This window comes from Gavia stellata, chromosome 6 (assembly GCF_030936135.1).
Source record: "Gavia stellata isolate bGavSte3 chromosome 6, bGavSte3.hap2, whole genome shotgun sequence".
Taxonomy (NCBI): domain Eukaryota; kingdom Metazoa; phylum Chordata; class Aves; order Gaviiformes; family Gaviidae; genus Gavia; species Gavia stellata.
In genome coordinates, this window is record NC_082599.1 from 48,408,034 (window position 1) to 48,550,973 (window position 142,940).

General features: G+C 42.6%; 7 protein-coding genes across 9 annotated transcripts; 3 read left to right on the forward strand and 4 right to left on the reverse strand.

Annotated features, from left to right (window-relative positions):
- The first annotated feature begins 1,649 nt into the window (after window positions 1-1,649).
- Window positions 1,650-13,655, forward strand: TMEM108 (transmembrane protein 108). Its single transcript, XM_059819097.1, has 4 exons — window positions 1,650-1,761; window positions 1,855-2,925; window positions 11,931-12,085; window positions 13,533-13,655. The coding sequence occupies exons 1-4, from the start codon at window positions 1,650-1,652 to the stop codon at window positions 13,653-13,655; spliced, it is 1,461 nt and encodes a 486-aa protein (XP_059675080.1).
- Window positions 13,656-17,465: 3,810 nt separating this feature from the next.
- Window positions 17,466-37,751, forward strand: BFSP2 (beaded filament structural protein 2). Its single transcript, XM_059819076.1, is given in 8 exon segments — window positions 17,466-17,921; window positions 26,040-26,210; window positions 26,578-26,660; window positions 28,600-28,756; window positions 31,028-31,189; window positions 36,021-36,152; window positions 36,638-36,878; window positions 37,666-37,751. Coding segments are annotated over 8 exon segments (1,488 nt in total).
- A 7,365-nt stretch (window positions 37,752-45,116) lies between these two features.
- CDV3 (CDV3 homolog) lies at window positions 45,117-54,481 on the forward strand. Of its 3 annotated transcripts, none has more exons than XM_059818299.1 (6): window positions 45,117-45,510; window positions 46,069-46,074; window positions 47,382-47,461; window positions 49,643-49,779; window positions 50,899-51,061; window positions 52,173-54,481. In XM_059818299.1, the coding sequence occupies exons 1-6, from the start codon at window positions 45,163-45,165 to the stop codon at window positions 52,297-52,299; spliced, it is 861 nt and encodes a 286-aa protein (XP_059674282.1). In that variant the 5' UTR covers window positions 45,117-45,162; the 3' UTR covers window positions 52,300-54,481. The 3 variants fall into 3 exon arrangements, with proteins under 3 accessions (XP_059674282.1, XP_059674284.1, XP_059674283.1); XM_059818301.1 differs by lacking the exon at window positions 46,069-46,074 and adding an exon at window positions 48,199-48,201 and having other exon boundaries at window positions 45,117-45,387; XM_059818300.1 differs by lacking the exon at window positions 46,069-46,074 and having other exon boundaries at window positions 45,117-45,387.
- Window positions 54,482-63,987: 9,506 nt separating this feature from the next.
- On the reverse strand, window positions 63,988-88,651 carry TOPBP1 (DNA topoisomerase II binding protein 1). Its single transcript, XM_009815488.2, has 27 exons — window positions 88,486-88,651; window positions 87,762-87,896; window positions 87,044-87,187; window positions 86,065-86,246; window positions 85,729-85,922; window positions 84,722-84,901; window positions 83,518-83,687; window positions 82,781-82,944; window positions 82,107-82,354; window positions 81,515-81,828; window positions 80,542-80,714; window positions 79,312-79,523; window positions 77,746-78,038; window positions 75,899-76,078; window positions 74,730-74,839; window positions 73,510-73,633; window positions 72,980-73,129; window positions 72,371-72,479; window positions 71,547-71,739; window positions 70,498-70,724; window positions 69,272-69,435; window positions 68,223-68,337; window positions 67,526-67,689; window positions 66,485-66,625; window positions 65,228-65,317; window positions 64,593-64,754; window positions 63,988-64,221 (listed from the first exon to the last, which is right to left on the reverse strand). The coding sequence occupies exons 1-27, from the start codon at window positions 88,564-88,566 to the stop codon at window positions 64,078-64,080; spliced, it is 4,563 nt and encodes a 1,520-aa protein (XP_009813790.2). The 5' UTR covers window positions 88,567-88,651; the 3' UTR covers window positions 63,988-64,077.
- Window positions 88,652-93,701: 5,050 nt separating this feature from the next.
- On the reverse strand, window positions 93,702-95,520 carry LOC104250526 (C-C chemokine receptor type 5). Its single transcript, XM_059818945.1, has 2 exons — window positions 95,475-95,520; window positions 93,702-94,799 (listed from the first exon to the last, which is right to left on the reverse strand). Exon 2 carries the CDS (start codon window positions 94,786-94,788, stop codon window positions 93,718-93,720), a length of 1,071 nt encoding a protein of 356 aa, XP_059674928.1. The 5' UTR covers window positions 94,789-94,799; window positions 95,475-95,520; the 3' UTR covers window positions 93,702-93,717.
- A 15,349-nt stretch (window positions 95,521-110,869) lies between these two features.
- Window positions 110,870-112,685, reverse strand: LOC132317220 (C-C chemokine receptor type 2-like). Its single transcript, XM_059818872.1, has 2 exons — window positions 112,649-112,685; window positions 110,870-111,973 (listed from the first exon to the last, which is right to left on the reverse strand). Exon 2 carries the CDS (start codon window positions 111,960-111,962, stop codon window positions 110,892-110,894), a length of 1,071 nt encoding a protein of 356 aa, XP_059674855.1. The 5' UTR covers window positions 111,963-111,973; window positions 112,649-112,685; the 3' UTR covers window positions 110,870-110,891.
- Window positions 112,686-134,130: 21,445 nt separating this feature from the next.
- Window positions 134,131-135,186, reverse strand: LOC104257969 (C-C chemokine receptor type 8). The gene has a single exon (XM_009812899.2). The coding sequence runs from the start codon at window positions 135,184-135,186 to the stop codon at window positions 134,131-134,133; it is 1,056 nt and encodes a 351-aa protein (XP_009811201.1).
- Window positions 135,187-142,940: the final 7,754 nt, after the last annotated feature.

Here is a 142,940-nt window from a genome sequence, read left to right on the forward strand (position 1 = left end):
GGTTTATTTGACAGACATATTCATTTCAGAAATAGAAAAAAAATGAGCTAATTTTAGCATCAGGCAGTGGAAAGTATATTTCTTGTAATTGGCTCTCACTACATTATCCAGTCAGTGTTTTCATCTTCTGGGTACTCTGTGAAGTAACAGGAGGCTGCTGGGGTCAAGATGAGGTGAATTTTGTTGTTTGCAGAGCTCTGTGCTGTTCTGTTTCAGAAATTATGGTTAGTGATCAAAATAGAGCATTTATCTGGGTAAGAGGAATAGGTACTGCTCCTTTGGTGAGTTTTTGCTATGTGTATTGCACTGCATGCAAATGGGCATGAATGATGTGCAGGATTCAGAACAAACACATTTCATGCCATTTACATCTGCCCAACATGCAACAGAGCCCTAGAGCACAGTGGACACCTAATCAGAGATCTTCTTTCATTTTCCCAAGTCCCTGTCTTCCTCTTCTGCTGGTGCCCGTAACAGATACTCCCAAGTAGGGTAGAACTAAATGGCATAACAACGCTCATGGAGAAAGCTGGCAAGCCTGGGAAGGGTGGAGAAGGAGGCAGGAAGGTACTCCACAGTCTTGGCTGGAAGGTGATCATTACCCAGTCTGGAGTCCTGCAGCTTTGACGAACTCATCTTCCTGATTTGTTAAGACTGTGACAACATTTTTCACCTTGACACCCCTGGTTGAAATTCACACTAGCACAGTGCTAATGGTGCCATCTGATGATGCTCAGTGGACTGTGCAAAATGGATTTATTCCATGTGCTTCCTAGTGGGCCGAGATCCACATTACACTAGACAGCTTCAACATATGGAAATGGTGACATGTGATTGATGTGGTCCCTGCAGGTCACGCTAACTCACGGTGTATTAGCCCTGCATCCCAGGGAGGCTTATGCTACTCCAGCTGCCCACGTCCATTATCTGGACTAGGAATAAATGGAAGAATTGATGTTCCCAGCGGTGTGAATCTGGCACCTCATGAAATGATGTGCACTACAGAGGGTGGCGGGAGGCAAATTTCACACAATCCAACCCCACAGCACATGTGAGCACAGAACAGGTTACAACCAAACATTTGTATATGGGCGCGAAGGGCAGTTGTGTTAGATTGAGTCAGACCCCTAATAATCACGTGGCTTTTTAAAATGGCTGTCATAGCTATGTTTTCTTTTTCATTTTTAACATTTGGAAATTTTCTACATCTCATACTCTAGAATAAGTGACTAGATTTTCTGAAGTTGCTAAGTAAAGACAGCATATATAACCCAGGAAGCCCTCTCATCAGATATCCCTTCTTGACCTTTTTTTTGGCAAGGGCTAAACAGCTGCTCTCTCAAAAAACAGATTGCTTAATGGCATCCAAGACTGGAGGCAGCCAAATTTAGGATTTTGCAGGCAAAAGAATGAGCGGACTAAGGTTTCCCATAATGATGCAGACATTCATCTGGAGGCCTCCTGGCCAAAACAAAAACAAAAATGTCTTTTGTTTCTACCCCTGAAGAGTAGGATGCTTTGTAGCTTCTACAGTGAAATCACCTGCCTATGGCACTTTAAAGCACTCTCCTGACTCCATACTGCAAGCTCCTCTCTCTCTTTGCCACAGACATTCCCTGCAACCTTCCCGTTCCCACTTCGCCACTCCCATGGCCACGGGGCCACCGCAGCCCCTGCGGATTTTCCTTTCTCTTCCTACTTTCCCAGAGAAGCCGACAAAGTTGAATGCTAACTCTTCTGTCCTTCTGCAGAACATGGAAGGTATTCCTTCCTGCCAGACATGCAAGCTCTGCCATTCCCTGTCTGCTGGTCCTTCCCTGGCGTCTCACCCTCTCTCTGTGTTTTTTCCTCCAGGTGTTCTACTGATCTTGGCACTGACAGAAGAGCTGGTGTTTTCTGTTCAGGTACTGTCTCCCACTGTCTCCTCCTCTCAGGGCTTCCTGATGGACACTACCACTGTCACAGCCATGGGAACAACACCTCGCCACGCGGCAGAGCCCCTTCCCACGTCCGCTCGCACCGTGCCCCATCCCAGGCAAAAGCAAGCGAGTGGCCCTCGCGTCAGCGAAAAGGAAACGTATCATTTATACAACCAGAGTGCTTTGTACTCGGGACAGACTCGCCCCAAGGGGAAAATATTCCAGGTTTTCAAAGGCAACTTCACAGAGTCCTCAGAGCCTTACCTAAAGACGACCCTGCACTCTCCCTTCCCTACGCTGAGGAGCCCTTTCACAGACCACCCGTTTCAGTCCCAGACCGCAGCATCCAGCGATCCAAATGGCACGGGGCTGGCAAGAACTACACACTCAGACCCTTCTCCCCACCACAACACCTCGGGAAGCCTTAGGGAAGCAGAGCGAGGGGATGGGGCCAAGCTAGTGGTGCAGGAGGCAGATTTTGCCACCACAACTGCTGGACCATCAGCTGATCCTGAAGCAGTGTCGGTGCCTTTTAAACCCACCCACTATGGCGTATGGGATATGCTGAGCAAAAACAACTCTTGGGTGACCTTGAATCTCAGTACAAATGTCCCTCTGTTTGCTGGCCCTGGATCTGCAACAGCAGCAGCGGGTCACTCGGATCAGACCAGTTTTGACGTCGGCATCTCCTCCCCAGCAGCGGGAGACCCCAAGGGACCCGCTCCAACGCAGCACGGCGCGGTGACTAACGCGACCTTGCTGGGCAGTGCTCTCTCCGCAGCGCCTGCCACGAGGTTGTCCAGCTCCATTTCCACAGCTGGCTCCACAGCCACGGGGAACTTCCTAAACAGACTGGTTCCTGCCGGGACCTGGAAACCCGGGGTGCAAGGAAACATCTCCCATGTCACCGAGGGGGACAAACCCCAGCACAGAGCAACCATCTGTCTCAGCAAGATGGACATTGCCTGGATCATTCTGGCTATCAGCGTACCTATATCCTCATGTTGTAAGTTAATTGCCGCCTTATTTTGCTTTCTCTTTCCTTAAAATTCAGATTTCGGCCCATGATTCAAGGACCAGTTGGAGAGCTAACAGAGGCAGGGTGGCTTGGGATGGATGAGAAGCAATCACTAGACAGAGATGACATTCACTGACCAAAGTGCTTAGCTTCAAAATGCAGGGCTAAATTGTTTACACTCAAAGCATACTTGCTCTGTTGCTATTAGAAATCACTTGGTCTTTCGGGGCCCTCCATTTGAGGTTGTAACACAAGGCTGAACAACTCTAGAAGGCAAAGCAGCTTTACTTCAAGGCATTTAAGCTGGTGACCAAAAATAGTACAAGTCTTTAATGTAGGAACGGCTATATGCTGCCCTGGAATTGGATTTAAAAAGCCCACTGCTAACCCAAAGCATTAATGACAGTTATAATGACTAATACCTTTAGGCAACACCAGTTTTCCAGCAGACTAAAATATTTCCTTGCAGGCACTTCATGAACTATCAGATTGTAAAGTCTAATAACCAAAGTGCTGGTTTCCTCCATTTTAATTCTGACTTTGCGGCTGCCGAGGGAGCAGGAAGAGTTTGAAATCCTGGCCTTCGGACACCAGCAGTCAGCCACCTGCGGGACCAGGGCAGGCTGGGTTCCCAGAGGTGGCTTAGGGTCTCGTCATTTGACTCAGTTACAAAAAACACATACGAAATTATGAGAAAGCTTGTGAGTGGATGCCGGCGTGTCCCCTGCTTAGCTGGGTTATATCAGCAAAGTGGGACAACATATTCTCTGGGGTTTCACTGTTGTGGGGTGTGATTATGCTTATCGGTCTGGAGTGAAACAAAAACAAACATTTCCCAGCCTTTGCTGCCTGAGAAAACATAAAAGGGTAGCAGCCAACAGTATTGAGTATTAATTCTGTTATTTACAGCTACAAGCTGTACTGAGGACAAGGCTAGATGAGCTGACCAAGCCAGTCTCGCACACAGTGTACTCCCGCCAAAAAGGACAGTGCTGCTCTCTCCTGCCCTCTCAGAGGTACAGCCACCTCTGATCCTGCCCCTCTCCTTTTGCCTGGGCCTGACCTGACACCTCCCTGAGACACTTTAAGATTGCTAAAAAATATTCACTTTGCTCTTTGGTACTTTCTGTCCCCCCAGTGAGCTGCATCAGCTCCCCGCAGGGTCAGATGAGCAGGAGACCTGGAGCAGATGAGGCTGCAGGAATACACACCTGGAGAGGGAGCCGCACTAATCCTTTCAGCAGATGCAAATTATTGGATTGGCTCAGCATTATCTGTTAGACTTGTACCTCTGGGACCATTGGTTCTGCTATTGCCAACGTGGTTAAAACTACAAGTGAGAACAAAGCTTAAACCTAAAAGATGGACAATCAAAATAAAGAGAAACCAAAGCAGAAGTGTGCATACATACTTCTGTGAAAGACAGAGAGGAGAAACTGGGATATAGCAAGCACATGATGAGAAGGAGCAATATTTGATGATTTGATGAACAGCGCCTTGTCTATCAATCAGTAGAAATAGAGGATCAAATAAATTCTTCCAAGCATTATGTTTTGGGCCAGTATTCAGAAGGCGAGCTGATCTGGATAGAAAGCATCCAAATATGAAACACAAAATATTATACCATACAACACATGCATAGGAAGCATAACCAGTGTGTAAACTGGTGTATGACTCTGCCTGCAGTGTGCCATATATAAGCTAATAACTAATAATAGTTATTATTATTAATAATATGATGAAGAGTCTGTTAGCAGGACTTCTAACCCACTATTCATTAAATAGTGTGTTTAAACTTTTCTTCTTATATACCATAACAGCCTGTGTTCATTTGACTGTGCCTGTCCTGTTTCTTGTATTTGTAAGCTACACTTTTAAAAAGGCAAGTGTTATTTTGAAAATTATCTATACCGGTTCTAATACAACTGAGTGTTTGAATGACTCAACTACTCAAGTCCTGCTTTCAGGACCAGATTTCTGAGCATGGTCTTCAGTGAGACTCTCCTTTCAAAATCTGGGGATCCTCAGACGTATTTCAGAGTTGAAATGAACGGTAGGCAGGCATTTAAATGGGACTTTTCTGATCTGCCTGAAGTGCCTAGGGAATTGCTTTCATCCAAAAGTTATGCTGTTTAAACTACGCCATGATAAGTGCTGTTGTACAGACATAGGTTATTCCTATAGGAGAAGAAAAAATAAGTTATAACAACCTAAAGCACTAATGCGCATGTATCAGTTGTGGCTCCCCTCTGCGCTGCTCATCGTGGGGGGGCACTTTATTTCCTGACCCTCGGCCATCTGTGTCTCTCCAGGCACGGGTGTATGGTGTGCGGTGTACGGTATGGGGTGTACGGTGTGTGGTGTGTGGGATACAGTGTACGGTATGGGGTGTACAGTGTGCGGTGTATGGTGTACGGTATGGGGTGTACAGTGTGCGGTGTATGGTGTACAGTGTGGGGTGTACAGTGAGCGGTGTACAGTGTGCGATGTGGGGTGCACGGTGTGCGAAGGGGACTGTCGCCACCTCCCGGGCACAGGCGCCTGCAGCTGAGGACAGAAGGCCCTGCGCTGGCTTTTGCTCATCACTTCTGGTCTAGAGGGGGCTGATGCTAAGAGACGGACGAAGAGTACAGCCATTTGGATTTCGTTTCATCTTCAAGGGGTGAAAATGTTTTCGGTGAGAGGTTCTCACAGCTGTTGTGGGCATGGACTGAGAAAACACTGTCCTGCTCCTGCCTTGGGATGCTGAAAGGTGGAGGTATCTCGGATTTCAAGACTCAGCCCCGTGCTCTTAAATATCTGAGCTGCCTTAGGAGGGAACAAGCCACAGAGAAAGTCACTGAGGACTCCTATTCTGGGAGGTTATTGCTGCCCCGGAGCTGTGGGCTGGCGGCTGTGTGCACAGGCTGGCACCTTCAAGGCTGCTGGCCAGACCCACCAAGGGGGACAGCAAACCCTGAGCTGCTGCTGAGACACCTGTGAGAAAGGATAAGGCCCTGCACCAGGGGCAGAGGCAGCCCTGAGGCAGGGAAATTAGCAATGCGCCCTGGAAAGAAGTGGAAGGAAGTAAGGAGGGGCAACCTGAGCCTGTGCATGGGGCTGCAGAGCTGCAGGAATCTAATTAACTCCTCCTGCTAATGAGGAGTGCCCCTGAGCAGTGGCCAGCGCATCTCTCCTCTGCCCTGAGCCCTTGTGCCTGTCCCCATAATCCTTCCCCTGCGCCAGGGGTGGTGAGGAAGCTGGAAAAACCTTCATTCTCAGGGGGCTTCTGGGCACAGCTTGTTCTGCCCGGAATCCTCGGAAGGGAAAACACACCACGACGCTGCAGAGACACGTCTGTCCCTCTCTGACACGTGGCGCAGTAGGGCCCCACACTCTGATCACTGTCACACCTTTTATTGACAGGCACCTGTTAAATGAAAACTTGTGGACATTTTAACTTCCATAGCAGGGGAAGTGAGCTGCTAGAGAATGACCACAGGAACCCTTGGCTCCTTGTCGCCACTGGAAGAAGTGCCTGGGATGCTGCACTTCTCCTCACGGAGGAAAGACCCTCCCGGGGCTCCTCGCTGGACCATCCCTGACATGGGGATTTGCACCTAAGAGCAGGAAGCAGAAGAGGGTTTGTTCAGCATCGCTGTGCCCTGGCATCTGAGCCCCACTGGGGACTGGCAGGTCCCGCCAGCCGTGCTGGCGGCACAGCTGAGTGGCTATAGCACTAGCCTGAAGACCTAGGCCTCAGGAGCTCGCCTCCTGAAATAAGAGATAGGATTTAGCCTCACCATCCTTACAGTAGATATTTCTTTAAGGATGCATAGGTTTCTGAGTCCCACTGAAATCTCTTAAAATGCTAGCCAGAAAAGTAATGCTTTGAATAGGAATGCGGGAGCCACATCTGCTGCGGGAACCTGGGGAAATAATTTCACCTTTTGGTACCTCAGTTTCGTGGTATAAATAATGGGGGTAGTGTTGCTAATGCCATTTGAGGGCTGTGAAAATGAAGGATCCTGCATCATTGCGTTCCCAGAAAAGCGAAGTCATATATAACACTGTTATCAGTATTTTCTGCATGTCACAGTTTGAGTTGTTTTTGCAGTATCCTTCAGGCAGCCTTGAACATTTTTGTGCACGTGCATTTGTACGTGTGTGGGTGCCTGTCTCTGCAATGCAGAACAAGACACAGTACGAACTCATTTTAAAACCCACCGTCCCAGTCCTTGGGCTCCCAGTACTTATGTCTCTGTAATTACAGAATGACACGATAAAACACAGAAGAACAGAAACTTGCAAATCAGATGCGCAGAAGTCAATTCAGTCAGTCAGTTCTGCTGACATGGGAAAATGGGAGAGGAAGGCTGAGCCTCTGAACGCAGGCGTCAGCAGAACTCAAAGAATATATGAAGAATTGCCTTGGACCTAACCCCACTTAGCTCACATTTCATGCACTGGGACGCGTTCCAAAATTATCTCACCCACTTTCTCCATTGCAAAACCTATGGACATTTGTTTCCCGGTCTGAAGCGAGAGACATCCCAAGCCCTGAGTCTAATCCCCAGGTGTGAGCTCAGACTGCGCTGGAGAAGAGCCTCCTGACTCCAGATGTACACAGCTGTGGTCAATAACCAAACCCGTCGTGATACCTGTATTACAGCTAAGGCTGTACTACTACAGACGGCCCCAGAAAATGAGGGAAATTGAAATAAATACAGAAAAAAACCACTATTTTAGTCATTGAGGCAAGGGTTCTGTAGAAACTTAGTTTATATTATGATCTGCAGGCATAGGGAGAAGTAAATTAACATCCTTCGGTCTGAATATCTCCTGATATTCAGTGCTTGCAACGTTCAGGTCTGTTAACATTGTGTTTTACGTGGGAGCTGGAGAGTGGGGGAAGGGGGTATGCAGCTATATAAGATTGGTAAAATATTTAAGTGAGTTGAAAGAAAAGACAGAAGACAACCAGGAAACCGTGGGGAGTTTGTATGATCTCATTACCCTGCATCTATGAGGTCAGTATTGAGTATGGTGTATAATTCTCATGGTTTATGTTTTTAAAAAAAGATTGGAAGGTTAGAAAAGAGCCATGCGAATGATTTAAGAGCTGAGAAATGCAACATAACTCCACTTGTGTTATCATGTAGTCCAAGAAGAGGCTGAAGCCCACATATATGGGGGACATTTCTGATAGCATAGTGGAAGCTTTTAATAAAAAAGGCAAAAGGAGATTGAGGAAGTGGTGGATAAAGCTGGAGGTATTTAGACAACAAGGGGAATGTAAATGTGTCCCCACAGTGGAAATTAAGTATTGAAACAAACTTTGTGGGAACGGGATGGATATCCAGTCACTCCATCTCCTTAAGTGAAGCTGGGTATTTTCCTATGAGATGTGCTATACCTTAAATACAGCTTATGGTTAAGTGAACAGGTGAAAGTCTCCTGGCGTGCAGGTGTTGTGCAGGTAAAAGTAGATGATGGACATATTCCCACCAGCCTAGAAACCTGTAAATCTGTGAGAATCTCATTCCTCCCGTTTGTGGGATGTATTATGTCCTGTTTTCATGGGTGGGAGGACAGATAATGCAGACGTAATTTGCCTCAGGGCCAGAATGAGGGCAGCGTCAGAGCAGGAGCTTGTCAGCAGCTCTTAGCGGAACGTATGGGTTGACTTTTCTCCCACCAGACTAGCAGCAGGTCAAACAATACGCGTTAGAAATACTTCTGAACTCCTTGAACCTCCAGTGTCCACAAAAATGCAAAGACGCCTAATATTTCCTAACGTGTATCGTAATCTCTGTACGGAAAGCTTCAGGCTGACACAGGGACAACGCTGAAGTGTCCTTCTTGTGGCACTCGCTATTGACTTTAACATGGAGCAGGCAAAGGGGAAAGTCGGTTTAGCTTTTCTGACTACCAGAAAGCGTCCAGGTGGGTGTTTGAAAACCAGAGAAGACTTAGCCCTTTTTCTGCCCAAAGGGCTGGCCATCTCTGAAACAGAGGTGATACATGGAAGCACTGAACAACAGCACTTTCTTGTCCTTAGGAGGACATCACATAATATACCAGGAAAGATAAGCAGAGTATTGCATCTACTGTTTCTCTCTTCAGCTATGTTGTTGTTATAATTGCCACTTCTCCCTTCCAAACCATCTCTGCCCTCTATGTATTTCATCCACTTAATATGTCCTCGCTGGCCATCGCAACTGTTTGTCTGGAAAGAGTTTTGTCTGTAATACACGTAATTCTAATCATGGGCGCAAACAGATATCTAAGAATACCGGTAAAGCTGTACCCTGTTCTTAAGTATTGTTCTGGAAGTGAGCAGTCCCATGTTAGCTACATTAATCTCATTAAAATATGCCCCAAAAGGGTAGTTAATATGAGATGAAGAAGGAATAGCCCCATTCCAGCCCTGCTGTTCTCTTTCTCCTTCTTAAATCAGGTCTCCTCTGCTTTGAATTGGGCAGCTTAGGTCGACAGCCTTCTGCCAAAATATGTTATATTCAAGGAAGCTCAGGAACCCATTTTCCATGGCCTTCCATCCATTTGCTTGTGCATGCTGTAAGGTTGGAGGCCAAGAGTGTAATTAAGGGAGAGAGCATTATTGCTATATAGCAACCATATCTGCGCATGGCAAGGCCATTTCCTGCTGGAAGAAGCAGAGATCTCTCTCAACTCAGTGTCACCGGCTTTCCAGCCCCTAAACCCCAAATCCGATACTTCTCTGTCAGCAGCCACAATATTTTATAAGCTGTAAAACCTCAGGCTTTCAAAATATTTGCACAGCAATAGAGTTGGCTTTACTGGGACTCTCATATCCTCAGGCACCTTCAAAAATGCCCTGTGCCTTAGGGAGCACTTGTTCCTGGAGTAACCGAAAAGCTCCAAGGTCTGTTGGCTCTCGCCAGCAGTGGGGAGGACTAAATGTAGGTCCTGCTTCACTTTCCAATCTTAACGAGCCTGCAGGCTAGGCTGGGACATGGAGAGGGTAGCAGCAAAGTAGGGAGCAAATATGCAGCCCTTCAGGAGGATGGGCATTTCCCTGGGCAGAGAGAGCAGTTCTGCTGGCCCCCATGGGGTGCCTGTCTACGGGCGCAGCAGCAGAAGTCATGCTGTTGAGCTGTCAGCAAATATAAATTATTGGTGATAGAAAGACTGAAGCAATATGAGTCAAAGATAATAGTAAGTTTGATGATGACCTGCTTTTCTGAAACATGCAGGAACAGTGCAGGAGGTTTTTCCATTAGTTTTGGAAGATTTATAGCATAAGCTCACCTTTCCCTTTGAATGAGACATAAACTGCCTGAACTCAAACCCATTAATTTTTTTTTCTTAGTAGCTTATTCTTTTGTTTTAAATAGAGTTCTAGCCTTGCACTTTTGTATTACCATTTTATGTGAGTAGATGGGATAAGAAATTAGACCCACGGCATATGGGTAGCTGCAATGTTTGTCAAAACATACAAAGCAGCTTTGACCTCTCTCCAGTCTTTTGTTTCCTTTTGGCTGTAATTCTAATAAATAATTTTGGCTGTAGCTGAGAAAATAATGTTTTTTTTCAGCTTCATGAATATTTTCTCTCTTCTTTTCTACCACGAGGGGTTTAGAAATAATGGAGTGAATTTACAGCAGGGCATTCCCTATTTCACGGGTACAAATCAAAGTAAGTACATGTCCAGCTACCTGTCTGTCTGTATAAATCAGGTAGATTACAAGCACAACTGGTCAATTAATTCCACAGGTGTAAGATAAAGCACACAGAACTTATGCATTACTCCTCTGAACAAACCCTTGTACGCGCCTCAGCTTCTGCCTGAGCCAGGACTAGTGGGAGCAGTAAGTTCGTTACAGTGGGTTTGCCTTGCTTTTGCAAAATTGCCAAGATTACCCATCTGAATTGCAACAGAGATGACTAAACCAAAAGCAGTTCCAGAAAATAACACTCAACCAGCTTTGTGTTCGGCCCTCCCGCTGGGGGAGCATTATCCTGGCATCTCTGCGGTCAGGGGGGTGCCTGTGACATTGAGACCAGACAGACAATTATATCAACAGGTTTCACTTGCTGGTCACTTTGTCTTGCCTAACTGCTCTACTTTAAGCTCAAATATTTCAGACTGCACAAGCTTAACTGTGCTCCGCAGATAAGAAAAAAAGCCAGGCTCAGACACCACCAACGCCGAGGCAAGTGCGGGGAAAGATTATGCTTATCAGTAGATCCCACATCCTGATACAGCTGATAGAGACAAGCAGGAAAACCCCAGCTCTGGAGTTAATGCTACCCTGGAAGCATAAGCTTTGTGAGATAGGTGCTGGAGGGGTTCTCTACACCACCTCATCACTGTCTCATCCCGCTCAGGAGCCCATCTGTTCCCCTTGCTGGTTGCTGATGTTTTGGAGCATGGTCTCAAAGTACCCAAAATCTAAGTTATGAATAGCAGGTGACAGAGGCAGGGATCAGTGGCACTTCAGGGCAGAAGCTTTTGGTATTGAAGACGTGCAACTATATGCGTTTATGAATTCGGTATTTGAGCCTAGGTCAGGTGTCTTTCACTGCCCATTTGCTAATGTGCTCATCGCTGCAGCGTCTGAACACGCTAGAAGCAGAAAAGATCTGCGCAGAGGCATCCTTCGCAGTCTCTGGGGAATGCCCTCTACCCTAGAGGGTCTATAAATCCCTGCTTAGGTATTAAAATACCACCAGTTATAACACCAAAGCTTTTCATTAGCCAGGCAGTCACATCCTGAAGATTATAAACTCACAACAAAAAGAAAGTGAAAACTGCATATTCTGCCAAGCCCAAAGCCTCATCTGCTTGGCCCAGATTCTGACTTAATTGTGTGGGGTTTGTTAGGAGAGAGCTAGATCTGACTGAGAGTGAATCACATGAATGAAGGTCACCAGCCCTCCCCTTAAGTAATGTAAAAAACAACCCCATGATACTGATGAGCCCTTATTGAAAGGAAATAACCAAATTTTTTACATGTTTCTATTGACAGCAGTTCTGCTGACAGTCTGCTGCATGAGGAGGAAGAAAAAGACATCTAACCCAGAAAACAACCTGAGCTATTGGAATAATGCTATTACCATGGACTACTTCAACAGGCATGCTGTAGAGTTACCGAGAGAGATCCAGTCCCTGGAGACTTCAGAGGTACCTCACTTGCAGAACTAGTGTCTGAAAACTGTAACTGAAGCCATGCTGGGAGAAGGGGAGAGGAAGTCATATTAATAAAGCCTTGAAATCCCTATGCATATTCAGGGAAGCAATTTTTGAGAAGGACTCACCCCTACACATGTATAAGGTGGGATAAATATGTCACCAAAACCAGATTGCCATCCTATTCCCAGCCATTGCAGATACGTTCCGTATTGCTGTGTGGTCACAGGAGTTAACCTCTAGGTGAATTTGTTCCCAGGTTTCTCTTCCTTTTTAGCCTACAGCCAATGTCGAGCCGTACCATGACTCCTTAGGAGAGCTGTTTGGGCTGGCTTGTTGCTGACAGTTGGTCCTTCTAATCTGTCTATTGTGCGTGTCCCACACAGCATCATATAAAGGGGGTAGTGGGAGTTAATAATGCAAAGAAATTTTGTGCATTTATGTTTTAGGAACTGCCTATACCTTCTCAAATACCATTTCAGGGAGTGAGTGTTCCCAGCATATAAGCAATCAAAACATCAATATATGGCAATGTGTAGTGGTGGTGTATACTCATCAGCCTTAAGGGATCTGGCTGCTTCAGTGGGATTATTCCTATATGGGCAGGTGATCCTACAGATAGAAACGTATTCTCTGGCCTCAGAGAAGAATAATTTAGCTTAGTTCAAAGGTATGTAAAACCTAGAAACAGTGGAGAGTTTGGGTTTATGCTAAAGTGACTTTCAGATCAGCTAGCTGACTAACTTATCTCATTAAATAAAAAAAATGTGTTTAGAAAGGAAGCGCTGAGATGTGACTAGACAAGCACTCACAGCCGCTTCATTAACCCCACTTTGCTGGCAATCATGCTGCTCAAGCTAAGGCATGACCTGGTCTAGACTTACCAAGAATTGAATGATAGGCCTATTCAGATATAGGATGGTCTCGAAAAACTGTCATCTGAGTCTTTTAAACCTTATCAGAACATGACTGAACTGGGGCATGCTTGTGTAGCTTGGAACCATATATGTGGTTTTCTGACCTTAAAAAGCAGCTGAAAATGCATCCTTGAGGAGTCAAGCCCAGCTGATAGACACGAAACTGTTGCAATGTGTCATGAAAGTGAAAAAAAGAAACATGAAAGCTCAAATTCTGCTAAGGGACCTGTAGTTTAGTGCATCTGACTTCTGGGTCCCCAGATTGGGAAAGAATCAGCCTGATTATTAGAGGAGCTCTTCACTCACAGCTCCTACTGCCTGAAGAATGGCAAAACTGGCTCACCAAGCTTTGACGTCCGTGAGCCAGAGCCCCCAAAATTCAGGCCCTTTGGAGGACTGGGAGAAGCGATAAAGATAGCAGTCCATTCCTCACATGCATTCGCACAGGGCAGCGAAGTGTCCTACATGGTCACAGAGAGTGAAGGGTGTGAAGTCCTCACCCTGCTTCTCTCTCTTTCTCCTAGGACCACCTCTCCGAGCCACGCTCCCCTGCCAACGGTGACTACCGCGACAGCGGGATGGTCCTCGTGAACCCCTTCTGTCAAGAAACGCTGTTTGTAGGACATGAGCAAGTCTCTGAAATATGACCCCACAGGTGCCCGCGTATTGCAGTTTCATCTCTACTGTCTCCAAATTATAAATATATATATATATTATAAATATAACCTTTGTGTAACCCTGAATTACAAGAAATGTTTTCAGCTTTTCTTTTCTCCCTCAGAATTGTCAGCCCCTTTTTTATAAGTGTGGTAAAACTTTACAGAACTGTGGCTTTATAAAATAAAGGTATTTCTAAGCAAAATACCTGTCAGATGGACTGTTTTCTTCACTGTCATTTACAATCTGCTGCTAAATATACTTGGTCTGGAAGAATTTTGGTTAAGGCTGGTTTTGGTGCAGGCAGCATGTGTTGGGTACAGCATCTTGCATCCTACATGACATCACTCAGCCTGGCCATGAGCATTCCAGCTCGGTGACCGTCTCTTCTCCTACTGTAAAATGACTTAGGTCACGCCTTTCCTTTAGACTGCCAGGCTAGAATACATATCAGACAGGACCAGCTCGGTTGCCAGAAGCAGTCCGTACGGCTCGTGTGCCAGTCTTGTATCCTTTGCATGAGTCCAGCACTGCCTGAGCACTGACTGGGATGAGTCCTTCAGTGTCCCCCTTCCAGTAAAAACCAACCAGGGTCTGCCAGCTATGTAGGAGGAGAGAAGGGAAGCTGGGCTACAGTGGGATGATAAACAAACCTGATGCACCCATGGGATCCAGGGCCAAACAAGACATGGGCAAACCTGTTGGGGTAGTAATGTTGCCCCATGACTTCTTTATGTTACCTTCTTCAGACTTAAACAGGAGAGCCAAGTTCCAGTTTGAGCTCCAAAACTGTTTTACATAAGCAAGAACAAGAATGACTTTTTTTCCTGTCCTAACCACACTACATGTTGCACTCACAGCTGCTCCACCCTGGCCCAGTGAGTCCTGAATTATTTCCTGCAGAGCAAACAGCCTCCAAAGAAGGCACGTAGAGTGTCCCCTTCAAAGGAAAAGAAACCTCCTTTGAATTTACCAGAAATGTTGAAATCTGGTGACTAGGGACTCCCACCAATTGAACGCTGTGGCTTTGACCACATTCCTACTTCCACACTGTTTTATTTATCTTGGGTGCTTAGACTGCTGGTGTCGTTGAATCAAGTTTCCTCATACCCCCATCTCCTCTCTGAGACTTTTCTCCCCTCCTTAGGAACGAAAATGCCGTGTTTCAGAGCAAAATGGCATTTCAGTCCTACCCAGTTAAGCGCTAGATTGCAAGCTGTAATAGTGTTAGGGGAATAGTAGGGGTGAATGAAGCTTAAATGATGGATTAAAAATACATTATTACAAGGAGAGGCTAACATGGACCATGGAATGACTTTGCCTAAATTGTTGCGCTCTCTTTGAGTAACCAAGAACTGTTACCGTGGGACCAATTTTCAGTTTTGCTTCTCAAATTGCCTTATTCCTGTCATTTGGCAAGGGAAATGGGCTCCGTCCTTTGAGGCCTCAGACATCCTCTCCCCAACTCTGGCCATCAGTCCATGGAGATTATTTTCTACCTTCACTCCTCACTTCATCAGGAACAAGCTGTGAGGCAGCAGGGAGTTTAATCCCTGCTCCAGCTGGCTGCTCGGTGCCACTGGCTGCTCAGGTTTGTTGCTTGGTTGCGTAAAAGGGAAGCTCTGGCAGGACAGGGTTAGCGTAGCATCATTAACCATATGCCTCGTTCAAGGTGAGCTATGGCTGGTACCAGAAAAAGGAATTACAGCAGTGGCACATCTGGTCCAGCTGTTCCCAGCTGCCAGCAGTGTCCCGGTGGGTGCAGTTAGTCAGAGCAACCTGACAACTTTACTAAATGATGGCTGGAATCAGACCAAGACGTGGCTCCCCCAGGGATGGGGGGGCCACAGAGGCATTGTCACCCCTCCTTTCTCCCTGTACCACACATGCATTTCTACTGTGCCAAGGCACAAATGTGAATGTGCACCACAGGCTTCCTAAAATTAGAAAATTGTAATGTTATAGGGACTCTTCTAGATATTTGATTTTCTGGTCAGAATCAGATAGTAATGGACCGCTTCCCTACGAGCTGACCAGGGCAGCCACACATGTGGCTGTGTATGGACATGGACGGGGACTTTGGGAATATATCTTTTCACCATGGGAGAAATGCTACGCATTATAATATCTGCAGTCCTCATGATAAAATACTAAACAGCCTCCTGGAAATCACTGGTTGATTATAGTGTAAAAACTTCCTGAGGATCTTGCCAAGAGTGAAAGCAATCCCATCAGGACCTTCATCTTCTATTTCAACAGTGAGGTGGAAAGAGAGAACAAGGTTACAGAGAACTGAATTCAATTCTTTGCAAAAAAGTCCATATTTTTACATTGTTTTTCTGTACGTGGTATTGCTTTTGCAAGGCAGATTTTTCTTTTATTTGACACAGAGCAAATACACTGAAAATGTTGTGTAAGAAATGCTGGAGGATTCCTCTCATTTAGCCAGCACAGTTTGCTTGGTAATCTAAATGCAGAATGCCTAGAAACTAGCTAAAAATATTTGCAAAGCTATGAGATGCTGTGCTATTCCCAGGCTTCACATAACTGGGAAATGGTGACCTGACTGCAGGCAGTCTCGCAGTTCTCAAACTTAAAAAACAAGAGAAACAAACTCCAGCCACAAACCCGGCGAGCCAGGATTAGGCACCCGCGGAAGACAGGGATTTCTGATTGTATTCCATCTCGCCAAAGACTCACCACTGCCCCTGTACAAACCTACAGCGTATTAGGGCAATGCCCAGCATCAGCACATTACAGGCATGCCTTCAAAGATGCGCACATGGTAATCCTACACTGGAACAAGTCTGGCATCCTGGCTGTGAAGCATCCCTGTGTGTAGGTAGAAAAAGCTACACCTAACATTGCATAGTGAAGGATCCCACTGTACCATGAACATGTCCTAATTATGTACCTATAAACTACCCACCTGATCACTAGTCGCTAAAGAAAAGCAGAGGAAAACTCCCCCATCCCCTGCAATAAGTCTCAAGGATTGTTTTGCCCTTTTCTTTCGCTTCACAGTTGCCTCACTTTGTCACCACGTTATGCAGTCAAAGAGAAACGGGCCCTTGTTCAACAGACCAAGTGCAGTTGATAATGTGGTGTCAAACCGACCGAGCAGGGGTAGACATGAGGGTTCTTGTCCCTAGTTAAAATCTGCTGGGTTTGGGGCGACATGCCTTGGCCGGGTGGTAAAGCCAAAGTGCAGAGAAATCCAGAAGTTGCAGCAGGGCCGAGGGAGCATTCGAGACCCTGCGGCAGCAAAAGGCTGGCTCGGCTCGGCTCGGCTCGGCTCGGCTCGGCTGTGGCCCTGCCAGCTCCTCAAAAGTTTAGGTTTTGCTAACTTCAGGTAACGTCTTGCTGCAGGAGACTCTGTCTGGAGCAAGCAAGGGTGCGAGCAGCCAATGCATTTGTAATATATGTCTAGATACCTGTGGGTATAAGGGTAGGAAATCATCTGGGTGTCAGTGTAGAAAACACAGCTGGTATTTTAACACGTACATTGTACTGAATCCCTGTCCCGCTGTCCCTGTAAACACCATTGTGCTTTTCATCTGCCACATTTGCAGCAGCAGCAGCAGGGAGATTTCCCCTGAAATGGGATTGCTGACCCAGCAGCCGCCCGGACAATGTGACAGGCGCTCCCGGGCGGCACAAAGCCCCCCTTCCAGAAAGCCATCGCACAAAGCCGAAACCCCACGCGAGCCCCAACCTGCTGGGCTCGGCACATCCCTCCTGCCAGTGCGGGGCAAGGCGGCCGGGTTGAGCAGCGGCGCTCGGCGGGCTGGAGCAGCACCATGCCCTTGCCGAGGCGCCGGTCGTCCTTCTTGGGGCAGCAGCCCCCTTCCTCCACGGCCGAAAGCTCGGGGCCACCCGGCCGCCGAGTGAGCGTTGGGGGCGGAGGGAGCCTGTCGAGACCCCCCGGCGTCTACGTGGGCACCGTCCCCACCGGCGGCGTGAGCAGCTTGGGCACCCGAGTGTCCCGCAGAGCCCTGGGCATCAGCAGCGTCTTCCTCCAGGGTCTACGCAGCTCCTCCACCACTGTGCCCCTGGCCCCGGGGCTGGAGAAGGGCAGGGGTCTCTCCTACGAAAGCCTGAACGGCTGCTTGGTGGAGTACATTGAGAAGGTGCGAGCTCTCGAGCAGGTCAACCAGGAGCTGGAGGAGCACATCAGAGTCTACTTAGACAAGAAAGCGGCCAGCGTGGGCAGCTGGGGAGCGCTGCGGGAGAACTGGGAGGTGATTTACCATCAGGTGAGCACCAGAGTGCTGTCGGCAGCGGCGGGGATGAGGGGAGCTTCACGAGTCATTAGCAACCCTGAGCAGCGAGGGTTGATGCTGATGATGAATGCCGCCTGATTTCAAGGCACAGTGCCCTAGACAGAGGGTTTCAAATCTATCTTCATGATAATTAGCATTATCATTTCACAGTGTGCTGTGGAAAATGCCTATTAGGCAAGAGAATTGCCTCAGGCATCCTGCGCATGGGGGCGATTGAAATGCACCCCAAGGCGCGATAGTCTAGGCTGATTAGAATGGGTGGGGTTTTTTCTTGATTTTTTTTTTTCTTAGCTGTGGTTATTACACCGAGCATCAAAATTATTAAAAGAAAACTGCTAGGACTGAATTAGTTTATCCCTCAACATGATATCATTACAAGCACATTGTGGGGTTTTTTTAATTAGCAATTCAGATTTTTACTTTATTCCCTTGTTTGCTTAATTACATTTTCAAAAGCTCTATTTATTTAAAAATAATAATTACATGGCTACAAATGAGTGACTCCTTTACTTCCCTTTGTCGCCACCCCACCATCCCTTACTCCCACCTTCTCCGTATGGCACAGGCTGCGGGTTCTGCGGGAAAGTGTTTATTGTCGGGGTGTGAAATGGTGTTTGCCTTGACCTCATGGACAAGAAACAGTTCCTTTTGCTGACCAGTAAGACCAGTAAGACTTTGCAGGCTGATGTCCTGCTTGCAGCGAACACAGGGCTCTGTCCCCCAAGGTCTCGGTGCACCTCGTGAGTCCCGGCTTCTCGACTCCCAGCCAGCGGGAGCGGATGGGATCCTGAAGAGCTGGAGCCCGGCACCTTGCACATCTCTTCCCGGCAGCGCTTGTGCAGGCGCGGAAAATGCTGTCAGCGGGTCTTCAGAAAGCCTGAAAGACAACTTTAAGTTCCCCGGGACAATTCTGTGTTTTACCTTGGGCTGGCCAGAGTTTTACCCTGACGTAGGAAGGAGGGGGGAATTTTTACAGTGCGCTGTATTTTTAGGGCAGGTCTTCACCCAGAACGCTACAAATGTCATATGAACCCTGAACGCGGCGGCATAAGCTGTTGTACAAAGATCACGTCAGCAGAAACGCCCAGTTAAGCACCGACTTTTAAAGTTGTTATCTTTCTGACTTGGTAAATGACATTGCTGCCGCTAATCCTATAAAGCTTCCTGAAGGGACTAGCTGCTGAAGGCAATGGGTGCTCTGAATCTGGGGTGCTTACGAAAAGCCATACCCTCAAACCTATCATCTCGCTGAGGTAGACGGGGACTTCGATGCGAGATGGGGGTTTAATGCTTTGCAGCCACCATCCCGTGTTTTCCAGACGAGTGTCCCCTTTTGCACTTGTAGACCTCACCTGTAAAACCTACCAGGGCTTATGGTTAAGACCAAAAAAGTAGGACCATAATTACTTTAGGAAGGACTGTTTGTTTTTTCTTTATATGAAACCCCAACATTGTAGTGCAGATGAACCTACTCGTGTAATAATTTTTCATCCAAATTGCTTTCCTTTTAACCGTTCTTTATATTGTCATCCTGCCACCTTGCCTCTACTTCCCTTTCTTATAAGTAAATAAGAGCAGCTCATAATGAAATCTGGCTTGAATATTGGACTCTTCCTATACAAAATAATCAGAAAAATAAAGCTATGTAGTATTGCATTTGCAAGTATCATAGAAAATCAGAGAAAAAGATTAGCATCATCCATATCTATTTAACCATTAAAACACATTAGAGAATACATAAAGTTTTCCGAATTACTTCAATTAAATCAATAAAAGAGGCATCACTTAGTGGGTTTTGACTTTCTCCAACGTAATCTGAGCTGTATGTACAATTCTGACTAATAGGTTTCTTCGCTTTTTTTGTATTAAGCGTCTAACCAAAAATGAAAGTAGGACCTCATCCAGCCCAAACACCGATTAACTCACTCATCCTGCAGCTAACTGGCAAAAGCACGCCAGCATCAACACTGAAACCATCACTTTTACTAAAACAACATCAAAATCAGTGGCTGCAGAAACAGCTGCAATCACATGAAGTCAGTACCCTCCTGCCACAACACGTCCCAGTAGGAAAAGTAAAAGGTGTTCAGGAGCGAGGTGTAACAGATATGAGCGATACCTGGCAGACGCATTTCTAGATGTAATTTTTGTAAATATATTTAGATTTCCTGTAGATGTCCATATCGGCCTTAATGTGACATACCCTTGTTTCAGCCTCCTGCAAAATCTGAGGATTCATTTTGATTCCTGGCCAGCCCTGTGTGTCCAGCTGGGAGGGATGGCCGGCAGCCGTAAAACCCCTTGGTGCCAATCACATGAATCAGCTGTGAAAGTTTTGGGGCGGAAAGCCACTTGAGCAGCCCCCTGGTTTAACCTAAACGCCCATCATAGGAACAGTTTTTGAACAAGAAGCAGCAACGAAAAATACACATTTGGGGGGGGGATGGGGGGGGGGACGACTAGACTGGAGCCCCTTCCTCCTGCCCTGCTAGTGAGAAGACAAGGATACGGCCATGTAAGACTGTCCTGGCCCCAAAATCAGAAATGTGATGGGCCCATCTCCGCAGTGGGGTAGGAGAGACCGCAGGGGACCCGAATTCTCATTTCCCTCCTGCCCTTCCTGGGGTGTGCTCTGGCATCCCAAATTACTGCTCCCAGCAATTAACAACTGGGTGCCAGCATTTCTCCCAAACACAGAGCCAGGGGGAAAGATGTGGCAACGAGTGACTCGGAGGGTACAAGTGGAGGGTCCCTCAGGGGAAAAACCACTCGTGTTTCATTGCAATTGTCGGAGCTATTACTGCAGCAGGGGATCACTGACAGGAGCTGAATGATGGGAAGCCACTATCCAGCTCACAGCATTCATTATCCGCCTGGGCAGCTGGTTTTTTAGCAGAGCAGGTGGACACACACTAATTGGGACAGGCGCAAAAATGGGAGGATTTTTGCAGGAAACGAAGGAAATGAGAAATCCTCGCGGAGAGGAATTCATGTGACAGAAATACAAATTCATCTCATTTTACCCCGGGCATACTCCTTTTCTCCAGGCTTCATCCTAGTCTTCTTGCAGAAAATTCTCTCTCTAACCAAATCTGTCTCTTCTGCAGAATAGGAGGTTATTTGTAATGGCAATTCCTTCCCACGGAGCAGGGCAGCACCTGGGAAAAGTGGACACTTGAAATAATCTCAGCGAGGTTACGGAGAGGAGAGGGAGCACAGCCTCAGTGACTGTTCAATTACAGCCGCGTGGGAGACACAGAGGTTTATTTTGTCTATGAGATGGCACGTAGCGCAGTTCAGATCGCGGGAGTAAACACAAAAGCAGAAGAAAGAATCAACGTCCTGGACCAATTTTATCACTGCTGTGACTCCTGTGCATGGTTGGGAGCATCTGAAAGATCACCAGAGTTATCTATAAAGATACTTTTATTTGCGCCTGGCCTTACTGTCAGTGTTTACTCAGTGTTAGTATTAAGCCTGGAGAACATACAGGACTGACAGCCCAAGGAATCGCTGCCTTTTGACTTACACACAGTAATTTATTTGCTGCAGGGCCAGAAGAGCCGCTGAGTATTACCTGTAACACACTCTAACGCAACACAGTGCATGACTAGTGTCTGTAAATTGGTGAAACAGCATTCTGCCACTGATCTAAGGGCACAACAAACTCCCACAAAATGGCACAGAGCTTGGTCAACCGCCATACAGATGGCAATAAATTAGTTTTAATTATGACCTCTCAGCTACCTCCAACAGCATAACCTTGGACTACCTTCACATACAGCTGTCAGGTCGGAGGGTGAGGTTTTCTCCTTGTGCTTAGGCAACATTACAGTGCTTGCAGATCCTTTCGTTAGGAGATTATCTCCTGCTTTGAGAACCAGGCATTTTTTGATGCAGTCCTGTTTACTTATAAAATATTCGATGTATAAATGAAGTCGTGTTTTCTTGGATGTAGCAGGAATCAGCAAGGACCCATCAATCTTCTCGGCCTCTCTCCAGGTGTGACCTTTCCCAAAGCAATGCACCAAATGCCACTCTTGCTGCCTTCAGGTTTTCCTCCTTCGGGCTCTGAGAAGGGGTTCAACACGGGAAGCGTGACCGAAAGCGTTATGAGTTTACTGCTTGGCATCGGAGCAGCAGGCGCTGGGTTGCATGTTTGTAGCCTGATTTATCTGTGAATTACAACGTGTCGGAGGCAATGGGCTGATACCAACCATTTCTTTCTGTGTGCAGAAGAAAAGACTAGACCAGCATCTTCTGATCTTTCTCCACGGAGGCATCATTTGTTTCAACTGAAGTGAACTTAAAAGCCAGATAATTTTCCGTTACATGAATAATTAAACCACAAGATTCATTATCACAGGCCACACCTGAGGCCACGAATTCAGCAGCATTCAGAAAGGGCTTAGGCACTTGTAAGAATAGCAAAAGGATACAGAGCTATCGATAAAGCATAGCTAAGAATTTGAAAGGCGTACTAAATCTTGCAATTCCAAACTTGGTCAGATCTCTGTTAAAAACCAAAAGTTGCCAGCCACCAGGGGTAAGTTGTCCCCACAAGTATCTGTATCACATCACACTTTATCAAGGCTGGAGTCTGCAAACTCCCTTGAACAGCTGGTTTTCCTCATTGCCAGTTGTAACCCAGTAAATGGGCCAGTATGTCGATGCGGATTTTGATAAGATTCTTTTTCTTAAAAATTTAAATTGCATTTTCATGTCCATAAAATCACAGTGAAATAAAAAAAAAAATCGTTGCTGCTTTCTAGTTAAGATATTTTATACCACAAATATTGTGTTAATTCAAGAGCTGAAAAAAAATCATGTTCAAAAGGTGTACGTGCATCACAGATGCAAGTGTTGAAAGACAATACGTGACTTAAAGGAGCTATTATTAGTAATAATATTTGCATTTTCATAACACTTTCCATCTTGGCAGTTTAAGTGCCACATGAGCATCAGTGGATTAAGCCTCCCAGAAGCCCTGCGAGGCAGGACAGCGTTGCCTTCTGCTTCACAAGCCGAGGAGGCAACGTCCAAGTGCTTGCAGCATTGCAGGCCCTCTCATTTCCAATGGACACAAAGAAGGGTGTTTCCTAAACTGCTGCATCATGCGTTTTAGTACATGTGTCAGCAAAGCGGCTACGAATCCGTCTCACTAATGCGTGTTTGGATCCAGCTGTTGATTATTAGGAGAATTAAATCAAACAAAAGAGCCACTAGATGGAAGTCTTACATCTCTTCTCCTGAAGCCCAGGAAAGGGCTTTCACAGCTCATGCAAATCAGAGAGAATTTTTCAGGAAATCTGGTTTCTACATAGAAACTATGTGTCATTACTTATCCTTCAGGTTCACTGTTGGATTTAAAGCGTACACAGCTCATTTCCAGGAGGGCTGAAAGGCCTGCTGGCTCCCACTACAACGCTCATCCCTGAAGCTTTCTGAACACTTGACTTTTTTATACCATTTTTACTTACATGGCACAGTACAGGTTTGTGTGCAGTTTTGGAAAGCCCTGCACTTTCACAGAATCACAGAGAATCACAGAATCACGAAGGTTGGAAAAGACCTGTAAGATCATCAAGTCCAACCATCAACCCAACACCACCATGCCCACTAAACCAGGTCCCACAATGCCTCATCCACACGTTCCTTGAACACCTTCTCACTGAACACTTTCTCACTGAACATTTGGCATTAGCCACCGGTCTATGAAGAGGGGAGCCAGGTATTGACCGAGTCCTCAGGAGTATGGTACCAGCGGTCTGGTAAAGACATCCATTGTGGGGCAGTGAGAAGTCACCTCAAATGCCTCAATAAAACCACAAGAGTACTACTGAAAAGCGCTTTTAAAAAACAGTTTGTCTCCGTATAGAGGCAGAAATCCAGACAGCGGCAAATCACCAGCTCTTCCCTGCTTCTGCTTCGTTGCAGCCCAAAAGCCATTTTACACTGGATTCAGCTTCTAAACTTAGCCATTGACATACCTCTGAGCAGCACTGTGCAGCTCACAGGATTTAATGTTACTTTTGCTCCTGGGATGTTCCCAGTTCCCTCAAAGACATTCATTTTCATCAGCCTTTAGGTCAGATATTGTAACTGCGGGGGCTCACTGCCAAAGGCAGATGGGCTTGTTTTGACGGGGCAGGGCAAATCACAGCACAGCGTTTCTGCTCCCTGATTTCAGTCAGGGAAAAAAAATAAAAGCTTTTCTGACAATCCATACATGTACGAGTTGGCAGGAAGACAAAATGCAATAATTTCTGTAGGAAAAACGAAAAAAAAGGGAAAAAAAGGGAAAAAAAGAAAAAAGAAAAAGGAGAAAAAGGAAAATAAAAGAAAAAAAAGAAGATTCCAACAAGACCAAGAGTAAATTTTCTAAACGTTAGAAGGAAAAGAAACCTCAGAGCTTGGGTCAAAGAACTGCCTCTACCTCCACGCTGCTGCTGTATGAAAACTAAATGTCTTTTCTCCATCTTTCAGAGAAACTCAGGTCCCGCAAGAGGACCCGAGGATGGCACAGTAGCACAGCCCCGAAGTCCCGGCTCTGCCTACCTGCTCCGAAATGCCGCAGAAGGGATGACCCTAGGGCTGGGGAGTTAGGACAGTGCTGCTAAAGCAGAGTTGCAAAGAAGCATGGATAAGGAAACAAGGGGTTGAATGATAAAGAAGAGACAGTTCTGTGTGCAAGAGAGCACATAAAGGTCTCCTGTACTTTGTGCGTTGCGCAGCGGGGCTGGCTGGTGTGCCGTGAAACACCATCTCTTTGCCCACACCTGTGGCTTTCGGAACATCTCTGACCCCTGTGCGTTCGTTGCGGTCTCTAATTTTCTCATGCCTAAACTGGGGCTTTTCTGCCCAGCGGGGGTATTCACGGGACTCCTCCCCTCTGTCTAGATGCTATTTTCATGAAACATGTTGGAACCGCGTGTCCCTGAGATGGCCTATCCCTCTATCATATCGGTTGGAATTGGCCAAGAAATCCCACGATTAATTAAAGAATAATTGGCCACCCATGCAATGGCACGAGCTTTGTTTCCTTTGGAAGCCAAGCTGAGCTGGAGCTGGCGGGAACGGAGCTCCAGCCCCAGGCTTCCAGCCCCAGCCACCGTCTCTTTTTGCTCCTAACAGTAGGTGAGAAGTAAGCAAACCACTCGTTTTAACTCTCGTGCCTCCTCAGATTTAAAAAACGTAGAGTGCTTTTCACCTCATGATCCATTATGAACCTCTCAGTGTGGGGAACAGGTTATTCCTCCAGATCTCCCCTTATCAGATGCCTTCGCATATTTCATGTTTGTTTGTCCAAGCATTTGCAAGACATTTAGAGCAGTAAGCCACTTTTTGTGAGGATGAATGTTAACTGCCACGTAAAAATGTTTCAGCCTTGCATGTTCACCTCTACCCCATCACTGAGCAGCAAGCCAAAGAGCAGGTAGGACCATATTAACGCGACGATCCCACTTGCGATACTTGAGGTAACTTGTCTGGACGCAGCCTTGATGTCTCCACATTGCATGGCCTGTTTCACCTCGGGGAGCAGAACACTTCGGGGGATTTGCAATCTCATTTAGTTGCTGACGTTAATTATCTAAAGAAAGATTTCTGCTTCAAGAACTCTCCTGGCCCGCTTAAAAAGCTGCTCTTATTCATGTGGTGGTTTAGTTTCAACTGCCAATCTCCATGCGTACCTCCTGAAAAAGACCTAAGAGGTGTTCAGTTTAGCTCCTCCAGAGTGATGGCATGGACCATGGGATGGCTGGAGCCCCCAGAGAGTTAATTGCAGAGATGATTGCTCTAATCCTGGTACCAAATTCAGCATGTCTTCAGTCACCTCCGTAGCTCAGTGCATGTGCGACCCCAAGGCAGGCAGTGGTCTTTTTTACCTTTTTCTCATTTTATATAACCCTCTTGAATCACAACAGGCTGCTATGTCACAACCCTTTCAGGTTTGCTTACCCCTCAAGTACCTCCTGGGTATTAAAGATACCCCCCGAAGCCATAGCAATGATACCACAGTCTTATTTGCACAATCTTTCCAAAGCATTTCACATTCAGTGTAATAATCTTTGAAGAATGCCTGCTTCTCAGGTCTCATATCTATCGCAAGAGCTTACAGGATCCCACCAGAGAAGGAAAACGACGCTCTGGGAGCTGAGGATGGCTCGCAGCCGGCATGAGCAACAAGTATTCCTTGGCTCACTGAAGAGGACGACCCTGAAGAGGACTGCTGATATGGGAAGTAGAATAGGAACTGCATAAGTGCTACTTAAACTCTATCTAGATTATAAGTGGGACTTAAATGCTGAACATACCTTGCACACAGTAATGAATTTTACCCCCTGCGACCAGCTGACAATCAGAATAAACGTGTTTCCAGAAGAAGATGAATGCTTAGGAGCAATGAACAGTTTGATGACAAATTACAGCCTATTTGCAGAGAATTTGTGAATTTATATGTACAAAATTCATTGATTAAGTTATCTGGAATGAGTCACTTGAACAGCCCTAGGCTAAAGGATTATTTTCAGAACCAAAGCTATACATCTGCTTAAGATACATGTACAGTGCATGTAGGTAACGTGCTGAAGCTCTTCATTGCTTGAGCTCTGTTGTCTCTTTCTTCTAGGTGAGCGAAGCAGTCCTTGAAAATGCTCGTCTTATGCTGCACACCGAGAACATTCAAGCCTGTGCTGAAGATTTTAAAGACAGGTAGTCTTGTGGTGGCACCTAGCTGGCCACTTTCTTTGAAACCTTGCCTTGGCAAACGCTTACTCTATAGGGGAGTAATGCTTAGTGAGTAGAATGGGCTCACTCTTTTAAGTTGAATATTCAACCACCTGACTTGGGAGGGGTTTTGTAACAGCAAAATAATTATGATGCTAACATTATTTTGGAAGATTTTGAAGATTTATAGTAACAAAAATGTGCACTAGCAAAATTACTTAAGCTATTCTTTGATATACAGACATCGATCTCTTACTGAGAGGTCAGTATTCATTCAAATTTGGGTTGACATTTTATAAAGGCAAACATTCATGTGATAATTAGTTTTAAATTGTGGTTTTGGAAGTAAAAATCATTCTGCTGCAGCAGCTGAAAAGCAAAAACTGTACCACTACAAATGTCAATGTGGAAACATTAGATAAGAAAACAGAAATGGGCTGCACTGATTTTCCTTGTCTTTACTGAGAGAACTGAATAGTAAAAGAAGATCTTAAATAGTGACAAACTACTTTTTTTAACATCTTTCCATTTGCAAAGCCTAACATTCATGTACGTGAGTGCATGAAGTTCTTTAAATTTTACTTAGAAGGCCTGATGAACCTTCTAGCTTGGATAGACTTGTTCTAGTAATGATCTAGTAACGGACTTGTTCATTTATAAATAGCTTTTTGCAAGATCTGACACACAAACTGCACCTGAAATTAATTGATTTTTATTTCCTATTATTTTTATAATCCCTTAAACTTCTGTCTCTCTCTCTGGTATTATTTTATTTAATTGTATCCAAACGCATGCTAAACATGTTCTTAGGTTCACCTTTTATTTCAGAAAGGTATTAACTCTGAGCTACTCATTTTATGGCTTTACATCCAGCCAGCTACACTCATATTTTAAGTAGTTTTAAAAAATATTTTTTAAAAATGTCAGCTGACTTGGATAAGCAGTCTACATAACAAAAACAATGTCAGATCAATCCACTGCATAGTAAAAGCTCCTAATTCTCGCTGGGATCAGCTGCCACTTTCCCAAGCTGTTGAACTCCCAGCAACGACGGTGGCTTCAAGCAGCAGAGTGCAGGACTTGTTCATGAAGCTGGCTCCCATCTAACCTGCCAACCCCCCCGTCTAACCTCCCTGGCCACCAGGTCCCCAACTTGGGGGTTTGGGTTTGACACAAAAGCCTCCCAGCCAAGGAGATTTGCCATACAACCCAGCCACATTTTCAATGGAAAGCCTAAAATGAAAAGGTACAAACGAGAGCGATGCAGCGAGCAGCGCTGACAACTAGCTACTGCCTGCCACAATTTTCCCTAGTATTGCAGCCACGGTTTAGAAACTAGCCATTTGCTTTAACAGCAATTCTAGTTGACAAACCAACTGCTCAAATTTCCTATTTATTTTGATACTACTAGGATGTAGTCTTAAGGATGGGCTGTGACCCTGGAACATAGATCAAACTTCCATCAGCACATTCTTTAGTAAAAGTAATGCTTGGTGCACACGTGTTTTCTTTAACCATAGCTCTGAAAAGTTTTTATGTAGATGAATGAGCAGTTATTTTTACAGCCAAGCAAACAGAGAAAAAGCCACCTATACTCATACTGTATATAAATACCAGATCTAGCAAGAGACCACGTGCCTCTCCATGCTTATTCAGGAATCTTATCAGGCTGATAACCACCATAGCGCAGACTGCTAACTTGGCCTGTTTTTTTACACTCTGAGTTAATGACAGGGTACTTCAGGCAGTTAAATTCAAGTATAGAGAGACAAGGTGAGAGCAAAGTACATCTTCTGTGTTTCTGTGCCTCTGTCTGGGACACACGAGCTAATTAGCACAAACGGTGTCATTTTTAAAAAAGCAGGTTTTTCTTGCTGAGCTGTGCTGTATTAAGGTTGGGTGTGTTTTTTTTTTTTCTCTGCAGGTATGAAAATGAGCAGCCATTCAGAAAAGCAGTGGAAGATGAGATTAATTCCCTATATAAAGTGATTGATGATGCTAATTTAACTAAAATGGATCTGGAGAGTCAGATAGAGAGCATGAAAGAAGAACTAACCTTGCTGTCAAAGAAACACGAAGAAGTAAGTCCAGACTTGAGACACTGCAAAGCCAATGTGTGCCTGTTTCATCCAGTTGGTATCATACATCTAGTGCAAAGCAAGCACTAAAAAGCTCCGCCTGCCATGTCTGGGCGGGGGGGATTGTCCTGAAAACTGCTCCTATTTCTCTCTTCCCTGCTAACTTAAAGCGCTAACCTCTGAGGCATGGTCAAATCACTTACATTTAAGTTTTAACTCTTTCTCATCTGATGAATATGACATATGACATGGAAGAGATGTCATCACTTCATTTCTTGCTAGACGCCACACAATGGTCACGGGGTTGCACAGTCACGTATGTGGACATCTCAACAGTGAGCTCTGATTCCCAGCCAGACACGTACAGAGAAAATGCCTGTGCAGGGCACAAGCTCTCGTCCTGCTGCACTAACACTGAGCATTAACCAGGCTCTTCTGAAAAACTCCTGCTTGGCTTAGCAAGCTGCTCAGTTCCCGAAACCGAGTCGCTCCTGAGCAACGCACCACTGAAGCAAGGCACAGGGACAGGCATCTGGAAGGGAAGCCCATTATTACCCAATTTTGCAATACTTTCCCACTGACTCATTACATTCACCAGCACTATTTGCATGAAGGTGGTTTCTTCCCTTCCGCAGGGGTTTCAGGATCGGTTCCAAATCAGCATCTTTACTGATGGAGGCTCGAATATGGAGCTACTACTAATTCCACATAAGGGACAGCAAGCAATTGTGCTGATGCCTGAAAAGTAAAAGAGAGCTTGAATTGAGATGGCTCACAGAAGCGAGGCACTATCCTACCTTACATTTCTTATGGGTTATTTCTCCAACCACAACATTTCAGCAACATTGGCAGGCATACGGAGACTTGGGCTGCCAAGATGAGGCTGCTTCATCCCCTCCCTGCTTTCATGAGTCTAATCCCAAGGCTGGCATTTTGCAGAAAATAATCAGTGGCTTCAGCACCACTGCACGGCATGAGAAAGACGGAAGTTGTTTTAGATAAGAGGGAAAATAGAAAATTGATAGAAATAACACAAGATCCCCTTTAAACCTCCATGTATTGCAATGATTGCTGTGAAACCAGAAAAGTTGGCACTGATGCTGTTCTCTGCCCATTTATATGGCGTAACAAGAATAACAGCTTTCCAACAGCTCCTCTCGCTCTGCATATAGCCAGCCAGGAGCCCTTGCAGGGTGGAAGGATGCTCCTTTCATTATGCATTGGGAGCATCTGAGCATTCGCAGAACCACCTCAGCACAGACCTAGTTTTCCCATGGCAGCAGCACCAGGCGAAGCTGCTCAAAAGAAGTCACAGAAAAAAGGCTGGAAGCAACTATTGCAATTACTCCATCTGAGCTCTAGCACAATAAACTCCCAAGGACTTTCCTGAACTAATTCAAACCTTTCTTTCCTCCAGTGACCCAACTAGGAGATCCATGTCAAGTCCTTTTGAAGCTTTTGTGCACTTGGAGTGGGCACATTTTGAGGCTTTCATCCTTGTAGGTTCATAATTCACATATACTTGCCCATCCCTTTTTTCCAGTACTGTCATTGTCAGGGGCCACTGCCTACAAATACAACTCCCAGATGATTTTACACCACTTTTTTTTGCTTATATCAATAGCACATATAAACAGATTGATGTAAAAGGATCGTGGTGCCGGACAGTTCAGACAGATGTGCAAATCTCATTTGTTCTTGTGTTCCTGAACACAGTGTACAACTGATGTGTAACCTTTAAGCATGCAGTTCTAGACACACTAATTCTCTCCTGCTTACATGTTTTTGGAGTGCTTATACAATAAAGAAAGAACAGAATGTTGTCACGGGGAAGGAGACGTGCACATGCATAAAAGCACACACGTGGCTCACACAAGCTGCAAGGCTGTAGAGCTCCTGCTGTTTTGCACAACTTGTGGCATCTCCCAGTAGAGGCATGTCTATGTTATTGCATAGTGCAATATAGTTGTGGTCCTGGGTGTGCAGTGTGTGTGTATGACAGGCTCTGACTGCTGGAGAAACTTGCCACCGTGAGAGGGCTGCTCCAGGCAGTGCCCTGGTACAGAACTTCAGTGTCCTTCCACCAAGGGGAACTCCAGCAAGACTCTCCGTGCAGAAGCAAGGCAAATCCACATCTGAAAAAGAAACCCTCCAGTGCAGACCAAATTTAATTACTCTCTATGTTGAACCAAAAGAGCTCTTCCTCGAGCCCCTCCAAAGCTACCATTCAATTGTCCGGTTCACCTTCTTTTATGTCTGCTATTTTTGTTCAAGGATGTGAGGGTGTTATACAAGCAGCTTGCTGGATCTCAGCTGGAAGAACTCGATGTTCCCCTGGGAAGTGGCCTGGACGACATACTGGAAAAAATCAGAATCCACTGGGAGAGAGACATTGAAAAGGATCGTGCTGAGTCAGGTGCCCTGCTCCGTACCAAGGTAAGCGCTCTGCAACCCACTCCAACATTAAGAAATTTGAAGCAAACACAAAATCTGTTTAATACTCTGCAGTAGCTTTGAGGGCTGAGTGTTTGTTTTTTTCTTGAAACAAAAAAGATGGTAAAAATCTAAAGGATTTTGGTCCAAGTCCGTTGGAAACTGCACTCATAAATACCAGTGACTTTCTTGGGATGCACAGAGTTAAGCAGCGGTGGAAGTGACCCTGCTGATATCACAGGTATCTGTGGGAGACTTCCAAGGGCTCAGAAATGTTGACTGAGAAAAACAAACTTAATCAGTTGATACCTTCTGTGTCGGATAAGCCACAGTCATCACCCTTCTTACTAGGGCCATTCCTCCACTGAACAATTTACAGGCGTCTATCAATCAAAAGGGCGAAATACATTGCTCTACACTAATTACACAGCTACAGACTCCTTGTGGGTTTCTCCTTGAAATTGTTTCCTTTGGCAGTGGCAGGAAAACTGGATATTAACTTAGAAATGAAAAGTGATTATAATAGCCATTCCCTTTAAAAGTTCTCCCCTCTTCTGATGCTGAGTCTGAAACAGCCTTTTAATGCAGGTTTTTTCTTTGTCGTGAAGGATCACTCATTTTCCAAAGTGGCTGGCTGAAATAAGTATTTTTGCAGAGCTGAAGCATTAAGTTCAGTGCACAATCCTATATTTTAGAAGCCATCTCATTCTGAGTTGGCTATTACAGCAGATCATGGCACACCAAATTGTAACTACAGCTATGCTATAGAAATATTTAGCAAAAACATAGGCCCCCCATTCCACGGTACAGAACTGCTGAGAGGAGTATAGGGTAGTGAAGCCAAACTGCAAGAAGAAAAGCAAGAAATATGTTTGCAAAGATATATGCAAGCTCTGAGTAGGTGTTTGTTTTCAAAATAAGGAAAAATCCTGTGACAACAGTGATACCAAAAGTGCTAGGGTATGTACAAGAAGCCAACCAGATGAGTTTATCCCAGAGATCCCATCAAGTTTGTGATCAGGCCAGACTGTTACTAAGCAAAGTTTTCATAAGTTTAGTCTGCGGGCGCCTGATTTTCAGCTTGCACAGCCCAAAGGAAGTTAGTGACACAGTAAAAAATTACATGAGCCCAGAGAGTGCCTCCATACAAAGCATATGCAGCCCTGAAGAGCCAGAGCATCCTCAGTAGCCTCCTAAGCTTTTCCCAGAAAATCTGTTCCTGGCCCACTGCTAGGTTTCAGCAAAATGAGCATTACTCTGATGGCACCAAATTCTTCAGTATCCCCACTTTCCTGTCCTGCTTGTTCCTGTTCCTCCTCCTCCTCCTGTGCAAACACACCCTCACAACTTCTTTCTTCCCGTTTCTTTCATACCTTCAATATCTGGTCTTTCATCTGCAAAGAGATATCATTTGGGGAGAAAACTGCCAGCCCATACTAGACTGATCATTGGATCCCTCTATCGTGTCTTTGATTGTGGCCAATACCAGACGCTGCGGAGAAACGCCAATAAGCAGACATAACCTAAGCTGTCCCTACTTAGCCATCTTAGTCTAAGCTCTTACTAGCTTAAGTTGTTCCTGTTTTGGTTTGATTTTTTAATGGGAGGAAGAATGAGAATATCACAGATTTCTGGAAAGATCAGTTTCAGTTCAGATCAGGTACTGGTATGACATTCCAGGGGTTTTTTTCCCCCAAATATACCTCTCATTAAACCCAGATGATGCAGTTTTGTATCTTATACGGTTTTGTTTCTTATACAGAGCTGTTCAGATTATTACTATTTATACAGACAACAAGAGTTCTGCTAATTATATCCATCCCTTTTTTCAACAAAGCTTGTGGGCTTATGTCATCTTATGTGGCTAAGTTGCGCCATTTGGTTATCCACACACTGAAAAATTTGTCCTTGCTCTTTTGCAACATCAGAGGAGAGAAAGAGAGCAGTTGTCTCCTCTCCTTTGCTCTTCATTCCTGTTTTCTTCAATCCCTCTTTGTGAGTTTTCCTTGGTCCCTAATGCTTTCATCTCCTTTCTCTGCACCCACTCTTTGGCATAGCTGTGACCAGTTGAGACCAAGGTATTTCAAACGGTGTCCTAGCACCGACTTAGATGTCAGGGCAATACTTTCGTTGTTTTCTGACCAATTCCCTTGCCTCATTTACTTTATATTCTGACTAGACTTGCAAGCTTGGCTAGATTTTTCACGAGTATTCAAGCACCAAAACATACCAATTTATATTCATACCTAACAGGGTTTCACATGGGATTTTTTTAGGTGAGTAAGTAAGCTCAAAACTCCAGTCCAGTGGCTTGAGCTCTGCACTTTTTTGTCCATAATGCTCAAAACCTTTCCCTGAATTGACACAAGTGATTTAAACTCTTGTAAGGCATGCAAGATGCTTAATATTTCCCCCCCGAAATATGCTTTACTTAATCATGTGGCACTGTTCATTCATGTAGTTTGATTCCATGCATCCACCCCTGCTCATTGTTAATTTGTACTGTTTTCTGCCATCCATAAATCCTTCTAGTTCATGATTCATCCCCAAGGCAGTAAACCTTGAGGCATCAAGCTGTTAAACTTCTGTCATAATGGAACTAGACCTTAATTCTCCTCTTCATGTCCTGTCTCTCGACCAGCTGTTGATCCATGGCAATGCTCTGCCCCAAGCACATGATTACACAGCTTCCTCTGTTGTCCCCTAGGCTAGATCTCGTAAGAGGTTTTGAAAAATCTTGTGAATTATGATGTCAGTTGTTTCTCCTTTCTTTGCTACCTTGCTAACATGTTCCCAAAACTCTTAAGACTTTATCAAAGTCACTTTACTTCGGCAGCTATCATGCTGATCAGACCCTGGATGTTGGTGTTCTATCGCTAATCATCCTTTAATTACCTTGATTCCATGAAAAACAGACTAATAAGATTCTGCACTCTTGCACAACGCTTGGCTCAGAACTGTACAGACGTGCTTGAAATCCACACATTCCTAGGAAACACAAGCACCAAAATGATAAAGATTTAGGAGGATGATTTCATCCTCTCCTTCCATTAAGCTGTCTGTTTGTGGGCACCACAATTTGGTATAGCCTTTCCCTCGTTGAACATCTAAGGAATAGGAAGAGTAGAGCCCCCAGAAAACACCAATTGCCTAGTGAAGAGGGCACAAAGGCTATGTCTGCATTCCTCTACAGAAGGAACCCCAAAGCTGAGGCCAAGTGTCATGCCCAGCAGCACCCTCCACATGGACTCTTGGGGCAACTCAGCTAGTTGCCTCCTGTAAGGAGCGTGGCGAAACCTTGTGTGTACCAAAAGCTTTAAAGCTTATTCAGCGTGTGCTTACTTGCTCTGTCATCCTAAGTATTTAGGCCCTGATGTAGCCACCTCCATCTACTCCATCTGCCTGTTCTATCGTTCCCATCACTAACGTCAGGTAGCTGTGACAGCTTAGGGTAACTGCTGGAGGAGTTTCAACATCACCTGTGGTGAGGGCAAGTTGGATTTATAGGTAGCGTTTGGGCCACCAGCAAGGTAAATGTGCATGAGAGATGCCAGGCTTCAGGTAGGCTATAAGTACAGATGCAAGGGCCCCCTCCCTGCCCTCTGTATCTTTTTAAAAAGAGGCTTTTGCAGTCCTCGTACCATAACAATGTGCAGACTACACTCTCAACACAGCTTCAGAGACACAAATTACTCCAGAGGGGCAGGTCCATGATCACTAGGCTGAGTTCACCAGGACTACTGAGGTGGGATTATGCGTCTCTGAAGCACATGCCCCTATAAAGTATTATTTCTGGAAAATACAGGCTCTGTGCAAATTGCTGGAAAGGACAGTTTTGGTGTTTGGATTGAAATTCAGCCCTCTGCAACACAGGTTTATAAAACCTAATTCTGTTTGAGACTTAATTGGTACTTGAATGACCTTTTGCACCTGAGATTATTTCATTCATAATGACCAAGGTGTGGGGTTCACATGATGGCATCAAAAAAACTTATAAAAATTATTTCTGGTGCATGGTCCCAGATTTTTTTAAAATTTGATCTTACTTTTAAAATAAAAGAATGCATAATCAGAAAAGCAGGACAGGGTCAAGATGAATTTTCAGAGTGGAATGGAAGTATTTTGCACAGTTTATCTTTAGCAACAACCAGAAGAAATGTAGGTTTTGACTGAAGAATTGTATTTGCTATAGAGCCCAGAGTTCTGGATTGTAAACGTTGATCTCAGCCCTCATTACAAAGTGTAGAAATTTTACTTTTACTAAGGTACCTTTTCCTTCACCTATTTTCAAGGAGCCTGAACTAAACATATATAAAAACCCAGAAGCAACAAGAGCATGAAATTGCATAAGGATGTCTTAATTCAAGTAACAGAAATTATTTTTCTGACCTCTGTGATATGACTTGCTCTCTGACTCATAGAATCCTACGTGAAAAATCAAAGTGTGAATACTTGTGTAATCCAAAGACTGAGTGAAAACACTTAACTTTTAAAAAAATATTATAGTATAGCTACAAAATGAAGAATTACAGCAACGTTTTCTTTTTATAGGTCATTTTAAATGTACTAGTATGAATGCTGAACAGCTTTTGTTGACATAGATAAAATATATAGTTATATGTATAAGCCATTTTACAGTAAATCCATAGAAAATATGGTAATTTTTACACTAAGAAGTACCCAGAATTGTTCAACTGAGGGATTTAATATACAAGAATCAAAATTAAAGTCAGAATTGCCACAAACTCTGAAAATATTAACTGTCAGTTTGGTATGTAAGGAAACAAAAAGATAATTTGAGTAGGCTGTGACAGCAGTCGCAATCTTTTACCAGCAACAGGCTGAAACGATGGCGGCCGTGCGAACCCAGGAGGAAGAGCTGGTGGAGTGCCTCAGAACTGAGTTCCATGAAACTGCCTGCAAAATACAGAGCTTGCAAGCAGAAACCGAATCTTTGCGAACCTTGGTAAGTAATGCTGGGTTTTCAATGGGTATATTCTGTGCAAATTCAACATGCCTTCTGAGGAAAACATTCCTGTCTTGTGATGCAGACTTAAGAATAAATCCTGTTTTCCAGTGGATACTATTTCCAGAGATGCCAGACATTTCTGGGTTCTTCTTGATTGATGTGGTGCACTAAATGTACCACATTTGACAACCAGGCCTCAAATTTCAGTATCTCCAGTGTCTTCATACTCAATAATAATTTCACTGAGATTGCTGGGTGGATAGTACTTGACAATGTGAGGAATATCTGCGCCTTGTAGCCAAAGTAGTTCAACTTTTGTAATGATAATACACATTTTTCAAAGTATCTAAAGAAAGGAATGCTCAAAATATTACATCTCCACTTAAGCATATTCAATGGAGATATTGGCCAAATGTCAATAAAAATCACTATGAAGCATACAAAACCTGACTGGTTTAATGTCTGCTGTCCTGCCCTTACAGAAGAGGGGTCTGGAGAACTCTCTATATGATGCCAAGCACTGGCATGACATCGAACTGCAGAACCTAGGCTCTGTCATTTCCAAGCTGGAGGCAGAGATGGGAGAAATCAAAGCAGAAACCGAGCAGCAGCAGCGGGATCGTGAAAATCTGCTGACCAGCAAACAACAGCTGGAGAAAGACATTGCTGCATATCACTGCCTTCTGGATGGAGAACAAAGCAGGTACTTGTCCTTAAAAGCAAGTGTGCCACAAGGATGGAGAACACGTGCTCCCTGGGAAGGGGTTGTGGGGTTGCTGGAAGCAGGAGAACTAGGATGGTTCTCATGTTTCATAAGGCAGGGTGGTAGACGGTGAGGTTTGGAGAAGCTGCTGAAGTGGAACACCCCAAATCCAGTCGTGCAGAGATTCCTGATGTATTAGAGATGGGTGGTTTCCAGGACTGCCACGGAAAGATGGGGTTTAGGAATACACCAGCAGGTCTATGAGTTTCACTTCCCTGAAGATTTGAGATGTGAGATTAAAAAGCTACTACAGCATCTGGGGGCTACTTTAGTGGCTAAAGAAGCAGCTGTGTTGTTTCTTGCCTTGGGTACATTATGCCTTCCCTCCTTCTCCCACTATACAGTCCAAATATGAAAGCTGTGATCCTGGGGAAGATCCCCTTCTAAGGTCACAAGTTCCCCCCAAAGTCCGAGGGCAGAATCTGGCCCACCGACTGTACCTTTTGTGAAGAAACATAGTTCAGATTCTTAACACTCGTCCTCTGGGAATAACCTGTAAACGTCTTTACAGTGGTTGGGTTGCTTGGCTGGGCTTTTTTAAGATCCTTAATCACCATTAGTCATGGAACCTCTGAGAATCTGATCCACAGATTTTGACTTGCTCTTCTGCTCAGGTCAGGGAGAAATTTTTTTAGAATCAGATCCTGCTGAAGTTGATGACATTTCACCAGCTGAACTGAGGATAGTACTTGGTTCAGCAATTTTCCTATTTGCAGTAGTGACCAATTTTATTTTTTTTCCTTTCAGCTGATTATGAAACTCCCAGCCCACAGAAGACCATTGCCATTAAAGCCAAAGAAGATGTCACTGCCGATTATGTTCGTGGAAGCTAAAAACCCATCAAAGCAGCCTGCTTTATTCAGTTTGATTCAACAATCGAAGTAGGTTGTAGCTTGAACAACTTTATTAGACCCTCCTCATGTAATTGCTTTGCTTACAGATTTCAATTTACTCATGTTGTTAAAATTATAATAAAAATAAAGAATATCAGGTTTTTCGTTTGACTTTTTTTTCCTTCCAGTATTTTTCATGATAGCTGAAGGGGGTTGGATTAAGAACATAGGCCCTGGACTTTCCAGTAAGTAAACTCTTTCTTTTTATAGTTCAAATATATCAAGACTGAACTTACCCCTCCACTGTCCACACAGCACCCACGTAGAAGTGGCGAGCGCCCTGTTGTGTCACAAGACCATCAGCTCACCAGTGTGAAATCCAATTCAAATAATGCTGAAGCAGTTGAAGTGTGCCATTAACTCGATGTGATTAATTTTGCAATACGTAAGCCAGCAAAAGCACCAATGTGAGCATCCCACCAGTACTTAATAAACACGTTTTAACTCTAGACTAAACTTCTGGAAAAGCTGAAGGTGCAGGACAGCAACAGCAGTTCTGTCCGCAGTCCAGGTCACATCCTTTTACTGTATACCGAGAGTCCTAACCAGGGTGCCAGTTCGTGCAAATGTGGTACTTTTTGATATATTGATGTATTTTGATATTTGTTTTTTATATGCTTGGCTCTTTCTTTGTATCAACATCCCTTAAGGCAGGTTGGCCAAACTTCTTTTGAGCAGGCACCCACATAGCATCAACGTGTGGGTGACCCTAGGTAGTTTCTCTTATTTTGATAGTATCATGATGAAAAAGATTTCCCATCTTTCACCTCTGAATTTCTTTTCTATTTTAAATATTGATATCCTCATTGTATTGCATTTGCAGTATGGTCATATAAAGTGCCAAGATGGATCCTACATTGTCAGAGAAACATCATGTTTGATGTTGACCTTTGAACCTTGAGCCCTATCACACAAAATCTTAGGTAGACAGCTGGCTTTCCTTCACAAGTCCCTGCACAGGAATGAAGCTAACCATACTTGTATTTGTTGGATTAGGACTTTACAGTATCGACAGTTACACAGGGTGACAGCCTAGTTCATTAAATGGACTCAAAAACTACTGAGAAATGACATATATTGGAGAATATAATGGCATATAGCATATATGAGACACAGTCTGAAGATATTTTGATCTTTAATTGAAACATTAGCTAACAAAGCCACTTAGTTTTTAATGACGGATAAAATCAAATACACTCCAAATCCACTATACTTGATCCACCAGTGAATAACAGGAATCAGGACACAAGTGTTGCATTGCTTTTCCTTGCACATTCCCCCACACATGGAAAATCCTTCCTGATACAGTTACTTGACAAAAAATTCCTCGTTTAATCTCTGCAAAAACGCCATTTGGCATGTACCAACTGCAAGATTTTGATCAAAAAATTACTGGATTAAGAGATTACCCAACAACAACAAAAAAAGAAAGGCAGATGATGGCAGATTCCCTTTTTTTCTCACTGAATGTAGGGTCCTCAGAGCAGCGGTAATACCTCCTCACATACCACTGCAGAACTTACCAAGCTGAGACTCCATCAAGAATAGTGATGAGAGAAAACATACACAAATGGTGGTACAGAGATGTGATGGCACAGATCCTCAGCGTGTTGTTAGCTGGATGCTGACTAGGAATGGTCACTTTTTGACATTAGTGAAACATAACCTGCCTCTCATCCTTGACACATGCAAGAGAGCAGTTTCTCTATGGTTTGAGAAAGAAGAGGGAATTTACAAATTATTCCTGTATTTCTTCATGGCAGCCCCTGATAGGTTTTCAGGTTTTCTTTTTCTTTCATGTGTGCTGTAATTATAGACAGCAGCTGCTATAAATCATCGAATTAATCCTATAGCATAAAAAATACACAATCTGGTGTCATCATTTCTTTTTGCCATTTTCTAGTGATGCTTCAGGTATGAAAAGACACTGCTGGCTATCCCATCGTGAAACTGTTCTTTATAAATGTCTCCGACAGAGATAACCCTGGTTAAATTATGAATCTACAATCATACTGTGATGTGAAAGGAAGGATTTTTTGAAGTTTCTTATATGCCATTCCAAGTTCTCATTCCAACAAAGCTTGGATCATAGGTTCAAATGATCCAGCGTATTGTATAAAAATTAAATTAGATTCCTACTGAGATATTTCTTCATTGGAATGGAAATAGTTTCTTGCAATATCATCAAGGTATTCCAGTATGGGGAAGTGGCTGGAAAAGGAGAAAGCATCTAAGCATAAATAATTTCCAGCAGCTTTTCTCTCTATCCCTAGCAAAGACCAAAAGCCACTGAAAAGATTTTTGTGAATAGTTCATCTGACGTCAAATGTAGCATGTCTGGCCCTTCTAAAACAAAGTGTTCTCATATTAAGAAGTGCTAACACTCTTGTGAAGAAATCTATCTCTACTCTTACACAGATGCTGCTAGCTACCTAGCTAGCTACACAGCCCCTCCAGCATGCCTTGCCAGCCTGAATGCTATCTAAGCATTAACAGTATTTACCATCTCAGTGAGATGGGAAATTGAGAAGATGAGAGACTAAAGGCTTTCACAACTATTTGTCAGTGCTATGGTTCATAAAATGATTTACCTTTATATTTATCCTCTAGTCTAGCAGTTGCTATATTAAATACACGTGAACAAGTTTCCAGCTGGTTTTCCTAAGAAAACCAAAACCAGAAAACAGATTTTATTGTCTCCTACTGCAGTATCTATCACACCTGTATTTCCATGTAGCAGTTTGTGGAACTTGCTGTTATGAAGACTCAGGATGCAGTGAGAGGGTACAGATAATACAATCTAACAGCCAGCTGCTGCATAAAAGGACATTTCTACTCCCCCTCATTTGCTATGCGTTCCTATCACCCTGTGGTGTGTTAGCACCAGCACCTGCCTGATGTCTCAGGAGACAGTGCAGGAAGCAAAATCAGCAGAAAATTAGCCCTGCAAAACACAGGGAAACTTTCCTGCCACTCAGCTCTCTGAATCGGGACACTACAGGGTCAGACATGTACCAGTAGCAGTACAGGGATGGGAGGGAGAGAGAGACTAGTCAGGGCTGTAAAGCACGGCCGCACTCCTTGGCGACAGCTAGTCACCAGGTCGGATTAGCTGTACCATCAAACCATATGTGTACTTTATCCTCCTCCTCAGCCAGGCACAGCTTCTTCTGCGCCACAGCTTGAACACACGCTGCTGCATCCTTGGGGGAAGCAGAGGGTGCTAGCCCTATGCTAGCCCATGCTTCATTTCAGATTTCACACCGAGTAGCAGCATACCACACCAGCTAGAAACTGGTGCTCTAGCCTATCATCCTACTGTTTACATTTTAGCATAAGCATTATTATACTGATTCGATGGTTAAAAGATTATTTTTAAGGTGATTTCAAGCTGGCATTGTGTAAAATTTAATACTCCAACAAAACACCATGCACTGCTGCCACCACTGCCTGCTTTCAGGTGGCAATTACTGGTGGAGAAGTGGGCATGATAACACTTCTCCCTTCTGGCTGCAGAGGTCTGAAGTTACAGCAAACTCTTAGCACCCCAAACCTGACAGGACAGTTAAGTTCCTAAAGGGAACTGGGGCCCATGCTGTGGCAAGGGCTCCACCAGAACCCTCCTCCAAGATGCTCTGCACCTACGGGCACCTTCTCCAATTTCCTTAAGCAGGCATCTGCCTAAGAGTTATCGAACAAAGTGTTCTTCTGCTTGTGCTCTACAAATGTCAAAGCAGTTTGCAGTGCTACCACCTTCATGTCACAGAATGGAGATAATTAGGTATGAAGAAGTAACGGTAAGACAAAACACTGGATGACTGGAAATGGAAGTCTGCTCCTAACTCTTGCATCACCCACAACTCACTCCAGCTTTCCTTTCTTCAGTTTCTCCACACGAATAGTAGCTGCTGCATCACTTTCCCTACATGCAGTAGTGCCTCATTCCTCAATCTTTATAAAACACATGAAGAAGCACAGGGAACAGCATCATGGCAAGACTCATCATACCTACAGGACGGAGACGAGAGGTGGACAGGCACCACTGTATGCCACGACAGGCACGCTGAAGCGTACACTGCTAACGTGTGGGAGGAAAGAGACAAAGTCCCCAGAGTCCTCCAGGTAAATCTGTACCTGAGCAGAGGCATTCAAAGCACTGTGTCTTGCCAAAGGCTGGTCACACAGGTCAGTGATATGCAGTGCAGTAGAAAGCCGTCTGCTGAGCTTATGCTCCTGTCACAGCAATGTGGCATTCTGGATATATTCCTTGCATTACAAACATTACTTCTGCCAGTCCATGCCTGCGAGCCATTCTTCAGCCAAATGTCCTCTGCATAAGTATTGAGGATCGTTGAATTTGAGAGAGGAAAAGAAAAACCAGAAATACTGACCTTTTTTTTCCTGCATCTAACATTTTACACACCAACAGTCTTAAGCATAAAAGCTAACGCAACGCATTCACAGAGGACTACAAATGCTGTGCATCAGCACTTTTTCATGATTTTACATAAAAATAAAACTAGAGGTGGGAGGCAGATCCAAGCATAACTGCATAACTAATGCTTCCTTTAAAGAGCCAACTAAGACATGTCTTTAAATCTGGATCTAAGCCTTCCAAGGCCTAACACATTGCTGCTATTTTCCATGGTTTCCACTGAGTCTGTTCCAGATTTAACAGCTGAAATGTTTCTTGGTACTCTGCTCCTGACAGGTATTATGTTTCTAATCCAGAGTTGGTCATTCCAGCCTCATAGCACTGTGTTTGCAAGGGACAGGTGACACAGATGGTAAAAGCAGCAAAAAGGCATCAGGTTCGCATTCATTGGCCTGATACTAGGGGTTATTCATAATAATGCAATGAAAATGTTACCAGCTGCTGCAATTCAAAAGAAGTGTAGCTTAGAATCAGACACAGCACTGTACTTAGTGGCCAATATTAGCTTATCTAGCGCAAAAGCCGAGGGATAAAAATTGTCTCAGTTGCATGTTATTATCAGTGCTGAGCCTGCAAGTCACGGCACGGTGCAATGCAGAGGTATGTCAGCTTCCTGGGCAGTAATGGAATACAAATGGAAGCGAAGGCAGAGCTTCGACAAAAGGAACATCAAACACTCTTCCACACCAAGCTGGCTTGTGTCACATCTTCCACGCAACCTTCTATCAACCGAAGGGGACAGCAGGAGTGGGAGGGGAGCCCAGGTGCACCAAGGAGGCACAGAAAATGAGACTTAGCTACCGAATTTGCTTTCTACTTCACTAATTATTCCTAGCATGAAATAGAAAGTGTCGTTGATCATACAGCATTCTCGGTGTTACCAGATGAACTGTTACGCTTGCAATTTTAGTTCTCAGGGCCTGCTTTGTGGGGGATCAAATCCTGTAAGTGTACAGAACGTCAATGGTAGTAGAGCAATATAGGGAGAACACAGCATGACAGACATAAAAAGAGGATTGTAACAAACCTCCCAAATGTAGAACACTCAACTACAGTGATTCAGTTACTCACAGCTGCAGAACACTTCACAAAGACATAGAGTATTTAACCTCTTTCTGCAATATGACAATGGCACCTCCCCTGTTTTTTCAAACAAGCCGAGAATTATGGATGGAAAACATTAAATAACAGTATTTTCATGGACACAAATTAAAGAGACTGTCAAACACTCTCCAAAGTTCAGACAAACTTTTCATTTATATGTTAACATATACACACATATGTAATTATTTCAAGGGAAAATATCACAAAGAATAAAATGATAGTAAATAAATCCAGAATACAAACATGTTTACTTTTACATTATTATAATACATACCAACGCTTATTTGACAGGTAATTGCCATTTGGGCTCACAATTTACCAGTAGGAACATCTATCTCCTTTTGATGGCTCACCAACAAAGTAAGCCATCAGAAACAATGTTTCATGAAATTATTTATGACTCATGACAGTCTGATGCCAGTTTTCAAAATGTCCTGCCTCAAAACTTTTGACAACGCATTTTGAAGCCACGGTGAACTTTTTAAACACCCATGTTTTTTTTCCAGAGCAAAGGTCACTCCAGTACCCAAAGCTAGTGGCAACAACCTGCAGACACCCACTGTGAAGTCTGTTTTCCAGCAGATATTCTCTAGGCTTCACTACGAGTCAGTAAAGCAGCTAGGCAGTTCATGCCAATACACGCGGACGTCCTAGACAGAGTGGTGTTTCAAGTCTTACTCACTTAACCACGCCATTTCCCAGATGAAAGCTAGATTACTTCCTTGCATCCTTTACGATGACAGCGTTAAGTGCACGGCCCCTTCCAGGGCGCGGGGAGGCCGAGCTTTAGCCACCCCAGTCCGCGCTGGGAGTGAACGCCACTCCACCTCAAGGGCGGGGAGCAGGGCCCACACCGAGCCGCCGCTGGGCAGGCCGATGCCCCCCGAGCCGGCAGGGCTGGCTGAGGGCAGGGGCCGCTCCAGCAGCCCCCTCAGCGTCCTCCGACGCGGCTCTCGCAGCGCTCTGTGGGGAGGGCCCCCTTGGGCTTTCACTCCGCGGCGGGCCCTGACGGGAAGGGCCTGCCCCCGATGCGGGAAGCAGCCAACGGTCTCCCGAGGAGCCCCGGCCGGTCACGGTTCACCTGTCAGCCCTGCCCGGCCGGCCACACACACGGGTCCTCCCAGGCGCGCCGGCTCTCCTCAGGGGAAGGCGGAAGCAGGGGAAGACAACGCGCGCGGGGAAACAGCCGTCGGGCGCACGCGCCGGCAGCGCCGGGCACGCGCCGGGCTGCCCCATTCGCCGGCACCGCCCCGCCCCGCCCAGCTCCGCGAGCCCGGCCTCAGCGCGCACGCGCCGGCCCGCTCAACCGAGCGCCGTGCGCCTTCCCCTCCGCCCGGCTCGGCCAATCCGCAGCAGCGCCACCGCCTCCCCTCCCGTCACGCATTCTTACGTTGCGACGTCAGCGGCTTGCCCCTGGAGACTTCTGACTGGCCGGCAGGCACGTCCTTCCCGGCTGCTCATTGGCCGGGGCGCTGCGGCGCATGCGCAGAAGGGGGTACAGCCGGGAGGCCCCGCCCCCTTTCCCTCAGCCCAGCCCCGCGGCGGGTCGCCTCCCCCCCCCTCCTCTCTTTCGGGCCGTGTCAAGCGGCGGCCACCAACGTGGAGCGCGGAAGCCTCCTTCCGCCGGGCGTCGGGCGGGCTCGCGCGGGCCCGGCCAGCCGCAGCCGTTAGGCGGCCGCGCTCGCTCCCCTCGGCGAGGGGCGGCAGGCAGCGGGAGGCCGCACCGCCGCTGCGCGGGGCTCACCTGTTGGCCCGGGCCGCCGCTGCCCTCTCCTTTCCCCCTCCGCCCCGCCGTTGGGAGCGGCCGCCGCCATGGCGGAGACCGAGGAGAGGAGCCTCGACGACTTCTTCGCCAAGCGGGACAAGAAGAAGCGGAAGGAGAAGAGCAGCCGAGGGGCCGCCGCCGCTTCCAGCGCCTCCAACGCCGCCTCTAATGCCGCGGGGGCGGCCGCGGCGGCGGGCGGAACCCGCCCGGCTGACGGCAGCGGCTCCGGGGCCGCCGCCTCCAACGCCGGCTCCGCCAAGACGGTGACCAAGGTGCGGCCGGGCGGAGGTGGGGGGGTGAGAGCGGGGCCGCTCCGTCGGGGCGGCGGTGGGGGAAGGGTCACGGCTTCCTCTGCCGGCCCGGGCGGCGCCTTCCTGCCGGCAGGGGGCGCCGCCGCCGCCGGAGCGGGGGAGCGGCGCCGCCCGGCCATGCGGGCGCCCTTGGCGGCGCGGGGCCTGGCGGGGCTCCCCGGGCGGCCCTGCCCGGGAGCGGGGCGGCAGCGGGCCGGGGCCGCCGGGCAGGCGCTGCTGCCGTGGGTGAAAGCGGCGCCGGTTCCCGGCCTGCGGCTTCGGTTCTGCCTAGCCCTCCCTGGTTTCTGGGTCTTGGCGCAAGGTGGCGGCCGGAACTGGGGGTTCGCATCAGGGGCCAGCCCTAGGCCACCTGCGTGTGTGGCCTGTGGACCTTGGCGGTAAGATCCACCTGGCTCTGCAGACAAAGTACGCTGAGCTCTTTGCCTTTCTGCCAGGAAGGGTTTTACTGCCAGTAATTTTTTTTTTCTACCGTATTACAGTGAAACTCTGAGAATGCGAGAGAAACTTAAGTGCTCATAGTTGAGTTAGTGCCTTACAACGGGCCACGCTGTGTATTTTAAAATTAATTTTAAGGAATACTCTGCTATTTCCCCATGTTGTTTAACTTGGGGAGCTTGACACCTGTAGTAACTTTCTAAGTAGACCAAGGTCAGTGGTAATCTTTCAGTTGCTCTTCCGCTCATTTGCTTGTAGAATAATATCTGGGTTTGACTGAAGCTTGTACTTGGATTAGAAATGAAGATCATTAAACGTGAAAGGTACATTGGTTTGGAAACAATGATGTTTCCATGGAGATGGGTTGTAAGAAATCTAAAAAATTTTTAGAGCTGTAGACTCACGCTCTTCCAAAAGACTGAATCTTCAGCAGATGGTGTAATAACATGAGGTCACTTTCTACTTCTGCTAGTACTTTAAAGCAGGTCAAAGTTTTCTTGCTAGAGGTTGATAATGTGGAAGATCCTAGGACAGGGCTCTTAAAAGAAGCTGTATTCCCAGCTGTTCAGCAGAAAGGGGGCTATACCATTGGCAGACCTTGCTCCCAAGGTCTTCATATTTAAAGTAATATAACTGCATTTCATATAGAATGTAGGAATTGTGTAAACTACTAATTAGGCTGTGTGTGCCTTAAAGCTGTGTCTAGGAACATGGGAGGACTGCTTATCTGTTCTGGTCCATTTCTGGCCTACCTTAATAACCCCAGAATCTGCTGATTACACAGTAGGACAAAACTGACTCCACTTAGGTGGGTCCCTCTTTCCCCAAACACGTAATCAAACTCCTGTTTTAAAACCTTAAAGTGGTGCTCTCCAAAGACTAGTATTCTACTATTTTTGTGTACTAAGATTGCTGTGGTTTTGAAGCTGACCTTTTTACTATTATAAAAACGTCATTAAGAAGACAAGAAAGGCTGTAAATGTGGTTGTGAACGTGAAAAAGTCAAAGGTACCAATATTAATCTTTGTCATAAATCCACTCTAAGCTATTCCAAATGTTCTTCACTGTTTGGCTCATAAATTAGGTGATGGAAAAGTAAATCTAAAGCCTCATGTGCATTTAAGCTGTCATAAAAGCTTACTGTTAGTAAAAGGGAGAGGTCTTGCCCTTGTATTTCCCTGGTCTTGACTGGATGGTCCTGTTCCCTACTTTGTGTTGTCCCTTGACTTCCCGCTGGATTTTTACTGAGATGATGAGGTTTTCTTTCACTTGAATGACTTTTTTGCTGGGGTGTTTCTTAGCTGTTCTAGTGAGTTAAAGTCAGCTCACAAGTGCATCCTAGATGACATATAGTAAGTTAGGGGAGGAGGGAGTGGAATCCTTTCCCCTGTTGGCAGTGGTGCACACAGATCCGTTTCCCACAGAACTTCACCCTTAGTTTTCTTTGTATTATCTTAGCTAAATTCTTTTCTACTTTCAGTGTGAAGAACGTAACAACTTATATTTTTCTCCTCTTACAGGAAGAGGATGATTGGAAGGAGTTTGAGCAAAAGGAAGAAATTGATTATAGTGGTCTTAGAGTTCAGTCCATGCAAATAAGGTACTAAAATTTTCTTTTTCTGTCCAGTATAATCATTGCCTATGTCTAAAAAGTATGTTCTTTCTTCAGAGCTGCCTCCATGGAGTTCAATTAAACAGAGGTTTGGTATGTTTCTGCTAATATAGAAGTTTGCTGCAGGGTAACTTAGGTTTGACTGTTCTCTGCCAATGTTCTCCTGGTTTTCTAAATCTGTTGATACTCTAGGTCTATCTGTTTTGGTTGGGACTCAAATATTTATTACAAATGCTTAACATTCCCCTCCATAAAGATACTAAAGTAGGAATTTCTCTGAGAGAGGAGTGCAGGATAGTAATTCCCACTGAATCATTTGACTGCTGTAAGGATGGCTGACTCAATCTATTCAGCACCTCAGTTTGGGGAGTGAATTCCTGAAACATTGCATTTTTATTTCAAAAAACTAAAAATATTGTTCGTAAAACTAGTGTGCCATGACAAGATCCCACAGGACTGCTTTTATGAGTCTCATCCAAGATTCTTTGTTTGCTTTTTTCATTAGATTGTTCCTCTAGTCTGATCCAAAGTTAAGTTTACTTAAGTCTGTCCTGGTTAAGAAAAATGTTTCATCAGGTCAGAAAAAGGATTTTTATGACCTCAGTCTTAGACTGAGAATGTCACATAATACTCATTGTCCAGGTATTGATGATGTTCAGAATAACGCCATCTTAAAATCACCTTACCTGTAACCAGTGCAATAGATGCTTTCTTCACTGTTTGAGCAGGTCTTGCATATTTTTTGATTTATTTATTTTTTAACAGCCCCCCACCCCCCTTTCGGTTAACTAGTCCTTTTAGGCCATTTGCATGTATTTGGTCCATAAGCTCTTCATACCATTGAAGTGTCATGACAGATAATCACATGTCTGGATGGACAAGTAACAAGTGGGCTGCTGCTTCACGGACTACTAGTACTGTTTGACTGAAAAGCGAGTACTTTGGTTTTCCAGACAAAGGCTGGCATTCTGAATGCTTTTGATGCTGTGGCAGATTTTTCAGGCATGCGGAAGTTTCTGCCATAGGATTTTGTAACCACTCAGTGGATTCAAGGGGAGAGTGGAGAAGTAAATGGAAGAAAAACCCACTGGAGGTTATAAACTATCCAGCTCTGGAGATCTCTTTGCTGAAAATAAGACACATAGTATCTGGCAGGGGTGGGATGTTATGTATACTTACTCTGTTCTAGCTGGTCTGTAGGCATCTGCTTTTGACTGTAGTTTAAAATGGGATAGTGATGTGTTTAGGCCCTTGGTCCAGCTTACTGTGGTTGTTACTGTATTTGGATGAACAGTGAAAGGCCGTTTAATTTTCAGAAGTGATAGGTATTTTTAACTGTTCTCTGATTATTACTTATACAGAAAGCTTATCTAATCATGATTAGTAGGATTTGGTGTATTATAAACTTCTTCTGTGTTCCCACTTTGCTGCTGCTGTTCAGATCAGTATCTTCGTTTTTTTAACAGCCTCACCCTCCACATATGTCCCGTTATACCACACAGCTTTCTGTAGTACCTTTGTCTAGCAAATTATTCTGAGTCTCTGACTATTTCTATGCAAAATAAAATAGTCTAAACAAAATACAGTCAGGATTTTGCATACATTTTATCTTCTTTAAATGGCATATTTTTCTCTGTGTATTTTTTGATTGCCTGTTTACAAAAAAAAATCTGAGTTGGTTTGTAGATTGTTTGTATGGGTAATATAAGAGTGTTTCTCAGGTGGTTATGGTTATAGGGAGAGGGAGCTCACTACTTGCTTTCTGTCGCTACTTTTCTGCAATTTCTTTCTCTTGACTAAAGCATTTTATGGAAGCTGGACTTGTAGCCTTTTCCTGCTTTATCTTCTCATCACTTCCAAACACATGACTGTCTTAGAAAAAAGTCTTTAAGCTCAAAATAAGAAATCAATTTGTTTGATCACTTAGTACAGTTCGAATTTGTCTTTTCTTAAGAACTTTTTTCTTCTAGGTTGCCAAGTTATGTAGCAGTGTGCCAAAAATTGTTCAGATGGAAGAACTAATACAGTGGTTACAGGACTAATGTAGTCTGGTTAAATATAGTATCTTCAGTACAGTAGCCATGAAGTCTCTTCTGTGGTGATTGTGTAATCTCTGGCAAGTCTTAAACCTCTGTTGGTAAAGTGCTACTTTTAATTTCTTTTTTATAGTGAAAAAGATGATGATGAAAGTGAAAAAAGAGAAGAACCTGGTGACAGCTGGGAGGAGACTGGCGGTGGTGTAGACAGATCATCTGGTCCTTGGAACAAGTCAGCTCCTGCACCAGCACCTGTTGTTGAACCAATTGGTAAATTTAACTCAGAGTTGTTGCTTTTTCCAATCGGAAATGTATCAGGTTGAATTAAGCTGCTCAGAGGGTAGAGCTCAAGGAGCAGTTCCTATTCAGGCACTTTCTAACATACTAATGGCTTGTTTGACATACTAGCAAATGAGGAAGTTTTCCTGCAAAGGGATCTAAGGAACTGAGATGATAGTACTGTCAGATACTTTAAATAAACACGAATGGAGGAACTTTTATTTCCGACTTTGAAGGGTAGGACGAAAGCATTCCATCTTTGAAGGAGATCCCTCTACTTTGCAATCTGCAAAATATCTGTTGGAAGCATTTCTGTTGATGTAAAAATATTGCTTTGACAATTAAGTGGATGTTGACCCAATATCTGATGTCTAATATGGCAGTTCTTGGGTTGGGTTCCATGGTTAGTAGTATGTTTTTCAAATTAGTACTAGGGTACAGAGAACATGACGTTGCAAAATTGATTCTTTAACAGGGATAGGACTTCAGTTTTGAGTAAATTTATTAGCGGGATAGGACTTAAGTTTTGAGTAAATTCATTAGCATCAGCAGAGATAAACTACTTAGCCATGATCTGAATTCAGATTATTCTCTTCCGTTGAGAAATTCATTGAAAAGTGGACTGCTGTTTTTTTTCTTGTTTGTACAGGCAAGGAGGTAAAGTTAATTAATCAGTGTTATTTCATCATAGATTGTTACCTTAAATATGAACTATTTGGATATTCTCTTCTGCATCTGGAGAGGTGCTTTAAATAAGATTTGGCAAATATATTTATAATTATATGTTTAAATCTCTAGTTTTAAATGTAAGCAGCTAATAAATTGCAAATAAGAAACATGAAGTCCTCATCAGTGGTGTTGATTCCCTGAACTTTGTGAGGCAATACACAGCAGCCACATTTTAATTTGACAACTAAGTATAGATTAAATTAGGTGATACCTGATTTCCTGCCTTGTCTAAAATATTTGCTTCCAGAGCTTTAAAAGGTGCAAAAACTTACTTGTAAGATTCTGGTTTTTTATTTGGCGGGGGGGGAGGTGGTGCTGGTGGTGGTGTTCAGATATGAATGCAAACTTATTCTCTTGTCTAAATCTTGTTCTTATAACTAGTTACAGAAACCCCAGAACCAGTTCAGACTGGTGGTGTATACAGGCCGCCTGGTGCCAGGGAGGGCGGCAGGCCACGGAGAGCACAGCAAGGACCACCAGAAATCTATAGTGATACACAGTTTCCATCACTGCAGTCCACTGCCAAGCTTGTAGACAGTCGAAAGTAAGTACATTCCATTAATTCCCCAAGAGACATATTTTAACTACCTTCTCTGTGCTCTTATTTTGTTTTAGAGCTTAGGCCTGAATCTTTCCACAGAGGAAAGAAATAACTAAGAAATTATTCTGTTTGGCAAAGAGATATGGGAGAGGTCTTAACTGTATTTTCCAACTCTAGGAAGGGCTTCCCATGAAATAACTTTCATAGGACCATAGCCCGGTGAGATAGCCAAACAAGACTGCCAGTTACCTTATCTTTGGCTTGCTGAAGGATTTCCCCGAAGCAGAATATTTCTGCCCTTGACAGCATCTGGTTCCCTGAGATACTAGCCATGGTGAGGCTCTCCGTTACTGCTGTCAGTAGACATGAGTAGTATGTCTTGAGCACACTGCCTTCTCATTAGAGATGTGAAGGTAACTTAAATGGAGGAATGGGGTTAAATACAAATATAAATCAAAAAACTTGCTGTCTGAGCTGTGGTTTAAAATGATGAGCCCTCCCCCAATTTTGCTGAAGTGTTTTGTATTTTGTGGTGCTAAAGACTTGAGTCTCACCCTGCTTTTGAGTCCCTAACAGAAGAGATAGCTAGGCCAATACCTAATTCACTTGGGTTTTGGGGGTTTTTTGGTGTTGGGGTTTTTTTCTGCTTGCTGTGTTATTGATTAATACAGCCTAGCAGAAGCTTTATTTCTTCTTCTGGGTTTTTTTTTTTGGTGTGGCTTTGCCTGCTTGGCAAATGAGACATACTGTCATTGATGCTTTAGGGTTTGAACGGTGCAAACTGAGCTAAGATGAAATTCTGAGTGAGCATTCTAGAAATGGACTTCTGCTTTCTAAAACCTATTTTTCATAAATGCACTTAAATTTGCTTTTGAGGATGTTAATATTGAAATTTAGAATGTAATCTGAATTGTACTGGGTAATGAGCTTGATTCTGGAGATAAGGTTTCACAAGATTTGCTTGGGAATATTTGGCTGTTCTGTTAAAAAAAACGCTAGACCTTAGTGTTCTGTGTTGGTAATGTTTTTGTTGGGAGGGGTGGAAATCAACTAGAAATTCACAATTCACAAGCTAGTGATAAGATATTTACTGATTACATTTATTTTCCCTTAGGGATAAAGAAATGGAGAAGAGCTTTGAAGTAGTAAAACACAAAACTAGAGGTAGGGATGAGGTATCAAAAAACCAGGCACTTAAACTTCAGCTAGACAACCAGTATGCTGTGCTTGGGGATCAGTAGAGCTGCATACACATTACAATTAAGGAATGCTTTTTTGGTAACCCTTCTACTAAGGTAACTAAACTACAGCTAACGGCTATGATGAACATGCCACCTTATTTCTGCTGGATCTACTGCAGCAAGTGCAGACTACTTTGACGTGATTGGGTCTCCTGCACTATGGAAGCATAGTATGTTACAACTTCTTCATTGGATATGGGGCAAATTAATGTAAATGATTGAACAAGAGTCATCAGTGTTCTTTAATTGCTCAGAAAGATACCTACAGCCAGTGGTCATTTCAAAATCTTTTTATGTTCAGATACTGAGCCTTCGTAAAGGTTGACTACCTCAGACTTGCTGCACTCATTGTGGACACCATGTGGATCACAACTTCTGGAAGAGAAGGTTACAGCTGTTTTAGTGGCCACCTGAAACTTGAAACCAGCTCTACTGGATTCCTGGCAGAAATCCTGCAGAAGTCAGCCATTTGGTTCCAATTTGCTATAACAAAGATTTAAGTGACCTTAATGACAAACCTATTCTGTTCCCCTTCTGAGGAATCCTGTCATGTGTAGCCATAGCCTACTAGAGACTTCTGGAGCACACCATACCACTCATACTATCCAAGTATAACAGAGCTGTAGTTTGTTTACCTTTTTAGATAGCTGTACTGAAGTAATTGCAAAACAAATTAATACTCATTCAGTATCAGATTTGAGGAATGATGGGTTTGAATGGTCTGTCTGCATTAGCCATTTTCACAGTTGTCTGTTTAAGCATTTTTTCTTCTATTCTCCACAAAAAAAATGCCTGCCTTGTTTCTGGTATCAAATTGCAGTATATTTAAATAACAATGAGATGTTATAGTGAAATAGGGTTTATTTTGTTTTTCGTCATGAGCTTTGTCTTTCTCACCCTAAAGCACTAAGACTTAAAGAGATTTGATTTGACACAGAGGTATCCAGACTCCAACTAGTCTTCAGAATTTGTCTTTTAAAAATGAGATACGTGCCAGTAGCAATACTAGATAAACATTCCTCCTCTATTAAAAATAGTTATTTGTTTGTTGAAAGGTAATTGTTACTTGATAACCAAAATAACTTAGAATGCAGAGGGATAACTGAAGCTGGTAAGCCTTATTTATTTGGCTACTTCTGTGAAGCATGCAGGCTTTTTGAGGCAGAAATCCTCTAAGTAAAACTCATAAATGGTGTTCATTCGAAGTCAGGAAGTTTAGTTATAATGAAAGGCAGTGACTTCTTTAAGTTGTCATCTCTGACTTAATTTAGTGAAAGTAGGCAAAATGGCACTGATACACTAAGACTATAGGACACTGCCCATAACTCTGATTCGATGAACGAAACCTGTCAAGTACCAAAAGTGTCCTGCTGTAACTATTTTTCTCTTCTCTGAATTCTTACACCAGAAGCAAAATGAAGTACAATAGTGGCATGCTCCAGTGTTGAGGTTTCTCAGAGTAAATGACAAAAAATAGACCCAACAACTATAAGAGTTGCCAATGGCAAGAAAAACAAGGGAACAAAACAAAACTTGCTTAGGTATGTGGGAGTACTGTAAGTGCAGAAGATGAGGATAGTGCAGGAATCACATAGTTGGGTTCCCTTTGACTAACTGCTGACTCGCTTTAAATCTACTTCTCTGAGGCCAATGGGAATTTTGCTGTTGACTTCAGTGGGGCTGGGGTTTCACCTGGTTCTTTTGTGCACAGACTAAAACTGGCCTTGCCTTTGCAGAGTTAACTGTCTCTAAAACTTCTGCTAGAAGCTGCTATTAAAGAGAGGGCTCAAGAGACTATTCTTAAAGTTGGAGATTTTATTTGGAAACAAAACCCCACTGAAAGACTGATCCCAATCCCTTGGACTCTGAGCCATGTATCTTCCTTGAAAATACATTGTTGCCAGCAAAACTGTTGATTTGTTACTAAAGCTTTCTGTGGAATTCATGGTAAATGGACATGTCACTTGATGTGGTAGAAACATGAAATCTTAAAACACTTTTCCTGATGCTCTGAAGCGATTGAAATCACCAGTGCGCATGAATTGGGTTTTAGTCTACTGTGTGAAGGGTAGATGAGACTGTCCATTGTACCATCTTTATTTGAGATTTTGGGCATGAATTCTGGCAGTTCAAGAAAACCCTGTAACAGTTGCAAATCAAATAAAATGGAAATATACATGGATTCTGGAGTCTAATGAATCTTTACCTTTAGTTCTAGCTTATGACTGTACAACAGCTGAGGAAACGCAGAGCATTTGGATCTCTTAAGGGACAGGCCATGGAGTGGGTAGTCAGCCTTACGGACAGGTGGGCTGTGTTTAAGAGCTTATGGCAGTGCATATTAATATGACTTTTATTTATACATAGAAGTTTAGTTTGCTACCTGTCAGAGTGTCTTCTTACTCCCACCACATAGGACTGGTTTGAGATAGATTGTGAATGAACCTTTGGTTTGCTTTTTCACTTGAAAGTAGCTCTGCTAAATTAAAAAATGAAAAAAAAACAACTCTGGATGGTTGGTGTCACCAGAGTCCATCAGCTGCTGATAACTAGAGGTGTTATCTTGGGGGCTTTTCTTAAGTGCATCATTCCAGGTTCTTTCTGGAGGCTTAAAGGAAAAAAATCAGAAATGCAGCAGATTTTCATAGTACGGAATGTTAAGCTATTTAAAGTGTTTCTTGTGTTAAATATCTCTGCCAGCAACTATCAAAATGCCAGTTGACAGTATTTTCCTTGTAAGAATTAATTGTTCTGCATGCCTGAAATTTTGAAAGTCAGTCCTCTGTGGAAGCTCAGTATGCTTTTGAGACTCCGAAGTCCAACTTTATCTGGTTTGTTGTTGTGTTCAGTTGAGGAGGCATGCTAAGAATGTCCATTTCATTCCTTCAAAACGCTTGTTGAAGGCTTATTCCATAAATGAAGGATTGTCAGTTGTAGAAATGAGATTCTTGATACCAGTCAGTAAAATGCAGTTGTGTGCCACTTCAGGAACTTCCTAACCTGTAACACGCTTTTATGGTGGGTTAGTTATTAATTTCCAATTTAAAGGTTCCATTTTACTTTCTCTGGCTTAAAATAAAAACACAGCCATAAAGTTACCAACTTGCTAGTAGAACATTTAAATGTCCAGTACTTACTGGGAAAGGAACAATTTGGTTTTGTGGTTCTCAATGATATAGTCTATATTTAAGGAATGTTAAAATGGCAAAAACTAGATCATTTTAATAAAGTCGGACTTCCCAAATGCCTGCTGTAGGAATCTGGCATCTGTATTTACTTGAGCTGATGATACATGTAGGAGAGGATTAGTTCCCCTCCCCTGCCCCTCTTCCCCCTGCCCCCGGTTTAGCTGTGCCATGTTTAATCTTACTCACAAATGAAGATGAATTGATAACTAAAAGTGACTGTCTCCTGCTACTTCAGTTTTGTCTTTGTAGCTAGTTTTACCAGTCATGTCAAAGTAACTCTCTTACAAAACTTACGAATAGATGATTTTTTAATGGTACCAATCGTGTTAAGAGACCTGACACCGTAGGGACTACGGTTTTTGGTATTTGACTGCATCTGTTAGCTCTTGGGAACTCTCTCACCACAGCATGGCTGAGACACCTGTGCTGTTTAGGTGAAGTAAATACAATATAAGTTTGATAGGGCTGCACATCTTGAAGCGTGCTTATCTGCACTTTTGCAATAGTTGTATCTTTTTGTCTTCTTAATTTCAGCCTGGTTGAGCAGTTTTAAACTTGCTTGTGGCTTTCTCTCAAATACCATATCTAGAATGGAGCAGATTATTCTTTTTTAGACTAATAGGGCTTTACGTGCTTAAAAGGTGCTTATTTACAAGGTAGCGATATTATTCTTTCCAATACTGGCATGGTCAGAGAAATGAATACCTCATATTTTACATGACCAATTTGTATCAGAGGCCCAAGAAACTAAATTTTACCAAAACCACTTTTATTAATACCCACAACCCAGGTTTTATTGCCTAATTTAGTTCCCAAATTGTCCCTTTCTGTTTTCAGCTTTTAATTTCACAAATTGGTTTTAATGGTAACTAGGGGCTTTATTTGGGAATATAAGAAAATAGTAACATGCATATTTAAACTTCAGATATATAAATTAGGTACATACAAAGGGGGAGGAAATCTGACATATGTTTGCTGATAAATTCTTCAGAAAAAGTAAAAACTCAGCTTGTCTGTATCAAGGTTAATATGAGAACCTGTAAGCTCTAGCAGATGGAAGAAGAAATGACAGCAGAAAACAGAACTGAGGAGTCTAATACTGATTTGGATAAGTCATAACAATCATGTAGCTAGTTTGGCTTCTGAAGCACCAAGTGTAGTTCCACTGTGTTCTGTTTGAAGTGAAATAGAACAGGAAGGTAGATTTTTTTTTTTTAATTAGGGAGAGTGGGAATTACACAAATAAAACACAGGAGGTATAAGAAGAGAGGGATTAGGAAGGCCATTTTCTAAATGATAGTATTAAATGCATAGCCTGAGGTAGAGAGTGGGGTGTAAGTGGTTGTATAGGAGAAGTGCTGTGTGGTAAGCGCTGCTTTCACAGTGACAGATCCATCTGGCTTTAAACCAGCAAAAGTGTTTGAAGTCCAGTATTTGGGGAAGGCATCCTTTTTTTTTTTCCCCTTTAAAGAAAAGAATCAGGAAAGTGTGTCCAGAGAGAAAGTAGAATTTTGCATTGGTACAAAGCTGTCTAACCAGTTGCGTAATGAACTGAGAGAGGACAAATTCCAAGATAGTTCAGCAATCTTATTAGGAAATAACTTGTTTCATATTTAAGAAACTCTTTTTCACTTCTGCATGATAAAAAGCTGAGACACTGATTCAAATTGTTATGAAGACATTTCCTTTTTTTGTGAAGCATCTTCTAATGGTACGTATATCATGGTTTTATGTTCAGTTGCTTAGACTATATGTTGATATAGCAAGGTTAATGAAGTTCAATGGGCTGCTTAGCCAGAATACAAATATTAAAAATGTATCACAGTATTAATGAATCACCAGAAAAAGTGGTGCATCTGGAATGCTGGAATGGAAAGTATCATCTAAAAAACTGTATGCACTGAAAAGAAGCAAGCCCATTTTGTAGCAAGAGCATAGGACCAAGAGAGTGGGGTTTAGCCTTGGTTTTCCACTGAGCTGCTGTGTTAACTTCAAGTAGTTTAGTTTCACTTTGCCTCAGTTTCCCCAGCTGTACCAAAAAAACCCCAACAACCTACCTCACAGGGGTGTTGTGAGGCCAAAGCTGTTCTTTGTCAAGGGCTGGGGCTGATGGAAGGTGCTACAGAGGACTAAAAAAATCTATTAAAAGGTATTTGTATTAGCTTTCATTACAGTATTGTAATACCACTTTGCGAAAAGCTTATTTCTACAGAATGTAATATACGTTCTATTTAAGTATTATGTAACTAGACTTATTTCAGTATGTATGGGTAAGGAAAAGTTCAGGCTGAGCACTAACTCGTATTTACTCTTTTTAATTTTCTGTGCAGCCCAAATGGTATATTAATATGAGGCTTTTTGTTTTTACATGGAATACGTTAAAATCAATATTGCTATCTTTTGTAAACCCCGTGACTGAAATAAAATCCTGCTCGCAGTGGATAGCCATCTCTTATAATGTGGCTGTTTTAAAGTTTGTTCAAATTATGTGAACTAGAAATGTTCACTCCTGAAAGTATATATTTGTGTCAGGATACTAAGTGGTATTTTGTAGTAGGAATGTGGTTTTCTTCCCCTCTCCACATGTAAACACACATTTGTCCTACTCTTTATCCTTTCCCATATTTAAGTTGAAGTTGCATGCAGGTACAATGGGAATATGGGAGAGAGAGTAAGCTTAACTTCTAAACTTTTTAAATCTGGTCTTAAGGCAGGCTGTGAAGGAAAAAGATGAAGGGAGTAAAACAAAGGGAAATAGTTGCCCATTGAGAGGTTTCTGTGAAACAGGTAAAGGAAAGAAATGATCAGAAGATAGAGCTGAGAGGGGTAAGCAGAAAGATAGGTAGGAGAGGAAGGAATACAGATATAGAAGAGGTTGATTACCCTATTTACTATTATCTCCTGTTTTATCAATTAACTGTAGCTGAAGGAACATGAAGAAATCATTTTTATTAATATGCTCTTTGTCTGCTGTTGCTGGTGATTTTAAGGTTCATCACTCAGCTTTTACAGTGGGCCTCCAAACAGAAGCAGAGAACATGATGGTGGCATGCATGCAGACAAATTAGACCTCTGGCTGGGTACTGGACAGAGATGAGGCCCAGCAGCTATCTTCTCTTACTGATATTTTTATCATTGCAGCACATCTAAGACAGTTGTTAATGTGCATTGGCTGTGACAATTCTCTGTCAGAAATGATTACTGTTAAATTTCAACAAACTATTGTAGTTGCTTCAGAAGAAATGTTTAACTAGCTGAATAATAGGCATTAAAGAATAACACCAGGGAATACTTATGGTGCTGATGATCAGTGATACTGATGTCAACAGATTGGAAGGTGGCTTAAAATGACTTTGAGGTATATATACTGTTATATGGTGGGGCCAATACTGTTATATGGTGGGGAGGAGAATTACTTTTAAGGTGTATATCATCTATTCTTTTCCCCTCTTAACAAATAAACTATCTTGGTCTTACTGTCTTTCCAGCTACAGAGAGCTGCTTCTACCATTCTCTTATCACTTTCCTCCCTGTATTTTTCTAATGTGTCAATTTTTTTAAGGTGCTGATGAAACAGCAAATATTCATTGAGGACCTCTAAGAGAAATACATGCTGTAATATTTTTCCATATTGTTCTGTCTTTAATACAGCCTAACATCTTATTCGCTTTCTTGACTGCAACTACACATTGAGCAGATGTCTTCATCAAGCTGTCCATGGTGATGCCTAGACCGTCCCCTTGAAAGATCACAACTAATTCAGAATCCACCAGAGTGTGTATGAGTGGTTTAAAGCCTTTGCAGTATTCATTGCCTTGGGTTTATTTTCTGTTGACATTCACTTGCCACTGAATTGCCAAGTTTACAGAGTTAATTAGCTTCCCCTGGCAATCACCATCTTCCCTGGTGCTGACAAACCTAATAACTTTCTATGGGCATTGGCTTTTCCCATCAGATATACTGAAGCCTTCAGTTTCATGTATATAATTCACTCTTCTTACCAGTGATTAGCATGGTGTGCTCTTACTAACTTATACTCAATCTGACCTTTTCTGTTCTGTTTCTTTTTTCCCCTATCTTCGGTACTGAATTTTCTTTCTAGCTCAGTTATAGCATTGAAGTCACGGAGTTATAACTGTCTGCTTTATTTCAAATAATTTGCCTACAGAAAACTGTTAGTTAAAATGTTGTCATAAGCTTCCTTTTTTAATTAAAACAAATCACTTATTCTGTATCTCTTTCAGGGTATATACAAGAATAACAAAATGATTCAAACCATAAAAACAGTCTGATACAAGATAACAAATGCATTGAGAAACAGGTAAAACATACATGAGTCTGATCTCCCAGAGCTGAACTTCATTGGTTTCAGTGGAGGTATTTCTGTCACTTGATCAGTTTCATTAAAACTTGATTTGAGATCTTCTCACTTGAAGTCTAGACATAACAGCCAGAATCAAGTGCAAGTGAACAAGCCCCATAGAAAACTTGTTTTTAACTTACTGGGTTATTCTGCTCTTTCTTTGTGGCAGAGATGAAGCAGATGTATTACTATGTCTCTGACCAGCAACCAAATGGGCTCACCCACACTTAGTCTAATGTACCTGTTGTAGTATGTAACCAGTCATTGAAATTAGATTATAATATTTGAGATGAAGATGAGTGCAGCAACACTGGGAGGCAGGCTTAGTCTTTGTGGTTTGTTTCATCTCTTCACGTTCTCATCTTGTACTTTAAAGATTGTACATCTGTAAATAAGGTTAAGTGCTGACTACTACCGGTAATGCTATGTTTACAAAGACTAAGGAGATGTCATAAAGGAAGACTCAAGCCTGTTGGGATGGATAGCCTACACTTAAGAGCTGCATTGTCTCAATATTAGAATACTATATCATATAGAACAGCTGCTTTCCAGTACTAATAATGATATGTAGTTGAGAAGAGTGTACCTTGGATTTTGCATCCAAATAAATTGTATCTGTTAGGTGTTCTAACAGCAGTTACTAGTATTCAGTCAAAAGCAATTGTGGCTGCTGGGGGTTTATGAAGTTGGCAAACTGGAGCTCAGTTTTTTTATTAATTTGGGGTGGGGGGTACAAATAGAGCAGATGCAGCAATATCTGATAGTTGTTAGAATGTAGTACTTTGTACCTTCTTCCACACATCTAAAAGACTCCTGTCTGCTGCTACACTCACCAAAGCCCTGTCTTGCCACTGTAAATCCTTACTGTGTTATTTCTAACTGCCCAGTAACATCCAGGACTGACTAGTCCTCTGACTGTGCACTGTGTCTTTAATCTGGGAATTAGGTAAAAGGCAAACTGGCTTTGTAAACTGGCTTGCCAGTGTTTTCTAGATAATTGGCTCTGCTAACTTTTTTTCTGCAACTTGAAGCCCAGCAAAAATCTCTTGATTTGACCTTTCTTCACCCTAGAGTATTCACTTCTTTTGTTCATCTCCATTATTACCATACTAAGGATTTCTAGTCAGGTGCCTGAATTATTCACCACTTACTTACTTAGAAAGCAGCTTGATGAGCAAGAACTGCTGAGTCTTGATCATGTTGTATTTCTTCAGTCAGGGCTCTAGCATCACAAACATGGCTCCATCTGTTGCAAAATTGCTTAGCAAGTAAACGTGAGCTCCTTAAAGAATTTAAACCTGGACCCTTAAAGGCTACACTGGAGCCTGATTCCCACAGAGTACAGCAAAATGAAGGCAGTAGCACTGGTCACAGTACAACACAGTTCAGCTGCAGAAAGGAGTAGGGTTGCATGACTGGTAACATGCTAGCTCAAACAAAACTGTCTTATCTGGATAGCAGTTTTATTTTTTTAATGAAGAGATGACTGAGTGCAGAACAGTAAGAAAGAGGATACCTCTGTAAGTGAAAAAATATGAAACTGAATTTGCATTCAACAATGTACCAGAATGTCTCACCACCAGACTTAACCTGAAGAAGTGAAGATAAAGCCATTTGAATGCTTATTGTAGTGCAAAAGAAAGTATGATACTGGTTGGCTGGGAGCCCACTGAGCACAGCAGGAACTGTTTCAACAAAGTAGAATACAATATGATCTATTTCCGAGAATCCCTGTGTGGCCCCTACAGTTAACACAGGAACCTAATGGTGCCTGTATATTTATATAATTAATGTTTATAGTAATAATTTAAGTTCAAAACCTGAATGATATATATATATTTTTTGTGAGTAGATTTTTTTACCCTCATTTACCTATCATGGCTTCTGCATATGACAACTTCTAACTGTGCAGTGCACATACCTGTTGTTGTCCTTTTGTCCCATGTTAGAATAATGGTATCAAACTCTGTAAAGCACTTTGGTGATGTTTCCTGTGAAGAAAGCTGAAGAAAATAAATTTATCTTAACAGCACCAACTGAATTTATACCTCCAAGTTTGTCTGGCTTTTGTTGTGTTCACCCCTCTCTTCAGCGACTCGGCAATCCCAGCAGTCAGTGTGACAGACAGCAGCCTGCTGGGTGTCTGGGCGTTGTTCTAGAGGGGCTGGCTCTGGCTCTAACAGCTGCCTTCTGCCTGTCCCCCCCAGCACTCCCTCACTGTCCTCCTTCCTTCACCGTGGCTGCTTAGTGCCTGCCGTCCCCCTGGCTTACAGCCCACGTCCATGCTGTGGCCTGTTTGTGGAATATACATACGGGCAAGCTGAGCTGGAGAACAGGTAATGCTCAGATCCCACGTTGCTGGTTCCAATGGGGGGGTGGTGTGTGTGATTTTAGCTGCTCCCCTTCTGCCCTGCCCCCAGGATTTGCAGCAGCTGCAGGAACATGTGTCTCCAAGATGTCTTTAAAGCTTAGCTAAGTGGGTCAGGGAGTGGTTTCTTATCTGTAAAGTGAGAATAGCAGCACTACCCTTCCACAGCAGCTGCTGCTGAGGACTGTGAAGAAGAAAAAAATAAAGTCACAGGACCCTTGTGTCTCACCTACTAATATCCACACCTATATAAAATGCCTGCAATGCAAAGCAGCGTTTTGGAGGTGGAACAGAGACTTGCCAGTGAAATGCAAAGTTAATTTAGAATGCGATTTAAGGCATTAACAGCAGCGTTATTTTCAGTATGTGGAACTGGAGCAAGTTGGAGGTGTTTGACATCCACAAATAGCAAAAAAAGCATCAAGCTGTTAAGCTCAAGAAAAGCAAAGCAGGTGATAAGACTGTAGTTGCTGCAACTCAACATAGCAATCTTGCTACAGCCTAAGCCCCCACTGTTAAGGGCACAGATTTTACTTTCTAAAAAGAATCAAATCCCTCACATTGGCATCTCCCAGTCCTTCCTGACAATTCCTTCAGGTCATCTCCACAGCGTGTTGCTGAGCTCACTGACAAAACATCCACTGCACTGAAGTAGGAAGCAGAAGCACAAAGCACAGCCTTACACATAAAGGCAAGCTCTCTTCCTACTCTCTCTCACCTGGAGACTCCCACAGCTCAGGGCCCTTGTCCTTCCCCCCAGCAGCAAGGGCTTAGTTCTCCCCAGCCTAGAGCAAGATTCTCCAGATTGCATCAGTCTTAGATGCTCGTGCCTCTTCCTTTCTTGTATCTACAACTGATACTGATGCAAAGACTTTCTATAAAACAGAGTATTCAGCAGCTAGAAAATAAAAGTAGAATATACCCCCTCTTCAAAACAATAAAGAGATACATTATAGAGACTTTATAGATGTTACATATATTTCCCCAGAAAACTCCACTGGTCCTGTGCAACTGGATGTTGTGCTTTTCTGTTCAAACAGGCTGCAGCAATTCTAGCTGCTTAAATACAGCTTTTCAGATTTTATAAGCACAAACACTTTCACCCAGACTAACACAGTGCAACTCACATACAGTAAGTTTAGTAAATGGAGACCCAGACCCTATAGTTACTAAAAGGTCAAACAGTTTGTCAAATATTGTGGTTGTCCAACTAAGAACATTTCCAGCTGCCGGAAACTAATGTCTTTGTTCTGCCTCTGGTTCCTGTCACAGACTCAAACAGGGAGCATGGTCAGACAAACTTCTCGTCCAACAAAGTTGGTTCTAAGTTTGCTAAACAAATTCATTAGCACTCAGAATGGCAGCACCTCAACAGCGCCTCTGTTTTATAGAAATAATTTATTACACCCTCTATTAGTACAAAAATGTACAAGCCAGTTCTTTTTGTCCAGTTTCCCTTTTCCCCTCCAGCAGAAAATACAAAAAGAGGAAAAATTCATGTAAAACCTAAGTCCATTACTGTGGGGAAATGGAACAGAATTCTTATCAGCTGGTATTTTCCTCACAACACACAGATAAAAGATGTGATAAGCATCTCACAAAGTATTTCTTAACTATTATTATACATTAGTGGGACAGTTACGACATTTTGGAGACAAGATATTGTTTGGATGAATTCTTGCCACATTTTTAGATGCTACTGGTAACCAAAGCAATCTTTCCCATGAGTATTACTGTAAAGTTATTTTAATCTCAGGACAAATTAGAAGTGAAACACAAAGTTTTTAATTTTTGTGGTGAGAATTACAAAAATATAAATATGAATTTTAAAATGTACAAATTTAAAACACGGAATTTGCTCAGTGTATTCTGGATCGCTTGACTCTGCTCATTTCTCCCAGTGCTTTTCTCTTCTGGGATACTCCAGTTCCAAGTCCTGTGTTATTCTGAAGGTAAGATTCAGCTTCCGGCAGGCAGTAAGACTCCATGGGGGGAGGTGGATCCTTCAATAGAGGAAGGAAAAAAAGAAAGAAAAAAAAAAAAAAAGTGGTTTAGCTCAAGAAGCTTCTGAGAAGAAAAACAGCTCATTAATTTTCTAAAATTGAAAATAACAAAATGAACACTGCACACCTACTTTTGCAAGCTCCCTACCCTGCAACAGATCCCACTGCCAGCACTAGAACAAGTCATGTTATAGCAATTAAAATTTGGGGGCACGGATTGAAATACTGAGCACAAGCACTTGTGGCCACAATTCCTGGCAAAGGAGGCACATGACAGGTAGAGCAGCAGTCCCTTTCAGAGGCTTCAGGTGCCCCATCCACCTGTGGGGTAGGTGAAGAGCACCCCTGAGAGCACCCTCAGGCATGCACACCTGGATGAGGTAATCAGCAATGTACTCTGGTTTCAGGCAGTTCACTCCCTGGGCTGCCGCCTCTGCTACATTAACCCTGGTGTCGTCCGGCTTCAGCTTACTGAAGTCAGCAAAGAGATGAGTTGCTTCTTTAAAGAGAGACACAGAATGACCAGAAAACACCTACAGATTAAAACATGACAGACAAAAATGAGTTTATTTTTGTGTTTCTTCCCCAAGACAAAATACAGTTCAGAACCTATAATTTCACTCATTAAATTAACTAGCAAACCAATGGGAAATAAAATACCATTTACAGCTGCATTCTGTACCACCACGTACCGTTCAAGAAGGGTGATCCTTCTCATCAGAGTAGGGCACAGAAATGCTATCCTCAGTTCCCACCAGCACTGAGCACTGCTGACTTGTGTGACCTCAGACAAGCTGCCCTGCCTGACCAACATGCAAAATGAAGATGACATAGCTTTCTCCTACCACCCTTTCACCATGTCTTAGCTATCCTGTGTAAGCAATTTTGTTGGTTAAGACCTTTTACTCACATGGAAAATGCCCAACGCAGAGTTTAACAGAAAGAAAAAAAATAATAAATAGAAACATATGTGTATTTAATTTTTTTTTTCCAAAAAACTACATACTTTTGCTCCTCCTGACTGAAGAAGGCGCCTGAACCCCGCTTCCTTGGTTTGATCAACATTGAGGATCACTTTCCAGCCACTGAAAGCTCCCTAGATAAAAAACTCTATTTAGTCAAAAGTACATTGTTACTAAAAAAGTACAAAAACTTAATAGATCTATAATTCGCCACTTTCATGAATATCCTTCAGATGAAGATTTGCTATCACCTAGTTTTGTCTTTAAGTGTAAACGGCAGAAAAAACCCCACAGAACATGCAACTATTGGGTCAACACCATAGTCAGGCACCTTGCCACCAAGCCCTATCACCTGCATAGCAAGAAGGGCAAACTGATCTATAAAAAGACCCTTGGCAATGAGTATTTTTTCCAGAACACCAGACACTCATTTACAGAAACACATCTTAAGAAAACCAGTTACTTGGAAACAACATTTTCTCCCCCCACCCCATGCACTACATTATCTACTCAGTTACAGTAACAGCACCTAGAGCCAACTGGTTGCCTCCTCCAAGCACTCACTCTGGTTTCCAAGTAGGCAAGGGGTACAGAGGATTTGTTACAAGCATTCATTTAAAAAGGCTATTGTAAAGTACATGCAAGTCAAGATTTATCCTGATGCGACTGAGACATCAGCAGTATTTCTACTTTTCAACGAAAACTGCAATGCCTGATTTGAGAGAGGAGTTAAAAGGCTTCGGGGAGCCCAATTCCCACTTTCAAAAATCTCACTGAAGGACTTACGGGACTTGTACTGTAAAAATCACGGAAGATGCTTTAGGAAGGGTGCAAACTGGTGCCATGTTTGAAGCACAACAGTATGCTCTCTGCTAGAGCTATAAAAACGCTGTCCAGAGAGCTGTATCTACCTATATGGCACAGCACAGGATTTGTAACTGTTACTGCCAGTACCAGTTGTCGTTTCCTAGGAAAGCTGAGTTAGGTTAGCTCCCCAATCAGAGATCCGAATTGTAAACATCACCTTCATGGCCCAGGCACATTTACATACGCAAGCAGCCTCATTCCAGCTTTGCAAAAAAATGAACAGTGGTTCAGGAGGACATTAAAGACTTTTAATACGCCAGCACTAAAAGTTTTTTTAAAACAAAATTACTTAACTAGAATATATCCAGCTAAGCCATTTTGTTCTCAACAACAAGGCAGATTACCTTTCCCTGTCAGTTACGTTTCTGAGTTTCTTGGTGACAATCCCTGTCCTGCCCACCCACGCTGTACAATTTACATGAGTATCTAAATACCTCAACAATACCAGTTTCTTGCCTCCCTTTATGAATTTTTTTCCTCCACCTCATGGCTGCGAGTGCTAGTTTCTTCTGGTTTACATTGATTCCAGGCAAGACATTCAGTATGGAATGACTTCCCCACTCGTAATCTTCTTCCTAGAACAATCATAAGCTTGAATTACAAAGCAGTCCTGACAACTTTACCAGCAGAAAAATAAATTAAAAAACCACACCAAAATGAAAAACCAAAAAAACCCCAGAATAAATCCCAACTCACTCTAGGTTTATATACCGATTTTATCTGGCCAAAACAGCTCTAGTTAAAATTAGAGATATGGCTCTTAATTGCACATAGGTGTCTAAATCAATTCATGTTTTCTGTGACATCAAGTCACATTGTAGCCAATCAGATTCCTCTTGCAATGGAATTCAACAGCAGGGCAAAGCAACTCCCTACTCTGGACACTATCGACTCTACATTTCTGCAGTGTCTTCCAAAACAATGAAAGTTGGTTTTGATACATAAAGATAGGAACCAGTCTACAGGCATTATTTTGAAGTTAGCATGGTCAATCTAAAAGAACTGCCAGACCCAGGAGAATTGTGAAATAATGGTTAGCGAGGGGAAGCGATGGAAGAGTGTGTTCAAAAATGTTTATGTATGTGGTTACAGAGTTGGATCACTTAAAACTATTATGTCCATTTATTGAAAGGATCAGGATTTAATTCCTGGTGTAACAAGATCCACAAATTTAGCTGATACCAATGAGAATCTACCAGAAGGTACTCAAGCTTTAATTTTCAGAAGCAACTATAAAATTATAGGTATTTTATTTGTTCTATACCAGGAGTTTGGTCCAGGACTAGTTTTCAGGAAAAGGTTTGCCAAAAATTTCTCAGACTTTGGATCCTCTAAAACTCCCAAGGCTCAGGCACCCCAAATTGCTAATTGCTTTTGAGAGGTTAAGTCCTTTCCTATTAGTGCATATTAGTGTAAAATAAAAAGAAATGAGAAAAGTTGCAACATACTAATTTCTCAATAATGAGGTCACATGCCTGAACAAAGCAGCCAGCTCCTCTACACGCCTCCAGGTAGGAACGATGAAGCACCCACTTTCCAGCTGCCATCGAAGCCAAGAATTTTTCATTTCGAAGAGGATGTCCCACAACAATGTGTGTGCAGCTTGGATCAAAGCACTGTTTCTCAAGTACTATGCCACCTTGGAAGCAAGGAATGAATTTGATTAAAAACATTTAAGGGTCATGCTGTACCACAGAAAGGATCAATTCTCGAAGTGAGAATTACTTGAATTCAGATAAAAATACACTTAACTCAAATTTATATTGAAAATATTATCATTGAAGTGACACAGGCAGAAGCTGGCAAGAAGGGAGGAGCAGTCAGGAAAGACTGGCTCTGATAAAAATAAAAGTGCCACTGTAACGCAAACAGGAATGAGAGAGACACCAGAGGATGGCAGTCCTGGGCACTCCCAACAGTAAAGAATGAGGCTGTTGTGGAGACAGCTAAAAGAAACTGCCAGAAGACAAAACCATTGCTGTGTTATGGCAAAGCTGATCACTCACATAATAATAATATATTCAAAGAATCACTCACAAGCACAGAAAGCCATAAATTTGAGACCTCGAATCTGATGAGTCATTAACAGAAGCCCTTTCTTTTCCCCAACGAGCCACAGCTGACCAGCTTACAGACACATACTATTCTTTGCATTTTACAAATATCTGGTACCTAATTCCTCAATCAGATGGCAGTAATCAAATCTTTCTTGAGGATTAAGAGAAGACAGCTGAAATTTACGGTGTTTTTCTGGTTCTTCATCAGCCTTCTCATCTTCTGTAACAGCCTGGAAATACAGTAACAGATTTTGAAAATATGACAGAAAGATTAGGTTGACAGCTGACTATTTCTCTGCCAAACATTCTGAGTTATTTTTATATTAAAGTTTTCTTTTAGCCAGGAAAAGCAGAACTAAACCTGTCCATCACTTGACAAAAGCTTGGATCTTATCAAATCAACATTAGGCTCCTGCTTAACATCCTCTTGGTTCCCCCTTTCTTGAGAGCACAACTGAACCAATCTGTCATAAGAACTAATCCTTCATTCACATCCACTGAATGCCAAGCTGAACACATGAAGAAATCATCATCCATCCATCACACTGCCTCATTCATTCAGACTTTCTATAACTTTGAGGGCCTTTATGCATCTCCACCACAGCCTGTTTACTAACATGGCACATAATACCTCTGAAGACACATAGCTGCTGAAAGTTTGAGCATCAAGCAACACGCTGTGGGCAAAAGACTAGGATCATTTTCCTAGCTCCTTCCAAGTTCACTATAAAATAGCAGAATTTTAAACCAGGTTTTTGGCAGAAAAATAATTTTCAGTTTGTACCTAAAAATAAATTCCAGATACCACCAAGGAAACAGAAGTCTAAACTTTTTTCCATGATCCCAATATGGCTGGAGGAGTTCCAAGTAATACACGTAGTAACTCTCCACTCCAAAACCCACCTCAGCATTCCAGCAGGAACTAACAGAACAGAAAGCTTTATTTGTTTGAACAAACAAGCTTTATTTATTTGAACAAACATTTCTTCAAAATCTCGAAGAAAGGAGGAAAAATAAATAGAACTGCACAGAAGTAACCCACTTCAAGATTTTAAATGCAGATATTCACCTATTTTATATTTACTGTCAAGTTCAAAAGTTCTTGAAGTGTCACTACGTCTCTCAGAACACAAATCATCACAAACATTTCTTCATATGACAAACCTTTTCTTTGGGCTGTGGTGCCACAGGAGGGTTAGCCAGTGGGAAAGCAATGCTGGGGGCCTGTGGAGTGGGGATCAAGTGATCTTTAATTGGTGTTTCAGGATCTCTACAGACAGGACTTTTTAGACCTTCAATCAAATCTCCATCCCCAGCCTCAGGAACAGCTGTGAAAGTAAAACGTTGTTGCATGACTTGTGTTTGGCTGAATATAATTATGGATAAATTTAAAAAAAAAAAAAGAAAAGAAGAAAAGAAAAAAAAGTAGCTATCCTAAAAGGACCAAACACAACTGCTGCTACAACATGCACAGTTATATTTCACCATTGCCTTTCTTAAAGATGCTCTTTCTTATACCACAAACTACCAGTTGCAATATTGCAGAAAAAAAGAAAAACCTCAAAATGGCCTAATTTCTTTGGCTAAATCACACTGATTCAGTTGAAACAAAAATCAATTGAATGCATTTAGCTAATTTTCTTCAGGTTTCCCTAGGACAGGGTCCGTTTTCAGGAAGACTGTTGCCACAAACAGAAACCCAGTAAGCAGATTGAGGGAAGGAGTTGGGGGCAGGAGGGAGGCAGTGGGGAGAGATAAATAAAGGATTCTGCTGTCTCTCAGGTGACAGGAATGGGAAGAAAGCAAAAACAGATGAAAAAACCTAATTATGTTGCTTCCATAGTCCTAGCAGTAGACTGAAGACTTCAAAAAGAACAGGGAAGATAAATACAGTATCTTCACTGAATCCTGACCCAAGCATGTTCATTGGTAGCTCTGACACATCTCTCTATCAGGCTCATGAGTATCTTCTTACTATATCTCCATTCTTCACCTATGAATATTTCCACTATAATTAAAAAGATTCTGCTACTGGTATTCCCATTTGAATTCCACTACACCTGCCTGAATTGTTCCCTGGAAACCAGCTGTGGTTCCAAATAAAAATTTGGAAGATTTCCTGAAGTTGATGCAGACTATTTTTAAGACAGGTGCTGCCTTGGTGTTTGACCACAAATGGCAAATGAATAGGAAAGCTTCTCTAAAAAACAGCAACATATAAAGGAGCTCAAAGATGTAAAATTTTTTTTTGGCATTCAAGACACGCCAACAATGCTTCTTTTTTTTTTTTTTTTTTTTAAGGAGAATTCAAACACTATGGTATTATAAAAGTACTAAAGATCAAATGGATGCTGTAGCAAAGAACAAGGATATTGTATTTCTGATTTTACCTATACCAGCAATCTCTGCATCAGCTAAAGATCCTTTGAAGGCAGACTCATCCATGTTCTTATTGATGTTACTCTGACCTTGCTCAGTGTACTGCGAAGGACTATTAGGCCACTGAAAGTTGCTGACAAGTCTTGCTCTCTCCTCCCTCGCAGTAGGGTCATCCCAGATGATCTGCTCACTCTGGGATGGCTCTGTGTTTATATCTGTGAGTGCCTGACGGGATTGCCTAAGGAAAAAAGCAGAGATACCTTAAATGTTCATTTGTTTTAGAGAAGACTACCATACTAGAAGGCAATGTGTTAACAATCACATCAACTCTAGCATCCAAGGGACCTCATTATTAGAAAGCATTGCTAGGAAAGGGGAAAATTTCAGTATAAAAGCAACTCTGGCAGCCTGACTTTGTGGACCTAAGCATCAGCATGGCTGAAAAAAAGGCAGCTAAAATATCAGTAGGACATGTTTTTATTATGTGTCATAAATTATTCAAAAAAATCAGTGTACTCCACTCTTTACTGAATCTCTTAATTTGCAAATAAACACCAAGCTAAAGGAATAATTTTAGAAGGTTTCCATTACTTTCTCACTGTAGCTCAGCATTGTTAGAGCTCAAATCCTATTCTCTGTTTACAGAGAAAAGAAAAAGGAGAAACAGTCACAGAGGTGCTTTGCAGGAATACCTACTACTTGTATATGACCTATGTACAGAAATAATGCAGCACTGTTTTCTTCAAAATCTGTAAGAATCCTAGCTAATCTGAACAGAAAAAAAATCAGTTGGCATAATTCAATTCAAAACTAGAAAGCAATCATACTTTTCTGTGATTTTTTGAAAAACAAAAAGATATCCAGTATAGATTAAGATAACATTCTGTTAGTCTCTAGTTATCTCTAGTTAAAGATTCTGAATTGCAAAAGAATCAACTTAAGTACATCAGTAGAGAAAGACGATATATCTGAAAACCCTGGAGACCTATTCATGTTTCAATGACTGTCTATGTATGCACAGGGAGGCCAGAATAAGATACTTTGAAACACAAATCAATACCTTAGAGCTTCCAAGACCCTACTGCGGCCATTTCGCACAGACCGTGTGCTATCAGGAGTGGCTGGAGAACCATCAAAACTGTTCCTTGAAAGGGACCCTCTTTGCCCTTGTGGTTTCACGAGCGATGTGGCAGACATGATCTCCTGCAGCTGCCGTTGGAAGTTCTCCCTCATTTCTAGCGCTTGGGTTAAAACTTAAGAGAAGAAACAAAACTCACAAGATCAAGACTGTTATGTTGTAATAAGTGAAAAGTAACTGAAATTCCAGTCAACTTCTCCCCCCCTCCTCCTCCCTAGGGATAAAGAAATATGTTAAGGGGGGTGGGGTGGGGTGGGGAGGATAATAAATTATCTGGGGAAGAAAACTACCTGGGGAAATTACGTACGTATGCCCTAAGACACCTATTCCTAGACACAAGCAAAAATATCCATTTGGCTCACTTCTGAATTTGCTCACATGATCTAACTTATATCCACAATTCTCCCATAACACATTTATTTACATAACAAAAAAGGTACACTCTAAAACAGTGATTTGTCATGTTAAAGACAAACTTCAGTGTTTTAAAAACCAATTAGAAACAGCAATTAAATAATTTGCAAAGGATAATCATGATTTTCTTCTGGGCTGTCACAGTCTTCACAACAGAGAGCAAAATCCTTCCCTCTCATCCAGCAACGATAAGAGCTAGCTGTACTTGACTGGTATATAAATATTGTACCTAAAGCTTCCAGATCTTAACATTCAGCACCTGAAACTGTAAAAGGCTTATATTGATAGTTTGATGTTCCACAACTATTTTGAAAACAGTGATTTACACTTACCTCCTTTGGCTTCACTTGTTATAATTTGTTCTTCCCCTGTAGTGACCGTTTCCTTTATTTGCTCAGTAGTTACATCATCTTCAGCATCATCTTCGTCTACTGGAATAATCTAAAAACAATGAAGACAAGTAGAATTCTCAAACACCAAAATTTTTGCTTTTTACCCATGTTCAACACTTGTGTAGATTCTGAAGATTACTAATCTTGCCTGAAAGTAATCTAACCTTTCTGCTACCACAATGACAATAAAACAGTGAACAGTAGCATCAATGACAACACCTATTCTGCAGTCTAAACGTCTACTAAGTAAGTTCACACCTTTCACCTCGTTACCTACAACAGAAGGCAAAGGCTGGACCTACGTAATTTCAAATTTGGAAAGCACTTCTAATCCTGAATGCCTGTGTTTCCCTCCATTGCCCTAGAAGAAGAATATTACAAATGCAGAAAAACCTTAAGGAACATCTGCGATAGCTACTATTAATTACTAGCTAAACCCGATTCTGGGCATCACTGAATAAGCATCAACATTATTTATGTTAATATAACAATGAAATTAACTGAATCCAAATCGCTTCATAGACCATGAATTGAAATCACACATTATACCTCCTTTTCCTCTGCTGGTTTTCCAGTTGATGGAAGTTTACTGGAGAAGGAGAGCCTGACATCTTGCACTGCACTGATGTCCAGGCTCATTTTGGGATTGTAAGTGTGAGGAAAGAGAGATTCAGGAAGCCGTTTATATTCTTGGGCACTCTGTAATAACATCAGTTAACATAAGAAAGATGAGAAACTGATTGAGAGAAAAGAAATTCCACATCTAAACTTTGGAAAACTATAATAAAAACACCACCAAAAGAAGTACTTTACGCAAGAGAAAAACATGTCTCTCATTCCGAGAAACATGTAGCAGAAATGTTCAATGGAAGATAATTTCTTTTCTCCTCATGGAGAACAAGGTAAAAAGTACACCAGTGAAAACTGATCGCTCACTTTAAAAATTCAAAGCAGTATGCAAAACATCATTTCCTATACATGTTCAGTATAAACGCAAACCGAAGATCAACTGCCATATAACTGGTTTTAAGCCTCCATTTCCCTTCACTTTTAACAAGGGAACAAAGCAAGCTCCATACCTCTAAAAGCCAGTGTTCTGAAACAATATGTATACCCCGTTCTTTAACGGATTTGTACTCCTTATTGTTGTCATTTTGTCCTCCCTTGTAGATGAAGTGTGTTACTGTTTCATCAAAGCACCATCTAGAAAAGAAAACGAAATACAACTTGAAGATATCATTTCCTCTCAAAGTATCAGAAATCCAGCTCAGAAATTTTCCTATCCCTTGTTCATGTTAAAATATTGTTTTGCCTATTTTGTTATGCCTAAATAAGCAATGAGCTCATTTTCTTTATCAAAAAGGACAGCATTCAGTTTCAGGATAGAACAAGTTTTGTGTCTTTTGAAAGCATTCCTGAAGTAAACAAAACTAAATCTGATAAACATATGGAAGAGGAGGGGTTTTGCTTTCGGTTTTTTGTTTTGTTTTTATTTAAGTAAATGGAGTTTCAAATCAGTTTCTGAAAAGAATGGGTGACCCAGGATGAGAGAGCTTTTTCTTTTGTTGACATATTGAGCTGCAAGTGCAATACTGATCCTTGAAGCTCAAAATAAACAAAATGCAGGATTCTAACATTTAAACTGATAAAAACCAGTATGTGCTATCATCTAATGCAAATACCTTCAGCATTTCTAAGCTACTACCAAACATAAGAGCAGCTTCCTCATTCCACACCATGAATGATAACACTTATTATAGAAGTCAGTAACAAAACATATAAATCAGATTTAATGGGAGCAGAATTCTGTCTTAAATCACAAACATTAGTTTGTGGTTTCTCTTTGCGACAACCTGTTTTTCCTAAGCTTTTCTAAGCACACTAACTTAGCCATGCTTACAATCTGTAAAATAACTAGTTTTGAGCCAGGGAGAAACACATACAAATTCAGATCAGATTCAAAATCTAAAATATAAAGCAAATTTTAAACTACCCAAAAGCTAAACATGTTTCATAGCTTTCTTCAAAAAAGAAGAGAATAAAAAAAAAAATTCTGCAATTTGAGAAGACTTCAGGACAAATAGTCTTTCCAAGACAGACTTCTCAAGAACACAGAGACTGCAGATGCGGTGAGGAAAGATGGCCTTATTTTGCAATAGAAATTGTTTAAGATGGTGAAATCTAATGTTTAGCTATAGCAAACGGTCATGTAGATAAAGCATATTAGAATGCCAAGACTAATATTTATTAGAAGTCACATCAGTGCAGAAGCTTAAAACTTGTTTTTATCAGTTGATACCTGTAGTCTGCCCCAAGAGAAGCTGCTACTGCGTTCAGTTCACTTTGCTTCTTACTAAGTTTTTTACTAACGCATATAACAACATCAGCTAGAGGCTTGGGCTCTTCTTCCTGTTCAAGCAGCAGGGAAAAAACAGGAAAGTCATGTTTGAAAGGTTTCTGTATCAATAACAAAAATACTTTAATATTTAGTGTAACATCTAGTAGAATACACGGTAACAACAAAACTAAGATAAACACATTTTCTCTGGTTTTGCTGCTCCCAAACTCCATGGTCAAAAACCAGCACTATTATCAATCCATGCACTAGGAATCCAAAGACAAAAGATTCCTCTCAGCCAGTCTCCCTGGAACATATTCTGCTCCTTCCATGGCAGACTGAGCACTTCCTGAACATTGAAATTAGGGAATTCTCAAACCTGATGTCATAGAAGTATTTCACTGTACAGGAGTGAAAAAAAAGTAAGAATAAGGAGTTTCAAGGTAAGAAGTGACAGCCTTCCCTTGCTGAAGGCCATTAGCTTTCTTGCCCCTCCTCTACAGTAAACAGCGTACTAACATGGCAAGCGATACATAAATGCTCCCTTTCCTCCTACTCCTTTTTCGGTTTTCTCTCACTAGGGTAGATTAGACTGAAGAGGCAAGATGACTACCAGAAAAGGTAACATAACATGTCTTTATAAGGGGGTAAGCAACTGATCACATCTTGTGTCTCCTAGTAAGCAGAAGAGCAGCACCTTACAGGGGAAGATAGGAAAAGAAGACACATGCATTTAAAAAGAACTCCTAACTTTAGACCAAATACAAAATATTTTATCCTGCTCATCTGGAGCCTGGGAATTTCTTAAGTATGATGAAATCCTCTCATCCCAATACTACAAAGTCTAAATTGGTACATATTTATATGCCATGTTACTTAGCAACTGCTTCATATTCAAGATAGTAGTACAGACAGCAGAAAAAGGTTTTAAAATTCTTTGCCTTCCAGGAGGAAACTCTTCTATCTTACCTTCCTTTAACTATCATTGAAGAATGCATAATCATATGGATTGCTACTCAAATAGATCACAAAGCACAATTCAGAAACTCCTTTGTAACTTAAATCACAAAAGATTCAGCATTTTCTTAATTAAGCCTATGCTCCAGAAACATAAAACCAAAATTTCCTACCGCTTCTGGCTGTGCAGTGGTCAACTGAGGGCTGGCGGTAAGAGCTACTGTATGCCTATGCCTTGTGCTGTTTGCCAGTGCCAATTTCAAGTTTCTGCCGATGACTTCAGAGAGAGGTGTGCTCAGTTTCCTGGTTTTTTGATTAGGACCTTCAGGAGTTTCCAAAGCTGCCAGAGCATCCTACCAAAAAAGAAGCAACTGGCTGACTTTCACGAACACATTACAAAATTCTCACTCAAATACAAGTTTCACAAATGTAGTCTGTAATAAGATTTCACACTCCTAAACCAGGACAGTGTACTACAGTAGCAGCTAGCAAGTGCAACTGTAGTACCACTGCACAAAAGCAGTGCAAGACAACCCCAATCTTAGACTCTGCATAAGCAAAACAGGAAGAAGACAGATTACCAATCTCTCCTTTCACTGCCATCAATGAATACTGACCTCAGTGGAGAAGCCAGTGGCCAAACCCAGGTATTCTTAATCGCAACCAATTACTTCAATTTACTAATACCTCCCCCCAACAAGAGTTGCATATGAGTATGTGATTCTATCTGCACCTTTAAAACACAAACTTTCCTACTGCCCTTTTTTAAAAAAGAAATTTTGGTCTAGAATATCCTGCTTTTGAAAATTATCATAGTGGTGAACTATTAGATTTGAAAAAGCAGAGTACCGACTGAATCACAGAATGGTTTGGGTTGGAAGGGACCTTAAAGATCACCTAGTTCCAACCTCCCTGCCATGGGCAGGGACACCTTCCGCTAGACCAGGTTGCTCAAAGCCCCGTACAACCTGGCCTTGAACACCTCCACAGAGGGGGCATCCATGACTTCTCTGGGCAACCTGTTCCAGTGTCTCACCACCCTCACAGTAAAGAATTTCTTCCTAATATCTAACCTAAATATACCCTCTTTCAGTTTAAAACAGTTACCCATCCTCCTATCACTACACTCCCTGATAAAAAGTCCCTCCCCACCTTTGCTGTAGGCCTCCTTTAAGTAGAGCAAGGCCACTATAAGGTCTCCCCAGACCCTTCTCTTCATGAAGCAAAAGTAATTAAAGAGAACACTGTTTTGTAATACATGTTTTGTTCTATTGCGGGCAGAGGGATTAAAAAAAACACAACAGAACAACCAACCCACAAATAACCTCCCAAAAAAACCCAAACCTTTGCAGGAATTCAGTGCATTCATCTTTCAGTTAAGGCCTGGAAAATGAAAAACAAACCTGAAGCCTTCCGAAGTACACTTGAGTCATTCAAGAACTATTCCAGCACAGATACTCCCTAAGTGTCAGGGGTTTCTTTGTTCTATTTTAAGACTAATAGCTTTTCTAGCCTCTTGTGGCCTTCAGAATGAGACAATGAATCCAAAACCCCAATGCATTTTTCAATTTGCAATAACAATTTTGTAATTGCTACAAAGCTATTACATGAAAACATCTCATTAAAGTAGCATTGCGTCAAAAAACAAGCAAACGCTTGTTCCCAAATATCTGGAGCAATTATAAGCCTTCTTGTTACATTTCTCAGTCTTTAGATGTAAAGAACACAAACTGTGTACTGTGTGAGGTGTAGAACACATGAGCATATGATGCAGTAAGTGTAAAGAAGCTTTCTTAAGGACATTATAGCATCTACTAGTCAAGAAATTTAGTCCACAGATCATTAACTAGAAATATATATAAGGAAACATAGCCAGTTTTCCTGGCTTTATTCAAAATGGAAAGTCTGTACGTTAACAGCATAAAAAGGAGTAAGCACAGGTTTCTGTGCTGTATTTAAGTTTATGTGCATCTTTAACGCTACTGGCTCTACAGACTAAAAAATTTGCGAAGATGATCACCTTTACATCAAAAGAAGGCTTGAACAACTTGTCTTTGGAAAGAAATTTTGACGGTGTATCAAGATGTAAAGACGGTTCTTTCTGTGGCAGCCCCCCTTGTGCAAGAGGGGTTGTCTTCTTCCCAGTATGATGAGAGATTACAGCTTGGAAAGCTTTACTCTGGAACCTGTTGATATCAAGAGGGGTCACAGCCGTTTTTTTTCCAGCTTCGAGGAGGTAAGTAGGTGGTTCTGAATCAGGAGATTTAACAGTTGCTGGTGTCTTGCTAAGCTGAGTAATGGAACTCTCCTTATCTTTAAAAAAGAAAACATAAGCAAGCAATCTGATTTTTCTTTTGAACACAGATCTCACGTACGCTTTTATTTAAACCACAACTGAAAGTTCATCTGACCTTCCTTTCCCTAAAAAAATAATTCCTATCCCCCCAATAAATGCTCTAAACTGATGATTATATTTTAAAAGCCACTATCTTCAGTGTCTCTTCCAGTTAACTACTTAGTTTGAATTACACTGTTACTGAGCTTGACCCAAAGTGTCTGAAAAAGAGCAAGAAACCCCTGGCCTGCTCACAGTATTTGCAGTTCCACACATACCTGTATAGCTCACATATGTCGTACAACTATCAAAATACAAATCCACACACAACAAATCCTTCCCTTTCAACATTAAAGGTAACTCCTCCTCCCTGACTCCTTACTTTCCATACAATGTAAAATTTCTTTCATATTCATGACTCTCAATCACACCTCTTTAGGTCACTATGTACACTTCCAGTCCCTTATGCCTTTGGATTAATAGGACCAAGATTTAGCCAGGAATAAGCCTTTAAAGCTTATCCACCATAAATGCTTCTAGATAAGTACGACTCATCTTTACAGCTCAAAAAGATTAGTACAAAAATTGCTTTTAGATTTTATTGCTCATTTCCCCTGTCCTCCCACTTCTTTTCCTTAAAAATGTAATCTACAGATAAGACGTGCCTATGCCAACAACATACCTTTTGTCCTCTGACTTAGTGACCCATATAATTAATTCACAAGGGCACTGGTAATACAGGTCTGCTAACATTCAGTATTAAATCACTGTAGTCTGCATCTTAATATGGAAGAAATATTGCCAAATAAAAGGTGTGAAATAACTGGAAAAGGAGCAGAAGCATCAGAAGATGAAGTAGGCATGAAGGACTGAACAGAGGGGCATCATGTCATTGCAGATCAACAAGTATGAAGTTCTAAGCTGGATCTATCATCAATTTCCATGCAATCTACAGAGCAGTATGTATGTCAGAAAGGACAAAGCTGAGACACGGAGCTTGATTTCCAACTGACTGATAACCACAAGACTCTACTAGCTCCAAGAGACTTGCAGCAAAACACACAGTATCATTTCTATAATCACAACTCAACACCAGGGAAAAAAAAATATGGAAAAAATACTTAAAAAAATATCCTTTAGTTCTAACACTTCGAAGGTGTTAGGAAAAAAAATTTCATCATACCTGCCCTCTTTATCCTGAACGAACAGTACAATGACACAATCATATTCCCTAACTTGCTAATAACCAACCTTCAGCCTCTGCATTTTCAACCAAGAACTTGCTTTCATCTGCTCTCTTTCCTGTCCTTGCAGACTGCAAAAGCCAAGCTACAGTGACTGCCGGCAAATTCCACTTCTTCGCAGCTTCATACTTGGAACCACACGGTTCTCTCACCACAAGATGGGTACTGGCAAACATTCCCTTTTTTGCATTTGCTTTTCGCACAAAGAATTCTTGGACTCTAAAATTAGATTAATAAAACATTCATTTAGTCATAAACAAAATTCATCTAGGGCACTTTTACACTATTACAAAATGCATTCAAGCAACGGAAGAAGCAGCAGTAAAATTATCTAAGGCCATCCACTTTGCACTTTACAGCCTAACCTACACCTATGAGGAAAAAAAAAAAAGTTAAACATTAATGTTTTGCTTCTATCAGTTTTGAAAACATAACATTTCTCAGACTCCAGAAGCCATCACATATCCCATTTCCAAATCATACACTGGGCCTAACATTATTCTGCAAGATTAATGGGACAGGCTGGATTCCTTTCTGGAGCCAACGAGCACGATTTCCAAACGAACAATAGTTTTCTTTATATTACAGTTTTTCTCTTATCATCAAGGACCAAATCTTCCAAGAAGATGGCAGGACTGAGAACTCACCGGCAAAGAATTTAGTTCAAACAGGCTACAAATCAGATCAAATGATACTCTAAGCTATACAATTTTGCCACTTCATGACTAAACATGTTTATCTTAATGTTTTTCAAAGATCCTGATGAACTGGGAGTAAATAACTCACCATCCCAGCTCCTAAGAAATGGTGCACTATGACTGGTTATGAGGCTGAACCAGACAGTACTGAAGAAGAGGAACAATGGTCCACTCCTGGACAACTGAAGAGCAACTCAGAAGGCCTGACATCTGAAAAACTTACTTTTTTTTTTTTTGCTCTGTTCTAGAGCAGAGCAAAAAGTTACTGAGACTCAGTCATTGGGAAATATGAGACTGAGAGTATTCTGGTAGAAATTAGCCTGTGTGAATACTGACTAAATTTCTCTGAAGGAGAGAAAAATAAAAGAACTGTATAGTAACATCTCATTGCTTCAGCACTAGATTTTATAAACGAACAAAATCCAAAAGAGCTTTAACTCTAATATTTGTTACTCCTGTAAAAGAAGAAATTAAATGCATAATGGATTTCATCACACTGACTGTCTAAGAACAAGAAGAAACGGTGACAGGAGACATACCTTGCTCCTAGCAGTCCTGCCAGATAAACCAGGGAGTCTCTCTCTGCACCAGTGAACTGGCTAAAAGAAAGAACACAATCTTCCAGAGGGGTAACTCCTTCCATTACTGGGACTGGTATGAAAAGTGGATTGGACTGGGGATCTAAAAGGAGCTGCTGTTCCACACACGTTATCTTAAAGAAGGTGAAAGAGAGAACAATGCAAATCAAGCCAAATAGCAACAAACCCAGCAATATTTCAGCAACTGTACGATAGCATTTATGGACTCAACAACAAGCAATCCTGCTTCCATCATTACATCTGAGACAAATTATTTCCCACTGAATCAGACAAACTCTTCTCTAGATCATTTTAATTTTGTCAGGTTTGACATACTGAGGCATTACTCAGAATTTTTCAGTTCCTACTCTTCAACCCTGAAAGCTACCTTAAAGGAGTTCAAGGCATGATCTGAGGGTCTGTATAGATTTACTTCACACCTAGTACTGAAAAATACTAACAGGAGTTAATCTACATCATGTGCCCGCTCTTGGCAAATATGGTTAATATTTTTTGACTCTGAGCTATAAAGCTGACTTACTGTTCTACCACAAGTGAAAAAGCTGTAAAAAGCATGAAACAAGAAAAAGTAAGTACAAAGATATCAAATGAAATCATTATTAGTCAACTAGCTCCTTCTACAATTCATTATTTAGAGAGAATGCTGTTAGACTCTCATATAAGAAGCCTTTGAGTCATGACAATGAAGTCCTATTTAACAAGCCTGTAGAAAATAAAATTAAACAGATAAAAGATACCTTACAGATGCAGAGGCTTTAGAGCACGATTTAATTTAGTACATTTCAGATGAAACGAGGCCAACCTCTCAGTATCTTTCTTATATTTAGCTCACCAGTAATTCTGCATTCTGACAAGACATATTTCTAATATAGACACCTGTTTACTCACGGAACTGAAAGTGTAACTCCCTTACCAGCCATGTATTTGTGACAACATCACCAACAGTCGGCTTCACCGTGCACCCCAATAAAGGTACCACAGCATAGTCTGCAATAATTCGGCTTTGCAGCGGCAGAATTTTCCCAGCATTCTCCTTTATAATATCTGCAACACAGGACTCATCCTCGTCACCAAAACCCAATAGAAGAAATCTCTTTCCGACAAATAAGCCTCCTTCAACCAATGCAGAAGAGTCTCCCAAAGAACCATTACAGACAGAAGACTGATTCTCTCCTTGGACAGTCAAGTGAGTAACATCATTGAAGGTACTGGATGTTAGTTTTTCAACTTCATCTGAAAGGAAAAAAAACCCTAGTAATTGCTTGACAAGAACATCAAAGACAACTCAAAAGAGTTTCACGAAGAAATGGCAGTATTCTGCTGTTTTCAGGCACATTTAAGTTAAAAACTGCTCTGTATAGGCCTGTTTAAATTTGATTTCCAAACCACAATACAGAAGTTAACATACTAGATGGGGCTAGCTTTTTAATAAGCAAATGCTGCAAAACTCAAATGCTAATTATGAGCAGTTAAACTTTCTATGGTGTGCTGAGCCTAAAACATACCTAATGTAGAATCATTATTTACATAGAGAGAGAGGAAGTCATCTTCAGCAGCTTTCTGGTGCTTTGTAACATTCACAGCTTCTCTCTTCAAGAGACTGTTATTTTTGGGAAGAACTGACTTCATTCCAGGTTGCTCCAAAATTGGGTTCTCTAACAGCTGGTAGTTTAGAGGGATATATTGCTCCACTGGATGTAGACAACCTTTACTAAACGACTCCAGCAACCATTTTGCTGTCACTACATGAGGCCTGTAAAATAAAGTGTTATACAAACAAGTTACAGCAGGTTTCAGAACTGTGATTCTTCTTTCCCACTCCGCAAATGCTAGTATATACACACACCTGAAGTTTGCAACTCCAATACTCAGCAAGCTTTGGGCACTTTACAAACATCAAGATTTTTTTTAATTCTTTCAGTCTGAGAACAGAGAATTTCATACTTATTTTAATAAGAATGCTTGTTTTCCTATTCACTGAGGTGACTCATGGCCACCCAAAGAACTACAGTATTCAAGAGCACACGAGGATGTACTTATGAATACTAGCTGTAAGTTTTCTCATTTAAGTCAAGAACTATTTAGGATTTTCAAATCAATATGTGTTTTCCTGTTTACAAGGTGGCGGGAGAAAGAAAACAAGGTGGAAGTAGACCTTCAGCAATATAGTTATCATAACCTGTGAGCTGTCTTGTCCAAAAAGTGTTTCAGCTCATCATTATTTTCCCCCAAAATGACATGGGTAACATCTTCATTAAGTTGATTAAATCGAACACCACCGCCACAATTAATAAGCCTTCTCATCTTGTCCAACTTCCTGCCACTGAAGCCACACAGATAGATCTAAAAAGAGAACAGAGCAACAAAAAAGGCTTTTAAAAAAAGAAAAAAAAAAGAAAAAAAGAAAAAAAGTAAAAAAGAAGAAAAAAATAAAGTAGGATATTTTGGTATAATTTGTTTTGACTGCTGTAGAACACAGAAACTAGTGGTGCAGCTTCTGAGAAGCAGCAAAGAAATTAAACATTTAGAATTGGATTAATTTACCTTTACAAATTAATCTAGCAAAACTTCAATATTTACTAATGGAATGAACCCCCAGCCAGTCATACAAACAAAAAAAGAAAAAAACCCGTCCAAAACCACACAACAATCCTAGAACCTATTCACTATAGCATTTAAATATATGTGTCTATAAATATGTGATTTTATATTTATACCATGTATTTAATACAATTATACACACACATACATACGTAGACACACACACAAGCTACAGCATGCGGACACAAAATAAATCTGGCATTTGCTACTGACCATGGAAACAACAATTTACTCAAGCAGCAATTGCCAGTGCTTTAACCTAGTTGCTTCCACAGGGTAAGCTGAACATTTCAAAGTATACATTGTTAAACATACTCGACACCCATCTAATAAATCTTCAGGGGCTTGAAAAGAACTTATATCCAGGTTTTCCAGCTCATCAGGAAGAGGATCCAGTCTGCTGCTCATAGCAGAACTACATGCGGTTTCATTAACACCACTCAAATTGATATTGGAAATGTGGCTGACGTCCGAAAGGGTATGATCTTTAAATAAAAACAAAATTAAAAAAAGATACATTAGTTTTGGCTCATCTCTCTCCGCTGCTTCACTAAACAAAATACAAAAGTGCCACATATGATTTTGTTGGGCTAGAAGACAATGTAAAGTCTAAGGAATAAAAAATACTAGGTTAAGTATAACCTTGGTTAAACCAAGGGTTTTATTTATGCACAGATTGAGCATGGTCTTACTAGCAAGAGTGCTTATGCACCTTCTGCTTATTCCCAAATGGATGTCATCTATGAGATAACCAATAAGACCTGTTTTCAAAGCTTTTATTCCAGTTTTGTGGCCATCTATTAGAAACGCTTTTAAAAATAGACAGACCTCTCTGTAGTAAAGAGAAATCAACATGAAGCTCAGTGATTTAAGAGGGTTACATGCAGTTTCCATAATACCTAACTTGAATTCCCAGTGCTCTGTTGGTAGTGCTAACCCAGTGCTCCTGTTCAGTCATTTCCTGAAGTAGTAGTCAGTAACAGGTGTTTGGAAAGACACATTTAAAGCTGGCTGTGTCTTTCATGCTACCATGTGTGTTTACAAAATGCTTTTAACTTTCCTTCTGTTAAAAGCATGGAATAAGTAAAAACAAATACATGAAGAAAAAAAATAGGAAAAAAAAATTTAAAAAATTTAAAAATCAGCATTTGTTTTCCCCCCCTAAGACTTCTGTAAGATTAAATTCATAACAGACACTTGTTTTAAACTACAAATGTATGAACAGTCATGCTTTTTTAGGACTTAGAGATATACACCATTGATTCTTAAGCAGAGAATCATAGGCCTAATTCAAGTTTACTTTTTAAACAACTATTCACATTTTAACCGTACACATGTTGGAATGTTCAATGTGTATAAAAGTAATCTGTTGTGTTTTAAGCATAAGCAGAATCAGAACCCAAACTGTCAAACTAGCATTGCAAAAGGAAGCAGCAGCTTACTAATTTGAAACAGTTCTTCCTCCTTTCTACAAATGTTTCCTACCTTACTTTAATATATTTTAAAAGGTGTTACTTACTATCAGGCTTGCTGGCATGATTCGTAGGTGTTGATGTACTGGGTGCATTACTCAGTTTTGATCCAGACTCTATTTTATATATTGTCTCATCCTGACAGAAGCCTTTCTCAATGCTGTCAGAAAACCACTGCACAGACACACAGTGCACGTTCCATTTTTTGGCACATTCATACTTCTGACCTTTCAAATGTAAACAAAATAAAAATCACAGGTTACAGAAAAGGCTAATGCTTCAAACAGTGATTGCTGAAAGATGGCCAGACATTAAGAAAATCTAAAAAGTCAAATAACTGATTACAATGTGTAAGTTGTGTTATTCTGGATTCATCTGATAAGCTGCTTATTTATTCTCTAAATAAAGTTAGAGCAAAAAACCTCACTGATGGCTAGCTCACAGGTACAGCACGACAGGGCACCAAAGCCAAAAAAAAAAAAAAAGGCTTTAAAGCTTTCAAGCACAGGAAAAAAAAAAAAAAGTTTAAAAAGTCCCAGGATATTTCCCCACAGGGAAAGGTAGGGAAATGCGGAAAAAAGAAAAGCCTACCCATTCTTCTCACAGTACAGCTACAATCCTTTCATCTTCCCCAGAGGAAAGAAAAGGAGCTTTCATTTTATCTTAGTAGGGAGTTCAGAAGGCACAAAGCATAGATCCGTTAAAAAACATTAGTCCACAATCCAGTTTCAATCAGCATATAAATTAATCCCTATCCAGCTCTCCCAAAAAACTTGTTTTTTTCTTTATTCTTCTATTCCTCTAGGATTCTCCCTTTTTCTTCCCTTAAATACAATCTAGGTCTCCAGTTTTTTTCCTCTTTAGTTCTCTTCCTCATGCCTTTAGAGCAAAGTAAGGGTGCCCTTTGTCACTCTTTCCATCAACAGTGATTCCCTAAACAACTCCCTAAGAGCAACACTGAAGCAAACACAGAGACAGTTCAAACTCTTATGCGTATGCATATTGACACTACTTCAACCCAAGAAGTGAAAATTAGATTTACTCTAAGTTCTACCTTTTGGGTCTTGAACTATGAGGTGAGTACATTCATTCATCTTCAGCTGCCCCGTGTATTGCCCACCATGTTCAGCAGTGAGGCGCTGGACTTCTTTCCTGTCTGAACTACTTAAGCCAGTCACGCAAATTGTACAGCCAAGGAACACAGGACAAGCGTAGTCTTCCATGTTAACATCAGTGTATCTCACTATGCTAAAGGAAGGAAAGAGAGAAAAAAGAAATAAAACATTTTTTTCTTCCAAGTAAAATCAACCAGAAAAAGAGAGCTGTCTGTACCACTGTAAGAATTACCAGTCCCCAAAACAAAACAAGTGTTGGTTTGGTTTTTTAATACCTTTGCTGAGACTTATCCCACAGTGTCTTAACCCAAGAGGGAAGCAAAATAGGCTTTTTCAGAGAAGCAGCTACTAAGTATTTCTTGCTGCCAACTTCTCCAGCTATAAGGTGAGTTACTGACACATTGAGGTCTCTGTACACACGTCCACCCATCATCTGCACATACTTATGGACTTCTTCCTGGGTGGGGAAAAAAAAAAAAATTATAGAAAATTACCAAGAAAAAAGAAAGAACCTACATCACGTTCACCTTAAAAACAAAAGGATTTCAATTGTTCATGGTTTCTCCTAAAAAACTGTTCAAAAATACAAAATGGATATATATGGAAGCCATAAAAACCATCAAATATAATTTCCATTTATGATAAGCTGAACATAATATGTACCCTTAATAAAAAGACTAGAATCATACGGTATGAGTAAAACTTTACGGATGGTTGACATTTTAGTTACTATAAATTAGAAAGAGATATCAGAATAAATAAAAAGTAAACTTCTAAGATAAACTATTTAAACCGTAGCCGACTGGGTATTAAATCTTTACCATGTAGTTTTGAGTAAACAGAAACAGAGCATGTTGTCTGTAGCATTAGAGCCACAGACAAACTAGCAAGGCAAGTGATCCATCTAATCAGTTAATAAAAATCCCTAAAACATGCATTTACTTCCATAGTAATACAGCTGAAATTTTATACGATTATATATGTATATGCTTATGTAATAGAGACATGTGCATGCGTAGATACACCATTACATACACATTTATATACTACACATACTTATAAGACTCCCTCTTTCTCCATACAACCCTCTGCATGAACTATACGTAGTCTACAAAACTATAGAAAGACTAGATATACCTAGACACAGGCACAGTTAGACTTTATATATAGCATGACTGCTGCCTTAATAATGAGCCATCTGAAGCAAATGTCAACGATAATCAGCTAAACAATCCATTTTGTACAATGCATTACCCTAACATCTTTTTCAAGGCTGGTACAGGATACTATTACATCGGCCATGGTCATATTGTACACAGGATACTCAGCTCTTGGGACACATCGCTGGGACTGCATACAGGTCAGGACTACCTGTGGTCCAACAATTCTACAACCAAGCTGTAATAAAATAACAGAAAAAAAAAAAAACTAAGAGAATTAGCAGAAGGTACACTGGTATAAGGAAGGCTTTCCTTGTCCCTGAATCCTGAGGAAGGCAGGGCCCTTGGTCTGTCCTCCCCATCCTCTAGCATCTACAGGTAGCTGACAGTTTTGTTTTTACTTTCAGCTGCAGATTTTCAGTACAATCCTTGTAGGTTTTCTGGCCTCAGTAAAAGCAGCAGATGCTATAGCTAACATGCCAGAGAATTCCAGCTAGCCTGTCTTTGTCTGCTGGACAATTCCTTGCAGGTCAAACAAAATCATGTTACTCAGGAGGTAAAAAAGTGTGAGAGCCAGCTTAGCAACTCCAGCAGAATCGGAACTGATCATACTATCTATTTTCCCATGTGCTTCAAAATAATCCTTATGCTTTGCTAGTCATCCTCCCTAAATACAGGATTTTAAAGATTTTATTGTGAACACTTCATACTGCTATGTTCAGTACAAAAAGAGAGAACATACAAAGTGTAAGTATGGACACGAGTAGTTCTAGAAAAGAAAGAATAAAGCTAGAAGTTGATGGTTAGCATACCTTTTTGAGATGATTGAAAACAACGCCTCTAAAAGGATCACAAATGTAAAGCGATTTATCATTTTCTTTTATATTGAGTGCTGTTTCTTCTTCAAGGATCTGAAGATGTTCTTCTGACTGAAATTCTTTTATAGACTGCAGGTAAACAGTGCATACAACAACATTTATTTAATTAACGAATCATGAATAGCCAATCCTGTGGAAAACCACACAAGTACATCTACTTGAAACAGCTCACAACAAAGCTACCATGCAGAGTATATCGGCAGAAGAAAGGGCTAAAATACCTCGTGGGTGTCCCCATCATTCCCCGAAGTCTTCACAATACTCAGACTTCCTCATACATTTGTCATACAAACTTTCAGGACCTGATCCTCTCACACAGTGCCTTTGGCTGCCACTAACCTCTCAAGGTGGAAAACAATCCACAGTGTCCTTCCTAAGTCTGCTTAGTGTTTACATGAGTGACCACCATCCAGACCTTCCAAGCTACATATCACTTCACTGAACGTCAATAGTTTTGAAATTATTTCTTGTTCAAGAAGTAATTTCTTCAACAAAATTGTTCTTGTTCAACAAACTTTATTAAACACTGAACACCTCTATTACAGAAATAGCTTCATTTCCAGATGTTTACATATAAGCTACACCTAAGTCAACCACAGAAATAATTCAATTAAATAATTCACCAAACTCACTGAGAAAGGTGATCAAACCTACTTACCTCAAGAGCTTTAAAAAAATACTCTGAGTTCCCAGAAGACTTTATGAATTTCACAAAAAATGGCTCCTTACTACCTTTCATCCTTTAACTGAGAAGCAAAACTCAGTAAGAGTCCTGACATTTTCGGCGTAGCCCGGAACCGCGCAGTGACGGGGCGCACCGCCCACCTCCAGGACCTGCGGAACCCCTCTCGTCCCTGTCCCCGCCGGCCCCGGGGCCTGCCCCAAGCCTCCCAGCCTCAGCGCCGACCTCAGCCCGAGAGGAGCGGGGGAAGGCAGAGGAGGCTGGGCCCACCGGGAGGCCCCTTCCCTACCGGGCCTCCTCCTCACCTCGGGGCCCTGCTGCCGCCCGACGCACCCACCGACCCCTGCCCCACAGCGGGTGCTCGGCGCTGCCGGTTAGCCACGCACCCCACCGCGACCCCGACCCCAGCCCCAAGGCGGGACGAAGACCCAACCCCGATTCCGGCCCCTCACCCACTGCCCAGCGCCTCCACGCCGGGCGGGAAAGCGACGACCGTCGCACTGCGCAGGCGCAGGGAGGGAACGAGCTTGCGGGGGCGGGGTCTCCGGAGGGCGGGGCGGGACGCGGGAGAGCGAGGAAGGCGCACGCGCCGCCGGAGGTATGGGCGGGGTGTTCCCCGTCGTTACGCGATCGCGCGTGCGCTCTGGCGGTCTGCCTGGTGGAGGTGCTGCTGAGCGGGGAAAGGAGTTCGCTGGGGACGCGCGGGGCCTGTGGCTCTGCCGCCGGTCGGTCGCGTCCTCGGAGGGCGGGGAGGGCGCGCGGCGGCCTGTGGTGATCTGTGGTGAGTAACGGGTGGGTGCGTGCGACCAGCTCCTCCTCACCGAGCCGCCGCCGCCGCATCCTCCTCCTCCTCCCGCCGGTGTATCCCCGCGGCGTATCGCACCTGGTTACTGGTCAGTGCAGTCGCCTCAGCTTCAGGCCCCTAGTGTGGTAGTGGTGGGCCAGTGCGCAGCTGAAGAGAGCGGGGTGCCACAGCAGGCCTTAGTGAGCGGTAAGCTGGAGAAGACTCCTCTCCGCTCTGGGAATTGTTGCTGCCATAGGAGGTGGCAAGAAAGGCTGCTTCCCTAGCCCCGGCACCCCGCGCGCCTGGCACCTGCTTGATACCAAAGACTTAAACAATTTAGTTAGCATACAAAGAACAGACCCCTTTGTCCAAACTTTGTACAGGTAAGTTAAGAAGATACTGCATCACATAAACTGAAATATGCATTAGTTTTCCTGGAAGCGGGCTGGCTGTGGTGACTGGCTATATTGGGTTATGTTGATGTTGTTTACCTTGAGATAAACAGTATACTGAGATATAGCACCTTGGAGGAGCTTCTGGGTCTCCTGATAATGACTGGTACACAACCTTGAGACTTGGTATTGTTTACATACCAAACAGCAAAGTCAGTAAAACGCCCCAAATGGGCTAGAAAAGCCCCCAACCCAAATAAGCCCCCTCATCTCTGGGCCTGCGTAGTGAATTAAAAGAGAACTGTATTTTTAAGACGAAGTAAGAAAGGTCCTAGCCAATAGTTAGCTAATGGGTGGGACCAGTAGGCGTAACTAACTTTGTTGACTGTTTAAATACTTGTCATGATTTCAACTGGGTGTGGATGCTAGGAGGAAAAATCCCGCATGCACCCAGCGCTGCAATAAGCCAATGTCAGCTTTCTAAGCTATCATTTGGTTTGGAGAGTTTTCTTGGTTACGATTTTCGGTAACATACTCTCCAAAAACGCCCTCAAAGGGGCTCACTTCGAATAGGCTTGGGGTATTGGTGCTGCTGACTTCTGCTGGGGGAGCTGCCAGGGTCTGGGGCATTGGAAGTGTGAGCATCCCATTTCCATCCAAGTATCAATCCTTCTTGTCTTTCTAAATGAAATACGGTAGGGAGTGTATTTTTATTCTTGTAACTTCCAAGCTGTGGACAAGGGTGTTAAATGCTCTCGTTACAGAGCAGATAGCTGGAATCCGGACAACGTGAGCGCGTGCAGAACTTGAGCAGGAACTAAAATAAGCCTCACTTCTCCCATATCATGCTGTTGCATCTGCCTGAATCATTAAAAGGTGACAATGCCCACTCGTCCAATGGACCTCCATTCTTAGTAGCTATGAGTGTTTTCTAAGGCTTGCTGCTGTTTGCATAATATTGATGCTGCCCGTAGCGGGAGTAGTCATTTTGATAGAAGATCCTCTTAGGAAAAGTTTCGAAAGAGGAAAGCGCAAAAGCATTTTTGGGTAGTGAATGCTCGGTAGCGTGAAACCTTTCAGTGTGGCCACATGATGGCACCATGATCTTAAGAACTGAAGAGAAGTATGTGCACAAGTCTACGGTAATGGTTAGAGGTTAGCTCTTCGGTCACTAGGGCAGATCCTAAACACACTAAACCCTCTTTTGTCTGCTTATTTATTTTAAAAACACTTAATCTTCTAGGATCAGAGTGAATTGTGTGAGATAGCGCTCTTCCCATCTGTAAAGATAAACGAAAACAAATGTAATGACAACCAAAATAGCATATTTATTATTAGATTATTAATGACAAGCAGTTAAGAACACTGGAGTTATCCTGGTGGTCCTGTGTTATTTGATGATGCTGCTTCTTAGTCCACTTGTAAAACCCTGAATTTGTCCTGCCTGCTCTTTTAGCATCATAGCAGCCTGTTATGAAGAGGAATTTCTCTTCCTTATTCATTCTTCTGGGCTATTCTAAAAAAAAAAAAGGGGGGGGGGCAGAGAGGGGAAGGATCAGGAAGTCTAACACACAAGAGTTAACCAACTTTAATGGATTGTATAATACAAAATACTGTTACAATCTATTGGTGGAGTCCTTAATTGAATGCCCCAGCAGTGCTACCAAATACCATGTTTTCTACTATCTCCTTGCATGTGGATCACAGTTCACTATAGTAGCTGAAATCTGGCTTGTTCTTATTCGCTGAAGTGTGGTCCCATCTCGGTAAAGTGATAGAAACTCTTGATAAGCTGCTGATTCTCTGGGCCACCAAGCTTTATGTTCCAGCTCTTCCCTTCGGAAGCTGCTTGTCGCTGGGAAAGATCCATGCTATAGAAGAGAACACTGCACAGGATCAGGGCTGATTTTTGACATGCCTCTCAGAAAAGCTTGTCAGTGTGCTTGTGCACATTTGGTGGTTGTACTTGGCTCCTGCAGGGCTGGTCAAGATACGTAACCCGCCTGGCATCAAAGCCCTCCAGAGAAAGTAATTTCTTGAAGGCAAGGTATCTTAGGGGCCAAATGAAAGTTCTTGTCAAGAGCAGAATAAAATATAAAAATATTTTCATAAAGGTATTCTAGAAGGGAAAAAAAAAGCCAGCCTATTTAGAAGTTACTGCAGGTAGCTTCCTATCTCCTTAAAAAATAAATGTATATATTTGTCATTTTATGCTGAAGTTACCCAATTTCTACTTATACTGATACTGTTAACTATTTTAAAAGCATATACAAAGTCCAGAAAGTAATTGATGCACAGTGCCTTAAAGAAGATTATGCAGCTGAAAACCTTGTAAACTAGAAGGTGTAGTATACTTTTGTTATACTTCCCCTGTGGATGTAGTCCAACAGTGGTGCTTAATATGACAAAACTGAATAACTTAAAACAAGTGGTTTGATAAGCGGAGATTTCCCTATTTCACTTCCTGCTTTCGCAAGGATTTGGCAATGTAAAATCTCTTTGAGGCTGTTGGAAACATTTGCTTCTTTGAAAATATTATTTAAAAGGCTATCCAGAGGAGTTGGGAAGCAGAAATTGCCCTGCTGGATAAGAACAGCAATCCAAAAATTCACTTTTTAATTTTTTGTCTCCTGAGTTGTCCAAAACCATATGTCTTAGGGGAGGTATAAGAAATGTTAGAAAGGACAGCTTGGCCTAAATCAAATAGTAGTGTGGTTATGGTATGATCTTAAGCACATGAGTATCCCCATACTTATTTCATCTTTTCTATGTGTTCAAGTGCTTTGCAGGATCTGAGCTTTAAGGGGAAGCCCAGTCATATTTGACGATCAGTCTTAGTAATTATGGAAGCTTTTGCTCTCTGTGAAACTCCTAAATGGCCTAGAAAAACATTGTCATAGCCCCCAAATGATACCTGCTTCTAAAACAAAAAAGAGATGCTCTATGCCCTTGACTCTGTAGAACAGTGAATATTTTTACTTATTCATATGTTTTAATAACTTAAATGTCTATAGCATATGCTTATCTCTAAAAACATCTGGGTCAACCCTGTTCAGAAATCATTTTCACACCTCTAATGCTGTTGTGGTTTTGCAGCCATTATAACTGCATTCATTTCATATTTTAAAGTTTTTTCTCTTACTTAGGCTAGAAAAATGGCAAGCAAAATCACTGTACTAAAAAGCTAAAACCCTGTTGACTCGTTATCCACATTTGATCTAACCTGGTTAAAGCTCCATGTCCAATACTTATCTTTAAAATATTGTAAACACATTGATTATCTGATCAATGATAGGTCATTATATTAGTTTTTTAGTACAAATAGCATATAAAACAGCAGTTGATTTAAAAGAGAGCATTCTGAAATATCAAACTCTCAAGTCGCTTAGATATCGACACTTAGTAGTTAAAACTATTATGAGAAAGATCCAAGAGGTTGGTACTCAACCATATGGAAGGGAACGCATACCTTGAAATATCAGAGTCTCTTCTAAATGTATAAAATTTCCCCATACCACATGTAAAGATGCTGTATCACAGACCTCAGTAATTTACCATTATTTACAGAGATACACAACCAGGCTAGTAAAAGATGCAACTGAGACTGAGGTTTAAATGAGTGAGATATCTTGTGTAAGGTACAGCCAAGAGATGTTTCCAAAGAACCAGTGTCAATTTCTAACCTCCAGTTCACTTCAGAAAATCAGTGTATGAGCCCGCTAGCTTAGGTCCTCAGCCTTTGTGTGGTTTTGGGCCCTATAATACAAAACTATGCTTTTACATTCACAAAAAAATGGAACACTTTTTTTCCCCTACAGAATCCCACATTGGCATATCTAGGTAGATAATTTGATACATCCTTTTCATTTATGTACAAATACCCAAATGTATGAGCAAAGACAAGCTTTGGTAAATATGTATTCTGTGATCTTTTGCAGCTGCCTTAGAGCCAATGTCCAGGACAGATTCTGCAGGCTTTCATCACAGACTTGATTTCACAAAAGTCAATTCCACTTTTTCACTAGGCATGACTTACAAGGCAGCAGAAACTTCTTGTTCTCCAGTAGATTGTGTGTAGGTGGAGCTAGCCCGTTCAGCTGTGTCAATGTAGAAAACAGGACAGTATTTAGAGAAGCGGAATGCAATCTGCTTTCGGAAGAAGCTATGAAGATACTTCCTAAATTTTTCTCCAGCGAAGGCATAAATTACAGGATTGATACAACAGTGGATCATTGAGATTGTTTCTGTCACTTGGGTTGCTTTGTGCAGTTGACCACTGCCTTCACAAGTAGTGATGGAAAATGTACCTTGAAAATCACGCAAGAGAATGCAAATGTTGTATGGTGCCCAGAAAAAAAAGTAAACAATCATGATGATAAAAATAAGCTTGACCGCTTTATGTTTCTTCTCATTCCTACATTGCAGTAATGTCTTTATAATTTGTGTGTAGCTGCAGATCATAATTAACATAGGAATAACAAGTCCCAGGATGTTCATTTTTAAGGTCAGGAATTGCTTCCATACATTTCTCTGCTCTGATGGATAATGAGCACTGCAGGTATAACGTGAATTTTCCTTTTGAGTTTTGTGAAATACTATCCCAGGAACAGAAGCAAAAATAGCAACAGCCCACGTGACAGCGCTGGTGAGGATGCCGTAGGTAACTGTCCTAGCTTTTAAAGCAAACACTGCATGCACTATGGCCAGATACCTGTCTAGGGTCAACAGGATTATGAAAAAGATCCCGCTGTAGAAACCAAGGAGGTAGACACCTGAGAGAATTCTACACAGTGCCTCTCCAAAAATCCAGTCATGAACAGCGTAGTAAGCCCAAAAAGGGAGAGAAAATATAAACAGCAAATCAGAAATTGCCAAATTGAGCAGGTAGATGTCAGTCATACTCTTCAATCTCTTGTATTTTACCAGGATAAGGACAACGAGCATGTTGCCTGTGAGGCCAAATATCACCACCAAAGAATAAAGTGGTGGCAGAAGTTTTGCTGCAAAGTGCTTTTCCTCAGTTCCCATGCATGGTGCTGAATCGCCATAGTCAAATTCTGTTGTCGCTAGCAAGTCGGCTAAGTCCGTGGTATGGTTTTCCATGGTGTGTTGGTCTGGAAAGGAAGAAAAGGATGTTAAACTAGAGGAAACTCCAAGCTTGGCAGTGAGGGGAATGAAACATGCTGATGTCCTTGTCTAGAATGCTTTTTGCTGTTGATCACATAAGCATTACTACGTCAAGGTGTGGAAGAGAATGAAATTGCGGAGCTCCCAGTAAACCCCTCTGTGTACGTGTGAAGTCACGGTGCTGCGTGTTGGAAGTGTGCTGCGTGTCATTTCCTACGTGTACGCTGTCTGGTGCGTTTTTCCTCCTCAGTAGAGCCTGTCAGCTGCCTGAGCCCACCTGAAGCAGAGGAATGATGAGTTGAACCCGAGCAGCGGGTAGTTCAGGGCTGTTGTGCTCACCAGTGGCTTTCCAAAGGGGCAGAGCGAGCCAGCAAGGCAGCAGCAGGAAAGCACAGTGCCTGGCATGCAGAGTGAAGCCAGGCTTCTCCTTGTGACCTGGCCACCTGCTCATCGTGCCAGCCCGTACGGTAGCTCTCAGCCAAGGAGGACCAGGGCCTGGCAAAGTGTAAATGGGTGCCTGCAGAGGCGCTTTGACGTGGGTAAAACATAACCGACTGCTGCTTGTTCAGGTTGTTCATGACTTCCTGGGAGCCTTAATGCCTGTGGGAATCAGGTCACTGGAGGTGTGGAAATGACCTTTGCACAGTACTAAACATACCCACCTGGTGGACCTGCTGTCCTGGGTGTTGCAGAGCAGCGAGTGACCAGTGTTGGTCTGGGTTAAAATGGCAAACGCTGTGTCCTTACAGAGTCTGGGTCAGGCGTAGGCCATGGAAGCGTGCTGGTCTTAGGCAGCTCTGGAAGGAAAATGGTGTGCAGTCCTGTAGGAAGAATAGATAGGCAAACACCTTGGCAAATAGCATAAAAGATGACAGTTGCTCTCAGTGTGGCCTGTAACACCTATATCTGTTGTGGCACCTTCCTGTCAATTGAAAGACCTTCCCAGCTCTCGGGGATGAAAGTTTTGACTCCTTGTTTCAGTAGCTGATCAGCAGCCGTGATTCAGGAGCTCCAAAGTTTAGATTGGCTAAGCGGCTTGGAGGGGGCACAAAGGCGAAAGGCAGATAATGGCCATCACTATGAGTGTGCGCTAACAGTTCTTCATGGGTAGCAGTTGTTTGATATTGCCCTTCATCCTTTGTAGTGACTGTTTCTAGTGAGGTGACGTAGTAATTGAGGAAGTGCAAGGATTGCGCAAACTCTCTGTCCCTCCAGTTTTGGTTTGGGGACTGTTGGAGGGACTGGGCTTCCCTTGCAAGAAGGAGTCACAGCCTGGGAGGTGAGTGTGCAGCAGAGCTGTGAAAGCCCTCAGGCAAGTTCTGTTATAGGGGGAGCAGGTAAAGGCTTGCGACTTTGATTTCAGCCCTCCCTGTCACCAAACTCTCGCCCTTTCCCAAGTCCCTGGTAGGACTGTGAGCCAGATGCAGAAGCACAGCTTTGTGTAATTTGGTCTCTGAAAAGTTGAGGAGATCTGCCTTCTCTCAGACCCCCAGAGAAAATGGAAGAATTCCCGTGTGTCCCGTGAGAAGCCAGGAAGAGGATTTTGTGAAGACGGTTACAGAGGGACCAAATGTGCTTCCTGGTCACTTAGCGGGGAAGTGAAATCAATGTGTTTGGTAGCCACTCAAATAGAGCTATTTGCTGTCTGGTAAAAAGGCTGCTCTTTCTTCCTGTGTCATCATGACTGCTTTTGTCAGGCACTTCATGGCAGATTGGTGGCTGTTCATAGCAGGTTGATGGTTTTGAAATCTGCATTTTCCTGGCAATTTGATGCCTGTTCTCTTGACAAAGGCAACAGACTGCTCCTGACACAGAGACTTCAGGTAGTCTGTCTGCCCCAACTTGCTCTGTGAACCCTGACCGCTCATGTAGTGCAATATCGTCTGCTCCTTTCCTGCTTGCAGCCCCACCATGCACTTTTTTCAACGGCAAGGTCTGCCCTGTGTGATTGCAGACATCTTTTGCAGAGACCACATTCTCAAAACCACCACTTCATTCTCTCTGCACTTGAGCTCTGCAAGACTAAATGTAACTGAAGAAACTCGGCTCCTGGCTGGAGTGACACGGGGGCAGGCCCAAGTCTGCTTTTTGATAGAAGCTCATCGTGGTCCATTCTGATTTACAGCCTGTGAAATCCCTGTAGTGTCTCTTTGTGTCTCTCTAGACAAAACTGTTCAGGTGAAAGGACTATTTTCTGCTGTAAGCACAGATTGCTCAAAATGCTAATGTCCTTATCTTAATTTGTGTCAAAGTGGTTAACTTACCTAAGTCTAAGCTGAGGTCTTGGGAAAGAGACTGGTCACTTTCCTGGGACCTTAAAAATGAGGATCTCAGTCTCCTGAGCTTACAGCTCCTGATGAATCATAGAATCATTTAGGTTGGAAAAGACCTTTAAGATCAAGTCCAACCATTAACCTAACCCTGCTAAGTCCACAACTAAACCATGTCCCTAAGTGCCTCATCCACGCGTCTTTTAAATATCTCCAGGGATGGTGACTCAACGACCTCCCTGGGCAGCCCATGCCAATGCCTGACAACCTTTTCTGTGAGGACATTTTTCCTAATATCCAGTCTAAACCTCCCCTGGCAGAACTTGAGGCCATTTCCTCTTGCCCTATCACTAGTCACTTGGGAGAAGAGACCAACACCCACCTCTCTGCAACCCGCTTTCAGGTAGTTGTAGAGGAGCGATAAGGTCTCCCCTCAGCCTCCTCTTCTCCAGGCTAAACAACCCCAATTCTCTCGCTGCTCCTCATAAGACTTGTGCTCCAGACCCCTCACCAGCTTTGCCACCCTTCTCTGGACACGCTCCAGCACCTCAATGTCTTTCTTGTAGTGAGGGGCCCAAAACTGAACAGAGAATTCAAATTGCGGCCTCACCAGTGCCGAGTACAAGTAAATCACTTCCCTAGTGCTGCTGGCCACGCTGTTTCTGATACAAGCCAGGACGCCATTGGCCTTCTTATGCAGCACAGTGCAGATATGAATCTGCCGGAAAAGGAGGAAGCTTTATTGGAGCAAAATCTGCACCTTGTAAACAAAAAGAGGTGCTGCTTTTGCAAACCTTTTTCCACCCTTTCCTCATGTTCTGCCTGAGTCTGGCTGTTTACTCTGCTCCCATCCATGTTCAGACATTACTTTGGCATGTTGGGTTTGGCATGAAGTTTTCTTCTAGAGAACAAGGAATAAGAGAAAATTGGCAAGTTTTAACAGGTTGAGTCTCACTTTTGCCTAGATACAGTTTTTTGGGGAGGAAATAAGTGCTGTCAAACTCCTCAAAGACTGGCTTTCAGGAAGCTCTGGCAATCTGTGTGAAACAGTTTTTTTCCACAGCCGTACTAACTACATAGTCATTACAATACTGAGATAATGGTTTTGTTGGTAAAGGAAGTGGCTGTGGCTCAGATGTATTGACAGTAAATAAGTTGATTTTAAAGTATATGAGGATTTATATTTATTAAGTACTTCCAGCAACTCTTTTGGAAACAAAAGCACCTTTATGAAACACTCTTTGGTCCAAAACACTAACTTCATTTCAAAACATGACAAGACTTGGGCACTGCGCAAGTATTTAATATTCCCTTCAGTTGGATCTGCTAGATCTATGTTGCATGCCCTGACAGTACAAGTCCCTGGTGCTGCATATAGCTAAATATCCCCATTTCAGATGTGTCAGTGTCCCTGGTGCTGCATATAGCTAAATATCCCCATTTCAGATGTGTCAGTATACAGCCATGCTGTATACTGGGATTATGGGATGAGGGACTGGCTGCAACACACTGCCAGACCCAGCACATCCTGTCTTGATCATTTTGCACCTGCATTTTTGCTCATGCATAAACACGAGTAGGAAAAGCACCTGGGTCATAAACCCAGAGTGGGATTTTATGAGTATGTGATTGATAGGATTCATGCAAATATTATTGCAAAATTCTGCCTTGACATTAATTGAGGTAATTCTTTTCATGACAGCCCCTTCTTCCTGCTAACTGCCATCTCAATGCCTTCCCTCCTTTTCCTGTGCCTTCTTGGAATGACAACCACATCTCCCCTGCATCTTATCTTCTTCCTTTCAACCCTTTTTGCATGCTTAAATTGTGGTCTCCCCTCTGCGCGGTTCCTTCCGCTAACTGAGCCTCATTCCTCTAGCCTAGCCTTTGCTTCAGAAGCCTCTCTCTGCAAAGTACTTACTACCCTGAATTGTGTATAGTATCCAGCACATGCTGACAATGGAAACTGCAGATACTAATTTGGAAACCAGAAAAAGGAATTGTAAGTGTTTTTGTGCTTTGTCCTATAACCTCACTGGTTTAGGAAACCGTGTTAGCCACTGGCTAGAGTGCTTCACTGGGTTAATCAACCTGGGCTGTTTACCTAATTAGAGATATCTGACTGGGCTTATCTTCCCTGAACATTAGAGAAAAAACCCAGAGATAATCCTGGAAGAGCTCTAAAGAAAGGATATTTCAAAAAGGGCTCTCTATTATTTTGAATACAGTTTAGATAAATGCAGTATTTCTAGAAATCTGTAATCTGCTATACAAATTCTGTTGCTGTGGTTGAGACTAGCAGTCATGCAGTTTTCAAGAAAAAAGCTCTCCATAGAAAAGCTGAGCAAACTCATGTCACTGTTTCATGCTGAGTTTCAGGTCAGATCTCTCTTTTTTTTAAAGAGGCAAAGATCTTATTAAAGCGAGTTTCAGTTCATTTGCACAGTGCTGTAAAATGGTAAAAATTAAAAAGGTGTAGTAAATGGAGGTAAAATGCTAAGCTATGCTGCGTGTAAAGAGATTCCATCAGACAGAGTGTTTAAAATACGTCAGATTTTCTGTAGTCATCCTGTGAGAAGAATAAGTACTCTTCACTCAAATAAGCTGTTTTATCTCTGACAGTTTTAAAATCCAGATATCATCTTCAGGGAAAAAATCAGAGAGGCATACTCCATTATATTTCTTACTCAGATCACTCTCTAGACATTTATTTCTTTGCTTACCTGGATCCTGTGCTCAACTCTTCAAGTGGTTCTCTCCTTTAAAAATAGTGTATTCCATTTAACATATCCTATGCATTCCCCCAGGGTAATTTTTAAAGATGAGTACACTGGTAAGATTCCACAAGTATATTTCACTACCTAAGCAACTACTAAATGTGTTTTTTTTTTTTTTTTTTTTTTTAAAAAAAAAAAAAAAGAGAGAGGAAAAAAATAAAAGATGACTTACCATATATCTTATGGTGCAAGTGATGGCTTGGATTATTACATCAAGAGTAATGCTAAACAGATTTGTCAGTCACAAGAAGAAGATTAAAAACACCTCTTCCTGGATGAAAAAGGATGTATCAGTTTGAAAACTTCTAGCAAACAAATCTGTTTTCATTTTAAAAAAAATCAAGGAGCAGTTCTCTTTTTTTCTAAAAATGGGTCATCAGATGTTACTTTTCTAACTCTGTGAGATGTGCAGAGATGTTGAAATTGTGGAGGATCCTCCTAGGAGCTGAACTCAAAGTTTCACAACTCACAGCTGCAGTTTTAGAAAAAGGTTTTTATATCGTTGTTTTCTCTTTTTCATTTAGCTAACCTCTTTGAATCAAGAACAGTTTACATGAGGTTCATCCCTTTACATTTCTCAATCATTAAATTTATTTTATGGTTTTTGCCCCTGAACAAAAAGTGGAGCTTTTGAATAAAGCTTACACTTTTATTCAGAATTACCTGCACTTTCTGTTGGCTTGCTCTGAGTTGCAGTTGTTATATTTTAGGAGAATTTATTGATTCTATTTTTCTCTAACCTGGTCTTTTGGACTGTGGGTTTTATTTTAATCCCTCTCATAAGACTATGACTTAGTCTATATAGTGAGGCTGACCTTCTTTTGAAACAACACTGTTACTTACTTTTTGGAATTAAGCTTCAGAAAAGCCTGTAGAATCTGATTTCTTACCAACTTATTTCCTTGTGGCTGATTCCTGTGACTTTTAGAGTTAAACTGAACTGCACCATGAGCAGCTTTTTAGATCCTTCTTAGACATCAAAGAAACCACACAGGAGGTAGGAAAGGTACAGAGAAAGCAAGAAAGAGATGGTGCCTTATGAGATGCCTGAGAACCCCTGAGAGAGAAACCCTGAGAATATACCTAATAAAGTGCAAGCCCCTGCCTCCCCTTGACATCTCTTTGGAGGGTTCTGGAGTATCTCATCCTGTCAACCTCGTGAAGGCACTAAAGGGATGTCTTTCCTGCACTCAGTCCTTAGTATGCTTAAAAGATTTTAAAATGCAAAAGCCCAATGGAGATGTCTTGCTTTGGCTGCAGCCATTCCTTAATGGAAGTCAAGAGAATCACAGCTTCTGAGTTACATCTCAGATCTGGGGCAGACAGTAAAAAGCTAAAAGCTCAGCCTGTTTTCCTTGTCAGCCCTTCTTTGCATAAGGGTCTAATCAAGGTCTTTATTCCATAGGATCAATAGATTTTTTTCTTCCTTTTGTCATCAGCTGTTCCAGTGAGGTCTCTAAGGGCTGGAGTCTAGCATCAAAATTAATGGCTGCTGTAGGGTATTCTAAGGGTATGTTCACACTACCTTACTTGATGGACTATATTAGACCTCCTATACAGTCAGTGGAAAGAGCTGCTTCTAAAAATGTTTCCACTACACCTAAATCAAGCTCCTAATTGCTGCCAAACTTTGCTGACAAAAAACTGCACTTTTATCGTGAATTCTTATAATTCTCCAACAAGGTATTGTATCAAATAAATTTTTCAATGTATAATTCCTAAACAGTCTACATATTGAAATTAACGGACATTTTAAGGATTTCTTTCTGAAGCCTGCTTCATTGTTCACTGTTTGTTCATGTTACTGTACCTACTGGAGACTCTTAAAACCTTTCATAATCTCACACTATATGAACAGGGGAAACAGTCTCAAACCTGTTGTTGGACTTGCCTGTTTTTCAGCAAGCTTTTGATTCTGCAATATGCTCTTAGAAAACTGGTCTCAAACATTTGAACTAAAAATAACTACTTAAAACTAAGACCTGTCGTAGGCTGGTCTTCAGAAATAGTCCCTTGTTCCCACAGATTCATTGGCTTTATTACTCTGTTTGATTTTGTTGCTTATAGCTTTTAATTCTCATAGCTCAGTCTGATCAGCAAGTGTAGCTGGGTATTTCATTTACTGATCAGCACTGTAAGACCACAGAGGGTGTTGCACACCAACAGAGGGCCTCTGCCACTCACGGTTATAGCAGCTGGCTAAGGGGAATGATTTTGGTCTGCCCACCAGCTGGGTCTTACAGCTGAATGAGAGACTCCCCACAGAGAGTGTGAATAGCTGTGACACTTGGCAGCCCAAATACAGGGACACACTGACAGCAGGCACCTGGACTGTGGCTTCATTATCAGCACCTACATGGTATGTTCAATTAGCTCTACACCAGCTGCAGACAAGCATTGCTGCTGGAAAGTCAGATTTGAGCAGGTCTTGCATGTGGCTCTAGGTGAGTCCAGGCCCCTGGTGCTGTTCGCTGGGTGCTGGAGTCCTGGTGGTGTGTTGTGCATCAGTGCTGTTAGGACAAGATCTTTCTTTTTTCTCCCTCTCCACACCCCTGCTCCCCTCAGGCTTTTTCGATGGGCCCCTGCAGGACTCGATCTCCCATCCAGTCTGAGGCTCCATCACACCAGCTTGGGACCAGCCGTCTTGCTGCTGCATCACCTCCTCTTCTGTGCTGCCTTTAGATTGCCTCCATCTAGTGTGTGTGTCAACACTGAGGTATGGACAATGCAATTAGCGCATTCATTGTCACAAGGCAGATTTTTTCAGCTTTTCTCAATCCCTTGCCCAGCATCTCTTTGAAAAAGTGCACTGCTGCTTGCCATGAGCTGCCGCAAATTTTAAGAATTTTTACCTACAGGTGAACCTCATAATTTTACCAAGAAATCGAAGCTATTGCTCAATAACAAAAGGAATAATACAATGGGCTGATATAGCTTGGAATTTTACCTATTATGGTTTTACTTTCAGAGATGAGTAGGAGTTATGTTTAGTGGTGGGATGCTCCTGCCCTCTATAAAGACATTCCTGGAATGGTAGTGGGTGTCGTTCCTTACCTGTGGGGCCCAAGTTCATGTACTCAGCAAGTATGCAGCCATGTACACTGTCAAGTCAAACTGCATTCGTCAATCTCTTCTATCTTATGACTGATTATATGATTCATCTTCGTAGTAATCAGGCCATCACACAGAAGCATCCAGTATCTAAGTGATATGGCACTCCCGCAAGGAGATGTCATCATTTATGTGAAGTCTACACCAGTACTGAAATGTCTACTAGGACGCATACCACACGTTCACATACCAGTGTGACATACAAATGTCATCACGCAGAATTATGGGTACAGAAATTTGAAAATGCAACTAACAGTTTCCATTCAATTTATTACAACCTTGCACCACCTGAAGAAGAAAGACTGGGAAAAAAAAGGCCTAGGACAGAGGGGCAGATATCTTTGTCAGAGATACACAATATGATAGTGCACAACACTTATCAAAGTCTGTAACTACAGCAAAGCACATCATCCTTTTCATCTGGAGAAGAGATCTAATGAAGACTCGTGAAGACAGACTGGATGCATTTCTTTTTCCATTGGTTCCCCCAATTATATCTCATTTTGTTACTTGTTGTATTTGCAAAATCCATGTCCAAATTAGGTTAGTATTAGCATATACTTTATTTCATCAGTAATAGTTAAATGACTTTGTTTTGAGGAGGCTTAATAAAGACATCCAGCTAAAACTACTTTGTTGCTTAGGGGTTTTTTTCTTATCAGCCTTTTCTTTCAGGTTCTCAAGTTCTTGTGACTAATCTTTTGCTGCCACCATACAATCACACCCAATCTTATATCTGTGAGGTATATTCTTTTGAGGAAAATGGGGTAGAAAAACATTATGGACCACACCCTAAGATTTCTCTCATGGAGACTAGTAAAAAAAAAAAACCAACAAAACATTTTACACATTTCCCAGGTTCGAGGAAGTTGGGTTACAAAAAACAAACTCTGAAACATGCAAGCATTTCTAATCTGGATTAACACTACTTCTTGACATGGTTGTTTACTGGCAGTAAGATCAAGGGGGGGTTTTTCCCCCTATTATTCTTCTGTTTTCTGTTTGTTTCTGTCTTGTAAACCTTGCACATACATAATTATCCATTGCAGCACATATTAATTCCATTGTCATGGTATTATTTTTGTTTTGGCTTTCCCCAAGCTGCTTTTACTGAACTAGCTGTGTTTCCTCGTGCAGCGAGGAGGAAGAGAGCATTGCTTCCTTCTACTGTTTTTATCCGGGCTTCTGATGTATGCTGCCCTGTTTTATATATAAGAGGTTGTCATAGTATAATAGATTTTACTTTTGGGCCATAGCTATGCATTTCACAAATTTTCAGCTCTCAGAATCTCATTTTTACATAGGCCTTTAATTCTTACACTTTGCTGTTTTCAGGTACATTTACCGTACATAAATTCTAGGTCTAGAGGTGCAGTTTGGGGCTATCTCAACTGCGAAGCGGAAATACCTCTCAGTGTACATGTAAATCCTGGACCTTTGATCAGACAGGCTGAGAAAATCACACACCAAATTTCTTCCCAGTGAAAACTAGGTCATAGAAAGTATGGATAGAGTCTGTACAATGTACAAGGTATGTGGCAGGGCCCAGGAACCAGAAAGTACTTTTGGGTGCCAAAGATTAGATGTAGTCTGTAATTGTCCATACCTCATGATAGCATCCCTGCAAGTTGTGTCCAAGTGGCTCTTTCACTTCCATCCACTTCGTTTCCATTCCATGCAAAAAGTATGGTATCAGGATAGGTTGTATTGTTAGTGTCGTATAGTTAGCGTCCTACTGGCACAACCTTGTAGACAGTTCTGCAAAGCTGATCGTCACTTGAAGGTTTGTGCAGTTTTGCACATTGGCCTGTGTATCTGATAATGCTGCCCTCCTCCAGTTCAGAGTTGTGGCCCCACCTTCCCAGGGTCAGTCATTTCAGACTTAAAACACTCAAACAGAGATTGCTCTCACTGTCACAGGAATTACAAAACTGCTTGGCAGTTATACAAACTTATACAACATTTCTTTTCCCTACCATTCCATTTTCTGAATTAAATACAGCTCTACTAGAAAGTGTTGCCAGAATATGGGTACAAAGCAATGCCTTCACCCCTTACGTCTAGACAAACATCCTTCTTTGGTTTTGGCCTGATTGCTATTGATACTCTAAATGCACCAGAATTTACTGTTCTGGTTTTGTTTCCTCTGCTAGCTTATTTGTTTTTATTGCTATACTAAGGTGTAATGCTTCTAAGGCCACAGTAACCACAGTAGCCACTAGGAGAAGGCCAGTAGGCATCAGCAGTTGAAAACAGCATTTTGAATTAAACTTCAAAATGAGCAGTATCTGCCTGTTGTGCCGTTTAACCTGGTCAGCATCGTGTCATTCTCCTGGCACGTCATTTCTTTGGTTTTTGTTAATTGGAACAAGATACCATGTAAATTTGTCCTTATGTTCTTTGTGTTTATCCCTTTTGTAATTTTCACTGGAAGGAGTGATATTTATTTTGGAGCTTCATAACTGAAAGTCTCTCTTACTCGCCTAAATCTTTAAACGTTCTGCTTAAAATATTTATCTCTGATCTTCCCGTTACTCTGGCTATTACTTTATTAGCCTCTGTTAAAGCTAATAAAGTCATTCTCTCATTTTTTGCCACTACTTTTTCCCATTTATCCATTCTCATCTACTCCTCTTCCTTTACACTCCATTTACTTTTATCTAAAATATGTACACATAAGGTCACAGTTGGGTTAACAAACAAGAAAGTCTTATGACAGGAACATGCCTATGCACTTGTTACCAGAAGTTTCACTATTTCTATGTTTGTCCATTGTATACTTGCCACAGACAAACCAATGGCAGTGATTATAAATCTGGTGGTTGGTTGTGAGTACTGCTCAGCCCTCACCAATACCATATATGCACTTTTGCTATATTTCCTTTTTGCCCCGTAGGAAGTCTGCCTAACAGTTGGCAGAGTTATCTTTTGCTGTGTGGGGCATTCCTGCCCACATGCTTCTGAAAGTGTGGCAGTAGCATCTCCTTACTGGAAGGTCAGACTCCATCCTGTCCTGTGCATAAACTAAACTGTTTGACTGGTTTCGGGGCTGTGTGTAGATATTTGTCAGTGGCACCTGGGTATTCTTTTCACAAGCATGCTGAAAGCCCAGTCAACACATTACGTCTTCAGAAGTTCAGTGCCCAAAATTTTGAACTTGTACCAGTTTGCACTTAGCTGTTCAACATTTCTTGTAAAGCAACAATTTACTTGTTGTGTTCACAGAGCTCCTGTCTTGAATCTTTTTGGTGTTCTGGTGCTACTTGTATGCTCTCTCAAATGCTTGCTTTCGTTTCCTCAATATCTCACCAGAGCAGCTCAGATGCCTCCCAAGCACTGCAGTAGTTCTTCCTTGTGTTAGCTTCTCTGCTGTAATTACAATTCTGGTGCGCCTTGCCATTTTCTTAACATGCCTTTAGTTCATTGCACAGTGTCTGTGTATCTGCCTGCTTCTCTAGCTCTTATGTACACACTGTATCTTCATCTCAGTGGTTTTCCCTGCAGAGCATGAGTTACGGAATATTTGTCTCCTGTATGTAAAATTTCCCCCACCTCTCTGCTGAGATGGCTTGTGTTCTCTTTCATAGGAACTGGGGATCTTGTTAAACCTTCCCCATAGGTAGTTCCATCCCACAGTGAGGAGACTGCTTGAAGTCCTGCTAGCCTAATTTGGAGCTACCTGGCCTGTAGCTACACCACACTGCAGCCACATCTGACTGATTAAGACTCAAAATCTGCCACAAAACTATCTAGAGCCTTCCTTGTCTCAGTGCAAAGCTACAATGAAGGATCAAGGAATTATCCTGCCTGGGCACATAACATAACAATGAGCTAATCTTTAGGTTTAGTTTGTTTGTTTTCCTGCCAGCACAAAATAGACAAAACAGAAAATGCAAATCAGAAAACAAAGGCAGTGGGTATAGAATTTAGCTTATCCCATTGTGGAAAGATGAAAAGAGTGTGCAGGGGAGAGGACGAGATGTGGATCATAGGCTGAAAAAAGAAATTGGGACAGTGGAACAGGAAGAATGACACGGTGAAGCAGAAGCATATTTCCGTATTGAACTTTGAATGCTTCAAGTTCTTTACACGTAAAACTCGGGAGATCAGGCACACCACTTTGCTGGGGTCGCTCTATGCAATGCACAGATCTGAATTAGCTACAGAAAGTCTATGGAGAATCCTGTCTTTATCCCAATAAGAGTGCCATCTTTTATTGCTCTCCTTTAGTCCTCCTCTTCCCCTATATACATCCCTGTTTCTCCTACCTGTCAAATTTTACCCATCTAAAATCTGTGGCCCCAGACTTTTCCTGAAGCTATTATAACACACTCTTCTCAAGCTTGCAGGTGGATAAAAGCCATGCTAGCTATGGTAGCTTCTGGACTGGACAGACAGTTCTCTGCTTGTTTGGTTTGGTTTGCTTTGCTGGAGTGTGGTGTTGCAAGTGTTTTAAGTCCATAGTTGCATCTTTTTACAACCTTCATTCTGACAGCAGAGCTGATGCCCTTTTGCTTAGGAGGAGAACATGGGCTACAGGGCATACATTGTTTTTCAGACACAGATTTTATTAATTTCACTGCATTAACGTGTATTGGGTTTGTGTGGCAAGGTTTTGGTAGCGGGGGGGCTACAGGGGTGGCTTCTGTGAGGAGCTGCTAGAAGCTGATAGAGCCAATGCCAGCCGGCTCCAAGATGGACCCACTGCTGGCCAAGGCTGAGCCCATCAGCAATGGCGGTAGCACCTCTGGAATAACATATTTAAGAAGGGGAAAAACAACTGCACAATGGCAGCCAAAGAAGAGAGAAGTGAGAATATATGAGAGAAACAGCCCTGCAGGCACCAAGGTCAGTGAAGAAGGAGGGGGAGGAGGTGCTCCAGGCGCCGGAGCAGAGATTCCCCTGCAGCCCGTGGAGAAGACCATGGTGAGGCAGGCTGTCCCCATGCAGCCCATGGAGGTCCATGGTGGAGCAGATATCCACCTGCAGCCCGTGGAGGACCCCACACCAGAGCAGGTGGATGCCCGAAGGAGGCTGTGACCCCGTGGGAAGCCCGCGCTGGAGCAGGCTCCTGGCAGGACCTGTGGCCCCGTGGAGAGAGGAGCCCACGCTGGAGCAGGTTTGCTGGAAGGACTTGTGACCCCGTGGGGGACCCACCCTGGAGCAGTCTGCTCCTGAAGGACTGCACCCGTGGAAAGGACCCATGCTGGAGCAGTTTGTGAAGAACTGCAGCCCGTGGGAAGGGCCTGTGTTGGAGAAGTTCATGGAGAACTGTCTCCCGTGGGAGGGACCCCACGCTGGAGCAGGGGAAGAGTGTGAGGAGGAAGGAGCGGCAGAGACAACGTGTGATGAACTGACCGCAACCCCCATTCCCTGTCCCCCTGCACTGCTCGGGGAGGGGGAGGAGGTGGAGAAAATTGGGAGTGAAGTTGAGCCCAGGAAGAAGGGAGGGGTGGGGGGAAGGTGTTTTTAAGATTTGGGTTTATTTCTCATTATCTTACTCTGATTTTGATTGGTAATAAATTAAATTAATTTCCCCAAGTTGAGTCTGTTTTGCCTGTGACGGTAATGGGGAGGGATCTCCCTGTCCTTATCTGGACGCACGAGCCTTTCATTGTATTTTCTCTCCCCTGTCCAGCTGAGGAAGGGGAGTGATAGAGCAGCTTTGGTGGGCACCTGGCATCCAGCCAGGGTCAACCCACCACAACATGAAAACAGGAAGAAACGTAATTCCAACAAGAAAATAATTTAAAATAAAACACAGCAGTAGAAATACCAGTTACAGCAGGATTTGTATCACACTGAACTTATTTATGCTTTAATATTGAAAATGTGCTTTTACTTTAGTGCAGTAAAAAAGTACAAAAGAAAGGAAAAGTATTATTTCCAAGCAAGAAAATTTTCTGTAAGGATAGTTTTTAGTCTTTTCTTTAGTCTATCTGTGGCTATTAACCTCACAAAGTAGTGTCCAGATTATAATAGCTGATAGGAGAAAAGCTAACAACTAATAGAAGCAGTGCCTTGGTGTTATAAGGCTAGGGGGGGAAGAGTATTTGCACCACCTAGATTAACGCATCTGATACCTAAATTAAGAGGCTAGCATTTCCAGGCTTCTTCTACAGTCTGACAGGTAATCTTCTCCAGAGGCCATTTAAATCCTATGTCAGCTTCTGACTCAGGCATCTCTTTTTCTCTGCTGATCACTAGGGACCTTGAAGAGATTAGTGTGGAATCCTGTCTTGTGTCCTTAGGTTACCTGGAGGCTAGTTGAACCTGCCTCTCCAGATTTCCATGAGCAAGGCTTTACATGCATGAGCTATGCCCTTTGAAGTAAATGGGGAAAAAAGCAGAAGGACTGTTCATTTGCATAAGGAGTGTTCACCTGGACTTCATTACAGTTTGAAGCAAGAAGTTCTCCACTATGCCCCTCCTTCCCCTTCTTTGCTAATACCGTGTCCTTAGAAAACCACTTTCTTTTACAGGGAAACTCCAAATAATGGCATAAATGTGTGACCATAGGACACCAGTAGGCTAACAGTCTCGAGTCTTCAATTAGCATGCAGTTCTAATTCAGGCACCAGCTGACTATGGGCACTCTTCTCCTAGGAAGGCAAAGCGTATATGCCTCCTCTGCAGCTGGCTGCTTTTGCAGTTCCAAGGCTACTGCCCGCCTAGAAGTGTATCCCAAACATCAGACTTACTGTGTATGTGAAGAGCCTGTTTTTCTCATGCAGGAGCCTAGCCTGACACACTTGCTGCATCTGCCAGGTAAAGTCTTCCTCTACACACACGATTTACCTGTCCAGAAATAGGGAGGCCTCCAGTCAGTACTGTGCTCATGGTCTCCAAAATCCTTCAGAGGGTCCTGATATTTTTTTCATACAGAATCTTGCATACCACATACCAAGGTAATTTTCATTCTGGCCTTGCAGATCTTTGCTGATGTGCTTTTATTGGGTAAGTGCTGTTTTCCTTGGAGGGATATGGTTTGTCAGAAACAAGCTCATGTTTTTGGGGGGTGCAATGTTGTCTTGTTATGCAGTCAGTAGACTTGGTGTGTGCAGTTACTTGCAAAATTGCACCCACGAAACTCACAATGTTGCCCATGAAAATCCCCCTTCGGAAAATATTAGCAACTGAACAGTGATATGGCAGGCATAAAATTAAAGAACTAAAATCAAAACACTATTAACTTAGCCTATAGTCAAAAGGATTATGTTTAAAAATTACTACACAATTAGCTAACAGATAAATCCTTGGATTAAATGGCCCCAGTAAGATAAAAGTCAGTCAACTCTCCCATCAAAGGAGAGATATTATCTTGATATATCTCATATTCCTCCTCAAATTCCTTTTTAGGGAAATATCTTTTATTCAGGTAGGGAAAATAAACGGTAGGGGGGGAAAAAGAAAACTAAAAGCCTCCCCCTATCAAATACCTGACCATGTTGCAGAAAGAATAACAGTCACTTCCAAAAGGTGTTCCATTAATGTTGAATACTAAACAGGTACATCAATCCTCAAAGCTTCCTCGCAGTGTTTATCTTAAAATGTTCACGTAACAATAAATGGCTCTTATGAGATGACATGCTACACCTTACTCTCTTCAATATTCTATTCCCCCCAAGTAAATCTCACTAGCATTTGTTAGAATTTGGGTCAAGAAACAGAATCATACTATTCTGGGCCCCATTCAAATCTTGGTGTGATCCAGCTATGGTGTTAATGTTTCCTAGAGAACTCACTGATTCTCTCAGATTAAGACTGGAAAATGCTGTAACCCCAGGGAACAGTTAACCACAAGAATTGAGGGTCATACAGTTTTTAGTAGTGGTTGACATAAAGATCTTAAATAATGTCAGGTAGTCCTCAAGGCAAAGTGAGTGATGCAACATTTACTAACTAATGTTTTGATGTATTTTTATAGTCCAGTAGAGATGTCATGCTCTGCAGTGGATGGTGTGAATGTGGAACTAACCCTTTCTAATTTTTCACGATAAAGATTGGGACATTTTTTGCAGAGGTGGGCTGCAACATGCTTTCGGAAAAAGGCATAAAGATATTTTCTAAATTTTTCTCCAACAAATGCATAGATCACAGGATTGATACAACAGTGGATCATTGATATTGTTTCTGTCACTTGGATAGCTTTCTCCAGTTGACCTTTGATTTCACAATTTGGGTCGAAAAGTGAACTTTGAAATGTATGCAAAAAAGAAGAAATATGGAACGGTGTCCAGAAGATGAAGTAAAAAATCATGATCACAAAAATAAGTCTGACTGCCTTCTGTTTTTTCTCATTCTTGCATCTCAATAATGTTTTTAGAATTTGTGAGTAACTGAAAATCATAATGAGCATTGGAACAATAAGTCCCAGAATGTTCATCTTTAAGGTATAGGAGTACTTCCAATTTATTGTGGCATCGCTTGTATAATGAGCACTGCAGGTATAACGTGAATTTTCCTTTTGAGTTTTGTGAAATACTATCCCAGGAACAGAAGCAAAAACAGCAACAGCCCACGTGACAGCGCTGGTGAGGATGCCGTAGGTAACTGTCCTAGCTTTTAAAGCAAACACTGCATGCACTATGGCCAGATACCTGTCTAGGGTCAACAGGATTATGAAAAAGATCCCGCTGTAGAAACCAAGGAGGTAGACACCTGAGAGAATTCTACACAGTGCCTCCCCAAAAATCCAGTCATGAACAGCGTAGTAAGCCCAAAAAGGGAGAGAAAATACAAATAGCAAATCAGAAATTGCCAAATTGAGCAGGTAGATGTCAGTCATACTCTTCAATCTCTTGTATTTTACCAGGATAAGGACAACGAGCATGTTGCCTGTGAGGCCAAATATCACCACCAAAGAATAAAGCGGTGGCAGAAGTTTTGCTGCAAAGTGCTTTTCCTCAGTTCCCATGCATGGTGCTGAATCGCCGTAGTCAAATTCTGTTGTCGCTAGCAAGTCGGCTAAGTCCGTGGTATGGTTTTCCATGGTGTGTTGGTCTGGAAAGGAAGAAAAGGATGTTAAACTAGAGGAAACTCCAAGCTTGGCAGTGAGGGGAATGAAACATGCTGATGTCCTTGTCTGGAATGCTTTTTGCTGTTGATTACGTAAGCATTACTACGTCAAGGTGTGGAAGAGAATGAAATTGCGGAGCTCCCAGTAAACCCCTCTGTGTACGTGTGAAGTCACGGTGCTGCGTGTTGGAAGTGTGCTGCGTGTCGTTTCCTACATGTACGCTGTCTGGTGCATTTTTCCTCCTCAGTAGAGCCTGTCAGCTGCCTGAGCCCACCTGAAGCAGAGGAATGATGAGTTGAACCCGAGCAGCGGGTAGTTCAGGGCTGTTGTGCTCACCAGTGGCTTTCCAAAGGGGCAGAGCGAGCCAGCAAGGCAGCAGCAGGAAAGCACAGTGCCTGGCATGCAGAGCGAAGCCAGGCTTCTCCTTGTGACCTGGCCACCTGCTCATCGTGCCAGCCCGTACGGTAGCTCTCAGCCAAGGAGGACCAGGGCCTGGCAAAGTGTAAACGGGTGCCTGCAGAGGCGCTTTGACGTGGGTAAAACATAACCGACTGCTGCTTGTTCAGGTTGTTCATGACTTCCTGGGAGCCTTAATGCCTGTGGGAATCAGGTCACTGGAGGTGTGGAAATGACCTTTGCACAGTACTAAACATACCCACCTGGTGGACCTGCTGTCCTGGGTGTTGCAGAGCAGCGAGTGACCAGTGTTTGTCTGGGTTAAAATGGCAAACGCTGTGTCCTTACAGAGTCTGGGTCAGGCGTAGGCCATGGAAGCGTGCTGGTCTTAGGCAGCTCTGGAAGGAAAATGGTGTGCAGTCCTGTAGGAAGAATAGATAGGCAAACACCTTGGCAAATAGCATAAAAGATGACAGTTGCTCTCAGTGTGGCCTGTAACACCTATATCTGTTGTGGCACCTTCCTGTCAATTGAAAGACCTCCCCAGCTCTCGGGGATGAAATCTAAACCTCCAGTCTAAATCCAATCTAAACCTCTGCTGGCGCACTTAGCCTTGTTGAAGCTTTGTATATATAGAAAGAAAGTGATAATTTTTTTTATCTAGTTTGGAACTTATTTTGAGATTTAAAAGCAACAGAAAATAATTGTGGGAGTAACAGAACAAAAGGTAATTGATTCCCTACAGATTTGTCTCCTTTGCTACCCAAGTTTTATCTCTTGTGATGGGTTGACCCCAGCTGGCAGCTAAGTCCCCATCTAGTCACTCATTCACTCCCTCCACAGCAGAATGGGAGAGAGAATCAGAAGGGCCAAAGCAAGAAAAACTTCTGGGTTGAGATAAAAACAGTTGAATAAGCGAAGGAATCAGAAAAAACCACAAGAGATGATAGAAGAACAAACGCTTGCCACGTCCCACCAAGCAGACAGATGGCCAGCCAGTCTCTGAACAACGCCTACTTTGGAAATACTTCCCTCCCCCCCAGTTTTATTGCTGAGCATGACGTTGTATGGCACAGAATACCCTTTCGGTCAGTTTGGGTCACCTGTCCCAGCTGTAGTCACAAATCTAAAAGACAGCACCGTAAGGGCTGCTGTGAAGAAAATTAAGTTCATCCCAGCCAGACCCAATACGCCTTCCCACTACCAAAATTGACCTCATGCCCTGTACAATTCACATTGATGCTACCTAAAAAGACAGCATGTACTGTGGTTATTTTGTTTACTGGCTATGACCTGATGGGATATCTCTGAGCATTTGCATGGGATAGAAGTCAGATCCTCCTCTTCACAACAAGCACAAAATATTAAAAATATTTTCTGAAATGCTTTCTAAAAAATTTCTTATCCTTTGCACACAAGTGATGTTAAGCACAAAAAGCTGTAGAAAACTGATCTAGCTAACAAACTATTGGAAATTACTGTTTGCATTTGATTTTTTTTTTCATTTATCTTTAACCATTTTTCCAGTTTTCATTTTCATGCAGAAAGGAATATCTGCAGAAGCTGTAGCCCTTGACAAGAAGTCTGGTTTGAGTTCTAAAACGATCTAGGCATGAACCTTCAGAATGGGTATGTTGGCAAATGAATCTCCAGGTTTATCTCTGCTCTTGTGCTGTAAGTATAAACGGGCTCTTCTGAGAGATTCTGATTTGGGAACTTCACAGAATCACAGAATCACTAAGGTTGGAAAAGACCTGTAAGATCATCAAGTCCAACCATCAGCTGACACCACCATGCCCACTAAACCATGTCCCACAATGCCTCGTCCGCACGTTCCTTGAACACCTCCAGCGATGATGACTCCACCACCTCCCTGGGCAGCTTATTCCAGTGTCTCACCACTCTCTCAGTAAAGAAATTCTTCCTGATATCCAGCCTGAACCTCCCCTGGCACAACTTGAGGCCATTTCCTCTTGTCCTGTCGCTAGTCACTTGGGAGAAGAGACCAACACCCACCTCTCTGCAACCCCCTTTCAGGTAATTGTAGAGAGCGATGAGGTCTCCCCTCAGCCTCCTCTTCTCCAGACTGAACAACCCCAGCTCCCTCAGCCGCTCCTCATAAGACTTGTGCTCCAGACCCCTCACCAGCTTCGTCGCCCTTCTCTGGACACGCTCCAGCACCTCAGTGTCCTTCTTGTAGTGAGGGGCCCAAAACTGAACACAGTATTCGAGGTGCGGCCTCACCAGCGCCGAGTACAGGGGCACGATCACCTCCCTACTCCTGCTGGCCACACTATTTCTGATACAGGCCAGGATGCCGTTGGCCTTCTTGGCCACCTGGGCACACTGCTGGCTCATCTTCAGCCGGCTTGTGATTACTTGGCTTATTTCCCTCTTATTTTCCTTCCAAAATTACAAATTAATATTCAGGAAGTCTTAATGATTTTCATTTGCGGGGCTTTCTCGTTTACTTTATGGACTGCATGTGACCATCAGTGCACACTGTCCTGCCCACACACCCACAGTTTCTGCATGCACAGGGTAGTTTTGGTTGCTAACAGAAATTCTGGATCATTTCTGCAAAAGCAGGCAACTGCGTCAAACCTAAGGTAGAAATATAAGAGAAGGAGAATTTCTTTTTGGTGCCCTCCTTCCCTTCTAGCCTGTGTGCTTATCATGCAAAAGCGCCTAAATAGAAGAGCAGTCCAATAAAAGGCTACTCTCATTTCCCCTCAGAGGACTGTTTATGTTCTGAGTCTCCAAGAAGTTGGGTACAGTGAAGTGTGTCCAAGTCCCAGTCCAAATGCCTGCAGCCTGGGAAAGAGTTCTTGCAGAGAAAATGGGGTTACAGCTTGGATGGGAGAAAATTGTAATGTTGTGAGCCAAAATAAATGCAATCTCATTTCTTTCAGTTTTAACAAAGCTACACTTACTGCAACATCAGAGATCCGTGTAATGAGGATGTAGCTCTGAATCATGTCTTTTCAGATTTCAGTATTTCCGCTGCTTTAAGAGAAGCCTTGTTAGCTCTTGAGTATTAGCTGTTATCTATAGCGTGTCACCTTTAGCTACAGAAGTGTCTAGGTGCTGGTATGACTATCAGACATTTCCATATTAGAGTAATTCAAGCAAAGAGGCTCCTGAGTCGCTACACTGACTTATTCAGGGATGGCAGTTGTCACAGCTCAAAGAGTCTGCTGTGCCCTAAAGGGGATTTGAACAAAGTTTCCTCATGGAAATCAGAGCATTTGATGATTACAAGTTAGAAGAGCATCTGTTACTTAGTGGAGCCGTTTATCTCAAAGCTGAATGACCCCCAAAGCTCCCTTTCCCTTTTTACAATCTAAGACAAGATTTCTCTTTTGAAATGTATGAATGGGTAACACAGTGCTACTCCCCCCGCCCTCACTCTCCTTTTCACAAATGGCAGTGTTTGTCATACAGAAAAAGAAATTGCTTAATGACTTGTAGGCAGCTTAAAAGTATGTGCCAGCAGCATCCAGGGCACTTAATGAACAGAGAGAAGTACAATGTAGCACAGAGTAAAACTGAAACTTAAATGAAGAAAAATAATACCCCATATCGTGATAGCAGGTGTTGCAAGAGAGGTGCCCAATGTTTCCTGCTATGTCTTTAACTTTGACTTTGAATTTCCAGAAGGAGTCTGTGAGCAGGCAAAACTACAGAGAAGACTGTGCACAAACACCAGAGACATCTTGCAGAGCAAGCATAGAAGTACGTACTTTTCTGGAGTTACCAAGAAAGCTGAAGGAAAAGATGGAAGTGTAATCTACATGCTGTATGTAAGACTCTGAGCTGACAGTTTCCTTCAAGCACATCTTTTCGTGTGGTAGTGACCACAGGATTTCTTTCCAGGATATGATTGGGGAAAGACAGTCCCTTCCAAAATTAAACCTCACTTTGGAAACCTCTTCCTCTTTTATAACAGCTGAGCATTAGAAACATCTCTTCAGAATTGCTTACCTTCTAACTGACGAGGTTTTTTCATCCCTGCAGAACTTTCAAGGAAAACTATGGTCTGGGCTGAAAAAAACAGGCTTAATTCTCTGTGAACCCTCAGGGTCCAATTGTTTCCATTCCCCACCAAAACCAGAAAGACAGTTTTGCAAAAATTCTGAGTTTTTCTGCAGTTAAATGGAGTCAGTCTATGTGGTCGCAAGATAAAAGAAGTAGGAGGTGTTCTTACCTAAACAAATGTGCAGTAAAAGAGTAGCATAAGCACTGAAAATAAGCACTCTGTGAAAGAGAAACAGCTACTAAATGTCTTCCTCCAAATCATGACTGTATGTGTAAGAGTGCTCTTCTCTTGTGTAGGCTAAGTCCTGTGCCAGTATCTCTGTTCAGGTTTTTTTTTTTCAGTGTCTCTGCATAAACTGCTTCAGATAAAACATTGAATTCAGAGTAATTCAAACAGTTGTAGTAATAACCATTCTGGGGGTGAACTTGAGTATAAAAAAGAAGGATAACAGTCTGGAGCAGAGATTGCCAACATATGTCATAGGATCATGCCCCTGTCATGTTATTGCTATAACGCTCTCCTCACAGAGAAGTTGAAGCCCACTATTTTGGCACCGTCAGCTGTTCCTGGCAAAAGGCAATGCAATTCTCCCATGAAAGCAGATGTTGCTATAGCTGCATATTTGATACACTAAAGAAAAAAAATAGTCTTAGGGTATTGCAGCTTTTTTGCTAATACCCAAGTGGCAAGTCTCTTTTATCCAACCACAGGAGCTCACCTCTCCTTGTGTGTGAGAATGGTACAATTCCAGTGTAGTAGTGATGAATTTTATTCATGTAAAACTTCATTAACAAAAATTGCAAGCCAGATCATGACTGATATATATGAGATATGGAGTTCAGGCTTTTTAATGTGGTGGCTCAGAGACATCACATTAAAAAGAGCAACGAATCCCAAAGAACATATCCCTTCATAACATGATAATGAAACAACACCTTTAACAGATTAAATGCTTGAATAATACAAAGAAAACATGTGATAGGATATTGATGAAGAACATCTGCCATCTGCATCTGATATAACAAGATGTGGCTTACATTTGGAGAGGTTAGATTAAGTGTGAAGGATTTCATGTCTAATCAGTTTATATCCTTAGCAGAATACATTTTCAAGCTACTGACCTCCTGGAACAGCTTTGAAACCAAGGCCCAGTAAGTTTCTAGTGCAAAAAAGATTATAATTTTTTACACCGTTTGTTAAGTCCAATTCTCCATTCTCACATTTAGCCTTTTGCCAAGTTGTAAGCTAGTTACAAGACCCAATTGTTCTTAAAGATAGTGCCTCTGCTTGGATGGTAGCTCTACTGCCACTGTCATTAGGCACATATACTTCCCTACTGAGTGAATCTATATCTATATATACACATTTACATGTAAAAAAAGGAAAAAAATTCACTACTCACTGATTTATCAAGCTTGTTTTGTCTGACCGTGTCTTCTCTGTGAACAAACTCATAGTTAAACCCTATATCTGAAAATAGGAAACAGCACTTCCTGTGTGATCTATTGCAAAACATTATTACAAGAATCAAGGGTATGGTTCTTCTTTTCCGAAAATGCTCAGTTTCCAGGCTGAGTTCAGAACCGAGGGATGAAGACTTTATGGGCATCTACTTGTTCTGCTCCAGCTGGAACTGGAGCAGTCAGTATCTGAACTACTGCATCTCTCTACAGGGTTAAGACCAGGTGGTTAAATTCAATAAAATCCTATTCTCAGGACAGTAAGTATTTCTAGCTGCTCTAGACACTTCTGCAGCTCAACAGAAAGTGGTGTGAAATACCTGGCATACAGAATGTGTGCTTTTAAAATTAAATTCAGGTCTCCAGAATGATTGTTGAAACAACCCCACCAAGGTATTCTTCATTGGTTCAACTGACTGACTTCTACATAATTTCTACATGGTTCTCCCTTTCATCACCACTGCTGAAAAAGAATCTGTGAGCAAAATTAGGATATGTTTATACTATGCATGTTTATACTATGCAAAGTAGTGTCATGTTAGACAGCATCACACTTGCCTTAGGTGAGCATTGTGAAGAAAGACAAGTCAAGGTCCAGACGTTTCAGAGCTAATTAGGTCAGGCAGAGCACTGTGCTGGTAGAGCTACCTTCCTTCCAGTTATGTGACCAGCTCATGCAGTCTACATACTGCTGCACTCTGTGGGGTAGAACCCCTCCTTGAACATCTGCTGTAATTTTTTGCAAAGCCATTTCTAATGATCTTACACTTCTAAGAGGCTGCTGTATGCAGCAAGCTGGAACCTGCAGCTCATTCCCTTTTTGTTGTGGTGACATTGCAGGATTGAAAGCAATAGGAAGAAAGAGATTAAAATAACAGAAAGTGGTTAAAATATATTTTTGCTTCAAAGGCAGGAAGTATAGTTGACTGTACAGGCTGGTGTCATGCATTTATTTTTTTAAAACATTCACTTCACCAATGCCATTGGCACTGCAGCTGCAACAGCCTCCAGCTGTTGGAGTGATAATTGATGCCTATGTAAGTGATCGTTATAAACCAGGGCTGATGAATAATATGGCCACTTATCTGCTCCCTGAGGAGGCTTTTTACAATCTCATAGCTAGTTACAGCAAGGCTACATTTTTCAAATTTGCAGGTTTTTGGCAGCAGCTGTTGACCGTATTCCCTAAGACTGCTGGGTGGTTTCCTGCAGTATTCCTGAAAAGCTGTAAGACTGGCTTGTGGTACAATTATAGCTGGATTTTGTCATTTCCTAGAAAATCTATGTAGAGTTTCAATAAAACCAGTGATACATAACCTGACCACATGTGTTCCAGGGAGTATTAAAGAGATTCACAGAGCTGTTTCAGAAGGAGCACCTAAGCAAGGCGTTAGGAAGAGGGGTCTCTGATGGGTGAAAGAATATAAATATTTCCTGTTGATCTGGAAGGGGCTGTGTAGATTTTGCTGTAAATATATACTGCAAACCACTGAAACCCTTCAAGCCTGAGCAGAAAGGGCCTTCCCTACAGCGACACAGTGGATAACAGGGAAGCACAACCCACATTTTCTTTCTATACCATCTCCCTCTGAGTTGCTGTCTGAATTTGAAAAGTTATGGTTTTTACCGCTCGGGACATCTCTTTCTACCCAATGTACAGGCTGCTAGTTCAGCGGTTTTGTTTGCAAGTTTAATCTTTTGTGAACTACTATGCCTGGTAAAGAAATGCTTGGCTTGCAGGATCAAAAATCCTGCCTAAGGCGCTTCGTTTTTGCTGCCCTGTGAGAAAGAGGGATTGTCACCTGGAGAAGGGGCTTGTCTCGGCTCTCGAGAGTGGGACTCCTTTGGAGTCCATTGCCCAGGGGCTACGGGTGAGTATAATTTTCTGGGAGTACCAGAATCCTTGCACTCTTCTCTCCCTGTCCTGTGACACTGGGGCTTCCTTCTGCCTTTTTCAGGGGCTTTCTGGAGTCACAAAGCTCCTTCTTTTTGCTTGCTCTACCAGTTTCCCCAAGCAAAAAGCAGTTACAGCTGAAACTAGCAGAACCAACCTGTAAGTGATGGCAAAAGTTTTGGAAACAGCAAATGCAGCACTTTGGGATTGAATCCCTCCCATGCAGGAGAGAGGACAGTACTTTCTAAATAAATGTGGGAGACAAAAATGTATACAAATCTGCAAGCATCCATATTCATCTATCAGGCCCAGTCAGCATGGGTTTATGAAAGACTAGTCCTGCCTGACTAACCTGATCTCCTTCCATGACAAGGTGACCCACTTAGTGAATGAGGGAAAGGCTGTGGATGTTGGACTTCAGTAAAGCCTTTGACACCGTTTCCCACAGCATTGTCCTGGAGAAACTGGCTGCTCATGGCTTGGATGGGCATACTCTTTGCAGGGTAAAAACTCGCTGGATGGCTGGGCCCAAAGGTTGTGGTGAATGAAGTTAAATCCAGTTGGTGGCCGGTCACAAGCGGTGTTCCCCAGGGCTCAGTTTTGGGGACAGTTCTTTTTAATATCTTCATCAATGATCTGGACGAGGGCATTGAGTGCACCCTCAGTAAATTTGCAGGTGACAAGAAGTTGGGCGGGTGTGTTGATCTGCTTGAGGGTAGGAAGGCTCTGCAGAGGGATCTGGACAGGCTGGATCGATGGGCTGAGGTTCAACAAGGCCAAGTGCCGAGCCCTACATTTGGGTCACAACAACCCCATGCAACACTACAGGCTTGGGGACGAGTGGCTGGAAAGCTGCCCCACAGAAAAGGACCTGGGGGTGTTGGTCGACAGCCGGCTGAATATGAGCCAGCAGTGTACCCAGGTGGCCAAGAAGGCCAACGGCATCCTGGCCTGTATCAGAAACAGTGTGGCCAGCAGGAGTAGGGAGGTGATCGTGCCCCTGTACTCGGTGCTGGTGAGGCCACACCTCGAATACTGTGTTCAGTTTTGGGCCCCTCACTACAAGAAGGACATTGAGGTGCTGGAGCGTGTCCAGAGAAGGGCGACGAAGCTGGTGAGGGGTCTGGAGCACAAGTCTTATGAGGAGCGGCTGAGGGAGCTGGGGTTGTTCAGTCTGGAGAAGAGGAGGCTGAGGGGAGACCTCATCGCTCTCTACAATTACCTGAAAGGGGGTTGCAGAGAGGTGGGTGTTGGTCTCTTCTCCCAAGTGACAAGTGACAGGACAAGAGGAAATGGCCTCAAGTTGCGCCAGGGGAGGTTTAGACTGGATATTAGGAAAAATGTCCTCACAGAAAAGGTTCTCAGGCTTTGGAACGGACTGCCCAGGGAGGTCATTGAGTCACCATCCCTCGAGCTATTTAAAAGAAAGGCCTGTGGATGAGGCACTTAGGGACATGGTTTAGTGGTGGACTTAGCAGGCTTAGGTTAACGGTTGAACTTGATGATCTTAAAGGTCTTTTCCAACCTAAATGATTCTATGATTCTATATATTGATTGAACTGCTAAAATTGGAAGTCTCTCAGGAATGGATAAATTCTTGTTTTCTTTTTCTCTCTCACACAGACCAGTCCTAGGAAAGATCAGAGAAGAAGTCATCCTTGTAAGACCTACATGCTAGTTTCATAATCTGTGAGGTAAGCAGTGGTCTTGAATTTGTCGTAATGGGTTTGATAGATCCTTGTGATGGGGAATGAGTGACTCATGACTCACGACTCACTTCTAATTTAAGAAAGAAAGCACAGCATTGCACACGTTGTTTTGAAAGAGTTTTAATTCTTTGTGACTCCAGTCTGGGTGCTTAGATTGAAGACAAGTGGACAGTGTTTTCAGGCTGCCTGAGCTCAAATTGCTCTGACCTTTGAAAACCAGGGACGGTTTCTTTCCAAAATGGTAATGCAAATAATTAGAAGCTACTTCAGAAAGTTTCATTGAGAGTAAAATACAGGAAAAAAGAAAGACTCAAAAGATAAGAAATATCTCATATTGGACACTTAATTTTAGGCATCTGAGACTACATTTTGAATTGTAGCTAAATTATTATTATATTATAGAGAATAGGACCTGTTAGAAAGGACAGAGCCACCTGAAAATCCCTTTTTCAGGGATGTTGGGACTCTGAAGAAATCCAGGGGAAAGGAATTAAGTGTTCATCGGTCTAGAAAGCATGGCCTGTGAGAAATGATTGGTAAAGGACTAGATGATCTCTGGAGAGCTTTCTCAGACTTACTTTCTATGACTTTACTCTTAGCATCTTTCCTGTAAGGTTTTAGTGAGCTTTATAAATATTAACTAATCCAAAGAACTGCCAAGGAGATGAAAGCAGAAGAAGCAGTGGGAAAAAAGCCTCCCAAAGTCAGAGACATTGCCAGGTGAAGATTGCTTGCCTTATAAAATTAGAGAGCTGCTTAGGTTCTCCATATATAAAATTAGAAAGAGCAAGAAGGGAAGAAAAGAGTACATAAATTTCACCATGCTAATAAATTGAAATTCTATAAACAGGGAAGTACCGCTTGGTTGTACCAAAGATAGGAATCAAAAAGAACAAAAAATTTCTGCAACAAAACTGTCTTACTTCAGCTGGGGCTTTCTACAAGCTGTCACAACACTACCACTTACAGTATTGAAGCAAGGGAACCAAACCATGGTGTGCTTCTATTACTCCATCAACAGCTGAATGTAAGAGAGAACTAGCTTTTTCTGACAGTAATACTGTTGCCTTAAATTTAGAATGTTATGTGGATACTGAAGTCAAGACATGGGGATACACGCAGGGCACTGACATAAGTTTCCTAATTTCTTAAAGAAGCCTCTTTTCTCTTCCCATGGAGGGAAAGAGAGCGCTGGAGACAGTTCACTGTTAGCAAAAATGTTGGTAAAATTACCAAGCAGATTACCTAAATAGAAATGACTGGGCCTCAGCTGTATGCCACTAAGACCATCGCAAAGATTAAATGATGTCCTTGCAGTTCATCTCATTTTCTAGGCCTCCCATGTGGAAGGAGAAATGCTGACACAGTCCCTGTGTCAAAGCATGTTTAAGAATTTCAGGCAAAGCAGGACAGCACGAGGAGGGAAGGTGCATACTGACGGAGTTGCTTTCCCATTCCTTTGGTGTGCTTCAGCCTACCTTTTAATGGTGAAATTGGATGAAGTAGGTGTTTTGTGTTGAAAAAGGAGTTCAATAAAAGTATTACTGAGTCCTGTGCAGTAGACTCCTCTTGAGTGTTCTCATCCACAGTAGCCCTCAGCAGACATTTTCCTGACTGTCCTCAAGCTTACAGGGATGGGCATGTGGCAACTTCGGTTGAGCATAAGGAGGAGCACACAGGAGGACTTTGCAAGGTCTCTTAGTAGGTAATTCATTCCAGACTCCTTCAAACTGAATGTTGTAGGCTGTGGGAATCGCCTCTCCCACCCTTAGCTGGTAATCGGCCAGCTAGTGTAAGGGCTCCCTCTATAGTCAAAGGATAGAGGTAGGTGTTTGCAGAGGGTAACTGCCTCTGTCTTAAGCTACTCCGCCTTAGGCTAGAATGAATCACCAAGTGGAGGGGGGTCTCTTTATAGATAGAAAGATCCTAGACAATGAGTTCAGACTAGACAGCTAACCTGTACATTGATAAAACTGAGTTATAGCCCAATCAAATGTTTCAGATAACCTGAATGAAGTCTTTGGGGGTTTTGGTGATGAGAAACCATTCTTTATTTTGGAAAAAGATCAAGCCAAATATTTTTGATTTGCTGTTCTTTGGGGCTGAGGTGGTTTTTTAGCTGGTAAGCCTGATAATGCTGTCTACATTCTTTGCTGAAGGGGAAGAGACCTATGCCATAGGTCTAAAGACCAGTCCTGCTGATGACCCACCCAGAAGCAGGAACAGATTTACTGGGGCACTGTGAAGACTGTACCCTGCTCATGCCCATGAAAACTGTATGTGCTCCCCATCATGTCACAGAAGTAAGGCTGCAAAGGCCATCCTCCTCTGTCCCCTACATCCTCATACCCATGCAGGTGTTCTAAAGGGGCACTGTGTTTTAAAAGAGGTAGGAAGATACATAAAAGCAAAACACAGTTTCTATTGATGGCATGTGAAAGTTGCCTCATCAGCTGCTCAGGTGTCATAGTACTTCCTCACAGCTTTGGGGCATTTCACAGAGCCTTGGAGAAGTAAGACTTGACAACTGAGATGTAAGTAAATTGGGAGTTCAACATATTCTTAAGATATTCTGAGTTGCTCACAGGAAGAAGTACACAAGGAAATATCAGTGCAGTCTGCCCTTCATGTTAACCTCTTGAGTACACACATCATGATGCTTCGTTCAGTTTGCAGGAGCCATCCTGCCAGCTGAGGGACTGGTTATTAAGGGTTCTTTTTATTGCAGTTCACTAGCATGCAGGACCAGGCCTTGTTTAATGTACACTACCCAGACCTTTCTTGGACTGCAGAATTTTGCTTTTCCCTTATGATCATGTCTCTAGTCCTGTTAGTGTAATATCTGATTGCTTCACAGATATTACAGTATTTGTCTTCTCACCACATTTATGAGATGAATCAATACAATTATCTCCATTTTGCAATGAGGAAGCTGAAGTGCCAAGATTATGAATAACACTGTCAAGCAATTTGAGGAACCTAGTTTGTGAACTGTTTTTCTTCAAAGCAAAGTATTGTGCTGGGGCATGGTTCCCATCTGTTGTAGCAGCTGGTTCTTGGTCTTCGCATTGGGCCCTGGAACATGAGGAACACATCCTCACAGGCCATCTATGAAAATCCCTTGGTGGAACTTGTGCCTGCCCTGTGGCAAGCTTGCAGATTCCAGTAGTATTTGTGGCACAGCACTTGGCATCTCTGAAATGTAAGTCTTCCCAGATTTTACTTCTCAGGTATCTGCGGCACTGCTCAATGAAACTGAATCCAAAAGACACAACCAGCACCAGACAGTTTTCAGTCTTTTCAGAGACTGGCCTCACACTCCCGTGCACCTGTCTGGCGGAACCTGCTTTATTTCTGAGAAAACTCCCCATGGAGACTCCAGCAGCCTGAAGCCAGCTTGGTAGCCAGGCTACACCAATTTATCGACATACTGAATCTGACCCTAATCATCTTCTGACAGGTTTTATTTACAGGGTGGAGACACAATTTCCTTAGTAACTTCTGTAGAGAAAATATAAGAAAACACTGGGCTTCAGGTAAGTCAGCAAAACCTTCTTTCTCACAGTCCACAGCAAACTAACCACACCACAGAGTCTGTGATACCACAGACTGTGCATGTTGTTCTCCATCCCCACCAAATGAGGATCACTGTGGTATCTTCTATGGTGCGGTAAATTTTATCGCATTCTCTCTCTCTCTTTTTTTTAAACACAGTACTAATTGCTGTCTCATAATGGGAATGGAAGAACTAGCTTGCAGCTTTGTCCACAAGTGAGATATTTTACACCTGCTCTGTTAGTTGAACAGTTGTGGATAGGCTGTTTGTGCCACTGTAAAAAAGAGTATCAGTGTTAGCAAGTGTGATACGAAGCCAAGTCCACCTGTATTTGTGAAGCTCTCAGATCACATTGCAATAGTTGTTTTATGCCAGTATATTTAGCACATGCAAACTAGTTTGCCGTTCTTCTTGGAAGAGGTTGTGTGTTAACATGAAAGCAAGCCACAAATAAGTGATAAAAATAACTTCAACTGAAAAGCCATGTGAGCAAGAGAATTCAAAGGAAAGCTGGTACTTCTGCCTAAGTTCTACTAAAGTATGCTGGGATAAAGTCCTACATAAAGCTTTAGGTGAATCTTAGCAAAAAAATGTATTTGCGTTGCCTGAAGTGCACTTGGATTCACATGAAATCTCAAAAACAAATTATCGCTGGCATGTTTCTTTGGGGAATTAACATCGTACACTGATGCTCCATTTTATAAGACTTCTTCAGGTCACAATATATTTTCAATATTATTAGCACTTGTCCTTGGATAGTGGAGAAGCTTACTGTCTGTTACTGTTTCTCACACTGACGAGGGACCATTTCTTATCTCCTAGTTCATATGTTAAACACATTAAACATTGAGTACTTACACAGTGCTCACCACTAACACTTCCAACTTCCCTCCCTCCACTCATTTCATTGAAAAGACTGTCAGGTAAGTCTAAGCCCCACAAGCCTGTGGGTTTTTTTCCTGAAATCAGGGAGTCTCTCCTGGGATATAGCCTAACATTTTCTCTGCCTGAGAAAAAAGCCTAGAAAAATTAGGGCCAAAGGCTCTAGACATCAGCCACAACCTGGAAAAACTGTATCAGAAAGCTGTGACAAGTGAAAACACAATTTATCAGCTAGCTTGAGAATCAGTGTGAAGTAGGAGAAGAACAGGACGACCCATTAGGAGAGAAGACAGACTGACCATCTGACACTGGAGTGCACTGGGATGGATGAGAGAGGACACCTGATTATCTTCTCCAGCTCAAGAGAGGGAAAGGAACTGCTGACAGAGAGCGAGAAGTTGGGCATGGAAGTCATCTAAGGGCCACCAGAGTTTCAGCAGACCTCTGAGATTTTCAGGTTCTTTCTTTAAGAAAGTTGAAGTCAGGCAAGCTTCAGAACTTAGTGGCATTATGAGGTCATTTCAGCAGAAAATTGTAAACCACAGAAAGTTTTGTGTCTCGCTTCTGGTTTAATTTGTTAATGCATTTGAGGTTTGCATTGGATAATGAATGTGGGTTATAATGTATTTCTAATTAAGAAGAACAAAACCCACTCAGGGTATCAGAAAGAAGACCATGTGAGGTGTGTTTCTGTAGCCAAGCTTCTAGTGTAAGGGCTACAGGTAGTTACAGTGTGCGGCCACAAATGAGCAGTATCATTGATTTTGGCTGACCCAACTCTTCTTCTTTATATCTTTATCTTAAATAAGAGGAGAAGGTAGTAAGTAGTTCTTATCTGGATCTTTTTAACACTGATGTCAAGCCCTGGAAAACGTTATACAAATCCCGATGACTATTGTGTCCTGCCTCACTGAATTCAGTTGTGGATCTCAAACGTGTGACAGAACCTGGCTTTAAGTTGATTATCGTATACAGACATGTTAAATCTCAGGCTTTCAGGGTGAGGCATGTTCACGCTCTCACGCCTGTTTTGGGTTTCCCCAAAGTGGTGCCATATATTTGCAGTGCCACAACCCAGCCTGTCTACCAAGGTGCTCGATGCTGCCTACTTGGCCTCGTCTGTGGGGCAAATGTAATACTCACAGTTCTGGTATGGGCAAAAAGGAAACACCTTATATATAAACCCAATAATTTATTGTTAGTGTAATTGAACTCTTAGCACTCTAATCCAACAATCATTATTAGTCCAGATCTAATTATCTCAGAAAAAGAAAGATAAAAATATAAAAAAGACATCAATACTTCTGGGCAGAAACATAATAATAACAATAGCAATAACAATAATAATAATAATAATAATAGTTAAATTTGTTGTATACACACTTCCTAGTTTATACCACTTTTCTAAGCATAATGCTTTTACTCTTCCACTGCTCCTCTGAGTCCTAAGGTCAATGGCTTCAGCCTGTCGGTCCCTCATGAAAGGGTCCCTCTACATCTCATCCTCTGTCCCTACTTCTCAAAGCCTCTGCTGTCATACTAGGACTGTATTTCTCTATGTTGCAGCATCATGTCAGAGTCACGTTAGACAGAATAACTACTTTTTACTACTATCTGTATAAAAACTGTGGTTGTGCCACACAAAGATAAGCAAAACTAGGACAAATTAAACATAGCCACCCGCTCAAAACTGCTGTTGCAGCTGCACCAAGCAAAAATAAAGCTTCAGGTAGGTCAAGATGAGTTCAGACAAAGCCAGGCTGACAAGCCTCAGTCCTGAGGCCTTGCACACTCAGTACAAAGCCTGTGGCCTGGCAATAGCAATACCAATACCGTATTACCGGGCAAAATACCATATTACTGGGCGACAGGGCTACAGAGGACACTCGGAAAGCACAGTCTCCATTTACAGGGTTACAGAAGTCTCTCCCTTGTTACATCCCCCTGTAACAAGAGGTAATATTCACAGAATATTTCACAAGACAATACTAAGAAGATACAGTAATATATTTCAGGAAATTTTTATATTTTTGAGCTGGAGATAGTGAGGCTAGAGGAATTCAACAGCGTCTCTGTCACTCACCAATCTCCTGCACAGGGCAGCTTTGCTCAGCACAGCTTTTGAGAGCCAACAACCTGGCAGGTTGATAGGGAGAAGCAAAGAGGTGTGCTGTGAGGAAAGGATTGGGGACAAAGGCACAGACTTACCCTCTAGCGTGTTTACAGCAAAAAGAAGTCAAGGTGCTAGAGACTCCTGAAGCAAAGGAAGTAGTCCTTAGGAGTGGGAAGGCTGTGCTAAGGGAAGTGCCCCAGAAGAAAGAAAAAGGGGCAAGGAAACGGAAAGCTCAAGAGTGTATTACAGTGGATTGAAATTTCTGAGCAGAAGAGTGACTAAAACAGCTCCTGGAATTAAGAGCAGTGCTAAGTCATAACTTCTCGTTTCCCCCTCCCACTGAGAGATGAGATGATCTTTCACTTTACAATTTTGTCCTCTACCATGCAACAACTGTTGTTGACATATTTTTTTTCCATATTCTTTTTAGACACCCTGTGCTGGGTTCCCAGCAGTTGGTGGTACTATTTGTTTTTGTCATAAATCTCCCATCCCAGCCACAGACTCTGAGGCTTCTTCATGTCTCCCACACCCCTACTGTTACAGACTACTGACGTCCATGTCCCTGAACTGCTGGAGAACCTAAGAGACTCTCCAAAAGCCGGTCCTGGGGACATTTTTGTGCACAGGCTGTAATAAGTGGAGAAATGTGTTTATATTGCACAGTTACAGGTACATCTGAGCTAGGTTCAGGACCAGCAGCTGTGTGATGTTAGTTGTAGCTCTCAGCTGCTACTTAGCCTGAGCACAGCAGAACACTTTTTTGACCTCACAGGTTTGTGTCTCTGAAGCAGTCTCTCTATGTGATACTGTATTTACTGTGTTGGCACATTTCTTATTTTGAAAGTGACTTTGTTATCTCTTCATGACCCTGAACTGCCCGTTGTAGAAATTGCACTGGAAAAGTTATTTCTAGCACCTAAAGCACACTTTTTCTAGGTCTTTGCCATCTAGTAATGTGTGTGACTTATGAGCTAAACTTGTTATTATGAAATAATCTGCAATGTCTTTTGAATTTCACACAGCATTTGCCAAATAGCCTAACTTCTTGAGAGTGTGTCGTCCCAGGGCTGGAAAGCTGCCTGGGGCTGCCAGTGACAGGGGTCTGCCTGGAAACCACTGCCCTCAGCATCTAATGGGCAGCAAAGAACAACTGGTAGGAGTGTGCATAAATTTTTCAGCTCTTTGGAGGCATACAGTCATGGTTTCCCAAACTGACTGAGAAGATTAGCTTAAGTAATGTAGTATTATAAATGAAGTTTAGTGTGATTTTTTTTCCAGAGCTGTATCATCCTGAAGTATTGCATGATTTCTGACATAATTTCAACGAGTGGTTTCTATGGGTTGATTCCCACTTTTTTCATACTGCTTAAGCATCTTAATTGAGAATTCCACCTGTGTTTTCTGCATAGTTTTAATCTAGGAGCTTGAGCAGATGCAGCCAAAAAAATTTGAATAAATGAAACCCCAGTATTTAGTCAGAAATTAACATCCAACTTTCCTCCCTAGAAATGGAAGAGGCAAGGAAAGTAGACATGTCCTACAACTTCTGCGGGTTGCCTCCCTTGACCTTCTGTCACTGTTCCCATTGGGAGGGCATAGCCCCTTAGCTAGGTCACATCCTCTACGCCTGCTAGACAATAAGGGCAAATCCAGATGCCAACACAGAGCAAACCAGCACTTTACCCTTCATTTTTCCTTATGGAAAGAGGGGACTTCATGGGGCCAAAGAGAGAGAGAGCAGGAGTGTGCACAACCTCCAAGTACTGTTCCTGAATAGGTAGAACCTCACTTTAAGGAATTTTTCTTCCTGTAGAATGATCTCCCATGGTCACTTTTTTAATCTCCCAGGAGCCCTCATCAAATCAAATTTCTCATGATCCTAGCCTGGAGAGGTGGGCCATATGTGACACATCTAAAATTCAATCTCACATCCTCTTAAGGTTGGGCTGTCCCATAGTACGTCAATAGGACTGAGGAACATTACAAAAGCTGTGAACTTGGCAATCGCAGGCTGGAGAAAAGACAGGAAGAATTACCAACAGCACCACATCTTACATAATGTTGCTTTTCTAACTCTCCCAGCTCTCCTTTGCACTGTTTTGCATGGTTTTATTATACTGTATTTATTTTAAAGGTCTGGGAGGTGTTTTTGAGGATGTGCGCATTTGGATGTTTTGTTGCATGCTGCCAAGTGGTCTTGGTCTAGAATAAGGTCAGACTTTCCTGTCGTAGTGTCATCATACTAAAGAGCAGAGAAACATGAAAGTGGAGGATTGTGAAACATGGTAGATGAAAATCAATAGCTAGTAAGTTCAAGCAGGTTCAGACACATTTTAGAACTAGCTAGGGAAACGTTACCAAACATGGAAAGTGGTACTTAGAACTTTAGCTGGCAATCTGATTATCAATGGTAGGTGCTACAGCTTGGTCTTTGGGGAAACATTAATTGCTTTAGTTGTGCAACATCTGATTAGGAGATCTGTTCTACGAACAGCAGTAATTTCCTTATTCCGCCCTCTTCAGAATAGCAATCAACTTTCCACTAATTTAATGGAACAAGATTGGGCTAGATATTTTGGCATATGTATTCACTTTACCACACACAGCACCAGGAAATCCAGGTGACATCAAACCTGAATGCTCCTTGGTGCTTTTGCAGTGGTATTTGCAGCTGACAACATCTCAGCATGTGAAAACTAGCTGATCTGGTTATTAGATTGCAAAATTCTTTTACCAGTTTTACTTTGTGTCAGAACCCTTGAAACTGAGGAACCAGTGCATCTGCTACCTGCTTTATTCCAGGGAGAATATTACATCTGCAGAAGAAAGCAGATTGTCGTTGCCAAGTTTCTACCGAAGAAAAAAAAATGTATAATGGAAAAAATGGCAGTACCAGCTCCTTAATAGCATCCTACTAGTGTAGTGCTGTTTTCTAGAACTGTTTCAGCGCATAGAAGTGCGAAAATTTTTGAACATTGCTTAATGTCTCCATAGATTCTTTCCATTGCATGTAAGAGTAGCATAAAATCCTGTGGATTTACAACATTAAAAATAAAATGTCATGTTTAGAGAAGAGGCACAATGCTTTTGAGAGCTCTGCTGTGTATGAGTACTTGACGTGATGCTGGGTTTGTTTGTGTCTCTATTCTGGTAGTTCACACAATAAAAGGGGCAAAATAGCTACTTGTATTATTCCTTTTTGTGGCCACATTAGACAAAGAGCCTTCTGAAGGGAAAAGTGTCCGAAGAATCTGCAATCTTGATCTGTGAGAGATCGACTGTGCTTGAGCAGAGGATGGGGGTTTGGATCTACCCTTCTGGATTCTTAAATATCAGTCTTTCAAATGCAGCAGTGGAAGACAAGGAGGTGGAAGAAGAAACTCAGCAGTGAGTCCAGCAAAACATTCTTTTTCACTTCTTTGGTTAAGGCTTCACATATCACTTGGGCTAAATTCTGCTATATCACACACGCACACAAAGCATGATTTCAGTGGGAGCTGGACAAAAAAATCATAGAAACCAAAAGGTTTGGCCCTTGTCTTGTAACACAGAGAGAATCCTAGTCTACTGCTGAAAACATTGCTGCATTAATGATGCAAGAATCTCTTTGGGACATTTTAGGTTCACACTTGCAGCATTTCATGATGGCATTGGAAATGTTTGTGCATGTCTGGGGCATATCTGGTGCGTATCACTTTGAATGACGTAGCAACCTGAAAAGGGGCATGATCTTCGAAAAATTACATTGCTTTGGACCATTTTTTCTTTTTGAAATTTGAAATTCAGCAAGGCAAATAAACAATTATTGAAAAATAAGAATTTAGGGACCTTATCCCTTATTCCTTATTATTTCTTCTGACTAACAAGATGGCAGATACGATCCAAATGTGTGTTTTAAAACCAGAGAGTCCTGGAATACTAGTTTTACCTAAAAGCAGTTGTTGCTTGGTTTTGGTCTTTTTCACACAACTGTTGACAAAACAAAGCGATCAGGGCAAATTGCTGCTTCACACATGCCCTGTTTCAATCAGAAAAAAAGCTGCCAAAAAATGATGAATGATGTATGAAATGATCATTCCCTGAAATCTAGAGGCCTAAAAAAGTGCACGGGACTCTCAACAGATATGTTATATCCTTGAAGGCAGATCCTTGGTGCTGTAAGTCCCATGCAGGCTGGACTGGACCAGGGCCCCCTCTTTGATCAAAGTCAGTTGTGTCTCTTCCCTGCAGCCAGCCAGGAAACTTGGCTCCTGACTGTGAAGTTTTGTGCTGTCTAAGCTGCAGTGATGCAGCTCATTTGGAAAGTGTCAGTGTGTGAGAGCTGGCCAGAAAACATTTCCATCTTCCCTTCTTCTCAAAATGCCAATTAAAAAGGAATGTATGTATGCCTTCTGTTTCTTCTCCCTTCCATTTTCATCTGAAATATCAACAGGTAAGATGATGGTAAATGTCACTGAACATTTTAAACAGAAAAACTTTTATCCAAACTCCAAAATTCTGGCCTCAGGGGGAAGATATCTGAACTGAGATGTTGGCCCATGTTTCTTTCAACCATCAAAGTGCCTGTGCAGTACCAAAAAAACCACAGAAATACATGAACAGAGGGCTTTGTTTCTAAATACCTAGAAGTCTTCTGAGAAGTAAAACGATATGATAATTGAGCTGCAGTGCATTTCTTATCCATTGAAGAATAGAACCTAGAAATGTTAATTACACTATCATAAAGGAAAGAAGTGTTTTCTATACTATGTAGCTAATGGCAAGAATATTTTGACACTGAGGTTAGAAATATATTTGAAATTTTTAGGAAACATGAAAAAATACAATTATATTTTCAGAAGGAAAGGTAGAACTAAGAAAACATATAATATTTTTTATTACTCTAGAAAATACGATCTTTGACAATTCCCAGGCTGTGTTTTTCCTGGTTTCAGGTACTCTTGTGTTTAACTTTAAAAATTTTGTTTACAGTAATATTACCTCAACATAAATGTTATTTTTTCACTGTGAATTTTTATTGGGATTTTGAGAACAAATCTCTCTCAGCAGGAAAGTGGAGGCAAGACTTATTTTGCTGAAGAGCTCCAGGGTGCCTCTCAATTCCATCAGATGTATTTTCCGTGATACTGACCCAAAGATCAGTAAAAACATCCTTTCCTTATCCTAATCTAGGCTTGCGAGTCATTAGAAAGACTTTCACATGACAAGACTTTAAAAGATGCAGTTAATACGTTTATTCAAAGAAAACATTTCTAAAGTGGCGGAAAATAATGGTGTATGGGAAAAGAGACGGAGCCTACGTGCCACAGACCATTTTGTGGTATTTACATTAGGAGCGAGCGCTGGGGGCTCACGCCTCCAGTGGTGACGCAGACTACCAGGCTGCTTGGATGACAACGTACTCAAGCATGTGGGCCTCTACGAGTGGCCAGTATAGGGGGCACGTGGAGGCATTGCTCAGCTCTTTTTGAAGGCATCGCCACCAAAGGCTGCTTTGGGCGGCAGCAGCTCCGGGGACCCCCCGGCCGTGCCCCTGGGAGCATCCCACAGCAAAGCAACAGGGCACTGAGCTGAGTGGCCTCTTTATCTGGGAGCTGAAGCAAAGGGGGAATGGTGGCAGTGGCTGAGGTGATCGCTGCTTTGCAATGTGAAGTAATCCCATGCCTGTCCCCTTCCCCGCTTCCCGGAGGGGTGTCCCACGCCTGTCCCAGGGATGTAGGGATGCAGGGATGGAATAGTTTCCACAAGGCTGAGTATATTTGGGGGTGAGGCAGAAGCGATGCTTTCATCGGAGGAGAAAGTAAATACTAGAGGAAGCACCCTGCTTGCTGAAATGTATTAAAAGAGCTCTAAAACTTAATTAAAAATCATTCTGTGGCAAGACTGTAAGGTCACGATTTTACAAACGCAGCGGTGCTCTTAGGAAACTACTGTTGCCACTTATTATGCCGTAGTTCACAGCATATCCCAAAAGGAGGTATAGGTATACCGGTCCTCCCAAGAGGATGCTGCACACGTGGTACAACCTCCGGGGCCATGTCGGACCTTAGGCCAAGTACTCACACCAGCAGAAGGCAGCTCAGGTGGGCTCACAGGAACCCTGCGCTGTCAGAGCAGCTGGAGAGCCGGGTGGGTGCCGAAAACGGCTGACCAGCCCCGGCACCTCCGGCAGGGCTGGAGAGGACACGGATACAGGACTGAAGTAGTCCTTTAAGATGGGCCTTGAATGTCACCCCAGCAAAGGCGTAGATTATGGGGTTCAGGCAGCAGTGGATGAAGGAGATGGTTTCCGTCAGCTGCAGGGCCAGGGCTATCTGATAGCTCGCCTTGCAGTCATTGATGATGTGCAGGCTCTGCAGAGAGTCTAGGAACAGCGCGATGTTGAAGGGAGTCCAGAAGAGGAAGAAAACAATGACGATGATGAAAATCATCTTGATCGCCTTGATCTTGTTCCGATTTTTGCACTTTTGCAGGTTTTTCAGTATCTGGGCATAGCAGCAAATGAGGATGCTAAGGGGAATCAAGAGGCCTAAGATATTGGCTGCAAACTGGGAAGCGACCTTCCAGGTATTGTCGCCTGGGGGGTATGTGGAGACACACTGCACAGACTGCTCGATTTCCAGCTGCTGGTTGAACATGATGTTGGGTACGGAAGCCAAGCCAGCCACCAGCCACAGGATTAAACTAATAATTATGCCACAAGAGGCTGTCCGTATCCTCATGGCATAGATAGCATGGACAATTGCTATATACCTGTCTATGCTCATGAGGGTTATAAAGAAAATACTGCTATAAAAACCTGTGTAATAAATACCAGCCATTATCTTGCACATAGCGTTGCCAAAAATCCACTGGTCTGAAGCGTAGTGGGCTTGGAAAGGGAGAGGCACAACGAAGAGGAGATCGGAGGCTGCGAGGTTGAGCAGGCAGATGTCAGTCATCGTCATCAGCCTTTTCCTGGTCAGGAGAACCCAAAGGACCAACAAATTGCCCAGAAGGCAGAAGACAAACACAAGGCAGTAAAGGATGGGCAGAAAGAGCGATTTGAACCTGCGAAAGCTGTTTCCTTCATTGCACGGAGCAGTGTTTTCATCGTATCCATAGTCATATTCTGTTGTGCCAAGGAACTGGCTTGTGGGATTCATCTCAGATACCTGTGCAGGAAAGAGCAAGGGATAAATGGCTGGCTGTCCTGGCGCAGGACTCCCAGGGTGGCTTCTGCCTCTCTCTGTGCTGCGTCAATCCCATGGGTCAGCCTGCAGGCAGAGAGGGACTGCAAAATGCAGTCTTGGTCTCACTGGCTGGACAAGAGCAGCTGTACCACCCAAAAGGCTGCACCTGCAGCCTGCCAATCGTTCCTATACATGCATAAGTGTGAGCACTGGGATGCTGTTGGATTCCCCGAAACTGCCTCAGTGCCAGCAAGTTAGCCCTTCATCATTATAGTGACAAGGAAAAATTCACGCTCTGAATAGTCGTGATGGTGCAAAATGGTACAAAACACGCATCTGATCTAAGAGTCTGGATTTTCTTGTTATCTGTACGGTGGGAAAACTTTTTGCCTGTAGCATAAAGACCCTTCTAAAAGTGTCTTGACTGAAGAAGCCACCACCCAGCAGCATAACCCTATTTTCAGCTGAGCTGATCAGGGCTAGATACTGGCATGGACTGCAGAGACATGTAAGCTAGTTTTCCATGGGTGAGTGCAGGATTGCATACAAAAAAACTCTGCAGCAGCAAGGAGTTCGCAGGGCTACACAGCAGCACTTGCAGTGCCGAGCGCTGGGCTGCTGCAGCGAGGCTGCCACTGACCTCTGGGTTAGCTGGTGAGCAGCCTGGCTGTGCCTGTTGCTCAAACACAGCAGTTACCACTCCTGCCTATTCTGCCCAACTTCAGTTTTCTAGTTTAGAGAAAACCAAAACAATCTGGGGATGTGTTGCCTCTGTCATTTCTGAAGAATTGCAATGAAGAAAACTTTAAAATAGTCTGACCTGCTCCCAAAAGTGAATCAGTGCTTTAGCCACCTTTTTTTTTTTTTCAGATGTCACCTCATGTTCCCTATAAAAGGGGATCTGGTTTGCAGAGTTAACTGTTCAGATTTTAAGAAGTAATGGTTCGTTCAAAAGACACTATTTCAAAGGAGTTTGCCTTGTCATTGCTAAGACGTTTGCATGTTTATTGTTCACTGCACCTATGTTATGCTTGCATAGAGGTTGATCACATCTTGAAAGAGCTTCAAAGACAGGGAGTTTGCAGGAGGGAAGAAGCATTTGTAATAATCATTGCTATTAAGCTGTAGCAATAATATGAATGACAGTGATTAATTCATTAAAAGTAGAGGACATGCTCTCCTGAGTTAAAAATTGCTGCTCAGGTATATGGAAAGAGAGAGAACAGTGAAAATTTTCGTATTGATGAGGAAAGAATGAGAATTCACCCCTTCTTGCCCAGCTGTGCCACCTTGTGCAGGGGAACAGGAGGATCCATATGCACAGCACAGAGGGGTGCTGGAGTCACTGTTCATCCTCTGCTCCAGGTACGGATGCTGCTCATGCCTCCCTGACCTGCCTCAGCTTTTCTTGAGGCATCAGGACTGTTTCTACCAAAGTCAACTGGCCCATGCAATGCAGAAAAACCTGTTACACATACAGCACGCGATCCTACAGAGTTCCTTGTTCTGAAATAACGAGTGATGAGAGAAAAGCAGTGCTGCAATCTACATTGATAGTGTAATTCTTTCCCATGTTTAGTTTTCAGCTATCGGTAGGACATCTGCGTTACTAATTTCAACTTTGTTTTCATGCATAAACCCCTAAATATCGAGCCGCTGAGTCACTAGATAATGGCTGCTCATGCAGCAACAGATACATGTAGAAAATATTTCCTACTAATGCTTTTGATGTGTGACCCCGACACATTGTGACTGTAAGCATTGCGGCTTGCTTTTCTTAATTGCCAGTCAGGGACCCCTTAAAAGTAGTCCATAGGTTCAACAACCAAAAGCAAAAAAATTTCAAAAAATAATGAATACTGTGTTATAGATATATAGATATATAAATACATAGACAGATACAGATACATAGATATAGATTTATAGATATGATACTTCTGATTTTGGCAAAATTCTGAAGTCGTTTTCCTGGATTGAACAGAGACTGGAGATGCTCCACTTCAGACTTTCAGACTGCCTTTACACCATTAATGCCTTTGACAGCTTCCGAGCACGGCAACAGCATTTTCCATTTTCTCCCCTCTTCACATCAATTGGCAAAACAGTCAAACTGAAAAAACTGTTTTCCGGAAGGTATCAAGAGAGAGATAACTGCTGCAGGTCCCTTTCCCCTGGCTGCCAAAGTTAGCCCTTTACTTTTAAGAATAGCACATTAAATGTGGTTGGACTTTACCTTTGACAGTAAGAAGCCTCTACTCTCTCAGTTGGCCCTGGTCACCTTCTCCTTCTACCGTGTCCTTGTCCTCTCTCAGGCTCGGGAGTTTGCAGGAGGTTTACTCCATCACTTGTGGAGATGGCTGAGATTTGGTGATATGCAGGTGTCGAATGGGCAGCTGCCAGTTACAGAATAGTTTTTGAGGCAAATAGAAGGTTTTGTAGCTGCAGTAAACAGGAAAAGATGTGAGAGCGCTTACAAGCACATTCTGCAAAACAAAAATCGAATACGGCTCTTTTTGAAGACAGTAAAGGTAGCACATGAACAGGTGTTCTTTTAATGCATTTGCTAACCCCCCTTCTTCACAGCCACCCCTGATTTAAGCAAAAGATTTAAAAGTTTGGATGTCTTCAACACAGAACACACCCTAATTAATTTGCAACTTTTTGCAGAAGCTGATACATAATTTCCGAGTCGCATTATTTTAGTTTTTCATTTCCTTCAGCTAATACAACTTGTATACTGCCGTCTGGTTATGTTCCTCCCCATTAGTAATGTATTAACTTTCTGAGCAAAGTAAGAACCCACAGCTACTGATACCTCTTTGCAATCATTTTTTAAGCAGCTTTTATTCAAGTGGAGATATTTCAGAGTTTCTTTGCTACCTTGGGGGTTTTTAAAGTATATTTTAGTGCATTTCAGACACATGGTCAAGGACAAAATATTGAAACAAGAACAGGCTTGAAATTTTTTATTTTATTCGATAACTTTAAATTATTTTTGTTTTGTGTAATGCAGTCAACTGTGGTGCTTTATAAATCAGTCAAATGATATGCTTTTCATCCATTAATCTCAACAAGCACCGTTTTCCTGATTTATAGGAGCACAGAGAACACAAGAGATTTGCCCAAGAGCCCCAAACAAGTATGTGGCAGATCCAAAGGATGACTGTTACTGAAGTTATTAACCTGTTCTTCAGTGGCAGCTAGCAGCTCCAATCCAAAGTAGCTTTCCAGCTTGCTGGCTGTTGCATAAACGAATAGTGAAAGACAGTCCCAAAGAAGAGAAGAGCTAAATACTGCAGGGAGACAAAAAAAACAGTGAGAAAATGGGCTGGGGAAAAAAAGAAGTAACCTAATAAAGGATCTGGCACTAGTCAGTAGCACAGTCAGAAAGAAAAGACATGTCCCTTGAGCTATTCAAAATGCTACCGATGACCACGGCATCAGCCTGCCTCCAAGTACCCAGTTGGTCCTATTACCTAAGAGAGACCAGCTCCTCTTTTTTAATTATTTTCTTTCAGAGTTAACTTTTGAACATTGTTGTAATAAAACTTCATTTTATTCTATTCTCTATATATTAATTATATTTTTAATAAGATGTCAATAGTATGTCCTGCTCTTACAGATGTACAGTACAACATAATGTAACTCCACTTTATTTACTTTTTTGTTTAGAAATCAATAAGGTCAGCTTTCATTATTTCTTCTTATGATCAAAACATCAACCAATTAAAGACTCCCCATTTTCCACTGGATGCTTTTTGCATTAGTTTGGCTGATGTTATTAACACATCTAAAAAAATTAAACACTAGTTTGTTATGAAACCAATAAAAGAATGAAAGCCTCCATTAAAAAATATGTCTGCATTTTAAAACATTTATACATATTCTAAAATTTAAAAAAATCTTATATTTTTTCTTGACTTATTTTCTGTTGCATGTATTATGATTTTGCCAAAATATTTCAGTTCATTCAAAATGTATATTCTTTAACTGGGAAATCTTCCAGCCATGTATTTTCACCACCCGCAATTCTGCACAGCCAGGCAAAGCGAGGCATGAACCTGGAAGAGTGCGGCAGGGAAACATCAGAGGAAACGCTGCGTGCGTTAGAGAAAGCTGGAGCAAGCAAGAAGATGCAGAGGACGTCAAAGGCAAGGAACAGAGCTTGAATTCAAGTGAAAAAAATATAAGATATAAGTGAGCAGGCCTGGCAACTGCCACAGCTGGAGGACAGCTGGCTGCTGTGCTCTGGGCTGCCCAGAGAGGACTGCGCTGGGCGTATGGGTAACAGCCTGCTAATGAGGAGAGGGAGGGAAAAATTATTGTGGTGCCATTCTTTTGGAGGGAAACAGCAGAATTACAGAGTCTGAGGTAACATTTCCAAGAGCAGCTTCGCTGTGTTTTGAGAAGCGATATACACGTTCAAGTCCCTGGCTCTGCCTGGCTTTCGGAAAGGTTTATGAGCCCGCGCTGCTTCTGGGGTGGTCAATGTTCCTGACACACGGCTGTCCCCCGAGCTTTTCTCAACAGAGGAAGAAAATTCATTAAAGGCTATGGAGGATGTGATTTGTCGAAGGTAGTGAAAGGAAGGGAGCGGAGACAGGCCTAGGAGATGACAAATACGGCTTCGGAAAGGTGCTATCCCTTACCAGCAAGTATGGGGGTGGATGGGAGGGGAGGCCCACGGCACAGGGGTGGACTTGGGAGCTGTTGGCTGAAAGGGTGATGATTATGATGATGAAAACTAGTGGGAGATGCCTGGGTTGGGGGACTGGGAAGAACCAGAGGCAGATTTTATTCTTATCCCCATGCTGAGCCCTACTCACTCTCCTACAGGTAACTCAGGAGGAGCGTGGGCAGGCAGAGCACAGCTGGGCTGGAGGGCAGTAGAGATAAATAACCGCCAGTGTGTTCACAGATGCGGGGTGCTGAAAGCTGTAGGTACGCTAAACTTCCCTTGAAAGCTCAGAGGAGGATATCTGGCGGGGGGAGGATGGGAGGTAGACATTTCTGATTTTCTCCGCCATCAGCTATGAGCCAGGCTCTAATGACCTGTATCCCTCCCAACACTTTTTCAGTCTGCGAGTAGCATTCACCACATCAGAGTTACACATGGGCCACACAGGCAAATAGGGATTTTCTACCGAGCCAATAAATAACCCTTTGAAGTTCATCCGAGGAGGATAACAAAGCAGAAAATGTGGTAAACCAGCAAGAGGCGGTAAAAAATGAACACAGAAGTTAAAGGTCACCTGCACTCGCAAGCGCTGAACTCAAGCGGAAGGAGGTGGACGGAGGCTGCAAGGTGGCAGGAGGAGCAGCGCGAGGGAGCTGGGCTCAGCCTGGTAAAGCAAAGTCGTGGAAGGGATACGTTTGCTACGTACAGGCAACCCAGCAAGGAAATGGCCGGGGAAAAGGAGGATTGTCTCACCTTACAGAAAGCACAGGCATATGAGAGCAATATTTACAGGTTGTTCCTTGGGCTGAAGGGATTTTGCTAGCAGGGCACTGAGGCTGTGGAGCAGCTTTCCCGTTGGAGGAAAGCAAGCCAGCTGGCGTAAAATGGTCCTTCGTTATAAGTGTGTGAAGGGGACGCCTGACCTGGGGACTCTCATAGCTGGGAAGGGGACAGCAGGCACTGGGCAGTCCCTCCCAGAGCCTCGGGCGTGCTCCCAAGGTGCTGGGTGGGAGCCAGAGGGCAGGGAGGTCTCAGATCTGTTTGCTAAGAACCCATCTGAAATCCATGCCAGAGCTCCTTTCTCCAGCAGCCCTGGCTGCTGCCTTGCAGCATCCCTCCAGCTGAGTTTTAGCTGGAAACTAATGCCAGTGCTAGCAACATCTCCCCACACTCTTGTGGGCTTTCTTGTGAGAAAGGAATACATTACAGCAAAACAGAGAAAACTGACTGTTGGTGTCTCCGGTTCTCCAGCCTATGGCCAGTTTGTGTTTGGGTGCAAGAGCCGTGCCACACACCACGCTCCGTGCACCCAGCCAGGACTCTGAGCTGCAGGAGAGAAGAGCCATGTGGCATCACCACCTTCCTGGTTTCACGTGGTGCACAGGCACCTCAGCCATCACTCAGGTTAAAAAACACAGGGAAAATGTTGCTGTAGGAGGAGCCTTCTGGTTTGTCTTCTTGTACTTTGATGGTGGTTGTCAGGGTCAGCCTGCAGCAGCCGCAGCGGCCCCAGGCAGCTGGCGGGTGCTGCAGAGTCTCACACCACGAGACTGTGCACCATCCCGTTCATGCTTCCCCTTTAGCTGCGCCTGCTGCCATCACCACCGCAGCGGTTCTCATATTTTCAGTCTGAAGTTACGGTTTCTGGTGTTTTATCTTCTGCCAGAATAGTTGCTGCAGTGGGGAAAAAACATACGCAACGCTTTGTATAGCTGAAGACACTGTCAGCCGAAAAGTGACCAGCACATCAGAGTAATGCAGACTTTCACTCCTCCAAACTACTTGGAGCCCAAAGGTCAGGAAGGTAATGCTTCACAGAAGCCCCATGTTAAATGGAAAAGCTGTGGCAAGTGCCGCAACCAAAACGAATCTTGGTACGAGGCAAACAGCACGGCCACGGCCGCAGCTCCTACAGCCAAACACATTCACTGGCACCAGGGGACCACCTACGCACACTAGCTCAGCCTCTGACATTAGTCCCAGAGGGTTTTCTTATCCCATGCCACCCCTGCAGCTCCTCAGCCTGGGGGTAACGGCCAGCTTAGCTGCTGCAAAACTACTATGCCTGCTCTTGTAGAAACCTCTCCTTCCTCCTACAGATGGTCTAGATGAATTGAGTTTGAACACAGAAAGGGAACTGTGGTTGCAACAGAAGACACCACCAGCAAGAACTTGCTTTGGCCTCAGGAGCACCAGCCGCGAGCCCTGGTATGGCTCTGACTGTTTGGTAAGGTGGGAGGGAGGCACCTTTCTGATACCACGGGACAGGCTCCGGTGTTGGTGTAGCAGCTGTTAGGAAAAGATGGGAATAAAGGCAGAGTAAGATACCCTACCTGGTAGGGTATTTCCCAAGAAAAGACTAAGTATTTCCTGGATCCACCCACTATCATAGCATCAGGCTGGAAAGTGGAGGACAAGTTTGCTTTGATGTGATGCTCTGCTTCCACCCATCTCAAAGCACTGGTAACCAGCCGAGTCTGGCACTCTTCTCTGAGAAGAGCACTTTTCTCTGCCTTTGCTCAACAGCAAAATAAGAGGATCTTATTAGTCAAAAAGAGGCCTTTCCCTTTCAAATCAGCTCTCACTTTACGACTCAGAGGGCCTATTCTGTCATATTAGAAGAGGAGGGAAGAGGTGACTTCATTCAGCAGAGGAAACAAAACCAGGATTAACTGCAACAGGGGGTATGTGATGTTCAGAGATGCTGGGTTGCTCAGCTAAAATGGCTTGTAAAACACCAGCAATCATCACTGTTGATGGGAATAACAATGACGACAGCTCGGCTTTGCAGGAGAAGGTAGAGGCAGGGGGTCGGGGCGAGCATGTCCTCTGCAGCGTGGGAGAAGCATGGCAGGTAGCACTTTGATGAACCTCCCACCCCAAATTCCTCCTCCTGGCCATCTCTCTGCCCCAACAACCCTCTCCCAAGTGTCTGTGCTGCCTTCATGGACCAGCAAGTGCCCTTCCCCAGCCGTAGCACCCTCGGTGAATCCCTTGCACCCCTCTCCCACAGGGCAGAGGGGATGGGCAAGGGGGACACCGAGCCCTG

Coding starts and splice junctions, on each gene's coding strand:
- TMEM108 (XM_059819097.1), top strand. CDS start 1,650: ATGGCCACGGGGCCACCGCAGCCCCTGCGGATTTTCCTTTCTCTTCCT. Junction 1,762..1,854: donor CCTTCTGCAGAACATGGAAG/GTATTCCTTCCT, acceptor TTTTTCCTCCAG/GTGTTCTACTGATCTTGGCA. Junction 2,926..11,930: donor CGTACCTATATCCTCATGTT/GTAAGTTAATTG, acceptor TTCTATTGACAG/CAGTTCTGCTGACAGTCTGC.
- CDV3 (XM_059818299.1), top strand. CDS start 45,163: ATGGCGGAGACCGAGGAGAGGAGCCTCGACGACTTCTTCGCCAAGCGG. Junction 49,780..50,898: donor ACCTGTTGTTGAACCAATTG/GTAAATTTAACT, acceptor TCTTATAACTAG/TTACAGAAACCCCAGAACCA. Junction 51,062..52,172: donor AAGCTTGTAGACAGTCGAAA/GTAAGTACATTC, acceptor ATTTTCCCTTAG/GGATAAAGAAATGGAGAAGA.
- TOPBP1 (XM_009815488.2), bottom strand. CDS start 88,566: ATGAAAGGTAGTAAGGAGCCATTTTTTGTGAAATTCATAAAGTCTTCT. Junction 86,247..87,043: donor GCCTTGAAAAAGATGTTAGG/GTAATGCATTGT, acceptor TTCCCCACCCAG/GAAGAAGTCCATAAGTATGT. Junction 67,690..68,222: donor CCATCTGATTGAGGAATTAG/GTACCAGATATT, acceptor CTTGCTTCCAAG/GTGGCATAGTACTTGAGAAA.
- LOC104250526 (XM_059818945.1), bottom strand. CDS start 94,788: ATGGAAAACCATACCACGGACTTAGCCGACTTGCTAGCGACAACAGAA.
- LOC132317220 (XM_059818872.1), bottom strand. CDS start 111,962: ATGGAAAACCATACCACGGACTTAGCCGACTTGCTAGCGACAACAGAA.
- LOC104257969 (XM_009812899.2), bottom strand. CDS start 135,186: ATGAATCCCACAAGCCAGTTCCTTGGCACAACAGAATATGACTATGGA.